Below are 138,953 nucleotides of genomic sequence, written 5' to 3'. Positions count from 1 at the left end.
ATTATTATGGAACGGAGAGAGTAATATATATGTATTGCCTAATAACAATTGAAATGACCCAAATTTAAAAGACGGAACATTGAGAATCCTACTAAAAACTTAGGTAGAATGAAGAATAACATGGCCAACCCCATTGGCTTTGATCGAATAAAAACTTGGTGTATAAATAGCAACCTCGGACTCAAATTCCTCAACTCTTTTAGGAAGATCGAAACTCGCAAGATGTCTACTGTTTTTGGTGGAATATATGAGTAGTCGACCAATATACTTCGTTATGAACAACAAGTCACCATTTGCTAAAATAGTAACTGGCCTAACATATGAATCAATGTGATGCGGTCTGTGGAACATATATTCCTTTATCCAAGAATTCTCATCTCCATAGATATTCATCGCCCAAATAACAACAACACGGTCAAATTTCACATCACATAAACACAGCTGACCGTCCAAAACACATAGCCGAGATTGTTGAAGTTTTTCGTTACCATAAACACGAGGAGGAAGAGAAAAACGGGTACATAACTCGGTTTCAAGATCAAAACAACAAACTATGGGATTGTTCTCGATATCCAATGCCAGCCAGTGAAGATTTCCGTTAAAAAATGTAGTCTTATTAAGCAATATACGTCTGCCCGGAGCTTCTTCTGATATGGTTCTCCACGTCCCTCCTCCAAGATCGCATACATATAATCGATATTCAACCACATATAAAACCTTATATTTCCCGCTTAATTTGCTCACTCCAAATCCAAGCATGGAATTCGCTCCACTTCTAAGGAGAGGAGCTAATGAAGGAAGCACAACACATTCACGAGTAATTGGATTGCATACATAATAAACATAATCATATCCATAGCGCAACAAAAGTAAAAGCAAACCATTAACTGAATCAATCACATGACGATCAACAAATATATTTGCACATGCATATAATATGTCACGATGAATCGTGAATCCAAAAAGTGGGTCGAATGTCTCACCATCGCAGACTGTATAGCCGCGGTCTTTAGAAGAGATACACAGGCCTGGTTTCGAAGTATAAGTCATTGCAAACTTACACCCTTCTATCAGAGCGCGCCATGATTTACAAACACATTTGCACCTCATAATGCTTCTAATAGGGAGTCTAGCCAAGACCTCTCTGGTCAACTTTTTCGATAGTTTTTTAAAGAAAACTTCCTCCATTTTAGACTTGCGTTAATTAGAGAGTAGTAGTGGATGAAGAAAAGAACTATTCTCCTAAGTCATATTTATAACAATCGATTAATCCTATTATAAATTCGAAACGATCTAAATTAAGTAAATGTCAATCGGGTCTAAATTAAGTGAATATCATTATAGTAATTTAATGACAAAATTATTGTATATTGCTATAATAATAGAAAAATATATTGATAATATCTTTGCTATAATTATAACTGTTGTAATTTATTATCATTATTATTATAATTAAGCATGATTCATCATTCTAATTTTCTAAATACGAAAATACTTACATAATTTGAGAAAGATAAAATTTGCAGAAAGATTATCAATAAAACTTGTTTTTTTTTTTTTTTAATTTTAAAAATTAAAATTATTCCATTATTAATTCAACTCATGACATGCTTAATGATTTCCGTGGATTCTTTAAATTAATTCTGGAGTAGATTATATTTATTTTTTCAATTAAGAAAGCCATATCTAATTCCAATTTATAACCTAAAATAAATAAATACAAAGCCGAATAGACTTGGAAAAATGCAACTATTAAACAAGATTTACAACCCTAGACTGCGATGTGGTGCAAATTATGCTTTGGTTTTTAATGGAAATTTTCACTGGTTAGGCATCTGATCTTCAGAGAAATGGGTTGATTTGTTGTTTTGATATTGAAACCGAGGTGTTTACTAGTTTCTCTCTTCCTCCTGGACCTTTGCGTGCAATTCGCGGATGTCACCTACGTAGTTTGGATGGTCGACTATGTTTATGTGATGGTTCAAATGATTGTATTGTTATTTGGTGGATGAACATCTATAGAGACGAGAATTCTTGGACAAAGAAACATACCTTTCGCAAACAAAGACCGAATGCTCTTGGACTTTCTTTTTTCCTCAAAGTTTTTGGAAATGGTGACTTGTTGTTATCATCAGTGAATGACCAATGGTCGTATAACCACATATTTATCTACTTGAGAGAGAATAAAAAAGTTGAGCCTTATGATCCTGATCAACTAACTACCTATTATGATTCCAACATTGTTACTTATACCCCAAGCTTTCTTTCGCTTAAAAGCATGGGAATTCGCGAAGAGTCGATCATTAAGTTTTTATAGCAAAATATAGTCATAAATTCGTATTGATTTTTGTACTTTTTTTTTTTGTTTTTAATAGTTCATTTTATAGAATGATTAATTGTTTCGACACCATCATTTGCCATTTATTTAATTCCCACATCATATACTACTACTTTTCAAATTTGATAGTACAAGTATCTTAGTGCATAAGGAATTGTATATTCTTCAATTTCTATTTGGAGCTTTCTTCCGTGCTTTATTTTCTAGTTTGGCTCGTCCTACAAAATTAGTCAACTTTTATTTTTGACAAAGACTTATCTATTATGAAGTGAACTTCATTTTCAACCAAAAAAATTAATAATACTACCTACAAATCATTGTAGAGTTCATTTTGTCACGAAGGGTGAACTATAATTAATATTGCATCCATTAATGATAATAAAAGTTAGTCCTTTTCGTTAAATATTTGAAAACAATCTTCTAAGTTGAAAATTTGTGTCTGTTATGAAATTAAAATTTATCTTTTATATCCCTCTTAATTATATTTATATAACAATAATAATCAATTATGTTTATCTATAGAGAATGATACAATTAAATAAAGATCTAATGAAATAAAATAAGAATAAATTACTATAACTTATAAAAACGAAAATAGTACAAGAATCTGTAATTATTGAAGATCACATTACGAAATGAACAATACGATAACCTAAATGATTGAATATCTCTTCCTCTTATGAAAGTCGTAACGTTCTTCTTGTAAGAAAGATGAATAAAATGGACTCAATATTTCTAATGACCGAACATTATGAATCCCCATGGCTTTGAGCGAAAGAAAGCTTGGTGTATAAATAACGATGTTGCAATAATCATGGGTAGATACCGCAAGACGATCACCCCAACTCGCAAGAGTTTCAGACTCTTTGGAGTATGTATATAGTCGATTATTACGGAACAACAAGTCACCATTTGCTAAAACTTTGATCGGCCGAACAAGTTGTAAGGAATCAATGTTGTGCAGCCAAGAAGGTTTATTTACGCGTTGGCAGAAGACAAATTTCTTTACCCAAGAATTCTCATCTCCGTAGTTGCTCATCAACCAGATAACAATATTATAGCGATCAAAAGTGTCGCATAAACATAGGCGACCCTCCAAGATGCACAACCGATACTCGCGAAGTTTGTTGCTACCATAAACACGAGGAGGGAGAGAAAAACTGGTAAATAGCTCGGTTTCAAGGTCAAAGCAACAAATAAAGTTTTTCTTCTGGGAATCCGACGCCAGCCAGTGAAGATTTCCGTTCGAAAATGAAGCAATATTACGATCTAGTAAAGGCCTACCCGGTGAGGCTTTTGAGATGCTTCTCCAAGAAGCTTCTCCTAGAGTGCACACATGGCATGACCCAAATTTATCACCATATAATATCTTATATTTCCCACTTAATTTGCTCACTCCAAATCCAACTATGCAGCAATAAGTAGGCAAAGGAGGAAGCCTGACACATTCACGAGTGATTGGATTGCACACAAAAAGCATATTATTGTATGCTATTTCCTTCACCAAAAGCAAACCATTAATTGAATCAGCTACAATACAATAGTGAACAGTGTTTCCATACCTATTTCGAGCAAACATCCGGAATTCGAAAAGTGGCTCGAATGCCTCGACATCGCAGACAGCGTAGGTGTCGCTACAATAGAATACCAGACATGGTTTCGGAGTATACGACTTCACAAAGTCAACCCCCTCTATCAGATCGCGCCATGACTTACAAACACCCTTGAACCTTAGGACGCTTTTGATTGGGAGTTTTACGAGGATCTCTCTTGTCAACTCTTCCGGAAGATAAAAACCTTCCTTCGTTTCTGTAGTGCTATCACATTCCATCTTCATCGTAGTAGTTGTGGATGAAAGACAAAAAATTTAAATTGGAGATAATTTATTTATACTTCTTTTTGAACAACCGGATAATCCTAATTTGATTTGGAAACGATGTAAATCATGTCAGTTAAATCTCTACTCGGATTCGTATATATCCTCTCAATCATTCACTTGATTCTTTAATTATAGCATTCTATATTCGTAAGTTATTGTTTACTTTTAATAGGTTTATAAATTCTAACTTGAGTAGGATTAATTTATTTTATTTGACTACACAAGTTTTTTTTTCAAATATCAAATCTTATTATAATCTTTAAATTAAATAATTAAATAAATATTTTATACTCCTATAAATTGGAAAAGCTAAATTATGTACTTAACATATAGATTCGGTTGATTAATTATGGAGTACATTAAAAAAGATTTAAATTAAAACAATCAAATCTTATAGTACTCCCTTGTCCCATTAGAAATGCAACGTTTTCCTTTTTGGATTGTCCCATTAAAAATGAAACGTTTCCTAAAATGGAAACATCACTCTCTCTACTTTTCCCTCTCTCCTACTTTACTCTTTCTTCATCAACTCACAAAACACTGCTGCATAAAATCCCGTGCCGAAAACCAAATGTTTCATATTTATTGGGACGGAGGGAGTACTATATATTGAATATTAAAATATAAATAAATTAATAATTAGTTGATATAGATTGGAAAAAACGAAACAACTGAACGACGAGAACTATCGATAAAGTTTTACTTAATCCGATGAGAAATATCAATGTAGCGCAAAATCCGAGAGCTAATCTGATTATCCCGCTAAATTTATAAAGTTAAGTGCATGTTTGGTAGGCATATTAAATTAGCACAAGATAATTAATTAAGATATACTTTAAGATAAGGATATGCTATCTCACTTTTTTTTGGTTGTTAAATAATCTACCCTTTTGATTTTTGAACTAATCACTCCGGGCCTAAGTAGGCAGAGATGGGCTTTGATAGCCTAACATGGCCTTATTTTATCTACCAAACAATCAAATAATATAATCCATATAAATCATATATTTTGGTCTTATCTAAGCTACCAAACAAACACTAAATTGGTCTTAGGGTTGTAAAATATTAACCCGGTTAGCTGAGATAGAATTAGCTCAGGTACAATGACTCGGAACTCGATAGGCTAGCCCAATGAATCAGCTCTAGTTGCAACTAGAGATTCCCACGATTCCAGAACACGCGGTTACGGTTCAGAACCGCCGGTTCCGGTTTGGGAAATTGTCGAATTAGAACCGAACCGCGAGGGTGTTTCGCGGTTCCGCTTCCAAAACCGGCGGTTACGGTTTCGGTTCGGAACCACCAAAAAATGGTTGGGGTTTCCGGCGGTTTTTTGCGGTTACAGCTCGGTTTCACGATTTTCTGCCAGTTTTACATATCTTCTCATATCCCATTGATAAAGCTAATTTCATGCGTCGGTATATGCAAAAAAATGTTATAATTTGCTGGGTCTAACACGTTTCCTAAGCCAGGTGTGTGAAGAAAAGCGCTAGATCAAGGAAGCAAAGAAGAAGGTGGTCTAGCGAGAAAAAGGAATGAAAATGAGCAGAATTTACAAGGAAAGTGGCGTGACAGAGGAGTCTACAGCGAGGGCAACAAAGTCATTATCAATACCTCGCTGGGCCCACTAAAATGCCTATAAATAGAGAAGAGCATGCAGCGCAATGGAGATAGTTTTTCACTCTTCTTAGCTCATACATTTTTTTACACACACTTGGGAATGATTCTGGGGTAATCGTGATAGGAGGGGTACTTTCTAAAGATCTCGTGTTTGGTAACACCGTCCTAGTGAGGGCGAAGATACAATTATTTTAATTTCAGCTGTTTTTGCTAGTTTCCACCGTCGAACTTCACTTTTGGGAGTCGATTTTGATGTTGATGATGTTTAACTGCTTACCGTTTATGGATCTGCGTTTATCTGTTTAATTTCAAGTTATTTTGCTTAGATCTCTCTGCTATTAGCGTAATTCTTAAATTGCTATGTCGATCTCTGTTTATTTTGTTATTGAGGTGTTTGATGTGGAATTTGGTGACAGATCTGTGGTTGATTGAGTATTCGGAGCTTAAAATTGTAGAATCTGACGTGATGGAGAATTTCTTCTGTTCGGAGTTCGTGTCGGACGCTTGGATCCGGAGTGGATTTAGCGTCTGAAGTTGGTTTTGGCGTGTGAAAGAAACAGTAGTTGATAGACTTGTTTTATTTCCTCTTGGTTTCTATTTCACTTCGTCTAGGTATGCAGATCTGTTTAGTTCTTCGTTATTTATGCATAGATTTGATTTCAAGTTAGTAGCTCTGTTTTTGATTTGCTTATGTGTTTTCTTAAGAAGTTTTATGCGGATTTGGTTGTAGAAGACGATGTCACTGTCAGTTAGTACGAGAGTTAGTTATTCTGCCACTTTTCAGTCGTACTTTGCTTTTTTTTAGACATGGTCCCCACCGTAGAATTATCTCCTAGGTCTAGCTGTTAGGTTAAGTTTCTTTCTAAGATTCCCAAGTCAAGTTAATTTTAATTTTCCTCAACCCAAGAAAATGCGTGGCAGCAGCCAACACCAAAAATACTCCCAAATCCTTGATTATAAGTCTTACGCATCCTTCTCTGTGAGATCGATCCCTACTTCCCTATACTAGGTTTAGTAAAGTGGTTGAGGGTTTTTGAAGCGGGAAAGTACTTGTGTGTCCGACGACCGGGATTCCGCACGACCTACGAGTTCCTAGACCAAGTGATTTAGTGGACTTGCTGGATCTGGGGAACCTGCCTTATTTGAATATCGCAAAACTGCACACACACTACACATGTACCATTCCAGTAGCTTCACCCATCTTTTTTATCAAACGAGTCCTAAGTATTTAATTTTCATATATATATTTATAAGGAAATAAAAACAGAAAACCTAAATATTGTCCTCTTATCTATAAAAGTACACAATATGCTTTTTCTACAAATTACCAAATATCGAAACATGATAATTTCGGAACACGATTGGCGATTTTGGATAACCATTGTTGTCGTTTGGAGAAACTCATATGATACAATGATGTCAATGATCGAACATTGTGAATCCCCATGGCTTTGAGCGAACGAAAACTTGGGGTATAAGTAGCGATGTTGGAAAAACGATACGAAGATCGAAGAACAAAACTATGTGTCTCAACACGTTTGGTCTTTCTAGAGTATATAAACATTATATTATTATTATAGTAGAACAGATCACCATTTTCCAAAACTTTGAGCGGCCAAAAACGTTGTAGTATATTATGAGCGGATCGCCAAATAGGTATAGGTTGTTGGAAGGTATATTCCTTTACCCAAGATTTTTCATCACCATAGTTGTGCATCAACCAAATAGCGAAATTATTGCTATCATAAGTATCACAGAAACATAGCCGACCCTCCAAACTACATAGGCGATATTCGCAAAGTATGTCGCTACCATAAACACAGGAAGGAAGAGGAAAGCTTGTAAACAGCTCAGTTTCAAGATCAAAGCAACAAATGAATTTATTCTTTTCCTCGACATCAGATGCCAACCAATGAAGATTTCCGTTTAAAAGCACAGCAATATCATAATTCCATAAAGGCACACCTGGTGATGAGATGCTTCTCCAACACTCTTCTCCAAGAGTATATACATAACATGGCATGGATTGCACATGTAAAGCAGATTAGGACATTTATCAAAAGCAACACTAAAAAGCTGTGAAATGCAAACGAGGAACAGAAGAACAAGCTCACTTAACATAGGTGTTGTGTGATATCCAATTGTGAGGATATCGAAAGACCATTCTCAGTACGAGAGCTACCTACGTAATACAGAAAGGCGACACAGTTGGGCTTCAATAGGATTAGAAGAATCGTTTTTCATTCGTTCTTCCTCCGACGTCGTCGTTGGAGAATCAAATGAGCTGCGAGCATATTCTTCCTCTAATATCGGGCTTCAAATCCCCAACCAAATTGCGAACCCTAAATTGTAAATTGAAGGATGAAATGTTTATGAGATTCCACGTTGGTCTAACCAGTGCCACCAGTGTTGATTCACTGTGATAGCCAAACCGCTATCGGAAGGGCGAACAATGGCTTCTATAACGGTAAGTCTCGACATATTCGTTGAATACATAATACCGTGAGACATTTGATCACAACAGGGGTGATCAAAATTGACTATGTGAAGTCAATAGATAATCTAGCGGATCCTCTGACCAAAGGGTTAAACCATGATCAAATGAATAAGTTGATAGAGGGAATGAGTTTGAAATCCAAAAACTAAAGAATTGTCATAGTGGTAACCCAACCATGATGACTGGAGATCCCAAAAACTTGGTTCAATGGAAAAACTAAGCTATGAGAGTTCATGGTAAACACTCATCTACATCTATTCCCTAGAGAGCAATAGAGTGTTTGAAAGCTTGTCTTGTGGTAAGGCTAAGTCTATGACTTTTAATGACTCCTAAGGATCTCAAGGAGATTGAGTTCTTAAAGAGACCGAGTAGGTCAAGATACTCGGAGTAGGAATCACCTACGTGTGTGAAGTGTGACCGCTTCAAATTACACACTTATGAATTCAAAGTGGTATCCAAGGCCGCAAAGGACACAAAACGTGAGAACGGATGAGGTTGAGGTGTTTAAGTGTTAATACCATTGTCTCGGTGCACGCCGTGGGGGACTAGTTCAAATCATCGCGCTACTAGGCCGCCTGTGTATCCGATAGCGTTGACTATGGAAGGTTCAAAGCTAAAAAATCACTATCCTTATGCTTATATACCTCTCGACGGTTCACTTGTGTCTGCATGCATTTGCATTTGTCTATTTCCACTCATGTGGGACATTGTTGGAATCGTGGTCCGGTCAATGCAATTTGACGGATAGTTCAAGTGACGAAATATTTAATTTTGATAAAATTAAATAATTTATAATCGATCTACGCTCCGAGTAGATGATTGTGGTATATTCATTTTCTCTAAACCGATTCCCGGTGAGTGAGAAATAATATATCAAAGAATGTCACGATATATGGAGATATATAATTAATTAATTAATTTTGGACACGTAGATAAAACAATGTGGCAATTGAGCATACGGAGAAAGCTTCGTAGAATGCATGCACATTGATTGGGTAGTCCAGATACATTTCTGGAATGAACAACTACGTGAGAGGTGTCTAGATACATCCGTCCAGGGTCATGCTCCATGGTTGACGTTTGTAACGTCCGTAACGGCTAGTAACCCCCGGCGGTTACAATATAGCCATCATGACACACTTTATGAGTGTTGACTCCATCAATTCAAATGATTGGGCTTGGCCTATAAATAGGCATGCATTCTCTTGCATTCTCTACACAATTCACAAGCATTCTAGAAGGCATAAGCTCTCTTCCTCTCTTGCATTGTTTTTCTGTCGAAGCTCTGCCCTCTCCTCCATCCAGTTCGCCGGAGCTATGTTGATAGCGGTGCTGCTTCATCAGAGACGTAGTCGTTTTATCTTTGGGGACGAAAAGCCAATCCGAAGAGCACTACCGGGGTGTATCTCATCTTGCGGAAATAGGACTTCTCGACTTGGGTAACAACTATTCACGGTTTATTTGTTTCGATTTCAATATTGTAATTTCATTTCTATTTTCCATTTATATTCCTTCTTTTGGGTTATATTACGTCCGGCTAGTCCGGCTAGTGTTTATCTCTTGTAATACAGAATCCCCAACAATTCCAACATTGTTACTTATACCCCAAGCTTTCTTTCGCTTAAAAGCATCGGAATTTGCAAAAAATCGATCATTAAGTTCTTATATTAAGCAAAACATAGTCATATTCGTATTGATTTTTGTCCTTTTTATTGTTTTTAATAGTTCATTTTGTATTTTTAGTTTTTAGTTACATGGATCCTTGTTTGTAGAATGATTAATTGTTTCAGTACATCATTATATGCCATTAAACTAATTAGAAAAGAAAAAAAAAACTAATAATATCTACTAATCATTTTGTCACAATCTTCTAAGTTGAAAATTTGTGTCTATTATAAAATTAAAATTTATCTTTTATATCCCTCTTAATTATATTTATTTAACAATAAAAATCAATTATATTTATCTATAAAGAGTGATACAATTAAATAAGGATCTATTGAAATAAATTTAGAATAAATTACTATAATGTATTAAAGCTAAAAATAGTACAAGAGTCTGTAATTATTGAAGATCACATTACGACATGAACACTACGATAAACTTAATGATTGAATATCATCAATACCTCTCTTCCTCTTATGAGAGTTGGCATGTCGTTCTTGTAAGAAAGATGAATAAAATGGACTCAGTATTTCTAATGACTGAACATTATGAATCCCCATGGCTTTGAGCGAAAGAAAGCTTGGTGTATAAATAGCGATGTTGCAATTATGATGGGTAGATTCCCCAAGACGACCACCCCAAGTCGCAAGAGTTTCGGACTCTTTGGAGTATGTATATAGTTGATTATTACAGAACAACAAGTCACCATTTGCTAAAACTTTGATCGGCCAAACAAGTTGTAAGAAATCAAAGTTTTTCTGCCAAGTAGGTTTATTTATACGTTGGCGGAAGACAAATTTCTTTACCCAGGAACTATCATCTCCGTAGTTGCTCATCCACCAGATAACAAAATTATAGCGATCAAAAATGTCACATAAACATAGGCGACCCTCCAAGATACACAACTGATACTCGCGAAGTATGTTGCTACCATAAACACGAGGAGGGAGAGAAAAACTGGTAAAAAGCTCGGTTTCAAGATCAAAGCAACAAATAAAGTTTTTCTTCTGGGAATTATATGCCAGCCAGTGAAGATTTCCGTTCGAAAATGAAGCAATATAATGATCCGGTAAACGCCTACCCGGTGCGGCTTTTGAGATGCTTCTCCAAGAAGCTTCTCCTAGAGTGCACACATGGCATGACCCAAATTCATTCGAACATAAAATCTTATATTTCCCGCTTAATTTGCTCACTCTAAATCCAAATATGCAACAAAACGTATGTAGAGGAGGAAGCGTGACACATTCACGAGTGATTGGATTGCACAGAAAAAGAATACTATTGTATATCTCCTTCGCCAAAAGCAAACCATTAACTGAACCAGCTACAATGCAATTGTGAACAACTTCTTGATATCCAATGGTTTGAGCAAGTGTCTGGAATTTGAAAAGTGGCTCGAATGCCTCGCCATCGCAGACAGTGTAGGTGTTCCTACAATAGAATACCAGACATGGTTTCGGAGAATACGACTTCACAAAGTCAACCCTCTCTATCATATCGCGCCATGACTTACAAACACCCTTGAACCTTAAGATGCTTTTGATCGGGAGATTTACGAGGATCTTTCTTGTCAACTCTTCCGGAAGATAAAAATCTTCCTTCGTTTCAGTAGTACTATCACATTCCATCTTCATCGTAGTAGTGTGGATGAAGGAAAAAAATATTATATTGGAGATGATCTATTCTCTTCTAGTTCTATATAAACAACGGGATAACCCTAATTTAAATGGGAAACGATGTAAATCATGTCAGTTAAATCTTTACTCGGATACGAATATTATTATATTTAGATATTTTAGGATTTCCATATCTTTTTTATATATTGGTTTTATTGGGCTCAGTATTAGTATTATAAATAGGGCATATTATTATATTTAGGAATCAATCAATGAAATAATATACTTTATCTTTATTTACTTTTCCGTCTTGAATCATTGATTGTGACAAAGCTAGCGACTTTCTTTATCTTCTCCCGCTTGGGTTCTTCCCTTACCAATCATTCACTTGATTCCTTAATTATTTATAGCAATCAATATTAGTAATTTATTGTTCACTTTTAATAGGTTTATAAATTATAACTTGAGTAGTATTAATTTATTTTCGATGACTACACAATAATTTTTTTTCAAATATCAAATCTTATTATAATATTTAAATTAAATAAATATTTTAATATTTAAATTATTTTATATAAATTGGAAAAGGTAAATTATGTACTTAATAGATTAGGCTGTTCTTCCGCTTTGTTTCACATCAGATTTAACGCTTTAACGATGATTATTAATAATGAATAACCCACACAAAAGAATTAGCTCTTAAATGTATATTTGATATATGTATGATTTTGATTTTTATTCATAGAACATAATGGAAAAAATTATTGAAAACTTCAATTTCCCTACAAGAAATATTTGAATTCTAAAATATGTAACAAAGTGTGTATAAGTTTCATTTCGATTTTACAAATACATGAGTACATTTCTCGTTATGAATTGAGAGGTCATGCACCCTTATTATATACTTAAGTATTTAATTTTCATAAATATTAATAAGGAAATAAAAACAGAAAACCAAAAAATAGTACTCCACTCCTACAAGAATCTATAAAAGTACACAATATGTTTTGCCTACAAATTACCAAATACCGTGACATGATAATTTCGGAACACGATTGGCGATTTTGGATAACCATTGTTGTCGTTTGGAGAAACTCATATGATATAATGATGTCAATGATCGAACATTGTGAATTCCCATGGCTTTGAGCGAACGAAAACTTGGGGTATAAGTAGCAATGTTGGAAAAAACGATACGAAGATCGAAGAACAAAACTATGTGGCTCAACACGATTGGTCTTTGTAGAGTATATAAACATTATATTATTATTTTAGTAGAATAGATCACTATTTTCCAAAACTTTGAGCGGCCGAAAACGTTGTAGTATATTATGAGCGGATTGCCAAATAGGTATAGGTTGTTGGAAGGTATATTCCTTTACCCAAGATTTGTCATCACCATAGTTGTGCATCACCAAATTGCGAAATTATTGCTAAGTATCACAAAAACATAGCCGACCCTCCAAATTACATAGGCGATATTCGCAAAGTATGTCGCTACCATAAACACAGGGAGGAAGAGGAAAGCTTGTAAATAGCTCGGTTTCGAGATCAAAGCAACAAATGAATTTATTCTTTTCCTCGACATCAGATGCCAACCAATGAAGACTTCCATTTAAAAACACAGCAATATCATAATTCCATAAGGTGCTGCTTCTGAGATGCTTCTCCAAGACTCTTCTCCAAGAGTACATACATGACATGACATAGATCTACTACCGTATAAATTTTTATATTGCTCACATAATTTGCTTAATCCAAATCAAAATATTCCATCACATGTAGGCTGGAAAGGAAGCTCGACATATTCAAGAGTAATTGGATTGCACACATAAAGCAAATTAGGACATTTATCCTTCACAAGAATCAAACCATTAACTGAATCAATTACGTCACTATATGAGCTAACATTATATGGTTTTTTATAGAAAGTGTGAACCATGCAAAAGTCGAAAAATAGCTTTCGACATTTTGATATTTCTATAAATTACCAAATGCAGAAACAAGATATTTAGAAATGATATTTCTATAATAAGAGAGAGGGACAAAATAGAGAGAGTGATATTTTTACATTTGGAAATGTGTCATTTAGAGTGGGACATCCCAAAAAGAAAATTGTGTCACTTAGAATACAAACGGACATAATAATTCCATTGATCGAACATTGTGAATCCCCATGTCTTTGAGCGAACGAAAAGTTGGGGTATAAGTGGCAACGTTGATATAAGGATCTATAAAGTGGATAACATGATCACATGGCAGTGGCACAACAGTTTTGGTCTCTCTGGAGTATATAAACAGATTATTAAAATGGAATAACAAATCACCATTTGTCAAAACTTTGAGCGGATGTAAATCATGACTTTGCTGCCAAACGCTTCTAAATTGGTCGAAGGTATATTCCTTTACCCAAGAATTTCCGTCTCCATAATTCTTCATCAACCAAATAACGAAATTATTCCTATCATAAGTATCACATAAACATAGCTGGCCCTCTAAAACACATAGCCGATATGCGCGAAGTATGTTTGTGCCATAAACACGGGGAGGAAGAGAAAAGCTTGCAAACAGCTCGGTTTCAAGATCAAAGCAACAAATAAATTTATTCTTCTTCTCATCAGATGCCAGCCAATGAAGATTTCCGTTAAAAAATGCTGCAATTTCATAATTCAATATAGGCATACCTGGTGCCGCTTCAAAGATGCTTCTCCAAGACTCTTCTCCTAGAGTACATACATAACATGACTTAAATCTACTATTCCAGTATAAAATCTTGTATTGTCGACTCAATTTGCTTACTCCAAATCCAAATACGCCTTGCCATGTAGACTGGAAAGGAAGCTCGATGTATTCACGAGTAATTGGATTACACACGTAAAGCAGAGTAGGACATTTATCCTTCACCAGAATCAAACCATCAACTGAATCAATTACGACACCACATCTAACATTAAACGAATTTTCATATAAAGAGGGAAGCGTGCGAAAGGTGAAAGAGGGAGTTATGATGGCCCCGTTGACTTGGTATGAAGAGAGAGCTAAACTTGGTTTCGGAAAATACAAAGTCGCAAACTCAACCCCTTTTATTATATCGCGCCATGATGTACAAACATACTTGCACCTTATAACGCTTTCAATCGGTAGTCTTCTTAGGATCTCTCTCTCTATCTCTTCCGGGAGATTTGCAAATAAATTTTTCTTCTTCTCAATCTCGATTACATGACCAAATAAAATTGTTACATCCATCCCAAGATAGTTTAGATATACCTTTTGGTCAGAAAATTTATAAAATTGATGTTTAAAGATTAAACCGGAGAGAATGAAAATAGGTTAGAGAGTATGAGAGTTGAGAAGGAGTAGTGGATGAATAGTAAAACTGTTCTTCGTTTAATAAACTGAGATTTTTAAGGGTACATTATGGTAGACTTGAATCCATTCAATTCTGTCTATAACAACCAATTCCATCGCGGAATTCAAGGAAATTCGCCATATTAAATCGTTAGGTTTTTATGAGAAAAAATTCCCTAGTCTTGACATACCATTTGGCATAATGAGTTGGTATGTCCAACAAATAATCATTTGATAAGTGGAATTCTATAAAAGTTATATTCCAACTATAAATACTTATATATGGAAATTAATGGATGTAAATCTAAAGGTCAATTATTACTTTAAATTATGGGAAAAAATCTAAATATTTTGTTTTTATGTCATATACATACTCCGAATTTAGTGGGAGTAATATATTTATACAATTTACATGTTTTTTGTTATTTTATTTTATAATTTAAAAAAATTCTTCAATTTTTATATTCTATCAAAAAATAGATAAAAGTTGAAATAATTAATAATATATCAACAAGATTTAAATTAATAGCCAAACATTTTATTTTAGGTTAATATACGTTTGTGTATAATATCATGTGTGTTCTACTGAGTACATAAATAATGAAGTGTGGCTATTAACTTAAATTTTGTTAACATACTAATGTATTAATTTCAACATTTTTCTATTTTTTTAATAGCATATAAAAATGTAAGAATATTTTAAAACTATAAAATACAAATGCAAAACACATGTATTATTATGTGTACGCAAATATTATTCCCATTAGATTCAATATGTAGTTGAGAATATTTAAAAAGGTTCAAAATATTTTGGAAAATTTTCCATAATTTAGTGTAATACTCATTGAATGCTGATTTACAGTTTCCATGTATAATTATGTATAGTTGGAATATTAACTTTTATAGAGTTCTACTTGTCAAATAATTATTTGTTGGGCACACCAACTCATCATGCCTACGTGGGATGGATGGTCCACTGAATTTTTTCTCGTTTTTATGAGGCATTTTTCCTATATGGCAAGAACCTAATAATGGAAATTAACTTATGGAATATATATATATATATATATATATAATATAAATTTAAATATATTTATTATCTTAAAATATGGAAAACTTTCCTTTAAATTGTTGATCCTCATATATATAACAAAATATTATTCACCGTAACCTTCATACCCACATTAACTAATTTTACTTTATTTTATTACTAAAAGAGTCATTTTTGTAAACATTGATTCATCTATTTATTGGGCCTTCTTACATAATTAATATAAGAGTATAGTATGTACTTAAAACAACGTAAGATAATTATCATACAAATTTTCTAAATAAGAGAGACTTGAGAGATTATTTTTCGAAAGTGATGGATCGATATGACATGTATACAAATTTCAAAAGTAGCCTGGGATTAACTTAATTGTTTCACCACATTATCAACAGGGAGATACGAAATTCATTAAACCCCTTAAACATCATTTTCAAAATCATAATTTAAACATTATCAAATTTAATTCTATTGGTGTTAGTCTGAAATAAACCAGTAGTATTTTTTTTTTATTTAAAATGTGTTTAAGTTTCATTTTGATTTTACAAAAATATGAGTAGTTTTTAATTACAAATAATGATGGAGAAAGAAGAAAGACGAGATTTATTTGTTATTTTATCAGTTTATCAACAATAAGATAAAATTGTAAAAGTTTGATTGCTAGAAAGTTGGGCTTTGATTTATATATCATGGTTGATATTGTTTGGAGTATAATGATACTTGTAACTGACAAATTTTTCAAATTTTCAAATGTAACTAATTAAATAATAATTACATTTTACCAAAAATTGTAGTTATAATATAAAATCACTACAATACACGAAAGAAATTTCGAAATCTCATCCAAAGCTTAGTTTAATATGTATTTGCTAAAATATATTTAAACAACAAATGGTGATATATTATAGAGACATCAGAAAAATAAATCATTCTATGGAGGATAATTGAAATTAGATTTAATGAAATAAGAACATACAAAAAAAATAGTACTCCAAGAATCTATATATAAAAGTACACAATAATATTGCCTAAAAATTACCAAATGCTGAAACATGATAATTTCGGAACACGATTGGCGATTTTGGATAACCATTGTCGTCGTCGTTCAAAGACACTAGTAGGACTATAATGATATAATGATGTCAATGATCCAACATTGTGAATCCCCATGGCTTTGAGTGAACGAAAACTTGGGGTATAAATGGCGATGTTGGAAAAATTATATGGAGATCGAAAAACAAAACCAAGTGGCTCAAGATGCTCGGTCTTTTTGGAGTATGTAAAGACCATACTATTATTATTGAACACCGACAACAAATCACCATTTTCCAAAACTTTGAGTGGCCAAACACGTTACCCTAAATTATCAGCGGATTGCCAAATAATACCTCCATCTATAGGTTTCCTAAAGGTATATTCCTTTACCCAGGAATTCTCATCTCTGTAGCTGTTCATCAACCAAATAACGAAATTGTCACTATTATAAGTATCACATAAACATAGCCGACCCTCCAAAACAGATAGCCGATATTCGCAAAGTATGTCGCTACCACAAGCACGGGGAGGAAGAGAAAAGCTTGTAAACAGCTCAGTTTCAAGGTCAAAGCAACAAATAAATGTATTCTCTTCCCCGACATCAGATGCCAACCAATGAAGATTTCCGTTAAAAAATGCAGCAATATCGTGATTTAGTAAAGGCACACCTGGTGCTGCTTTTGAGATGCTTCTCCAAGACTCTTCTCCAAGAGTGCATACATGACATGACATAGATCTACTAACGTATAAAATCTTATATTGCTCACTTAATTTGCTTAATCCAAATCCAAATATTCCATCACATGTAGGCTGGAAAGGAAGCTCCACATATTCAAGAGTAATTGGATTGCACACAAAAAGCAAATTAGGACATTTATCCTTCACAAGAATCAAACTATTAACTGAATCAATCACGACACTACAACTTATATCATTATATGGTTTTTTATTGAAAGAGTGAACCATGCAAAAGTCGAAAAATAGCTTCTTCTTAACACCATGGACCTGATAGGCTTGATACGAAGAGAAAGCTAAACCTGGTTTCGGAAAATACAAAGTCGCAAATTCAACCCCCTCGATCAGATCGCGCCATGATGTACAAACATACCTGCACTTTAGAACACTTCCAAGTGATAGTCGTCCGACGACGTCTCTCTTTATATCTTCCGGAAGATTTGCAAACAAATCTTCCTTCTTCTCAATCTCGATTAAAACAGTATTCCATCCCAAAAAGTTAATGATCTTCGCCAATATATGAAGAAAAAAATTAATACATCCGACCAAAGATAGCTCAAACATTTCTGTTTGGTTAGAGAATTAATGTTAAAAGAAAAGTGAAGAGAATAAAATTGTATAGTACAAATAAGAGTTCTTAATTATACCATGTACAAATAATTGATCTACTCGTATTTAGAGTTCTTATAATAATCTTGTTAGAAAAGGAAATAAGAATCAAGATCAAATCATGGTCCAAGTCCAAGAATATAATTGATTTTATTCTCTAGGAATAGTTCAAACATAGTACAGTACAAACAAATTAAATTGAAGCCCTAATTAGTAGATTAGCCCAAACGAAGACATTTGCAAATAATAGGGGCTTTTATTAGACAAATTGGTAGGCATAATTGTCATTTAATGTATGAAATTTGATAAAACAAGCATGCTGAATACCTGATGATTCTTCACGGATAGCAATAATTAGACAAAGCATGAAATTAATTAATACTAATCATTGAACTCTTAATTACAACCACGGCTCTTTATTGCATAACTAGAGAACTGATCTTACTTACTAAATCAAAATAAGGAATTTTAAAATGAAAACACAAAGTTTATTATAAGAGCGTTTTAGTTTATTACACTTACAATTTATTTCAAATGAACTAAACACACTTTGAATGGATGCAGAAAAGTAAATATGACAGTTAATGTGACAAAGATCTTAATTAAGCACTCTCTCTTATTTTACTATTTTTCGATTTTAACTATTTATTTTTATTTTTACAAAATGGGTGCAGAAAGTAAATGTGACGGTTAATACGGGACGGAGGTAGTATTATATTTAAAACAACGTAAGATGATTATTTACAAATTTTCCAAATAAGAGAAACTTGAGATATTATTTTTTGATAGTGATGGATAGATCATGACGTGACTACAAATTTCAAAAGTCGTAGTATGTCTTAATTGTTTTACCATCATTATCAACTGGGAGCAGGACAAATTTATTGAACTCCTTGAACATCAGTTTCAACATCATAATTTAAACATTGTTCAATTTAATTCCATTAGTGTTAAACCATTAAATTGTTGGGATAATTATCATTTATCAACGCACATCCATTAAATAAATAAATTGTTGGAAGTTTCACCACATGAGAGAGAGAGATTCATATCTAAACCAATTACTTTTATAGGTGAACTAGGATCGTTACCAAGTCGATATTAGACAAGATATTAAAAATTTTAACACGCCCCTTCATATGTGGGCCGGAATGACACATCGATGTGGGACAAGATATTGAGAATTTTAACACGCCTCCTGACGTGTGGGCCGGAATGACACATCAGACTTCCATCACGTGGGTAGGTAAGAGAATCGACTTGGGTCCGCTCTGATACCATATTAGAAATGGACCACTCACCCCTTAAAAGGTTTATAAGGAGGAGGGTTATCCATACTTTTATAGGTGAGCTAGGATCGTTACCAAGTCGATGCGGGATAAGATATTAAGAATTTTAACGATTAACGTTATCAACTTATATTACCCGCTTAAAATGCAAATTTTTTTTATAATTACTTCACTTAAAATGCAAATATATTCGTATAGACAGAGCGCTCTCTCACACACAAATTATTGTGTGGAAATTCTGAGTTTAGAATTCATAAATACACAGAGGAAAACAGCATGGCTCTGAATACAAACACTATACTTCTTCAATTTACAAACAAATTAGTAAAAAAGAAGGCCACAAATTAATCTATTTTTAAAAGTAGTACTCCACTTTAGATGTTGGTCCTCATTTATCAACCCAATTTAATGTGCCAGATCAATTTCATCATATTTTCACCTACTTCTCTGAAATTGCATTTACTTTGAATCAATTCTAATTTTCATGTGCAACTTTTTTTGATCTGTTTTGATTTGATTTTTTTTTTTCAAATTTAATTCTGAGGTCGTCGGTGCACCCTGCAGTTCACTGCACCTAGTCAACAAATTTGTAGTCGGCACCAAGCTCAAATTTTTATTTTATTAAAACATTTCTAAGTTACTAAGTATGATAATTTTGATGAACTTTAAAAATTTTCAAACTTAGAACGGGATGGAGGAAGTATTATAGTATTTGATTCGAACTTTTTAGATTTTTAGATTGATTCGATTTTTTTTAAATTCATTTTTTTATTCAATTTAGATTATTTAATTTTTAATCTACAAAATCCAAGAAAATAAATAAAATAATATATTTCAATAATATTTCATTGCAGTATTTTGAAAAATATATGCACATGAATTCTAATTTTTCAATCGCATCTACCAAATTTACAATGTTTAATTTCCAATAAATTTCATTATCGACTGCCATGCCTCCTCTCAGAGTCTAACCATGTCGCCAAATGTCAGAATCAATGTTTTTAAATTACATGCACGATTTAAATATCATGGATGGCAGTGTTTTAGATTTAAGGTTTATTCCATTCTAAATTTGGGTTTTTTATAACAAAATTCTTTTAATTAATACCCAATCATATTAGATATGTTAAATAATTTCCTAAATTGAATTATTTATGTCGATTTGCTTCTTAATTTTATATATCAACCTTCATTTAATAGTGTTGTAATCCAATATCATTTCCCTTTTTATTCAATCAATATATAGAATTTCTTCTCAGTTGGCCTAGTTAATTACCACCAATGAAGATTTGACTTTCTGGTTGATATGTGATGCATACATCTCAATTAGGGCTCATTAATTCCTAGTTAGGATTTAAATTTATAGTTAGCATGGTTTATTAATCATAATTAGACTTTAATTAGAGTGTCCTAGTTATAATCATGGTTTTGCACTTTTGTATATGAAAAACAAAAGCTATATATCACTAACGGCAATTGTACTACAAAAAAAAATTCTTTTAGTATTACTATTATAGAATTATTATGTATACTAGCTAACAATGCACCCCCGAAAAAAATCTAAAACCACAACTTTTATATAATATTTTAATTTTATTTTGTCATTTAGGTAATTGGCATCTTAAATTAAGCACAACAATAATAGCCTAGGAGTGGCCGGTATGATATACCGCACCGAAATTGTTATATTCTACTGAAAATTTGGTATGACTAAAATAATACTTTTACCTTATCGAAATTTTTGATAAACCAAATTTTTAGTATGACAACTTTCAATACTGGTATCATACTACCTTTTCGGTAATGTCGTACCAAAGTTTGGAATTACCGGAATTTTACAGAACACAAAATTTTGCTACAGTGTACATTGATGGCGGTATAGAGACACCATATGTCATGAATTACAATACACGACATATGGTGTGTACCGAAATTTTCGTTATACCATAGTATATAAAAGTTTATACCATTATTTTACAGAGATCTTTCGATAAAGTATCATAACATGGGGAGTGATCAATTGCTAACTCATCATTTAATTGCTAACTACAACTAATTTAAAGCCACGTGGATTTTTAAAACGTGTGATCTACAATTTGCCACGTGTAATTTTCGTTTTTATTAATTAAATCGAAAAAGATAAAAAAAAACGCCAAATTAGGGTTTTGGATGAAAATGTCAATATAGTGTTTCGAAAATATCAACACAATGCTTTGAGAATGTCAACACAAATTTAGGATTGACATTGTATATGCTTTATATTGACATATTATCTTATCTGCATTGACATTAACCTGTGTACGAAAAATACGAAAATTCTAGATTTTTTTTTTCAAATTTTGACGTCGGAACATATGCATATAGTATATCGTTGGAATCCTTATAAAATTATCTTTAATTTGATATATGCTATATGAATTTAAAGTTTTGGGATTTCTTTTAAAAGTTAGTTATAACTAATTTGACATTAATACCCCTATTGATTTTTATTGGAATTAATTCTATAGCTTTATTGACGTTTTTTTTTTATCGTATTGACATTTTGTGGTTGATGATCTAGGCCTTTAATTTGAATATCTAATGGCTATTATTGAGTTATAGTTAGCAATTAAGAATTGAGTTAGCAATATAGCACTCTCCATCATAACATATAGTAATAAAAAATTATGATATACCAAAAAATCTATATATATATATTTTTTTTTACTATGATTAGTTCTTTGCTATTTTTATCAACCCATAAGCTAATTCAGAAATCATAACAAAGAGAAGAAAAAGAAGAAAGAAAGTTAGTAGCTCAAAGACTTAGGTCGTTGTCTCCTCATTTCTTGCCTGAATTATAGTGGGGGCTTCAGAAACAGCACGTGGCGTTAGAGAAAAGCATGTAATAAGTCAGTTAGCTGAAAATGGTGGATTCAATCTAAAAGAATTGGATGTGTAATGTCATGCAAAAATGATGATAAATACACACTGCAAGATTTAAATGAGAGTGTGGTTAAATACAGAAGAAACACAGCTAACCACACCTGCTGATATTTACTTCACTCTCTCTGCTCTCTCTTTAAATACAACACTCATTCCCCTCCCTTTCTCAACACCAACACTCTCTTCTTTCTTCTTCTCCTTCTTCCTCTTCTTTTTCTCGGCTCCACGAATATGGAGGCGAGGAAGGGTAGGCGCGCCTTCCTATGGGCTGCTTTTGCTGCACTGCTTTCGCTAAACTTGGTCGTCCACGTCGTTTCCAGACCCGAACACTTCGATGATCAGAAGACCTACTACACCCCCGACCCCAATGCACCTACTCCTCCTACAGGTACAGACTTGTAACACCTCTTACTCGATTGGTAAACCGACTGAATAAGTGATGTCACAATTTTAGTATAATGAGATGACATTTGCACTTTGTTGTCACAGTTAGTCCGCCACACAGCTCGCCACCGTCTCACGGAACACCTCCCAACAACTGTGGAAACAACCCCCCAAACAGACACGGCCACAGCCACGGCCACCATCCTTCAACGCCTTCAGGACACAACCATTCCCCTCCGCCAACGGACCCTACCCCGACTCCTACAACGCCTTACACCCCGACCCCCTCCACTCCAACCCCCACCACGCCTTACACCCCGACTCCCACAACGCCCACCACTCCAACCCCCACCACGCCTTACACCCCGACTCCTACAACGCCTACCACCCCCGACCCCAGTGCACAACCTCCACCTACCAATTACTGTGGCAACCCCCCAAGCGGAACCGGACACAACCCTCCACCAACTGATCCCACCCCAACTCCCACAACGCCTTACACACCGACTCCCTCCACTCCAACCCCGACCACGCCTTATAACCCGCCTCACACCCCGGACCCCAATGCACAACCTCCTCCTGCAGGTACATTCTCTCTCTCTCTCGGTCGTTTTCGCTCTCATGAGCTAACATTTGCATTTTCTTTGTCACAGTTACTCCCCCACACGGCTCGCCACCGTCCCATGGAGGCACGCCGCCTGCTTACTGTGGCAACCCCCCAAGCGGAGGCGGCCACCACACTCCACCCCCTTCCGGAGGAGGAGGATACTACCATTCCCCTCCACCAACCGACCCCACCCCAACTCCTACCACGCCTTACACCCCGACCCCCTCCACTCCAACCCCGACCACGCCTTACACCCCGACTCCCACAACGCCCACCACTCCAACCCCTACCACACCTTACACTCCGACCCACTCCACTCCACCCCCTTCCGGAGGAGGGGGATACTACCATTCCCCTCCACCAACCGACCCCACCCCGACTCCTACAACGCCTTACACCCCGACCCCCTCCACTCCAACCCCCACCACACCTTACACCCCGACTCCCACAACGCCGTCCACCCCAACGCCCACCACACCTTACACTCCGACGCCAACCTATGGGACACCACCGAGCACTCCGATCGACCCGGGGACCCCTACTACACCCTACACTCCGACGCCAACCTATGGGACACCACCGAGCACTCCGATCGACCCGGGGACCCCTACTACACCCTACACTCCGACGCCAACCTATGGGACACCACCGAGCACTCCGATCGACCCGGGGACCCCTACCACACCCTACACTCCGACGCCAACATATGGGACGCCACCGAGCACAGGGACCCCTACCACACCCTACACTCCGACGCCAACCTATGGGACGCCACCAAGCACTCCGATCGACCCAGGGACCCCGACCACACCGGGCATCACGGTGCCATCGCCTCCATTCTCGTTTGATCCAAACTCCCCACCTTTCACATGCAAGTAAGTACCATGGTTCAAATGAAAGCACTACATTACCAAAATGTTACTCCTTCATTTCACCGTTAATCGTGCCACTTTTACATAATAATTTAACAAAGAAATGCGGGTGAATTGAGTTAGTAAAATGTGAGATGTAATCATTAAAAACAGTCAAAGTGAAATGTAATTATTTTATCACTCACTGTTTTGCACTTTGCCTAAATTGCAGCTACTGGAGGAATCACCCCCAGCTAATATGGGGCTTATTCGGCTGGCTCGGAACCGTGGGAAGTGCGTTCGGAGGCAGTACTGGTACTGGTACAGGTATAGGTATCGGCAACGGTACCCCACCAATCACGGGGGCAAACATGAACTTACTCGAGGCTCTCTCCAACACTCGCACAGACGGTTTCGGAGCACTCTACAGGGAAGGCACGGCTGCTCTGCTGAACTCCATGGCCAACACGAGGTTCCCCTACACTACCAACCAGGTCAGAGATAGTTTCGTTCGAGGACTGAGCTCGAACCAGGCCGCGGGAGCTCAGGCGAAGCTCTTCAAGATGGCCAATGAGGGTAGAATGAGCCCCTGAGCTTGTAAAAGGAAACAAAAACACCATAGTATTGTTTATGGTACAACTTGATGTGTGTTGTGTGTGCTACTTTCACTTGTTTGAGGTGTAATATTATGTTTATTAGTACTTTAGTTATACTGCAATATTAGAAAATTAATGTGGTGGAGCTGTTTCCTAAACTTGCTATTTTCAATTATTTTTACTCAATTTGTAGAATCAGAATGACAAAGATACATAGGAACAGAGTAGCATTATCCATTATTATTAGATTGATTTATTAATAGGGTTTTTGGCTTTTTAAACCAAAACCTTTCCCCGAATTCCGGTTTTTCCCATGAACTATGAGATTTGTTTTTAAAACCAAGAACTTTCATTTCGTTAGGATTTTCCCAACCCGACCCGAATAGCACATTTTCGACACGAATAGCATAATTCAAAACGTTAAAGTTGTGTTTTGTTTATTCAAAAGTTGTCATTTGTTATGTAATAATTGTGATTGTATGTATTATTGTGCCAAATAGGATCCAAGTAATCAATTTAGTGACAAATAAGATTAAAATTGACATGTAGACAACCCGGGTTTCGTCGTTGACCAGCCGGGGGGAAATCCTAACGAAATGAAAGTTCGTGGTTTTAAAAACAAATCTCATAGTTCATGGGAAAAACCGAAATTCGGGGAAAGGTTTTGCTTTAAAAAGCCAAAAACCCTTATTAATACTAGCAATAGATAAACAAATATAAATGAAAAAAAATGCATCTGAACTTTCAGCATCTTTAACTACTGATGGACCATTTCATGCTCAGGATGTGATTTTATGCAGTTTTTGTGAGGTAAGTGAAGCGAGAACAAAGTAGAGAAAGCGATGCTTCCATTTTAGGAATCATATCACTTTAAGTGGGACGTCCCAAAAAGGAAAAACGAGTCACTTTAGATGGGAATGAGGGATTGATTAGCTAGGCAAAAAAAGAAGGATTCCTAAACAATATCCTATTTCTTCAGTATGAGTAAAACATTGGATTCCTGCCAGAAAACTACGGTCATGTACAAACACATTCAATAAATAGTGAACACGTACACTTTGATGCATTAAACAAGGCAATGAAAGCGCAACGTGATGTTACAAGATCTATCATAAAGTCGAAAAACAGATAAGTCCATCCTGTAGTTATATCATAGTAGCATTCACTATTCACCTGTGATGATGAACTATTATGCAAGTGGTAAACCCAGCTCTAAATGTTATGCCTAGGAGCTTGAAAATAAATTCAGGCAGTATAGTTTAGCTCATGATTCAGTCAACAGCATCATTAATGCAACATCACCTAATTCGGAACCGGATGATGCTGGTTGACATGTTGGTCTTCATGAGGCATCCAATTTAGTTCATCGAATCCTGCAAAACAAAACCTCGTAGAAACTAACAGTTTAAAGAGAATTTTGAGGTTTGTAAGCAATATGAAGCAGTTTCTTCTTAAGTATACCTTTTTCCATGAACTCGAGGATGAAAGAAGTGATGGAGTTAAGAGACAGAAGATTATGCAATGTATCGAACAAGGAAGTCGATCCGGGAATGTGATTTTCCCACCCATTTATGTGTTACATGGAGCATATTCGAGAGTTATTTTGCCAACTCTTGTAGCAGTGAAAAAAACCATAAAGTTTCAATCTTTAAGTGTTTACCATCAACACAACAAAACAATGCTACTCAATGACTCCGGAAATTTCTGGTGAGCCTTCTGCTAAAGAAAGAAATAGCTGTGGCCCCTCAGAGATATTTAGAAATCCCATTGTAAAGAAACCACAATGTAGGCATAAGCACATGTACTTGGTTTATTTATGTCAATATCAACTTCATGGATCAAACGAGTAAAGCAGGTATCGTAGACAACTGCAGCGAACAACTCATTTGGTAATAGCTTTAAATGATTGCAAATTGATGGTGGTCAGCAAATTATGTGCTAATTGGCCAACAATACAATGTGGTTTTTCATAAGTTAGTTGTAAGGATTTCTATAAACAAGACAACTCCGCCATATCTGGTAAAACGAGAAAAACTGTCCTTGACAGTTGCAATCTGCACAGCTTCATACTAAACTGTGTAGAACTCTGGCTTTCACAACTCACCAAAATTGGTAGACTGATCAAATCTGCTAGATTTATGCTGTGAACTCCCAAGCTGTAATCACATTTGTGGAAAGAGGAATCGGAGTCTGGTAATAAGGTTAACTGCTCGTCATCTCTTATGAGAATCAAACCAGTCGAGGATTTCCTGAGACTGCAAGCTAGTCATTTCATGATAAGCAAATGCGAGATTCATTTCCTCCTGAATATGATTGACCAATGACTTCTTCGGGAGAATAATATTCCTCTCCTCGATTGCTGTTTTCCACGGTATCACACGCCCATCATCCCTCATGTAACCGTTCCCGTCAATAAAGCCCTTCTCCTGAAAAACATCGAACAACTTCTCTGACAAGTTCAGACTAAGACCCGGAATTCTATTGGCAAAAAACTGAGGCGTCAAAGGGAACTCCATACATCTAACTTCTGCAACATGGATACCCTTGTCCCTCATCACCACTAGATACTTCTCAATCTTCCCGTTCCGTTTTTCATCTTTAGGCATGTGGACAAAGAGCGTAGCTGGATAGTTCTTCCTTATATCCAAATGACTAAACACCCCTTCAGCGATCATCAACACGATAGCCCTAAACTGAAACTCTGCAGCGAGAGCAGAGACAAAGTATCCACCAGAGGAGGCTCCCATTGCATAGATAGGCAGCTTATCCATCTTCTTCTCAGAAATCCACCACTGGATCATACTTTTAACGACACCCCGCTCCTCCCCTAGCGACCAGCATACACCTTTACTCGATATGGCAAATACAGCAAACTTTCTAGCCAAAGCATGAAGCACAATGAGCCTCTCTTCGGGTAAACCAACGCAATCCGGACACTTAGGGGACCTATCCCAGAAATTAGCTGCTCGGCCGCTACAGCCATGAGCCAAGAAGAGAACAGCCTGGGATGAATCAGGAATCTGCCAGATCAAATCAGTCCCATTCCTCAATTCAACGGTTGGATCCAATCGAACCAGCGAGTCGAAGCTACTCCATTTTTGGCTACTGAGGTCAGGCATCAAAGTGGACTTATTACTAAAATCACCATTCTTTCCAAAGAAAAGCACCAATGCAACTATTACTAAAATCAGCAATGCAAAGAATACTGAAGACTCAATCTTTTTTGTTCCCCTTCTATTTCCACGCCCAAACATAGCTGCAAAAACATAAAAGGCACCATTTTTTTCACAACTAACATCCTAATAAACATGAAAAGAATGTAAAACAAACGAAGCCCACAAAGAGCCATTGCAACATCATAACACCAATACTAAAATTGAAATTGGCAATTGCATAACGGTCAAATCTTTGGGCGATCAAAATAGAACTGAAACGAAATCAAATTAGATTGAAGAGAAGTAAGTTTGTAATTGCAATTACCTAGAAGCATTAAGAGAATTGAAAAGGGGAACCTTGGATATCGGAATCAAGATATTTTCTTCTCTGATTTCGGCTACTACGGTGGAATTCTTGTCAACATCTACCTTAATTCCGGCTCAAATGTGAATCTTTATTACTCCCTCCGTGTCCAGAGTCTCATTCTTTGGCGGCATGAATTTTAAGAAATGTGAAAAAAGTAAGTGGAATGAAGGTGGGACCTTATTACCATTTAGTAACGGTGTTCACAAATAGATTAAAATGGAAAAATGGGACTCCTATTCGCGGACGGAGGGAAAGTAAATTAATGCATGAATAAATAAATCGCACGTGTTCTATTCTTATTGGCAAATAATCATCTGTCAACTTTTATTAGAAAATAAAGTCTAAACTAAAAATAATTAGTCAAGTAATCGTTATTAATCTTGATGATTTTGATAGTATATAAAATTTCCATTTTTCCCTTTTATTGTTCCACATTCTCCCCTGATTACACATTTACAAATCAAAATTATTTCCCTTTTGATAAAAATATGATCTTTGAATGTGGGAAAATTTCTTTAATTGATGAACTTGATTCGAAGAAGCTGATCTTCAGGGAAACTAGTTGAACTCGGATGATTTTTCTATGATTTGAACATATGAGTGTTGTTTCTTACATGCCATCAAAAGCTTCAAGATTTTTTATTTGTGATTTGAAGCTTATGGTTTTTTTTTGTTGAATGAGTCTCTGACCTAATTTATGTTATTGGGGAGTCGTAATGTTATATGTATGGTATTATTTAACCTTTAATTGAATTCGTTTTAATAAAAAAAAATGCTAGGAAGCTAGTGATGACTTGATTTTGGTTTCAGTTCCCAAAAAAATTGAATCTTGAGTTAGGGTTCTTGTTCTATTTGCTCACTTTGAATCGTCTTTGTTGCTTTAAATTTCTGTAAAAACTGATGATTTCTTTTGCTGGTGATCATATTTCTTTCGGAGCGGATCTCCTACACCACCTTTCTGAAATCAAGTTTTATGTTATTTTATAGATTGAGGGGCTTTCACTATCTTGCTTCAATTTGGGAAAATATAGACCTATATAAGAACATCTTGATTACTGGATTACTGCTCTAGTTGAGTACCCCGAATTAGCTGTTTTCGCCTTAAACTAGACCACTATATACCTGAGTATGCCGCTTCTGGTTCAGTCCATGAGAGGCCATTACGGTTTTCAAAAACTATAACAGATGGTCCAATTCCATGGCAAATAGGCGGGTCTAGTTTAAACATGCATCGGTATTACACGTGGGCTAAACAAATCCTTATCAACTCGAAGGAGCTCTCGTACTCCTACCGACCATGAAATAATATTCTATTTTGCCATTTCAGGACTTCCAAACACTCAACTAAATCTTTATACTCGCATTCTTCTGCAATTATTTGTCTCGTTTGTCTTTCACTAATTTTGGTAAATCAATCGCACATTCTACTAACTTATTCTAACTCATTTTTTTATTATAAAATTAACGAAGTATATAAAAGTAGGGTTCATGTTCCACTAATTAAAGGAAATTATATTAGAATTTAAAAATATTCTTACTAATTTTTTGCAACAATTTTTCTTTCACATTTCTAAAAAATTGTATAAAGAGTTAAAGTAAGCCTTTTAATCGTGAATGGAGAGACTATTATATTAGAATTTCGCACATCATATCTTCAAAAAGACTTTTAAAGAGGTGGTTATGCAACTTGTACATTGAAAACCAAGTTAAGATGCATAAATAGATCTTCAACAATACATGTGATCTTTAAACACAAACAAAAAATTGATGGATTGATATTATAAGTGTGTGTGTATGTAATGCTTTGCAACTCAAATAATAATGAATATTTGCATTTGCAACACGTAGCACCAATGATTGCAAATCAATAAAGATTATCATTATAGATGGCCCAAGTAGCATGTGTTTCCTGTTTATATTAAAGTAGGCAAAAACTAAGAAAAAGGTGCATTTGCTCCACACAATTTATTTATCATTTATCTTCGTCGATGTACTAGTATATAATAGATAGCTTGTTAGTTGTTAGTATACAATATATTTGAAAATGACATACGTCGAAGGCTTGCAATATAAATGAAATATGACATTTGAATAGTACTTATGATAAGATGTGTTTCCATTTCATATGATAAGAATTTGTGACTTTATTGTCAAGCATCGTTGAATTTTTCCTCCATCTTTTTCAATAATACACCCACCGTCAAAAAAATTAAAAAAAAATCAACAAAAATTTAATATAGCGTTCACAAAAATTGAAGAGTAAATTGTTGAGAAAATCATTAATTTATTTTAGTTAAATTCTGGTCTTTTTCATGAAAATCAGTCTTACAACAAACTATGAATTTTATGTTTTATTTTTCATGACAAAATATTTTGATTTTCTATTCGTAATTTGTTGTCGATAGGAAGTTCACATATTTTAAATTATGTAGAGTTATTTGAAGGTGTGTTTCAAACTATAAAATATGTATACATAGGATTGAGATATAGTAGAGGTCATGTATAAAACGTAGAACATGTATATACATGAAATATTAGATTTCATACTTGTTTTACTCCCTCCGTCCCCGATTAAGAGTCACACATTTCTATTTCAATCCGTCCCCAATTAAGAATCACACTTCATTTTTACCATAAATAGTAAATATATCCCACATTCCACTAACTCAATTCACTCTCATTTTATTATAAAATCAATATAAAAAAATAGGTCTCACATTTCACTAACTTTTTCAACCAACTTTTCTTTACATTTCTTAAAACCCGTGCCCGGTCAAATGATGACTCCTAATCGGGGACGGAGGGAGTATATTATAGTGACAATATTTCTTAGTATAATACTATATTATAAATAGTTTTTCACAGAAGTGGCCTATGGTCGGGTTACAATGTGAAAACTTTACGTTATTCCAGTCTATTTTTAAAAGTGCATGACGAACTATAATTTAACAATTTTTTTTTTTTGATAATTTATCTTATTATGTTGTTGTATATTAATATGGTAATGGAATAGTAGTAATGTAGCAATGATGTGTGTTAAACACTTGAGCGTTAAACAGTTGCATTACAAATTTACAAATAATGTTAGGCTATATACACTAGTATTTCTTTTACTTGATATAATTAATTGATAGGGACACACGAAATTATTTTTTTATATGCCATTTATTTCAATTTTGTCAGATAATTAAAGAAATGACTGTAGATTTCCATGAACGCAAAAAAAAAAATAGTATTACTATTGGTATATCCATAAGGGAATAAAAACAAGAATAGGAGAAAATGAAAGGGATGTTCTCGAGTACAATTAAATATTGGTAGTTGAGGTGATTAATAACGACTTCCCTTCATATATTTGACTAAATTAAATGCAATGCAATGGATATTCACCTTTAATCACTAGATTAATGGTTTGAGCCATTTAAGGTTTGAGTTATTAGAATACGGCAAATTGATGTAAAAATCATAAAATTTATTAAATTCTGATTTATTAAAAAAAATTGAAAATTTGATTTTTTTTCATAAGCACGGGGAGTGTTAGGGTGCCACCACCTCTTAAAATAACATCATACCACCATTCCTAGTCAATCATTTGTACGTACACATGGACGAATAATAAGCTGCCACATGGCAAAAAAAAAAAAATTATGAAAAAGACGGTTAGCAATATGTTGTACACTATATATCATTTTTTTTGGACATCAATATTGCTGTCTAGCATATTGAATAATGCTGTGTAGCATTTATAATATTGCTGTCTAAGTGGTATCACGGTGTTACTTTAAGAAGAGTTGTCGTTTTAACACAAACCACATCCTATATCTATTTTTTTTATGGTGAAATCACATGTATATTAAACCACTTTCTCTATTCATATAAAACAACATCGTATGATTTAAAATATTATTATAGACTTTTTAATAATTTATTTTTATTGGTTTATAATCTCAAAATTTTAGGATATTAAGTTAGGTAAATAAAACTAATTTAGTTGATAAAGACGTTTCTCTCTAAATCACTCTATATATATAGCATACGCTTATTGCGAAGCATATTCATGAACTTCAATGCAGCAGAGCTCCATTGAAGCAGCAACTAACTCACCAATTGCTTCCGCAAATGCAATTTTCGTTTCGATTTCGCAATCAATCCTAACCTCAAATTGAAGCTCAGCTGATCCCTGCGATGCAATCGGTTATCGAGAAGAAGCGGCGGCAATCAGAGATCGCGCGATGAAGCTCTACATATCGGCGACCGGGATTAAGTCGTTTTCCGGCGTTTTCCGGCGGATGAAGTCGAGTAAGCGCCGATTGTCTCACCGCACGATTAGGCTGCTCGCCGGCCTACTTTTGCCCTTCCTTTTTGTTAGGTCTGCTCTTCTGGTCCTCGAATCCGCCGCCCTATGCTCTTCCCCTATCGGTAATCTCTCTCACTCTCTTTCACACACACACACACACTGATTCGATTTGTTCAGATTTGCAATTTTGTGTTTTTCGGGGGTAAAATTGTAAATTCGGTAGTGTGAAGCTTCAGGTTGCCTCACATGGCGGTTTTTTGGCGGGAGTGACGCTGCCTTGGTAAGTTTCTGTTGATAAATTAATAAATAAATAATTAATTAACTTTTCTCCTGTTTGTGGTTTTATTAGTGTTACTTGATTTGAAATCCATTTTCTAATATTGTTACTGAATAAAATGAATTGAGTATTACTAGAGATGCCTAAGGTTTTCGGTTCCGGTGGTTAACCGCGGAATCGTAACCGCCGGTTCCGAACCGAAACCGTGACTTTTTTCTTGAACCGCAACCGCCATATTTTGAACCGTGGGCGGGTTTCGGTTTCAAATTTTACGAACCGAAACCGTGTTCCTTACCAGAACTGTGAAAAACAGTCAGAAAACCGTGAAACCGAGCCGGAACCGCGAAAAACTGCCGGAAACCGGCGGTTCGGAACCGTGAAAAACCGAAAAAAAATCGCCAGAAAACCGGCGGTTCCAACCAAAACCAGAACCAGAACCGCCGGTTTTCGAACCGAAACCAAAACCGTGAAATAGCCTCACGGTTCGGTTCAGGTTCCACATTTCCTAAAACCGGAACCGGCGGTTCTGAACCGGAACCGCCGGTTTACAAACCGTGGGCATGTCTACTACTTTTATCAAAAATAGTGAAATACTACTAAATGTTTGCTATGTTAATGTTAGACTTCCTTGAGAAATTATTGGTTGATTAACAGCTGACATGAGTGACCAGACCAATATTTTGCCTTTGTTTTTATTATTGTACTAGCTGAATAAATGAATTGAATTATTTGATTCAAAATCCATTTTCTAATAATGTAACTGAATAATTGAATTATTATTTTTTTTTTATCAAAAGTGAAATAAAAGTTATACTTCCTTTTTCTTGGGTGATTTACAGCTGACATGAGAGACCAGACCAATATTTTGTCTCTGCCTTATATGTAAACAGCCCAACTTATTGTGAACATTAATGGAGGAAATTTTAATCTGTCCCCATTGAGAAAAGTGAACAAACTAGAGTAGGAAAAACGTTTATTTTGAATAGTCAACAAATTATTGAATTACTATAATTATTGTTCTGTGTTTTGAGTTATTGAATCAGCAGTAACTAGACTGTCGGCAACTATTTTCATTCATCAACACATGACATACTGTACTGTCACATACCACTTGATTTTGATATTGATGTAGTCTCTTGCAAAATTTTACTAGTAATTACTAAAGTTTATAGGAAAATTACATGATTATGTTCCTATGCTTACAATTATCTGCTCTAATAATGCCAAAAAAGCTCAGAGAAGAGCTGGTGAGGGCCTTGCTGGAGGCCACTGATGGTGGTGGAATTGGCATAGTTGATGGTTCAAGTTCTGAACCGGTTTCATTCCAGGATCTTGTAAAGGACATGTCTTTAAACAGACAGGACTTAAAAGCCTTCGCTTTCAAGACCAAGGCCATGGTAATTTACCTTAATAATCTTGGCATTTCTTTAATTTACTCTTTAGTTCTTGAGAGGTTGCTGAGATTTATTGCTTGCTAGACATGAAAATGGATACTAGAACATTAATTCTTTATCCTATCATAAATTGCAAAGATGGACAGACTTGAATATTAGTAATTCTTTAGGATTATGAAGTTGAATAAATCAGTGGCATTATTTCATCTATATTTTAAATGATGGATTTGAACATTAGTTATTTATCCTAGCGCAGATTGCGAAGATGGAACACATGGTAAAAACAGCTCAATGGCATGAATCTATGTATTGGCATTTAGCTGCTCATAGTGTGCCCAAGGGCCTTCATTGTCTTTCACTTGAAATGGCGGAGGAGTATGCTGTCAATGCTGCAGCGCGTTCTCGATTTCCTCTGCCTCAATACATTCACCGCCTCACAGACCCTTCGTTTCATCATGTTGTTCTTTTAAGTGACAACATCCTCGCTGCCTCTGTTGTTATTTCCTCCACTCTCAAAACATCAAGCAATCCCGATAAACTGGTCTTCCATGTGGTCACTGATAAGAAGACGTACACTTCAATGCATGCGTGGTTTTCAGTAAACACAGTCGATTCTGCTGTTGTTGAAGTCAAGGGCTTGCATCAATACGAGTGGCCTCATGAGGTGAATGTAGCTGTTAAGGAGATGCTAGAAATTCATCACCAGATCTGGAATCACAATTTCCGAAGTCTGAAGGAGGATCTCGAATATGGGAATGGAAATCATCACAAGCTGGATGCCTTAAGTCCCAGCTCCGTCTCCCTCTTAAATCACCTCCGTATTTATCTACCCGAGGTAGTTTTTCGAATGAATTACTGTTTGTGAGTATAGCCTTCAGCTAAATGATGAATGGATGTCCGTTTTCTCATATTTATTGATCTTTACAGCTGTTTCCTGATCTGAATAAAGTTGTGTTCCTGGACCATGATGTCGTAGTACAACGTGACATATCGTCCCTATGGGACTTGAATCTCAACCAGAAAGCTGTGGCTGCAGTTGTTGATTCATGGTGTGGAACGGACTGCTGTCCGGGAAGAAAGTACAATGATTATTTCAATTTTACGAATCCAATCATATCGTCTCTTTCGGACAAAAATCGTTGCGGATGGCTTTATGGGGTAAATGTTTTTGATCTACAAAGATGGAGGAATAGCAATATCACTGCAGTTTATCATCAATGGCTTAAACTTGTAAGCATGCTTTTGTTGGTGTTAATGTCACTAGAAAATACAGACGATTAATTACTAGAAGATTTCTAGTAATACGATTTTCTTTTTTATGCAGAGCCTCAATTCTGGTTTTGAACTATGGCATCCGGGAGTACTTCCACCCGCCTTACTTGCCTTCGAAAATCACGTGCACCCTATTGATCCTTCATGGCACATAGCTGGTTTGGGGCACCGGTACCCACGACTAGACAAGCACATGCTAGAAACTGCAGCTGTTGTGCATTTTAGTGGACCGGCAAAGCCATGGCTCGAAATCGGGTCATCAGAGGTAAGAGATCTGTGGACTAGGCACATAAATTCATCGAATCATCATATTAGAAAATGTGGAATAGCGAGCTGAGAGGGTCGCTACTTATAGGAGTTGTTTGAGGCAGAGGGAAGAAGGTCGAGCCTTCAGTCTCTTTTCAGGCATTGCTCCTCTGTTGATAATAACACATATATATGTATATATAGGAGACGCTAGCCGCGACATATCTCTATATATTATATATGTGTGTGTATAGCTTAAATATCTAACCTACACAGCATGAGTAGGGATGTAGAATATGTTAATACAACCATATATTATTTTGTAGCTTCATCTACACATACAATATCAATATTGTTACTCTCCTATTTGAAGTCCTGCTTTTATATTTTTGCATATTTTGTTGCTAATCATATTGTTAGTTCATATATATATATACATATTTTTTTAGGACTAATACCACAACAAGAACATCATACTAATAAGTTCAAATGTAGTGAGTGTTTTACATAGAAATCTGCTGGTCAGCCCCTAACTTAAGATCATCATCACTTCCACAAAACTATAGATATATATAGGAAATTACAGCGTCATCCATCTCCGAGATTTTTAGCTGCAGACATGAACATGAAATAGTTAACGAAAAACCATAGTAAAGAAGCAAGAATGGGGAGGGGAGAGAGGATCATACACGAGTTGGAGCGGGGTTTGGTCAGATCGGGTGTAGGAGGGTGGTTCCATGAGATTCATGGGAAGGAAGCTTCGGAGATCGTAAGGTTGAGAAGTCATGGGCTCATTGTATTCAGCTTCGGCCGGCATCAGACTCATCTGCTGCTGTGCTCTCTCACTCTCAGCTATCTGCACCAACAAAAAACATAGTCACCATTTCCAATCTACTTATCATCATTATTCGAAACACAGACACACACGGAGACATATATATATATATATGTAGTAACCTTCGATCGAAGAAACATGTTAGCGTTGTGCAGCTCTATCTCCTGATACATCATTAGTTAATCAATCATGTAAGTTTAACTCGAGTTATCAATCAAGAAAAAGCAGAGAAAATTTGTTAATTAGTTTACCCTCCTCTGCATGAGCTCTATCTCAGCAAACAGCAACTCATTCTGCACAAAAACATCAACAGTTAACTATATATACATATAGCTTCTCTTGTCCGAAGATTGTAGAGTTGATTCGATTTACTTTCTTGGCGCGAATTCGGCTTATGGCTCTCTCCACTTTGCCTTCCATGCTCTTGAGATCCTTCAGTGGCAAACTGGTCACTCCCTCTCCCATCATTTGTCTACACCAACAGATAAATATTTATTTCTTACACAATTCATATTTTGATAAACATGAAAAAGAAAGATGTTGCTAATCAACCTGTTTGAAGCCTGCATATCTCTTATTTGTCTGCGCAGTTTGTTGGCTTCTTGCTGGTAAAACTGTTGATCAATTGAAAATCAAATAACATAGGTATCTAATAAGTTCACTAATACACTACCACTCAAGAAAATGTCATTTTGAAGTAGGAAATGAATCAAAGATTGGATGATGAAATGGGGGTTTTTTGATTAAAGAATTATATCATTCTCTCCATTTTCCATAAGTGAGGTTTAAAACCATATTTAAACTCATTAATAGAGCCTATTAACTTAGCCAAACAATCTTAAAAACTAATTTTATAAAGTCTTGAATTAATAAAGACACTAATTTTATTGCAATAGCACTAATTAGTTATAACTTGCCTGGGTGTTAGCCTCGGATGTAGACACAGCACTTGTAGAATCAGCAGTTGCTTTCTTGTACCTATCAATAGTTGCCCTAACACTGCAACCAAAAAATTTTACTTCAAAATATAAATTTATTCACATAATATAAACTTCCTATAAAGTAAATTACTTGTGTTAAAACTCAGTAATTTGCATAATATAAATTTCAGTGGTTACTATTTAAGATTTTGGGATACAATTCAGTAAAGAAGCCATATTCAAATTATCATTTCTTCATATATATAATGTCTAAATCGATATAATCTCACAAAATTCCATTACACATTATTATTCAAAAATCTCCAAACTACTTATCAATTTCTACACATTCTCTCAAATTTTATATTCAACACAAAGTACATGCAATTAATATTCAAGTTAATATACATGAATATACTCAAAACAAATAATATTGGTAAATTATTCTCTGCGACCCTTTCAATCAATCAAGTCTCATTCAGTAATTTCAGCCATACATATTCTTAAATTTGAAGGTTGCTTCCTCACTGGGTCAAGGGATCTGCTGTTGTTTTGCGTCACAAATTTCCAAATAAGTATACATAAGACTTCTAAATAAATCAATCAATAAACTTTTAAGCAAGAATCTCTTTCTATAGCTCTAGTCAATGACTATATGTGTCACTGTGTTAGCTTGCTACTACAAGCATACATGAACTAATCACCTTTAAAAAGCTCATTTGATTGAGTCTATATATAAAAAAAATTGAATTCAAAAACCTTTAAAAAAAATATACGTTTCTATGTTTCGTTGTGACGATATGGAATTTTTCACAACGATTCACACAAAGTAATGAAATTCGATGAATTATACAAATAAAAAACAATTCTATGTGAGTGTTGATGGCATACACATTGTACAACTTTGATAAAGAGACACAATAAGAATAAAAAATTTGAGTACTCTTAACTAAGAAAATAGGATCATAGGAGGGTTAGTTCATGATTTCATGATTTTTTGAAAGAGGGAACATCTTTTTAGGTCCACGAACTTTGCCAAAATATCATTTTAGGTCCGTGAACTTTAAAAATATCATTGCAGGTCCGTCAACTACAAGTTAATATCATTTGAGGTATTTTGAACTTTTTTTGGACAAAAATGCCCTTAAGGCCTTCAAAGGGAATTTGGACAATTGTTTCGCCACTCATCTTGCGTTAGAGACCTAGAGTCCAAAAAAATTTGGATGGTAATTGAATTAAATAGTAGTAAAAAAATTTGTTGGACTCTAGATCTTTGACGCAAGATGAGGGACGAATGAATTGTCCAAATTGCTCTTTGAAGGCTTTGAGGGCATTTTTGTCCGGTCAAAGTTCAAAATACCTCAAATGATATTAACTTATAGTTCACGGACCTAAAATGATATCTTCAAAGTTCACGGACCTAAAATCATACTTTGGTAAAGTTTGTGAACCTACGATTTGGTAAGGTTTACAAATAATTTTCCAAATGTTTAACTCAACGTTTTAAATACCCCAAATAACACACAGTGAAAACACAGAAAAGCAAAAAAAAAAACACAGTGAAAACACACACATGCAACCTTAATTTCGTCGAGGCAGTGATTGGCTGTCCCCTGCCACGGTGGCACGAGATCCCACAATATGATTGGCTCAACCCTCTCCCCTATAGAATCCCGCCACGTGTCTGCTACCGGCGGTTAATACCCGCCGGAAACACCCCTTTAACCGCCTCGATTCATTCAAAATCCCGAAATTGCTCCTCTCCTCACCAAGTTTTAAAAAAATAAAGACTTGATTTTTATTCTCAAGAATCTGTTTTTATATAACAATAAGTCTTGTTTGTCTGCGTTGTTTCCAGGCCTGTCTGTTCAGAGAAGAAAACCCATTTCCTTTTCCAAGTTTTATTCTTTAATTAATTAATTAATTACTAGTTTTGGATGATATTAAATGACCTTTCTCCATTTCGATTTGGGTTCATCTCTTTCTCTCCCTTAAGGCTAATTCAAGAAAATTTATGCATACAAGAAAAGAAAGCACCTTTTTTCAGCTTCAACACACATAATTTTATGGTTTGTAATGAAAGGACAGTTTATGATAAAAATGAAACAAGAAAACCCATTTCAAACCCTAAAGTTCTCAAAAAAAATTTCTAAATTCCGTGTTTAGAATTTCAAGACAAAATTAACCTATATTTCGTTGTGACGAAAGATGCTTATTCACAACGATTAACACACAATACCGAAAATTTGACAATGCTACACGAATAAAAAAGGAATCTTTACGTTGGTAGGGGCTGAAGCACTTAGTGCGTAGTGTGTTTGCAAGTGCACAAGGGTAAATTTGTAAATCCATCTTGTCTTGTGAGTTTCAAGCAAGCCCCTTTGATGGGAATTATCAACCCTAGAAATCTAGGTTTTAATTAGGTTTAAAAAATTGATCTTTCTTGATGATTCGATGAAATGACATTGGATTAAGGAACAGTCACTAGGAAATGAGCTAATGGGAACTTGACAACATTGGGCTGACATCATGACATGTGCACAGAGAGAGAGAGAAGATTTACATTTCCATAGATCTTCTTACCTGACTTCTTGCATTTTGTTTGATTCAAATTTCACTTTTTAAAACTCACTATTGCAAGATTGCAAGTAACTAACTATACACACTTCCATTTCCATCCATCCCAAACAGATCTTGAAGATCATCAAACAGGAGAAAGAACCACATAAACAAGAAACAAATTAAAAAAAAATCCAATCTTTAAAAAAGACAAATCAACCTAAATCAGACAACAACATTTAAAGACCCAAAATTTAAAGAAACCCTAGTCATAAAAACCTCAAATTAGCAAGAAAATCATAAAAAAAAAGGCAAAATTAGTTAAAATAAAATAAAATTGAGACCTGTTGTTGGAGTACTCATAGAGCCTTCCGCGGCTGGAGAAGACGACGAGGGCGACCTCGGCATCGCAGAGCACGGAGAGCTCGTAGGCCTTCTTGAGGAGGCCATTCCTGCGTTTGCAGAAGGTGACTTGGCGATTGGTGGTGCTCTCAATTCTCTTGATCTCAATTTTGCCTCTCCCATTTTTGCTTTCTTGGTTGCAAAGAGCCATGGTGGGGTGGGGTTTGTAAAGCTGAAATAAGCAAAAACAGATGTGAAAAGTGGATCAAGATTATAGGGTGGTTTAGGGAATGGAGCCACCAAAAATTTGTAGGAATCCAAAATAAGCTAAGCAAGAGGAATTACTTGTATTTTATTTTTACTGAGAGTTGCGTGAGTTTGCAGATGTGTGGGTGAAGAGGGGAGGAATTTGGAATTTGAGGGAGTGGGAGAGAGAAGATATGAGGGAGAGGGTGAAACAAGGCCTCTCCTTTTCCTTGATATATTCACTGTTTTTCTTTTCTATACTTGTGAAAAGATAGAGTAGTGTATATTGGGGTTGAGTTGTTTCGGGTCGTGTTTGGTTTGATGGATTAAACACGATCGGATCTTGTGAATGTTGTTCAGTTGGGTAGATACATTGTGGAGTACTAATTTTGGGGTAATGTCGGGTCGGATTAGTCTTGGCTTGAGTCTTAGTCTTCCCGGTGTGACATTATTAATCTAGAGAATTAGGATTGAATTGTTTTAGGTTGTGGTCGATTTGATGGATAAAACAAGATTGAATTTTTAGCGGCTTCCCCCATGTCAAGATTAATCTCGAGCAAATAAAGTTGCAGAAATTGGGATTGTGAATTATTTCAGGTGGTGTTCGATGTGATGGATAAAACAAGATTGAGTCTTATGAATGTTATTCGAATCGGTCTATACTTAATCTCAAGATAATGCATGCAATGTAAGATTAGTCTTAGCTTATGAGCCTTAGCCTTTCTTGTGTAATAATATTTAGTCTCAGGCTCATTCAATCTCAAGTAAATCTCGAGATAATTTAATTTTGAGCGACCAAACACCTTCAGAAAGCGGATATTAATACCTATCAAAATTGACCATCCAACCACGCCCTCAATTATTTCAGGTTTAGAGCTTTGCCTACCTATAGCTATATGCTACCCCACCCCACCCCTCTTTGAATAAATATATACTATGCTTTCCTTTGCCCTCTAGAATTGATGTACATTGGGGTTTTTGATTCAGTTTCATCTTATAGATCAATTGGTGCTATTCTTGGGAACTGAGATGAGAAAACCATTTATGTAAACATATATATTTGTCACAAAGTGTAAATGTAGGTGGCCACAAACATAACTCATCCATGTACATACTAGTTTAAGAGAAGTGATGTTTCTATTCCAACTTCATGTTTTACCTGAACTAACTAGTTGCATTTGTCCATGATTGTGTGGTGAAAAGCTGCAGATTATAAATGGCTATCAAAATTTTCAAAAATAGAAAAAAATAATTGGGTAGCACATCACCCCTCTATAGATGACTATCATAAACTTCAATATTAAAGAGAAATCGGGCTCAAATTTTCGAACCCTAAAAAATCTCGACACATTGGTGGACGAAGAAAAACATAGCCAGAGTTCGAATGGGTTGACCCGACTAACCAGATTTTCATGGTTAACTTCACTTAAAACCTAGAAACAAAATAATGAATTTTGATAATCAAGCAACATAAGAAAATTTGGTTAGTTGGGTCAATCCAATTCAAACTCGGGCTTTTTTGTTGTTTTTATCCTGAATTTTTTTGGATTGCTACTTTTTATTTGCCAATTTTGTATCAAAAAAATGTTGGAATATTTTTGCAAGAAAAGAAAAGGTTTGTAACAAGGAATTTTACCATATTATTGTATGCAAATGACAATTGACTACACATTGAGAATGTAAAAAATGAGATAGTGTGTTACCTTCCATTAATTGTCTATGAGTATTAACTATTAACTACCCTATCATAATTGCGTTAAGGATGGGCAACACATCTTGTTTTAGAAAGTCACTATTATCATTATGGAACTTTGTTTCCAAGCTTTAATACAAACGAAATTAGTAAGCAAAAGTTGATTACAAGTATTCATATTTGAAGGATTGTGAATTCATATACAAATTTGAGCATCCTAATTCTTTTGCATGTTTTGGATACTAAATTTGAACACATTTAGATGCTAACATTAGGGTGTTCAATTGATAATGAATGATGGGAGAAAAAAAATTGATTTGATTGATTTAAATGTTTAATATCATGACTTTGACTATGTATAGCATATTAGAAAAGGTTGTTGAGACCAAAGGAATAAGAATCAATCTTTATTTTTTTTTCAAAGGGATATGGGAAGTTGTGGTAGGAAAATGAGATGTGGAATTTAAAGAATTGCTTTAAAAAGAAAATTCAATTTAACTATGATCACTGCGTTTGTAAGTTTTTAGACAAGCATGTTAGCCCTAATACACTATACTATACGTAATTAACACGCAATTAAAATCGTGAAAATTGTGTAAAAGCTTAGTGATTCATGACATTGTAACAAAATTACCATTGAAAAAGCTTTATCGTGAAAATTTTGAGTTTAATTAAGCCTTATTGACACTCACATATACAACAATAAACTAGAAAATTCACTTGCTCTTTAAAATTAAGTTTATCGTATATTTTTTTTAATTAAAATTCACATGCTTCCACGCTCACGCATATGAAATGACCATAGCCCTTTCGTTGAACAGAAACGTCTCACGAACTAAGTTGCACGAGTATCATGCATTCTCAAAAAATATAACGTGTTTAACAATTAAGACCCATCGATTTTTTGTGACTAATTACAAATATTGATTGAGACTCATGCTAGGTAAATCACTTTTATTAAATGAGAATGAGTGGAGTCTTACTTAGACGCATCTTCACTTTTTTTAAGGTGCTACATTAAAGTTTGTAAAGAGTGACTTAGCCACAATTAATGCATTTACTATTATTGGTATTGCATTTTTTAAAACCCTCACTAATTCCAAAGTTAACTTAAATCAAACATAATGCTACGTACCTCATTTGTTTTGTTTATTGTGTAATTTTTGTATATTTGTTTTGTTTTATTCAAATACCTCAAAAATTATTATTATTGTCATTGATTCTACAAATTAAATAAAATCAAAACTCCATCTATTCATTTTTTTCTATAATTTCAAATTAACGAATAAAATAACAAATCGAGCTCTGACTTTAATTAATCTATTAAATTAATAACGTTGATAACAATTTTTGAGGTATTGGATAAAAATAAGTGCATAAAACAAAATGAATAACTCTAAGATGGGCGAGCAAAAAAGGAGAGGCATTAAGATGGTGCATTTATTTTAAAGGTAGAGAAAAGGAGAGCTTAAAGAAGTAATAACTCCTTTATTAACTTTGATTTTTCTCTTTCACGGGACCTACTTAATAACTTTCAATCACATGTCTTTGATCATAACCAAGAACCAAATCACAACCCTTTTTCAAGGTTTCAAAATTGGCAAAATTAGAATCTTAAAAATAGTCAACTCAAATACTATACAATCATAAGACTACAAAGAAAGCACTAACAAAATAAGTCAGAAAAGAGATAGACAGTTGTGCTTAACATAAAAGGGATTTTCCCCATAGCAAAAGATGGAAAAAAACACCAAATTTCTATTAATGCAAAAGAAAAAGACTCCCACTTTTCCACCTTCGTTGAGCAAATATCTCCACACAATGGCAAAGGATATTCTTTCAGCATAACCAAAGTTTGTGTGTGTTTAGAGGTGAAGAGTGGTGGGCTCTCCAAACTGTGCACAACCATAGTGCTTGTATCGACATAAACGGAAGAACGAAAGCAGACAAGAAAACAATGGATCGGAAAGGTCCCACTAACATTGTACCTACTTTGGGTGCTCAGCCTACCTCCAATAATTCTCAAGCAACCATGGGGTGGGGTTGTGGGGAGATATATTCACTGACCTTTTTTCGTCTCTGATAGCGTTGTACGTGGTCAAGTGTTGAAGAAGCTGCGAATATGTTTAGTCTGTACAGTCATGATACTTTTGGACAGGCAGCAAAACATTTATCTTCTATGTAACAACTACTACGTAGTTTGGACTCAAAGGAACAAGAAGCTCGATCGATTGACTGGTGAAAACTACAATTTGTGAGAATGAGTGAACTAGTGTTTAGCAATTGCTTTAAACAAAAAAGGTTATAAATTGACAAAGGAAGGTAAAAATAAACCTCTATGCCAAGCGAAATGGGAAATCGTCAGCGCGAGCTTCAGAACTCCATATATACACGAAGGCTAATTTCCATAGGTGTTATATTTTCTTCTTCCCATAGAAACATGCCGTCAAAGTAAATAGACAAGAAGACTAGATTTGGGTTTAACACTTGGATGACCAGTCTCCCACAAACTAGTGAAGATCTGCAGTGTGCAACTTTCTAAATTACAACATCCTTTCCTGTACAGCTTTTTATTATATTAGTAGATTCGCAAGAAGCCATGATAGTCCTCAGTTCCAAATGCAGATCCCTATGAAAACATAATTAGCTTTCACTTAATATAAGGAAGAATCCAAGTGAAATGCTAGTAATACATGAAACTTCGTGCTTAATGAATTTATGGCAGCCTGGGAACTATAGCACATCTTTAAAAACTACTCCACTTCATAAGCACTTATCATAATTCATTAGGTGAAAACAAATCAAGTTTAATATATAGATGGAACATGTAAGAAATACCATACCATAGATTTGCTATTTTGCATCGACGGGCAAAGCAAACACCGGAGTTTTGGGATCTGTTGCCACAAAATGCAGAGTATATGAGCAGCAAGTACATAATATTAAAAATCAGAAATATGGTAGATACCTTCCACTTCATTTCGTATCCAGTCTTGAGAACACATCAAAGCTTGCAGAGTATCAGACTTCTCGGCACCCCAAGAATGATGAAGGACTCTATCTCCAATATCAAATAGGGACTCCGGTGCAACTTTTGATATTGGAATCCCCAATATGTTGCGTGCCATCATTGAAAGCACAGGATATCTTGGTTCATGAACTTTCCACCAGTTTAATATACTAAAATCAGCACTACGAGGGAAGAGTGGCTCCTCTAAATACTTGTCTAAGTCTGATTTTGTGTTTGGGCTAGCTGAAGTTTCATGGAGAAATCTGTCGAACCCACTAAGCCTGTCCTTAACAACACTGCCATTGCTTTCGGAAGATGAGCTTTGACCGTGAGCAGCTAAATGTGAATAGCTAGCATGACCACTGTAAAGAGCTTTCATACAATTTGAAACAATGTCCACGCAATCAGGAGCACTATCACCATAGATTTGGGGGTAATAATACTCCACCAGTTTCATCTTGAATCGTGGATCTAAGATGGCTGCAATAGCCATAATCAGGCTGCATTTCTTCCAATACTCATCAAATTTTGATTTCAGTTTCAATGCCAACGAGCTGATAAAATCATCTGACTTGTGGCACCATTCTATCAACTGTAAATGAATGTCACAAATCTCAGCAAAATAGGAATTCGCAGTGACAAGTTTGTGCCCAACAAAGACATTAGACACTTCATGAAAGAACTTCAAGATGCTCGTAATGCCCCTCAATCTATCCCAATCTACGCCAGAAGGACACATTGAAAAGCCAGGATCATGTTCTTGCAGCTGAGGGAAGGCTTCTTTATACTCTAAAGCAGTTTCGAGCATCACATACGTAGAATTCCACTGAAATGGATTGTCGGTGGACAACCATTTCTGTCCATTTATACCAACTAACTGTACTATCTCATTGAACTTTTCTTGTGTTTCGCGAGAACCTTCAATGTACTGTATGGTTTTCCGCACTTTGTTGGTTATCTCAAGTGACGTCTCCAGGACATCTCGGACCAATAACTTCACCGTACTTGCCGCACATCTTACATCAAATAATTGTCCTTCACACATAAGGAACCTCTGCTGAAAGAGTTGGTCTCTGATGCTATATACAATTTTGTCGTATGTCACAAGATTATCAATAGTCAGTGAGAACAACTTTCGATCGATATCCCAATTCCTAAGACTTGTCATGATCAATTCTGAGAGCATGTCTTCCGCTTCAGAAGGATCAACAGAAAAAAAGTCTAAAATCTTCTTCTTTACTTCCCAAGAATCATCAATGTAATGTGCTACCAAGCAGAGATAATCCGAGCCTCTATTCGTAGCCCATCTATCTGCGCTAAGGCTGACCTTCCCAGGTAATTTATCCAACTCCTCGTACACTCTTTGTTTCTCCCTTTTATATAACTCTATACACTCAGCCTCAATTCCATTAACTGTCACAAAATCAAACAACGGCTGGAGGTTTTGAAGAAAGGTTTTAAAGCCAACATCCTCAACCATACCCAAAGGATATCCGTGCATTATAATCATACGCGCAAGATCCAGCTGACTCCGCCTTTGATCAATACATAAGCTTCCCACATTCATATTTCTAACTTCCACCCCTTGTTCAAAATTTGCACTTGCAACCGTAACCATCTCATTCCTCACGGCAGATTGATTACAACTAAAGTTGGCAACGGCAAGAGTGGTTTGCTTCCTCTTTCCCCTCGTCAACAGCTGGCTTATATCATGGTTCGAACGTCTACGACACCTGATCAGATGGTTTCTCAAATGAGACGTCCCACTGGTACTCGATCCGCTGAGTGTTCTTTTACAATGGCGACAGATAGCACCAAAAGTTTCGCCTTTTTTAACCCTGTCGAAGTCGTTCCACACAACCGATTTCATTCTACTGGAATTGACAATCACTGCTTCTTCTTCTGTGATCTCCATCATCTCACCACTTTACCCACTCAACAAATATGAACTGAAAATAAATAAAAAAACCAACTTTATTCATGGAAATTCGAACAAAGCTAATTAAAAATCAATCAAATACAGAAACCAGCATCCAATTTGAAATCAATCATCGCATAATTAACGATACATTAACATCATGAAAATAAAAGGCAAATGCAGAAATCTGAGAAGCTATACAAATACAATCAATTCAAATTGAGAAGTAAAAAACCCTAACCCTTGGCTCATCAATCAAATTCTCTCAATAAATTAAACGAAAAACAGGATTCTGATTTCGGATTTATCCATCCAAATTACACGTGAAACCACCGAAATCTGTCAAAAAAATCAGAGAAAAAACTAGCAAACTTACAGGGAATTGAGATTACTACAAAATCTCCGAATTGGAATTATGCATATAGCAGAGGTGGCGTTGCATTGATTTGGGAGAATTTCTGTTTCAGTGACTGTGTGTTTTGTGCGTGTGAGGGAAAGAGAAATTGTGTATAGCTCTCTCTCCTAAATGGGCCTCATATTGGGCCTTATTGGGCTAGGTAAACTATGAGTGCTAAAGAATGAAATTCTCTTTCTTAAAAAAGTTTTACATATTTAGTTTTATTATTACTCCCTAGACATGCCCACGGTTTGTAAACCGGTGGTTCCAGTTTCAGGAAATGTGGAACCGGAACCGAACCGTAAGGCTATTTCACGGTTTCAGTTTCGGTTCAAAAACCGGCGGTTCTGGTTGCCGGTTTTTCAGTGATTTTTTACGGTTTTTCACGGTTCTGAACCGCTAGTTTCCGGTAGTTTTTCGCGGTTCCGGTTCGGTGTCACGGTTACGGTTTGGAACCGTCCTGAACCGACGGTTCCGACACGGTTTCGGTTCGTAAAATTTGAAACCGGAACCGGCCCGCGGTTCAAAATATGGCGGTTCCGGTTCAAGAAAAAAGTCACGGTTCCGGTTCAGAACCGGAACTGGCGGTTACGGTTCCGCGGTTAACCGCCGGAACCGAAAACCTTGGGCATCTCTATTACTCCCTCCGTTTTTTAAAAATAGGAAGGTTTTAAACAATATGGGTTTTAATACACAATTTGGTAAAGTAAGAGAGAAAGGAGAAAAAAATAGTAATGGAATTAATGTTAGTGGATCATGAGGTCGACATTAAGTTGTTAGTTGTAGTGGTATAAGTGGTAAATAAATTGATGTATAGGGATAGAGCCAGGCCCGGTATGTGCTGGGCTTATTAGTTGAGATGGGTTTCAATTGGGCCGTTTTGTAAACCTAGGCCCGGGCCTATCAGAGGCACACCTTCTATAATTAGTATTTTTTTAATGTAATTAGATGATTAATTAATAATAATAGCATATTTTCCCTATCTATGCATGTCATCTGGGTTGGGCCGAGCCAAGCAAAATTATAAAAAGCCGGGCCGGGCCTCAATACAGGTGGGCCTCGGCGGGCCCGGGCTGGGCTAGACTCGGCCCAGCCCACTTAACAACTCTATATAGGGGTGTAAAGATTTTCTAAAATAGAAAGTTTGAAAGTTGCTATTTTTAAAGAACGGACTAAAATAGAAAGAGTTGCTATGTTTGAAAAAGGGAAGAAACTATTGACTATATTATAATAGTACTTTTTAAGATCACAAATATTTGGTCTCAAACATAGTCATCCGTCTTTTCTCTTTTCTTTTGTTTTTCATTTGGCTTATGTGAAAAAAATACATAAACATTTGCGATATCATATTTAGTAATAACTCTAGCTAATCTCTCAAGAAATATGGTAATACAACTACTCATGAAAGGCATCTCAATGGCTTGATTACTCCATCCATATTCTGAACGGTGTTTCCACATACAACATCAACTGTTTTATTCTTGTAGTTTAGCTTTATTTTATCTAGTGCAATTCCGGTGCATGGCTCCGATTTACTGCACTTCAAGTTCACTCCGGTTTCCGTCGCCGATGTTCCATGTATATCTTTATATGTCACGCCGCTAATCTTTACACCGGACGACTACAATAAAGGATTTGAGGGTTAGAAAGTGCTGAAATTATAGTATAATACAACAAAAATAAAAATATTGTAATATGTAAAATATGTTATTAGTATGACTTTTTGTATCATATGTACCCCCTCCGTCCCACTTAAAATAAAACATTTGGAAATCGGCACGGGATTTTATGTAGTGTAGTTGAGAGAGTAAAGTAAGATAGATGAAAAAGTAGAGATAGAATTGTTTCCATTTTAGGAAACGTTTCATTTTTAATGAGACAACCAAAAAAGGAAAACGTTTCATTTTTAATGGGACAGAGGGAGCATATATCTGTTCGACTATAAAAAATAATACTTCTTCCGTTTCTAATAATTTGTTACCATTTAACCTGCACAGGTTTTAAGAAATCTAATAGAAAGTGGTCTGAAAAAGTTGATGACATGTGGGTCCTACTTTTATATATTAGTTTTATAATAAAATGTGAGTGTGAATGAATTAGTGGAATGTAGGGTTTACTACAAAAAATGGTAAAAGTGAAAGGTGACAAATTTTTAGGGACGGACAAAAATGAAAATAAGTGACAAATTTCCATGAAAGAGGGAGTAATAATAGTACTACTTACCAATTCGACCATTCAAATAATACTAACACACGTACCTATTTGACTGAGATAATAATTAATTTGTCAAGATTATTTAAAATTGTTTAAAATCATTTTCAACCCTTGATAAACTAATGCAAATAAAAATCAATTTTCCATCATGTTGCATTAATCAATAGTAGAAGGGACTAAATATAGATAAAGAAGCAAAGATGGATCCACACTTATCAATGATATATGTATACCTGATTGGGACAATTTTGATTGCTGGGGCAATAATTCTGGTCAATGATAATAGGGTTTTCGGCATTAACCATAGTGAGATTCTCGTAATGAACATTTCTAACAAATCCATTGCTTGGCCTTGCCCATGTCTTTATTCTCACACCATTTTCTGTTCCACTAAAAACACACGATTTCACTGTCACATTTTCCACTCCTGCTTCATCCATTACCCACCCTAGACTTCCAATGCTGCAAAGAAAAAAAAAAAAAATTGATATTTAATTACATCAATTTTCATCAAATATTCATGAATTGATTCAAGTCTAGACCCCCTGTCCTAGCGGCAAAGAGCTTAAACATTATTGTATGAGGTGTCGAGTTCGAGCCCTCTTAATATCAGATGTAATTTCCTCCTTTCTATAGAAGTTTATTTAAAAAAAAATCATGAATTGATTCAAGAAAGGATTTATAGTTATGGTGGAACCTTATGCCGTGGCCCGGGCCGCATGCGACGTTTTGGACGAACAAGTTGGAGGTTCCGGGACTCACGGCGATGCAGTCGTCGCCAGTGGCGATGTGGGAGTTGGTGATGGAAACTCCCGACGACCGCCCGATGTGAATTCCGTCGGTGTTGGGGCTTTCATCGGGTGCGGAGATTTTTATATTTTGGAGTTCTGCGTCGCGGCAGCCGTGGACGACGATGTGGAACATTTGGCTATTTATGGAAGTTAATCCGTTGATGCTTATTTTGTCCGAGTTGAGGAATGCTAGTGACTGGTCATGAGAGAAGATAACATAGGAAAATGATTAATTACACGTTTTTAAAATTTTATTAGAAAATATAATTTTTAGTTGCTTGTTATCAAAGACACCTTCACATAATAAAATTTGTAACATCAAACACTAACAATTGAAAAAATAAGCTTAGTAGGGTTTCAATCTTCTCGAGCGCTACATTTAGTGACAGACGGGACTAGCCCTATCAATAGAGATAGCTTATTTAGTCTATTTGTGTTACACAGTCGCGCAGGACATTAGAATCCGCGATAGAAACACTTAAAATAATCATTTAGTTCATGCATTGGCGCACCCACATGTAAAGGGAGAAGGGCTATAGCCCCTAATGAATCTAAATTTTCAATATTTTTCTATAAGTTTTAAAATTTATTCATATTTTGAGGATATTGGTATATAAAAACCCCTAATAATAATTTAAATTACATGAAAATTTAGCGCCTACTCATGTTTATTTATGCATCCGCCCCCATGAGTTCATGCATGACTAGCAATACAACACGTTAAAATTCAGAGTTTTACCGTTGCTCCTTTTGGACAATTCTTGCCGGAAGCTTTGCAGGCCCACAAATTGGTGCCTTGACCATCTAGGGTTCCGCCACGGATAGAAACTCCGGTGACTCTTTTGAATTTCAACCAATGGACACTATTACCAATGACATTGTAATTCGTTGGGGCTGAAAGAGTCCCATCAATCTGTATGGTTGTGGCATTATTTTTGCACTTGCTGCCGTCGAAATACGCATTTCCCAAAATGTACCTTCCTTGTGGCACATATATGGTGGCCGGGGACACGGAGGCGCAAGCTGCGTCCCAAGCAACTTGAAAAGCCTTGGTGCAGTCGGATTTTCCGTCGGCTTTTGCACCGTAGGAAAAGACATTGTAAGTAGGGTTTGCTGCTAGAATTGATGCTGAAAAGTAGTGTAAAAATATGACAATGATAATTTGGAGCATTCTTGAAATGGCCATTTTTGTTTCTGTGTAGTGTGTTTTCTATGTTATGTTTTTTTGTTTGTGATTTAAACTAGTTTAGTAGCTGTATTTATAGGGTTTTTGGACTAACTAAGAAAATGTTATAAATCCATTCTATTAGTGCAATCACCATTTCTTTGATATATAGTAGTCTTTCTAGAGTCAAATTACTATATACACAAAGAATTATATATACGATTTCATAAAGTTTAGACCATTTAAAGCAAACAATTTCACATTGCATCACTATTTTTGGTATTCTTTTTCAATGTGATTAATGATACTATCTTGTACCACGTGTAATTTTTTTTTTATCGAAGTTTATTGAAAATAAATATATAATTTCGTTAATTAATTTGATAAATAAATCATTACATACTTATTTGGACACTTTGAATTGACTAATTTAGTTTTTGGGCAACATATTACTATAATAATTTCAAATATACTAATATATTCAGAATTCAGAATATCAACCCTAATTTTAAAATTCGGATTTTGGGCCAGTCCAATGGACTATTCGAGCCACTAACGATAAAATTAATATATGATGAAAATTTATCATATATACAACGTAAAATATTTAATTATACTTATTGTGAGATACATGGTTATAATCAAACATGATTAAATACTAATATCTTTTAACTACAAAAAAGAAAAGAAAAACGTGGTCGGCAGGATTCGAACCTGCGCGGGCAGAGCCCACATGATTTCTAGTCATGCCCGATAACCACTCCGGCACGACCACATCTGTTAATTTTCAATTCAAATATTTATATAATATCAATTTCTATAGTAAGATCCCTTTTGCAGTTTTGCTCTTCCTGAAAGATATACTTTACCTACATTTGACACCAACTCCATAGCCTACTTAGGAAAAAAAAAGTACTTTTACTACTAAATGGTGTCCAATTACAGTTTTCCATCAGTCACATACTTAAAAAATTAACTAATTACGTTCATTAAATAAATAACAAAAAACCAAAGAGAAACCCTTGAGTTTGGTTTCTCTATTAATTTCTTGCCGCCTTCATTTTCTTCCACATGTTGGTGGAAGTAAAGAAGCCTTTGGCATCTTCCTAAAGAGATTCTTAACTTGGGGTGTAATAATATTGAATACTAAACCCCATTCTCTATAAAAACACTTTGAATATAACTCAATTTTCTACCTTCAAACAGTTACATTCTTTCCTAACTTTCATCAACAATTCTAAAAAGAAAAACACCATATTTTTACAGACATGGGTTTTTTTGTAGCCCTTGCAAGAAATTTGGATGCACTTCTTGGGTAATTTTTCTTCCATTTTTACAAGTTTCTTGATTTTTTGAAGCATTGATTTTTTATAGAAACTTCTTTTTTAATGTTACAGGCCTGGAGTAATGCTTCTATATCCATTGTAAGAATTCTTACACTTTTTTTCTTATTAAAATTCATCAAATTTTATCACATTAATTATAATATTTTTTTAATAAAATATTAATAATTTGATATAGATATGCATCGATGAGAGCAATTGAGAGCCCATCAACCTTAGATGATCAACAATGGCTGACATATTGGGTTCTCTACTCCTTCCTTACATTGTTCGAGCTCTCATGTTGGAAGATCCTCCAATGGTAATTCTAATATTTTAAATTTCAACGTAAATAAAAAAATAATTATGTATTTAAATGTGTTATGTATATTAATATGTAGGCTTCCATTTTGGCCGTACATGAAGCTCATATTCTGCTTGTGGCTGGTTCTTCCCATCTTCAACGGCGCAGCTTATATTTACGAGAATTTTGTACGAAAATACGTTAAGGTCGGGAGCTATGTCGGCTCGAATGTTCCAGAAGGCCAGAGGAGGGTTCTTCAGATGATGAGCCTTGATGCCAGGAAATCGGTCGAGAGGTACATCGAAAAATATGGAGCCGAAGCCTTCGACAGGGTCGTCAAAGCGGTGAGACGACTATTCTCATTTGTTGATATGGTATCTGAGTAGGTCTAGGTCGATCTTAAATTTAGTTTTTTTATTTTTTTTATAAAATCGAACATGATGAAAAATAATGTAGTTGTCTTGAAAATAACAACCTCGCAAATAAAACTTGAAACTGATAGGGTTATAAAGCGATTAGACAACTATCCTTGTTCGCTAAAAGAGTAGTATCAAAGTAGGTCTGAGTCGATCTTGAATTAAGTTATTCGACTTCTTAATGAAATCAAACACGATGAAAATCATAATTTGTTAAAATATGGTTAATATACTCCCTCTATCTCATAGAAATTGACCATTTAGGGTTGATACGAGTTTTAATGCATAATCAGTAAAGTAAGAGAGATGGAGAAAAAATAGTTAAAATTGTGTAGTGAATTGAAAGCAAAAGAGGAAAAAAGTTATCATAACTAGATTTGGACTATTATAAAAGATAAACGAATAAAATATGACTTATTTCTACGGGAAAGGGGAGTATTTGATCTGAAAATAATGATATTATGTTAACAAAATTGGAAGATTCCATTTGTCAAAACGATAAGACAACTATAATTGTTCGTCAAATAAGTCTAAAGTTAAACTTGAATTAAATTGCTCGGCTTTTCAATGATATTGAACTTGATTAATATCAAACACGATTAATCTTATACATAGGTTTAAATTGATCTTGAATTAAGTTATCGACATTAATAAAGTCGACCACGATGAATCATAACAACTTCTAGCTAAAATGGGATTATAATATATTGTCTAGAAAAGAACGACCTCCTCAATATTGGCTCGATTTTTCCTATGTGAAAGATTAAATTTAACTCCAACAAATTCAGCCCTTTGAAAAAAGAAATAGTATTAAAATGTGGTGGGCCCCAAAGTGTTCGACTTTAGTTTATTTTATGTGGAATCTTGATTTGAACGAATTTATTTGAGATTTGTGTTGTCACGCCTTTGCTTGATTATGAAGAAAATAATATTTTTGTTGCAGGCTGAACGAGAAGCAAAGCGACATTGAGGAGTTGTGTTATTCTTTAATTTCCATAGAGATTATATTGAGGTTGTTGTTTGGTAACTGAATTTGGAATGATGTTGTAATTGCAATTTTATGAAATTGAATTTGAAGTTAATTATGATATTCAATTATAAACCTTTTGTTTGGTAAAATCAGCTAACTGATAAAATTTAATTGCATTTCCAAATTATATTTGGTATGTCAAAAAAGTAACTAAGAATTGATATTGACTAGCTTTAAATTTATTTATCTATGTATTTATTTACATCTTGGAACTCTACCACTATGTATTTGAAGGTATCATAATAAGACCATAAAGTAATAAAAATTTGGGAGTAAACTAATATATTAGGGTAATACGAAATTGAATTCAATTTAAATGGAAAAAGTTATTTATTTATAAAATATAAAATGGACCAATTGTCGGTGGCGAGTATTCAATAATGCATTGATATCCATGTGGTAACGTCGATGGCGTCAAAGTGTACACACCATTTTGCAATAATAACATATTTTTAAATAAATGAAAACATATTATTTGTAATTTTGGTCTGTTAACTATCTAATTTAATCACCGATATTTTTTATCCTTTCATTAATAATAATGTTTTATAACGTTTTGAAATAAATGGGTATTTCTATTTTATCGATCCTTTCAAGATGAGTATATTCATTGGGGGCGATTGTCGATAAAATTATTTTGCAAATCAGAACATATACAAATTCAATTATTCAAACTTAATTACCGTTTCACAAACTTTGAAAACCTCTATTATTTCCACCGCTTGACATAATCTTGGAAGAAAGAGAAATTATGCATATAGGTTTGACCAATAGTAACAAGAAACAAATGTTCAAAAATTAAAATATAAAATCTAACTATTTTAATAATAAAAATGATAATTTGTAGAACACAAAATTAAAAAAAAATATCTCTAAAAACTTTCAAAATTATTTGAATAATTTCAAATGTTTTTAAGGGGTTGCAACCTACCTCAGTCCGGCCCACAACTTATGCATGTGTTCATCTATATAATTATCAATTTTAATTTCGTTAGTCAACTCGTATTTTATCTGTCATTATTGAAACAATTTCTTTGTTCACATATCGTGAAAGGTTTTTGTACGAATGGCTAAGACTAAATAATATTCTCCCAACCCATTATTCAATAGTCATGACACCTATATTTTAGTCATTCCATGTAACATGTCCCCTTTTTCTTGACATAGTTTGATAATTTCGTAAATTAGTGGAGTAGTATTATTTTGTCCACAATTAATAATCACAATTTTTCCTTTTAAATTATCCATAAAAATTAATTACTACTTTGTTGAGTCTATTTTCCATTTATAACACCTCCAATACTTTTTTTTCTCTATTCTTTCCCCATTTTTTTACGGAATTAATATAGATAAAAATGAACACAAAAATGTGAATTTTTTACGTATCCAATTCAATATAATGTATATTTACATCTAAGAGCAATATTAAGCCAAAAATGAACTACACCTATATGATTTTCAAATACAATTTACAATGAGATGAAATATGTATATCAATAGAAAAATGAATCATAATCCTATACACCATTAAGCACAAATATAAACTGATTAACTTCCTTTCAAAATTCGTACTTTAATTTGGTAGGAAACTCGTGTCATTCTCCACCAAATTTACTGCTCCCTCCGTCTCGGCTAAGATGACACATTCCTTAGCCGACACGGGATTTTGGGAGTTATTAGTTAATGTGTTTAATTGGAGAGAGAAATTGTGGATGAAAATATTAAAATAGAGATAGAAAGAAAGATGAATATTTTAATAGAAAATGGATCCCCTGCTGTGCACAGCAGGGGGTTGTGTTAAAACACAATTTTCTATGAACAAAACGCAGCAACACTTGTTTTATTTCTTTTTCTTTTGCCTTTTCTTTGATTTAATTTTGCCTGTTAGAAATGGCACAGCCCCTGCTATGCACAGCAGGGATCCTTTCTCATTTTAATAGGGATGGAAAAATGTGGTTAGGTGTATTAATTGGAGAGAGAGAGTTTCTAAAAAAGGAAATGTGTCATCTTAGTTTGGACAAACTAAAAAGGAAAACATGTCATCTTAAGTAGGACGGAGGGAGTACCAATGAACAAAAGTAATACTCCATCCGTCCCAAGATAAGTGACTTACTTCTTGTAGCACGAGATTTAAGGAATGATATTTAAATAAATTAAAGTGGAGAGAGTAAAGTATGAGAGAGGAAAAAGTAGAGGAGATAAGAGAGAATAAAGTAAGAGGTGTGACTTTTTGCTAATGGAAATAGGTCACTTATAGTGGGACACCCCAAAAAGGAATACAAGTCACTTATCTTGGGACGGATGGAGTATAATTTTGAACACCAATTTCCATTTCTTCTAGATAATAACCCAAAATAAACGTAACATACTAAATCACAAAACCATTTTAATACTCAAATAATTGTTAAGATGCAACAATTAGCGCGTTACGTCGTTGAGTTGTCTCAAACTAAATTTTAAATTGTAAATAGACAGCTCTTAGTCCACCTTATACAGTTCATGCAATCAAACCCCTCTCTATCCCCACTCTTTCCATTTCGTCAACCCCTAATTAAATCACCTATATATATTCACACAATCTCCAATTCCAAAACCATCCAACAATTAAAAAAAAAATGGCAATTTCCAAGATTCATGCAAATTCAATTCTACTTTTCCTAGCAACAATAATCGTAGTGGTGCAGGCGAACTTCAACCGCGACGTCGACATCAATTGGGGCGGCGGGAGCCACGCCCAAATCGTCGATGGGGGCCGTGGCCTACGCCTCTCCCTCGACCAATCATCCGGCTCGGGTTTCCAGTCCAAGAACTACTACTTGTTCGGGAGATTCGACATGATGATCAAGCTCATCCCGGGACACTCGGCCGGCACCGTCACCACGTTCTATGTAATTTGATCTCATCTATTTTATGATAATTTTAATTGTGTGAAATTTTTGAAAATTTGGGCTAATTTTGAGTTTGTGTGTGTGTAGTTGGCCTCCGAGGGTCCGAGTCACGACGAGATTGATTTCGAGTTCTTGGGGAACGCGACTGGCGAGCCCTACACCGTTCACACGAATGTGTACTCACAAGGGAAAGGCAACAAGGAGCAGCAGTTCCGCCTCTGGTTCGACCCCACCATCGCCTTCCACACTTATTCCATCATTTGGAACCCTCAACGTATCATGTAAGTAGCGGACGCAGAAAAAATATTGATAGCAATAAATTTATTTGAATGTATATTTTTTAAATTAATTTAAATAATTAATGGCATGACTTTTGCGTAACGATTCACATAAAAGTAAAATATATTTAAAACTTTATAGATAAAAATTTAAAAAGTAGTTAAGTGTTTTATTTAGAATCAGCATAACTAAAAAAAATGTGGCATGAAAAAAATTTACTAGGATGTGGGTCCTACTTTAATTTATAGTAGTTGTTTAAAATGGAATATTAGTGAATTGGTCTAGTAGAATGTGTGACATACTTATCGATTAATTTCTGAATGCAGATTCATGGTGGACAACATTCCGATGAGAGTGTTCACCAACCACGCGGCATCAGGGGTGCCGTTCCCGACGAGCAAGCCGATGAGGGTCATATGCAGTCTATGGAACGCGGACGACTGGGCGACGCAGGGCGGCCGTGTGAAGACCGATTGGACGAAAGCTCCGTTCATCGCACACTACCGGAACATTAAACTCAGCGGAAAGCCCTGCGCCACAGCCTCGTCGTGCGGGTCCGGGAACGACACGTTCAGCAACGAGGCGTGGCAGACGCAAGGGCTCGACGCCAACGGCCGGAACCGGATCCGGTGGGTGCAGCAGAAGCACATGATCTACAATTACTGCAACGATCCTCCTAGATTTCCACAGACTCCCCATGAATGCAAGGCATCCAGATTCTGATAATTGTTCATTCATTTTGAGAAATTGTATTCTTTCATTTATTTCTTTCTATTTGAAAATTGATGAATTTGTTTGTTGAATAAATGTTGATTATTTATACTTATATAATATTTGATTAAAGAATTAATCCACATGAAGATCCGCGTTGACCGGTCGGATGATGCTTAGTCAACCAAATTTTAAAATATAATTCATGCAAAATTAAGGAATTAATGATAAATTAGAGTACAAAATTATTGTAGTGTTATGCTGATGATGGATTATTGATAGTACTAACTACTAAGTATGAAGTAGAAGGGGTAATATTTAAAATAAACACATGATTTCGAATATTTGAACGTAGGGAATGGACATAGAAAAATATTCCTAATACTTATTGGTAGAAGTTTTATTGAGGGGTCAAACGAATACATATTAACAATGTGTAGTACAAAAACATTATATACCACTCATTTTAGGGGCGCTGGTCTATAAGGCAAATTATGTCAAAAATCAAAGCAAATCTCAGTCAGTGGATCCTTAGATTGAAGGGTTGTGATCATAATATCTGAGCTATATTATTACATTAAAAGCGTTACATTATTAACTGGGCTACATTATTAGACTGCACAATCTATATTATTAGACTAAAGCTCGTTACATTATTAGCCGAGCTACAATGTTAGACTACACAATCTACATTATTAGATGACACGTAACATTAATCTAACGGTTACATCACAAGATCCAATGGCTGAAATTTGCTTTGATTTTTGACAGAATTTCACTTGTGGTCCTGATCACGTCCCCTCATTTATTTGATACATTTATTTTAAAATATAAATACCATTGGTCTTCTCTATTCTATTTTCTTCTCTTTTTCTTAACTAATAAAACAGATTGAATACTTAAACGCGCAATTTATAATGCAATTGAATATATTATGATAGCTTTTTGAAAGTTTAATCAAATTCTTGTTAGTTCTATGATGTTTGAAAACAAAATATTTAAACTACGAAATATTAATTTCTGTACAAAACAGTGCATTGATTATTTCAAATAAGAAAAGGAAATAAAAAGTAACGAAAGTTTCAAATATCACCCGAACACGTCGATTTCTCTCCAATTAAACACTTTAACCAATAACTCTTAAAATCCCATACCGGCTAAGCAATGTGTCATCTTAGCCGGGACAGAGGGAGTAATAACTAAATATCAATCTTATATGTTAAAAATATCAACACAATCTTCTTGTGTTTGATAAACTTATGCCTTTGTTTTTATATTTAAATTTACATGTTGTATTGATATAATTATATCTTTGTGTTGATAATTTTAATACACAGAATTGAAAGTTATTAGCTATTACTATAAATTAGTCATACTAACGCAACCCATTGAGAAAAAAAATTAAAACTCATTATTTTTCAAAAGTTGAGTCTGGCCAGAATTTGATCAAACTTCGTGACGTAAATAAATGATTATTATCCCTTAAATACATTCATTAATGGAGAGATAACAAAAGAACATAGAATATTTCTTTAGTACTCAAAAAGGATCTATGAAAATTGAAAAACATCCTCATAACCCTAATTTCTTCCAGAGCATCCGCAATTGTTTGTTTCAATGTTTCTTGCAACAGAAAGATCGTAGCACACGAGCCCCCCAAAAAGAACGGTAGCAGCCTTCAAAAACGCGCACCCGAACTCCAGCCACCTCGTTTCCCTCAAATGCTCCCTCTGTAGACCTCTAATTCTTCCCTCCAATTGCTCAATCTTCTTCTTCAAAGCCTTGTTTTCTACCACTTTCTCCTTCTCATACAATTGCTCCTTCTTCTCCTTCACCGCCTTGGCGATTTCCAAACTCTCCTCGAATTTAGTCGTCAACATTCCCGCATCATGAAGCCCCTTATCCACCGGGAGCGAGCTTGGGGTGTAGATAACGACGTTGGGATGGAAACGGAAGCTGGGGAATTGTCGAAGGAAGGAATACGTCACGAGAGGTTCGGTGTTTTTGGAGTAGATGAATAGCTGGCCGTGCTTGCTTTTAAATAGCATGTCGTTGTTTTCGAAAACGATGGTGTGGAGAAGTTTGTGGATTTTATCGAAGGTAGCGAAGTCAGTCGCTTCTATTTTGTCGCGCCATGATTTGCAGACGCACTTGCACCTCATAATGGTTCTGATTGGGAGTTTTTCGAGGATCTCTCTCATTATGTCTTGTGGTAGATTTGTCAATAAGACTTCTTTGTTTTCCTTTTCCAAAAATTTGGTGATCTTCCTCTTCGTCTTCGTCTTCATAAAAAAGTAGGCCCATTTTATGAATAAATTGGGGATCTTTATTAATAAGTTGGCCATTTTCATCAATGCCTGCAGTAGTTGTGAGTGAAGAAACAATTATCATATTGTAGTCATGTCTATATATAGACATGGATAAAAATTCATCAATTTCTTGTTACTTAATGTGGAATTCAAAATAATAATTTTCTTGACTGAACGAGATTTTAGGTGGAATTGTTGAATGCAAGGAGCAAAGAGAAAAAGGTAACTGAATATTCTAAGTGGGAGTTCGTTTTGCGGTTCATTTTGCAAGATTATATCTCTTATTAAATATGTATTGTATCTAGTTCATGAAATTTAATCCTACAACTTAATACATTCTAGATGGATAATCATGTGATAATTAGTCACAGTCACCATCTCCAACTCAAATAATTTCTCAACTCAATCTTAGATAGATTATCATATGATGATTAGTCATGACAACTGAACAACAGCTAAATGGCTGTTGGGTTTGTAAGATTATAAGACGGGTTAAATATGTATTGTCCTTGGGTCACAAAATTGAATCCTAAATGGATAATTAGTCATAGTCATACCTCCAGCTAAAATAATCTCATAAAAATGAAAAATGTGGAACATTTTGAATTAGAAGGGAGAGTGCATAACTGGACGAAGTCAAGTATTGTAATCAATCCTCGAGTATATATCAAGTAAATAAATTGATAAAACTATAAAGATAATATTTCAATTTATTGAATTATACTACTCACCGTAATTCAGTCACCACCGCCGCCGGAAAGATATGACTTCAGCCTAGGAAATAATATAGAGAACTGAATAAATTTTCAGCACATATAGAGAGAGATCGATGGTGAGGGAGAGAGTTTTCTTTAGATTATATGCTAATTTATAGGAGAGAGATTTGCACACTTATAACAAATCATAACCTAAGATCCTAATAATTTGCTAATTTACCAATTCTGTTTATATATGCTGATTTGACTAGTGTGATTCGCATTTTGTTTTGGAATAAGAGCTTAAAATATGGATTTCCTTTTTCCGAATACAAATATATTACATTTATATACTAATTCAAATATAATAAATAAATAAAATGATTTTCAACGAAGGTAACTAATAAGTAGTATAAGTTAATAGTATATGCTATGTGTATTTTGTAAAGTAAATATCAACTCAATTGTTTCTTTTTTCCAATAAATTATACTAACTCATCAAAAGTAAACAATAAACTACTAATATAGATTGGTATAATAAATAAAAGGATATCAATTTGAGATTTACTTGACATGATTTACGCCGTTTCCAACTAATTGGTTGTTATAAATAGAATTAGAAAAATAATTATTTTTCTTCATCCACTAGTCTCCAATTTTACACTCCTATACCTTTTTTTCTTGTATCCACAATCACTACAACAGTTATTGATGAAGATGATTAAGTTGTTGGAAGGGGATGATGAATCTGAAACGAAGGAAGATTTGTATCTTCCGGAAGAGATTACGAGAGAGATCGTCCAAAGACTTCCGATTCGAAGCATTATAAGGTGGAAGTGTGTTTCTAAATCATGGCGCGATCTGATAGAAGGGGGTGACTTTGTCACATCGCATACTCCGAAACTCGCTTTCTCCTGTGGTCATAGACACACCTACACAGTCTACGATGTTGAGGTCCGCAAGCCACTTTTCGAATTCCGGGTCGTTCTTTCTTATATAAATGGTCCACCACATGTTTCTCGTGCATTAATTAATTCAGTTAATGGTTTAATTTTGACGTGCGATAGTCGGGCTGGTAATTTGTTCGTATGCAATCCAATTACTCGTGAGTATGTTAAGCTTCCTCGTCCGCCAACACTTCCTCTCATTATTGGTTTTGGAATGAGTAAATTAAGTGGTAAATATAAGATTTTATATGGTGACGAATTTGGCTCTTATCATATATGTACCCTAGGAGAAAAGTCCTGGAGAAGCATCTCAGATGTAGCATTGGGTAATTTAAATTTGGAATTTGATACTGTTGCATTTTTTAATGGGAATCTTCACTGGTTGGCATCTGATTGCAAGGGGAATAAATTGATTCGTTGTTTTGATCTTGAAACCGAATTATTTTCCAGTCTTTCTCTTCCTCATGGTCTTAATCTCTGCGACTTACTTAATGTGTCTCGACTATACATTTTGGAAGGTCGGCTATGTTTATGCATATGTTTTTGGGATTCTTTAAATCCTTTCAAGTTTTGGTGGATGAACAAGTACGGAGATGAGAATTCTTGGGTAAACGAATATACCTTCCACTACAAATGTATAGTTCGTCGGTTTGACATTGTTTGGCCGCTCAAAATTTTGGCAAATGGTGACTTATTATTCTACGGTGGTAGCCTATTCATATACTCAAAAAAGACCGGAGTTGTTGAAACTTGTGAAGGTCTTCTTGAGCTATCTAGAGTGTGTTATTCTAACATGGTTAGTTATATCCCAAATTTTGTTTCACTCAAAGCTATGGGAATTCACAATGTTCAATCATTGTCATTCTTATATCCAGCTAATAATATTCAGTCATTACGTTTTTATTAGACAAAATATATTCATAAATTCTTGTATTTTTATATATTATTGTACTACCTTTTCGTTTTAGGTGGCCATTATGTATTTTTAAATTTTTATTTGATCCTTATTTCATTATAGACAACGTAAAATTCATTACAAATAATATTGGATGAACAACATACACACCTATCGACTATGCATTTTGGAAGGTCGGCTATGTTTATGTCTATGTATATGGGCATCTATGTGCCGTTGCAAGTTCGTTAATTGGTGGATGAACAATTACGGAGAAGAGAATTGCTGGGTAAATGAATATACCTTCCACTATAATACAGTTAAGTCCAATTAATCATTGAGAGAAATAAAATAAGTACTACCATAATATTATAGGTGGGTGAGTTCCCATCTTAATTTTCTATATCGTTACAAAAGAAGGCACCGTCTTAAAAAAATTGCTTTGTATGAAATGATGATCAATGGTTGGTAGTGTATAATGAGAAGCTGCCAAGAAATTGGCACTGCCTCATACCATGATTTAAAAGTAATTATATAATAGTTCTACCAACAAAATCACTATTTATCTTGTTTATTGAATTTATTGTCATGTTATGTCCTCTAACTACTAGTTTTATGAATTAAAAATTTATCATTAATGGAGTATCAAAACTGAATATAAAACAATGAAAGTTACTCTTTAATAGTAAGTAGTATGAAAATCCTACACAAATAAAAAGAAAAAAAACCAAAAATCTAAAAATCCACAATACGTCCAACTAAGAGCACTGTACGAATTTCAATTCATTTTGACGTCTTCTGATGAAACAGCATCAAACAACAACTAAACCATAGCCCGAAAATGTCATGTCATCGATTTTCGATAATTAAACGCATATATGTGTGTGTATATATGTGAGAGAGAGATAGACATTGTGTTGAGGTCATATGTGGTGAAGACATCCTATTGTTAGTAGGCGCCAACCGAATGTAATCATGGATTGGACCCATTGCTTAATCAAAACTACGCGTTCGATTATTTAATAGCCAGCTTTCCTTTACCATCCTTAAACAGCTCACCTTTTTTCAACTATATATACACTTACAAAATCCATTACAAATATATCCATCTCTCACTCATATTTCAACACACAAAATGGCAGTATCAATTGTAGCATTCCTCTCAGCCTTTCTTGCCTTAGCCTGCTTAACCGCCGCCGATTTCTACCGCGACACCGTCACCACATTTGGCGATGGCCGCGCCAAAATACTTGAAGGCGGCCGCGGCTTCTCCCTCTCCCTCGACCAATCCTCTGGCTCCGGTTTCCAGTCCAAGAACGAGTTCATGTTCGGCCGCTTCGACATGCAGCTTAAACTCATCCCCGGCAACTCAGCCGGAACCGTCACCACTTTCTATGTCAGTATTTTCTTAAAGTTGAATTAATTCAAATTTAGAATTCGATTTCATTACTGAAATTATTAAAGTACTGAAAATATGACTTATAATATATATTTATAAACAATGCAGTTGTCATCTCAAGGCCCGGGCCATGACGAAATCGACTTCGAATTTCTTGGAAATTCGAGCGGAAATCCCTACACAGTTCACACAAATGTTTTCTCGAAAGGAAAAGGCGACAAAGAGCAACAGTTCCATCTCTGGTTCGACCCCACCGCCGCCTTCCACACCTACTCCATCGTCTGGAGCCCCAACAAGATCATGTAATTACTCTTTCACAATCAATAGTTAGTTCTATTTTTTCATTTTTGTCCGTCTAATAAAAATAGTCTTTCATCCTTTTTAGTAACATGTCACACCATTTTATTCTCTCTTTCTTATTTTATTAATTTTATATTAAAACGTGCAGATTCCTAGTGGACAACAGCCCTATCAGAGTGTTCAACAACCACGGTAGCTCGGGCGTGGCATTCCCCACGAACCAGCCGATGAGGGTATACTGCAGCCTCTGGAACGCGGACGACTGGGCCACGCAGGGCGGCCGCGTGAAGACCGACTGGGCCCACGCTCCGTTCACCGCATACTACAGAAACTTCAACATCGGTTCGTGCGCACCCGGAACGCCCTGCGCGACACAGGAGCTCGACGCGAAGGCGAGAAACAGACTCAGATGGGTGCAGCAGAATCACATGGTTTACAATTACTGCGCAGATTCCACCAGATTCCCTCAGGGATCTTCTCTCGAGTGCAAGCGTTCCAGATTTTAAGATTCCATCATCAATTTTTTTTAATATCGTGTCATATCATTCTTGTGTGTCTATATTTGATTCCCTTCGTATTCTTATTCAATGTAATTATTATTGAAATTCAATCATAATGGCTCATGCATTTTTATTGTGCATACAAATTCTCAAGTCTATTTGCAAGAATCGATTAGTATATTCTTTACAATTTCTCATATTTTAAATTACAAGTTACAACATACGCTTAAATAGTATATCCGCGCCTGCAAAATATTGTCTACATTTGACTCGGCAGGAGTTTTAAGAAAAGTGAAGAAAAGTGAGTGCAAAAAGTTATGGTTTCCACATTTATGCAGTATTAGTTTTATATTCCCTCCGTCCCTCAAATTTTGTCACAGTTTGACCGGACACGGATTTTAAGAAATGTAATGGAAAGTAAGTTGAAAAGGTCAATATGTAGTGGGTCCTACTTTTAGGCCATGTTTGGTTGCCAGGATTCTGTCCGGGAAAGTAATCTAATTCCTTAAATTTTAAATTTCTGTGTTTGTTTCGGTTTTTAATCAAACTGGGAAAGTAATCAGAATCCGAGAACAAGGAAAGTTAATACAACTTTCCAGGATTCTGAATCCTAGCTTCTCTTAGTTATTCTTTTTCCCAGTTTTAGGATTCTTACATATTTCAGCAATATAATATAGTTTTTTAATTATTATTATTATTATTATTATTATTATTATTATTATTATTATTATTATTATTATTATTAATTACAATATTTTAAAAATAATTTTAAATTATAAATCATACTTAATTTGACTATAATAAATAACTATAATTAATATTATCATAATTATAACTATATTTTATAATAATTCATAATAATAATTAATAATTAAAATATAATTATATAATATAAATTGTATAATAAATAATAATTAATTATATTTTATAAATTAATAATTAATCAATAAATTCATGTGCAATTATAATTTATAAAATTTATTCAATTATAATATTCGTAAATATTATAATTATAATATAGTAATTATTATATCTATTACTATAATAAATGAGTATAATACTCCATGTAACTACAATTATAGTTATACTATTATATATTATGATGGATAATCCATATTAAACTGTCCAACATAATAATAAATGTAATTATATAATAATTATTATTTATAATTAATAATAAATTATTTTTTTTCAATATTATTCTTTTTTATAAATAAAATAATAATAAGTATATTTTTAGTTTGGTGTTTAAATTAAATACAAATTTAGAATCTTGATATTTTCCAAACACAGGAAAGTAAAGTTACTAGGAATCATATTCCCGGGATTCACTTTCCTAGGAATCATTTTCCTTGCCAACTTTACTTTCCCGCCAACCAAACATGGCCTTAAAGTATTAGTTTTATAATAAAATATAAGTGAGAATGAGTTAGTGGAAAGTGAGAACCATTTACTCTTACTTTTAAATAATTCATGGTAGGCGGCTGTGCCAATTTCTTGGTAGCATCTCAATTGACACTACATTCATAAATATAGTTAGCTATCTAGGTTAGTCTTGGTAATTCAATCTGTTAAGATCAAACCTGATATGTAATAAGAAGGAAATTCTAAATCCGAATACGAACATGACCTATTATATTCGAATTTGAACACAAACCTGACCTATTATATTCGAATCCAAACATGATGCGCTGACAACAAGACACATGTTGTCATAATAGCAATACGAATCTGGTACGATAACCTAATGAACTCTGAGAAAATGATAAATTAAAATAGTAATGTAAATTATTAATTGGTCATCCAAATCCGAGAACTCAATCCAAATTATAGTGCTTACCCTGACCCTATAAGAACACCAATACCATAATTAAGGCCATACACTAATCCATTAGAGCGTCTCCAATGGCGGACGTCGCGGTAGGACATCGCCGACGTCCTACCCGACGTCCGCCGTAGTGAAGGGGAAGGGCGCCCACGCCCGTCCCATGTCCTCGCCCCTCAGCCCGACGTCCGTCGTAGTGGCGACGGTCGGACGTCCCGGTCGGACGTCCTAGTTATTTTTATTTTTATTTTTTTGGTAAAACTCTATAAATACGGCACCATATATACGGCTCGTTAAATTTCGTAAATTTGAAACGTATAAATTGAATAATTGTGATTTTATTTTATTGCAGGAAGTCCTAGTGGAAGTCCTACATTGTGCAGTGGGATGAGAAGTCCTAGTGGGAAGTCCTAGTGACGTGGCAGGAGGTTTTTGTGGGAAGTCCTAGTGGGAAGGGCGCCACCGGAGATACTCTTAATTAATTGTGTGTGTTTTCTTATCTTTGTTCAAAATATTTTAGACCTAATCTAGGTTTTCGCACTACATTAACTTTCCTAGTTGTGAGTAAAGGAAAATTCGGATATAAATGGCAACGGTGGAATAATAATAATGCATAAGGTTACCTAAATCTCTACCCAAAAAAAAAACAAAAAAACAAAACAAAAACAAACTAATTCTCTACTTGTTGTGTTCCCATTCGTTCAATTGTTTTCACCCCAATATATTGTATTTTATTTATATTATATTAAAGATTATAGTAAGATTTTATTCTTTAAATAAGAAAAAAAAAAAATCAAACGTGTATTCCGTATTCTAGTACATGATTTGATTTAGCGAAAATAAATTAATAGAGATTTGTATAAGGAAACAAGTAAAATATAGAATATATCAATTTGAGATTTACTTGCGGCAATAATTTACACCTTTTCTATTATAGGGGACTAGTTGGTTGTTATAAATAGAATTAGAAGAATAGTTTTTTTCTTCATTCCCTAGTCTCCAATTTTATACTCCTATTTTTTCAGTATCTACAATTATTGCTGCAGTTATTGATGAAGATCAATAAGTTGTTGGAAAAGGATGCAGAAACTGAAACAAAAGGAAGATTGTATCTTCCGGAAGAGATTATGAGAGAGATCGTCCGAAGACTCCCGATTAGAAGCATTATAAAGTGGAAGTGTGTTTCTAAATTATGGCGCGATATAATACAAGGGGGTGACTTTGTGACGCCGCAAACTCCAAAACTGGTTTTCTCTTTAAGAGGCACCCACATGGTCTACGATGCAGGTGAGGCATGCGTGCCGCTTTTCGAATTTCGGACCCATACATCTTATATTCACATGCCACATGTTACTAATCGCCTTGATTCAGTTAATGGTTCAATTTTGCTGAGGTATGGATCAAATAATATTTTGGTCATCTGCAATCCAATTACTCGTGAATATGTTGAACTTCCTCCTCAACCTACACATTCTTTCATTTTCGGATTTGGGGTGAGCAAATTAACCGGAAAATATAAGATTTTATATGGTGACAAATTTGGATCTTATTATATACTTACCCTAGGAGAAGAGTCCTGGAGACGAATCCCAGAGGCAACATTGGGTATTTTAACTCGTCATATGGTGAATTATGATACTGCAACATTTTTCAACGGGAATCTTCACTGGTTGGCGTCTGATAAGGGGAACAGATTAATATGTTGCTTTGATCTTGAAACCGAGTTATTTACCAATCTTTCTCTTCCTCCGCTTTTACATGTCGACAGCAAATACACCCGTCATCAACTATGCATTTTGGAAGGTCGGCTATGTCTATGTTTATGTTTATGGGATTATGCAGATCGTTTCAAGTTTGTTTATTGGTGGATGAACAACTACGAAGATGAGAATTCTTGGGTAAAGGAATATACCTTGGACCACGGTAGACTTGATTGGCCTGACAAGATTTGGCCTCTCAAAGTTTTGACAAATGGTGACTTATTGTTCTATAATACTACACGACTATTTATATACTCCAAAAAGACTAGAACTATTGTGACATGTGATGGTCTTCCTAAGCGATCTAGGTATGATTGTTCAAGCATCACCATTTATACCCCAAGTTTTCTTTCTCTCAAAGCTATGGGGATTCACAATGTTCGATCATTACCATTCTTCTACCGAGATAATAATACTCAGTCATTGAATTTTTATTAGGAAAAATATATTCATAAATTCTTGTACTTTCATAGATTCTTCTACCGCGTTTTCATTTTGATAGCTAGGGTATTACTCCCTCCGTCCCAGATAATTTGACCCAGTATTCCATTTCACTTTTACCATTTTTGATAGTGGATCCCATATTCTACTAATTCATTCATACTCACATTTTATTATAAAACTAATACTATAAAAATAGGACTCATATCCCACCAACTTTTTCAACTCACTTTCCGTTAGATTTCTTAAAACCTGTGTCGGGTCAAAGTGTCCCAAATTATCTGGGACGGAGAGAGTACGTATTTTTAATTTGAACTATTTGATTAGATCCATTCTATGTTTGTTCTCGTGTTTTAATTTGCAATATGCCATTCCTTTAAACAATCCAAGCTATAGTGATATATGATAAAATAATATTTGTTAAACCCTAGATGGAAAGAAATAAGTCTATTGCTAGAGAATATCAATAATTAATACAGCCTAGAATAATGTTACTTTTGTTTGTGTGCATGTTCACAGCGTTGTTTGGAACTTGGATGGATGCATTCTTATAGTAATAAATTGAGTTTGAGGAATTTTTAGTACATTCTTTTAAGCAAATACATTTAAATAACGGTTGTATAAAAAGCTCGCAGTCTTAATTATCAGTTCTAACCACATGCTTAGTAATTCCTACAATTGAAAACTGATATGAATAAATTAATGTGTAACAAGTTATTCTTTTATAAAGAAATTAATAAATTGAGAGAAATAAAATACTTATATTATTATTGGTATGTAAGTTCTTATCATATTTTTCTATAATGTTACAAAAGAAGGGACACCGTCTTATAAGAAATTGATTTTTTATATAATGATCAAAGGTAGGTAGTGTGTAAATGAGATGCTTCCAACTTCCAAGAACTTGGCACCGCCGCCTACCATCGTTTAAAAGCATATAATAATTCTACCAACAACATCACAATTTATCTTGTTTATTTATACTTCATTATAATGATATGTCCTCTAACTCCTAACTTTTATAGTGAATCATATTTTTCCAACGCATATATATATATATATGTTGCCTACATATAATATATGAACTACCAACCAACACCCAAATCTCATTAGGTACGTCAAAAAACCTGATATATACACATACATAGTATCGCAATAAAACTAATTTCCAATTTAGAACCCAAAACTTTCGATCTTATATATTAAAATTATTAACACAATGACAAACTTTATCAATATCAACATAAAAGCATAAATATATCAATAGTACTATCTCCGTCCATGAAAGTTTATCTCATTTTTTTATTTCCTACGTCCCACAAAGTTTGTCCCATTTTACTTTTACCATTTTTGGTAGTGGACCTTATATTCCAATAACTCATTCATGTTCACATTTTATTATAAAACTAATATATAAAAATATGGCTGACATTACACTAACTTTTTTCTTAAAACCCGTGTTGGATGAAAGTGGGACAATATTTGGGGGATAGGGGTAGTATTATGCAGTTGTGTTTAATATAGTTATGTCTTTGTGTTGGTAATTTTAACATACAAAATTAAAAAGTTCTAGATTTTGGATTGGAAATTAGTTAGCAGTTGTTCACGTCCTTGCGTATACAAGCATGCATTTATACTAGTAATCAATTTACTCATTTTTCATGAAATGTACTCCCTCTGTCCATTAAAAATGAAACGTTTTCCTTTTTAGATTATCCCATTAAAAATGAAACGTTTCCTAAAAATGGAAACAACTATATCTCTACTTTTCCATATCTCTTACTTTACTCTCTCTTCATTAACTCATAAAACAGTACTACATAAAATCCCGTGTCGATTTCCAAATGTTGCATTTTAAGTGGGACAGAGGGAGTATATATTCCATAACCTATGCACTTTAATACTCCCTCCGTTCCATAATAATGGAGGTGTCCGAAGTTCAAATCATTCTGACACGAGTTAACGTCTACTCACGAAACTGCATCAAACACCAGCTAAGCCATAGCCCAAAACTACCATATCATCGATTTCGAGAATTTAAATGCATGTATGTGTGTGTGTGAGAGGGAGAGAGAGATAGGCATTGTGTTGAGGTCATATGTGTTGAAGACATCCTATTGTTAGTAGGCGCCAACCGAATGTAATCATGGATTGGACCCATTGCTTAATCAAAACTACGCGTTCAATTATTTAATAGCCAGCTTTCCTTTACCATCCCTTTTCCAGCTCACCTTTTTCAACTATATATACACTTACAAAATCCATTGCAAATATATCACACATCTCTCTCTCATAACTATTTCAATACACAAAAATGGCAGCATCAATTCTAGCATTCCTCTACGCCTTTCTTGCCTTAGCCTGCTTGACCGCCGCCGATTTCTACCGCGACACCATCACCACATTTGGCGATGGCCGCGCCAAGATACTTGAAGGCGGCCGCGGCATCTCTCTCTCCCTCGATCAATCCTCTGGCTCCGGTTTCCAGTCCAAGAACGAGTTCATGTTTGGCCGCTTCGACATGCAGCTCAAACTCGTCCCCGGCAACTCAGCCGGAACCGTCACCACTTTCTATGTCAGTATTTTTTTATAGTTGAATTAATTTAAATCTAGAATTTCAATTTCATTATTGAAATTATTAAAGTATTGAAATATGACTTACATTATTTATTTATAAACTATGCAGTTGTCGTCTCAAGGCCCGGGCCACGACGAAATCGACTTCGAATTTCTTGGAAATTCAAGCGGAAATCCCTACACAGTTCACACAAACGTGTTCTCGAAAGGAAAAGGCGACAAAGAGCAGCAGTTCCATCTCTGGTTCGACCCCACCACCGCCTTCCACACCTACACCATCGTCTGGAGCCCCAACAAAATCATGTAATTACTTTTCATTTTGGTCTGTAAAAAAAAATAGTTTTTCTTTCTTTTTTTGGTAACGTATCATGTCATTTTATTCTCTTTCTTATTTTATTAATTTTATATTTAAACGTGCAGATTCCTAGTGGACAACAGCCCTATCAGAGTGTTCAACAACCACGGTAGCTCGGGCGTGGCATTCCCCACGAACCAGCCGATGAGGGTATACTGCAGCCTCTGGAATGCGGACGACTGGGCTACGCAGGGCGGCCGCGTGAAGACCGACTGGGCCCATGCTCCATTCACCGCTTACTACAGAAACTTCAACATCGGCTCGTGCGCAGCCGGAACGCCCTGCGCGACTCAGGAGCTCGACGCTAAGGCGAGAAACAGACTCAGATGGGTTCAGCAGAATCATATGGTTTACAATTACTGCGCAGATTCCAACAGATTCCCTCAGGGATCTTCTCTCGAGTGCAAGCGTTCCAGATTTTAAGATTCCATCATCAATTTATTTAATATTGTGTTGTATCATTCTTGTGTGTGTATATTCTTATTCAATGTAATTTTATTTAATGAAGTTGTTAACCATAATAAAATTCACATTTTATTTATTTAATTATTTGTGAATATTAAGAATACATTTTCTATAGTTAGTATTGTGTGAATACATTAACAAAAAATAATTGTTGAAATGATGATGAAAGTGCACATGTATGCAAGCTAATTTGGATTAATGTGTAACGAAATTATAAACGGAATGGAAAATATATTATTGTCTAAAATAAAATATTTCTAAATTGTAACAATATTTCAGAATTGAAAACAAGTCATCCTCATCAATCAAGGATAGAAACAGTCCTTCAATCAATGTTTGTGCACGTAACGATTGTCGAAAATCCGACCGCCAGCCAGCCAGCCGCAACGAACCTTTTCTAAGGCTACATCAAATTCCTCAATATTATTCTTCAAGATTTGAACATTACGAATACCCATGGTCTCGAACGAAATAAAGCTTGGGGTGTAAATAACGACGCTGGAATATAAACAAGAATAGGGAAATCGTCGATGTGTCACATGCGTTTCAGTGGTTTTGGAGTAGATAAATAGTTCACGGTTGTCTCTATTATTAGATGCAATTATCAAGTCATCATTTAACGAAACGAGCGGATAAAAAAGTCCACCTAAGTTGTCGAGGGTATATTCCTTTATCCAAGAATTCTCATCACCGTAGTTCTCCATCCTCCAAATAACAATTCCATGAGGAGATAAAATATCGGATATACATAGCCGACCCTCCAGAATACACAAATGATAACCGCCATAGATACGTTTTATTCCATAATCACGAGAAGGAATAGAATATTTTGTAATGATCTCGGTTTCAAGATCAAGACAACAAACAAAAACATTCTCATCTGAATCAGATGCCAACCAGTGAAGATTTCCGTTAAAAAATGCAGCTTTATCACGGTGCATACTAGGGTTGCCTGGTGCTGCTGAGATGCTTCTCCAATACCCTCTTTTTCCTAGAGTATATACTAAACATGACATGTGATCACTACATAAAACCTTATATCGCCCGCTTAATTTGCTCATTCCAAATCCATATACTTTGTTAGAATCATATAAAACATATGCACACAGAGGAGGAAGGTCGATATATTCACGAGTAATTGGATTGCATATGCAAAGAATCTCACAAATAAAATGGTATCCAGCGCACACCAAAATCAAACCATCAACTGATCCAATCACATAACGACATTTATCGCCGTGCAGAAGAGGCGGCCGGAATTGGCAAAGTGGTTGGAAGGCCTCATCGCAGGCCGTGAACCCCGTGTCTTCATTAGCGAAAGCCAGGCCTGGTTTCGGGCTATACAACGTCCCAAACTCGCGCCATGACTTACAAACACACTTGCACCTCGCAATGCTTCTAATCGGGAGTCTCCTGAGGATCTCTCTCGTGATATCTTCCGGAAGATTTGTAAGCAAACCTTCCTTCATTAGTTCAGTCGTCATCTCGAGAAAATATGGCTTCAGCCTAAGGCATAATATAGATTGAGAATTAAATCTTTGAATAACTGGAGCTATAATTTCGTTTCAACAAATCCCACATATCATGGGGACTATATAAAATTGCTTCATTCTCTCCAACAAACAACAAATATACATACTCTAATACATATAGTTATGTTAAATAACAATGATGATTTGATATACCAGCCACCATAATGTCAATTAACAACTTTTAAAAGTACTTATTTTTAGTTTGGAATATTTGTTGAGGACGATTAAAAAAAAAGACTCATATTTTATATTTTGATTGATTTTGTGAAATTTTGTCATAACGACTCCTATTTTATGACCGTTCCGTTCATATAAAATGCTTTTCTTAATAGGAGACAAAAGTATTTTTTCTTTTTATGATTATAAAATGCTCAAAAAAGAGAGAGTACAAATAATTACAAAACAATATATCATCAAATAATACTAAGAAAACAATACATAAGATTTTATATTTTTTGTAAATAATTATTTTAAATTTATAAATTAATACTGTCGAGTAATTAATTAACTTATTAAAACTATACAATAAACTAATATAAGTATATTGGTATACTGAATAAAGGAAATCGATTTGGGATTTACTTGACATGATTTACGCCGTTTCCAACTAATTAGTTGTTATAAATAGAATTATAAGAATAGTATTTTTCTTCATCCACTAGTCTCCAATTTTATACTCTACTTTTTTCCTTTTTCAACAATTACTACTGCAATTATTGATGAAGATCAATAAGTTGTTGAAATGGGATGTTGAATCTGAAACAAAGGGAGTTTTGTATCTTCCGGAAGAGATAAAGAGAGAGATCGTCCGAAGACTCCCGATTAGAAGCATTATAAGGTGGAAGTGTGTTTCTAAGTCATGGCGCGATCTGATAGAAGGGGGTGACTTTGTGACGTCGCATACTCCGACGCTATTTCTCTCTTATAGAGACACCTGCATAGTCTATGATGGTAAGGCCTACAAGCCACTTTTCAAATTTAGGATCCATCCCTGTGATATTAATGTTCCACGTGTTGCTACTTATCGCACTCTAATTGATTCAGTTAATGGTTTAGTTTTACTGAGATATGAATATGCTAATATTTTGATTGTATGCAATCCAATTACTCGTGGATATATTAAACTTCCTTCTCAACCTACATGTACTCACATTATTGGATTTGGTGTGAACAAATTAACGGGGAAATATAAGATTTTATATGGTGACGTATTTAGATCTTATCATATATGTACCCTAGGGGAAGAGTCATGGAGAAGCATCCCAAAACCAACATTGGGTATTCGTACAGTGGATTACGATACTGCTGCATTTTCGAATGGGAATCTTCATTGGTTGGCATCCCATATTGAGGGGAACGAATTGATTTTATGTTTTGACCTTGAAACTGAGTTATTTTCCAGCCTTTCTCTTCCTCCCCGTGTTTGTGTTGACGGCATGCTTTACTCGTTATATTTATGTTTATGGGATTCTTCAAATAGGTACAAGTTTGTTAATTGGTGGATGGACAAGTACGGGAATGAGAATTCTTGGGTTAAGGAATATACCTTCGACGAAGGTATAGTCATCCGGTCACACATTGTTCGACCGCTCAAAGTTTTGGCAAATGGTAACTTATTATTCCATTAATAGTCAACTGTTTATATACTCCAAAAAGACTGAAACTATTGTCACATGCGATGGTCTTCTTAAGCTATCTAATGATTATTATTCCAACATAGTCAATTATAGGGATGTAATTAATTGATAACTAATTAGCAATCAAGAACTGAGACCAATTTTTAACTATTAGATTAGAAGATCTAGTGGTGGATATAATGCCATGTGGAAAAATTTAAATGAGTATTAAATAAAATTGAAGGGTATTAATGTCAATTCTCTCTTATTAAAACTTTAAATCTACATAACTCACTCGATTTATATTATTTTTTAGCAAAAAATATATCAAATTAAAGGTAATTTTATAAGGATTCTAACGATATCTCACTTGCATATGTTCCGACGACGTTCGGATGATGAAATTTGATGATTTTTGTTTCAGTTTTCGTAACATATTTTTTATCAACAAACACATAAAACAATCTCAATATATTGCATATAAAATCTCAACATTATGCATGTGAAATCTCAACATAATGCATGTGAAATCTCAATAAAAATGTATTGAGATTTTGTCTGCTATTTATTGAGATTCGTAAGATTTAATCCCAACCACTCATTTTAAGATCTAAGGGTGGAGATTTGGTCTTGATTTTTGATTGTGATGCTATAAGCATTAGAAGATGACCCGTCAATTATATCCCAAATTTTGTTTCGCTCAAAGCTATGGGGTTTCACAATGTTCGATCACTACCATTCTTATATCCAGCTTAATAATATTCAGTCATCACGTTTTTATTAGGCAAAGTATATTTCATAAATTCTTGTATTTTTTTTTGGATAATTGTACGATGTTTTCATTTTAGTAGGCCATTATCTATTTTTTTTAATTTTTATTTGATCCTTATTTCATTAGGGTAGTGATAAAATGCAAACTCATATATTATACAAACTCTAAACTTTTCAACACAGTATCAACACAACGTCAATACAGTGTAAAATTTCAAGATTTTGATGTCAACAGAATGTCAATTCAATGTCATCATAGTTTGAAGTTCGTACAATATTTAGAGCATCTCCAATGGGTGATAGGCCAGCCATAGGTCAGCCATAGCCCAGCCATTCCCTCCCCTGCCACGTCAGCAGCACTACAAAATCCTCCTGCCACATCGGATTTAGGCCAGCCATAGGCCAGCCGCAAAAAAATAATTCAAAAAATACTGCATTTTACGGAATTAAAATTACGATTGCACTACGAAAATAAATTTACGACACATATGTGGAAAAATTCATTAATTTCATTCAAAAAAATACAAAGTTAAAAAAAAAATTACATTTCAAAAGGTACATACTAAAGAAAAAAACCTATCGCCGTGCAATCCTCCGTGCCCACAACTCTTCAATTATATCCTTTTGGAGTTGAATATGAGCATTCACTTGGCGCATGTTGGCATATTCATTGAGGCGGCCGACTTCATCGAGAGGAACCCCTTGTCGTACACTAGGGGTGGCCGTTCCGTGGCTTGGACCTGCTTCATCGTCATTGGCCCAACTAGTCAGTTGTCCGCCTTCGTCTTCCACGATCATGTTGTGCATGATAATGCAGGCGTACATTATTTCGGAAACGCATCCGACATCCCACAAACGCGTGGGACCCTTAATTGCCGCCCATCGAGACTGGAGCACACCAAATGCGCGCTCCACGTCCTTGCGCGCCGACTCCTGTCGTTGCGCAAAGTAGGCCTTCTTCTCGTCGGTCGTTTGCCTGATCGTCTTCACAAAGACCGGCCACCGAGGGTATATCCCATCCGCCAAGTAGTAGCCCATATCATGCCGGTTGCCGTTGCCACAAATGAGACGGCTGGACCGACGCCCTGGCACTTCTCGTTGAAGAGGGGAGACGAGTTGAGGACGTTGAGGTCGTTGTTCGACCCGGCTACTCCAAAATATGCATGCCAGATCCACAGCCGGTAGTCAGCTACGGCCTCGAGGATCATCGTGGGATTCTTTGACTTGTAGCCGGTCGTGTAGGCCCCCTTCCAGGCAGTCGGACAGTTCTTCCACTTCCAATGCATACAATCGATGCTGCCTAACATCCCGGGGAACCCATGCTGCTCCCCGTGCATCTGCATCAGCCGCTGACAATCTTCGGGAGTAGGGCTTCGAAGGTACTCCTCACCGAATATTTCAATCACGCCCCCACAGAAATCCTTCAGACAGTCCAGGGCTGTCGTCTCACCGATGTGGAGGTACTCATCCCACATGTCTGCCGCGCCTCCATAGGCCAACTGCCTGAGTGCCGCCGTGCACTTTTGAATAGGGGTGTGGCCGGGTCTGCCAGCCGCATCGTGCCTAAAGCGGAAACACATATATCGACGCTCTAATGCGCCAACGATGCGCATAAACAACTCCCTGCGCATTCTAAAGCGCCGCCGGAACATGTTGGCGGGAAACCGCGGATTCTCTGCAAAGTAGTCGTCGTACAGCCGCTGATGTGCAGCGACGTGATCCCGATCAATCACTGCTCGGCGGTGGACAACCCGTGGAGGGCGAGGTATCGCCGGCTGTTCCACCATACGCATGTACCGCTCCATCTGGCGGTTCATGTAGGCATTCATAGCCTCGTTCATCCGCCGCGCGTACTCCTCAGCATCCCCACCACCACTACCACTACCACCACCGCTACCACCCGCGTTACTCATCGCTCGATGATGCTCTTGTACAGAAAGTTAGAGAGATAGAAAACTCGTTAAAACAAGTGGTGCAAATGAAAATGAAACTAAAATCGCGTTTATATAGGTTTTAAAAAAAAAAAAAAAAATCGAAAATAGGCGCTGGCCGATCGCTAGCCGATCGGGCCGCCACAATGGCGGCTAGCCGATCGCCCAGCGCATCGGCCAGCGCCCCTCGATCGGCCAGCCCTAGGCGATTGTCTAGCCGATTCACGGCTCGCCGGCCCCAATGGTTCGGCTAGCCGACCGGCTAGCGCGACGAATCGGCTAGCCGGTGGCTAGCCGCCCACTGGAGATGCTCTTAGAGTTTGCATTTGATAACATTCCTATTTCATTATATAATGGTTGACTTTTACGTTGTCTTATAATACATTATCATTTGTTATTTAATCAATGTCCACGTCATGTCCTACTTGTAAAATTTGATGGTATAATTATTATTGAAAAAACTCATAACCTATTATAATTGTATCATAATTGCTCAGGCAATTTTATTGTTGTGCCTACAAATTCTCACGTCAAATTGCAAGCAGTGATTAGTGTTCTTTATAATTTCTCATATTTTAAATTGCATCATGCGCTTTAAACATTCAAAGCTATAGCGATGTTTAATAAAAATATTATTATTCACAATAAAATATACTAGGAGTTGAAGGACATACATAACATGATAGTAAATTAAATAAACAAAGATAAACTGTGATTTTGACTTTTAAATAATTAATGGTAGTTGGCAGTGCCATGTTATTGGCAGCTTCTCGGTTGACACTAGTACACTACTGTTATAAATTTATTGAGATACTCGGAAATTCTAAATACTAACATGAACGTAGCGATAAAGTGAGAAAATGATAACCTAATTTTAAGTATTAATAAAGAATTAAAAAACGTAAGAAATATAATTATTAATATAATTATTAATGGATCATCCAAATCCGACTCGAATTCATTCTAAAATTATTATGTCCTTACCCTGACCCGATAAGAACACAAAACAGAGGAAATATCGGATATAAATGGGAACATTAGAAGAATAATAATATACTCCTTGAATTACTATTACTCCCTCCGTCACACAATAGTAGTCACATTTGGTGTGAGCACGATTTTAATAATTTTATCATTAAATTACTATAATGATAATAACTCACTAAGATAATTATAATTTAATTAGTTAAATTATAAATCATAATATTTAAAAATTATTGATTTTATTTATTGTTTTTACTGTTATTGTTACTACTAATATTATTCCATTATTAGTCAATAATTAATTAATAAAGTATAAGTATAATTTTTAATTATAAATTATAACCAATCATGATAAAGTAATATAAATAAATAAATAAATTGTAACAGTAATCATGTTTGTTATTATATTATTATTTATTATTATTCTAAAAGTTTTTAAGAAAAATCCTAGTATGATTATTAAAACTATGAATGATAATAAAATAATAATTATAAATATAATTATAATATTTTCAATAATTCCGTAGTAATACCAAATGTGGACAGATACAAATACAATAAAGCCAAGAAAATCTTAATGTAATTTATATTGATATTTCTAATCACTATATATGTAATAAATAACAAGAAGAGAAATTATAATCTCCAAAAAGATTTCTTTCCTAACAAACAAACGGCATATATTCACTTAATTTAGACCGTTTCCATTCGCAATTGGCTGTTATAAATATAAGTTAGAAGAATAATTTTTTTCTTCATCTAATTCTACTACTATTCTCTAATAAAAGTGAGTCTGAGATGGAGGAAGTTTTCTTTACAAAACTATCGGAGAAGATGATGATAAACATTTTGGGAAGACTCAAGATTAGAAGCATTATAAAGTGCAAGTGTGTTTGTAAACAATGGTGCGATCTCATCGATAGGGTGTCTTATAAAAAACAAACATGATTATGATTTATTGTTATATCGGTTATGATTTTTCATTATAAAGTGCAATTGTGTTTGTATATATTTCGTCATTTCCAAAATTTGACTTTTTCAGCATGTCAGCATATTAATTGATTGTGCAGGTTGTCTGATTTTTTTATTTTCTCTCTCTCTCATACTTCGCTCATCTATTAAATACTCCTCTCATTCTCTCTCTCACCTTCTCTCCACCATCTCTCTTCCCTTCTTCTTCCTCCCCTTCCTTCCTTCAGAAAAGTCGACGCAAAATCTCGACTCAATTCTTTGCCTTCATGTCTTTGTTGTCTGTTACAATTGTTGTCGACCCAAGAAATGAATCAAATGGAATGTTGTATTTCGTTTGCGAGGGGCAAGGTTGGAGGCTGCAAGTATTTTCGGTGGTGTCATCCCAATTGTGTGGATTTTGAAGGCTGCAATTACTTGGTTGGGCACGGTGGGCGTGAAGACGAAGTTGGAAGAGAAGACGAAGTTGATTCTGAAGTATATCCAAATCGTTTTGAAGGTAGAAGTAAAGTGAAATATTGTATTTTGGTGTTATTTGTTGGGTTTTCATTGTTAGTTTCGTTTGTAGCCATTATGGTGAGTTTGATGAAGTTGGTTTTGACAAGTAGATTGCAATTTGTGGGAAAAAAAATTTGGTGAAAAATTGTAGTAGTGCATGAACTTGGCGAAGAATTGTAGTGTTCAAATCAATGTACTTTGATTTTGATTTATGTGTTCTAAGTACGGAGTATTAATTTTTTGAAGTTTCAAGTTTACTTCGGATATTGTGATTTGAATAATTTATTTCTAAATTTGACAATGAAATTAACCATGGTTGAATGGGTTTTCTTCGATGGGTACGAAATGGGTATGAAATAAATCTTGTTGAAATAAGAAGTACTAGGAAAAGTTACTGAAATAATAACATATCTAGTATACGGTGAAATAAACATAAAATAATACTCATATCTAGTATACGGTGAAATAAACATAAAATAATACTCCCCCTGTCCCTGAAAATTTGTCACCTATTTCCATTTCTGTCGTCTTGTCACCTTTCATTTTTACCATTTTTTGTAGTGGACCATACATTCCACTAACTCATTCACACTCACATTTTATTATAAAACTAATATATACAAGTAGGACCCGCATTCCACCAACTTTTTCAACCCACTTTCTATTACATTTATTAAAACCTGTGTCGGGTCAAATGGTGACGAATTTTGGGGGACGGAGGGAGTATCATATTGAATACCTATACCTGATAGTAATATCAGATGTAGTCCAAAAATAATATCATATCGGGTTTAAAAGAAATATCAGATGTAGTCTCTGGCAGTGTATTGTACATTTTAGACTTGTGAAAATAGTCGGTTTAATTTTATGTAGTCTTGGTAATTTCATTAACCCATTGTTGTTTTCATTTTGAAATATACTACTGATTGATAAACTCGTAGTTTAGCAAGTGTTTTGGATGTTTGAAAGTGCATAAGTGAATGTTTTGTGGCACATTACTTGAGTTTTCATCTTTGATCCCATACTTTAGTGCTTTGATAAGATTGTCAAGTCTTTGTAGTCAAAACAGGTGGAAACGAACGAAACAGCTGCCAAAGATCAGTAGCCGGGCGATTTGCTGAACCAGGCCGGGCATTCTACAGCTGAAGACCGGGCGTTTTGCATGACAGGCCGGGCGTATTCACTGTCCCCGGGCGTTTTTCATGCAGAAATCGCCCGGGCCGGGCGTTTTGTGCTACATGGCGATTCAAGGAAATCGCCCGGTCGGGCGTTTTACCACTTAAAATCGCCCGGCCGGGCGTTTTGCTCGTGCGTTGATTTTCTTCTAATTTTCGCCCCGGGTATAAATAGGACCTAGGGTTCGACCTCAAGGGAGATTCCAGACGCCCCAGAAGCAGTTTTTCACGTTTTGAGAGCAGATTGAGTAACGAAGAGTCCGATTCCTCAACAAGTTTGAAGGCGAAGACGATTTGCCCATTCAATCCACCCTTGGGAGTATCTTTATCAGTTTTTCCATGTTCAATTCAATTTCTATGGATTCTTCTTGTGGTTTTGATTTGAATATGAGTAGCTAAACCTTTTGTAGAGTTTTGGTGAAGACTACAATGAATGCTTTTTGATTAATTCAAGGACTTTTGATTACCTTTGCTCTTGTGATTTCTTTGTTTCATTCTTGTGCTTTTTCAATTCAATTGCTTAGCTACCAATTGGGTTTGTTGTCCTAGTTTTGAGTAATCGAGAGATACCTAATTAGGATTGATAAAAGAATGAACAGCACCTAGATAATTTGCATTCGAGAGAAGGAATTCTAGAGTGAGGGCTTGAGCCTTTTGTTTTAAGGAGTTAATTGTGAAGTATTAGAAGGAGACTTCAATATTAATTGTTAATCAACTGGTTGAGTGCACTCGAGAGAGGGCTTAGCCTAGACTAGCGGCTTTCCTAGTAATCCTAGAGACTTTAATTGGGTAATCGAAGTTGTCGAATTATTCGCATTGTGTTCGTTGTAGTTGGATCCAAAGCTCTACCGTGTTCTCTTATTTGATTCTTCTCTTCGTTGCGTGCTTTAAGCTTGTTTTTGTTATTTTGTTTTTCAAAATCAAAACCAACTCTTCCAGATTTTCTAGATAGTAGTCAAAATCGGTTCGTGGTACTTGAGTTACACAATTTGTCTTCGTGGATACGATACTCTTGACTTGCTTATACTATGATAGCCCCGTACACTTGCGGGTAATTCTCGTGTTTAAAAATAAATCGAGTCAAGTTTTTGGCGCCGTTGCCGGGGACAATTTGTGTTTTTATCTTAATATCGTGGTAAAGATAGAGATTACTACTCTAGATTTTATTGCTTTAATTTTACTTTTATTTTTGAGCTCTCAGATTTGTGTTGTCTTTTTCAGGTTGTATGCACACACGCTCTAAGGGTTTACCTTTAGAGCCTATTGATCTTGAGATCGAAGCATCCAACAGAAGGAGAAACGCTTTGAAGAGGCTACACCAACGGATCCGAGTTTCTTCTCCGGTCCAGACACGGTCACCTTCACCAGTTCACTCTCCTGTTCAGTTTGAGCCACATCCTCCTTTTCTGATGGAGGGGGAAAATGCGAACAATAACGGGGGCAACAATAATAATCCACCACCTCCTCTAACGAATGCTCAACTTCAAGAGCAGCTCGCGGCATTGCAGAGGCGGTTAGATCAAGGGCAGAATGGGATACCAGTACAGAACATGTTTGCCTACCATGGGGTGTCAAACCCACCGATTTTTGGCAACAATGTGAACGCAAACAACTTTGAGCTCCGGAGGGGACTCATTCAGATGGTGGAGAACAATGTTTTTAGAGGCCGCTCCACGGAGGATCCTAACAAGCATATCACTAAGTTCATCCAGATCTGCAACACTACAAAGATCAATGGAGTCACTGATGAACAAATCAGATTGAGGGCGTTTCCCTTCTCTCTAGAAGATGACGCACGGGATTGGTTGGACAGTATGGCGCCCAACTCCATCCGCACATGGGATGCATTGGTGGAGAAATTCTTAGCAAAATACTACCCCCCGAGTGAAGCCTTGAAGAGGCAGTCAGCAATTCTAGCATTTGAGATGACTCCTCAAGAGAGTATCCGAGGAGCTTGGGAAAGGTTCAAGAGCCTTTTGAAGCGGTGTCCTAATCATGGCCTCAGCCCAACTCACCAAATCCTCTCATTCTACAAGGGGTGTTTGCCTGAAGCAAAGAGCGAGCTTAACTGGAGTGCAGGGGGAGCACTGCTTCAGATCGGTGAAACGGCAGCAATGGAGGTCATCGAGAGAGTGACTTCAAATGACGAGGGTTGGACCAACGAGAGAAGCAAGATCCACAGAATAGCATCCACCTCAGAAGTCAGCCCTGATGACAGTCTGGCTAAGCAAATGGAGCTCATCCACAAGAAGCTAGACCTTATGGGGGTGGGAACATCGATGCAAGAGAACCTAGATGTGGTAGAAGATGTCAACTACATAAATCAGGGGGGCAACAGGTACTATAACAACCCCCGCCCCAATCAAGGGGGTGGAGGTTACAATCATTTTGGGAACAGGCCACATCCGAACCTATCCTATGGGAACCCCAACAATGCCTTGCAGCCACCTCCGGGGTTCTCAGTTTCTCAAGGAATGATCAATGAGCCGCAGAAGAGGAGTTCAGAGGACATACTGAATGCCTTCATGACCCAGTCTCAGAAAAATATGGAGCATTCGAACAAGAGGCTCGAGAAGGTAGAGAATGATGTGCACAACATGGCAACACATATGAAGAACTTAGAGGTGCAGATGAGTCAGATCGCTCAATCTGTGAGCGGCCAGCATAAGCCAGGGCAATTCCCAGGGCAGCCTACTATTAATCCAAAGGATTGCAAGGCGATTCACTTGAGAAGTGGGACGAGTTATGAGGGTCCCTCCATGCCAGAGATTCCATCAGCACCTGCAGCTGAGGCAGAGAAGGAAGTAGCAACTGAAGATGGAAAGGAGGAACTCGAGACATCATCTACTGCAGTTCACCCTGAGGTGAACACACTAGTCAAGCCAGCAGAGGTTAGAGTGCCATTTCCCCAAATGTTGCAAAGGAAGAAGAAAAATGATCAGTTCGCTAAATTCTGGGAGATCTTCAAGAAGGTGCAGATTAACATTCCATTGATTGAGGCATTACAGCAGATGCCCGGATATGTCAAGTTTCTCAAGGAAGCTGTCGCCAAAAAGAAGAAGTGGGAACATCATGCGACCGTCAACTTGACGGAAAACTGTAGTGCGATCTTGCAAAGGAAGCTCCCAGCCAAGATGGAGGATCCGGGAAGCTTTACTATTGAGTGCACCATCGGAGACTACTTTGTGGAGAATGCCTTATGCGACCTTGGAGCGAGCATTAATCTCATGCCTCTGTCTTTCTATAACAAGATGAAGATTGGCCAGATGAAGCCCACTTCTATCACGTTGCAGATGGCTGACAGATCGGTGTCCCGTCCAGTGGGCGTAGTGGAGGATATATTGGTAAGAGTGAACGAGTTCGTCTTCCCAGCTGACTTCGTGATATTGGACATGGAGGAAGACAAGAAGGTGCCTCTCATTTTAGGAAGACCTTTCCTAGCTACAGGGAAGGCCCTGATCGATGTTGACAATGGAGAGCTTACTTTTCGCTTCAATGGCGAGAGCGTGACTTTCTCCATCTATGAAGCCTTGAAGAGGCACGACGTGGAACCAGGAGGAAGCCTGCAGCATTGCAATGTAGTGACTATAGTGGATGATTGTGTCAGAAAGATGGCCTATGCCAACGCACCAGAAGATCAACTAGAGGGGTGTATCTTTAACTCTATTTATTCTTCTCATCTTATTGACACTATGGAAGCTGATCATGAGCTTATTGAGTTTGTAGGTGCTCTGGATTCAGGGAAGGAGGTCCCGAGAGCATACCGTCAACAGTTCCTACCTCTTAGGAATGAAGAAGAAGACGGCAAGGATGAGGAAAAGAGCAACAAAGTGGAGCTGAAGCCCCTTCCTTCACATTTGCAGTACGCATTCCTAGGAGAAGATGACACCTTACCAGTAATTGTATCATCATCTCTCTCTGCTTCTGAATTAGACAAACTGTTGAGAGTTCTTAGGAAATTTAAAGGAGCAATAGGGTGGTCAATCTCGGACTTGAAGGGAATAAGTCCATCTCTGTGTATGCATAGGATCCATTTAGAGAATGACCATAAGCCTAAGGCCCAAAACCAAAGGAGGCTTAATCCTATTATGCAAAATGTGGTAAGGAAGGAGGTGATAAAATTGCTAGATGCCGGCATCATATATGCCATTTCTGATAGTGAGTGGGTGAGCCCCACCCAAGTGGTGGCAAAGAAAGGGGGTACTACTGTAGTGAAAGGGGCGAATGATGAGTTGATAGCCACTAGAACGGTCACCGGGTGGAGAGTGTGTATTGACTACCGTGCCTTAAATGCTGCAACTAGGAAGGACCACTTCCCTCTCCCCTTTATCGACCAAATGTTAGATAGGTTGGCTGGGCATGAGTTCTACTGTTTTCTAGATGGGTACTCGGGGTACAATCAGATCCATATAGCACCCGAAGACCAACATAAGTCAGCCTTTATTTGTCCCTATGGTGTCTATGCCTATAGGAGGATGTCTTTCGGGTTGTGTAATGCCCCCGCCACTTTTCAAAGATGCATGATGTCCATATTTCATGGCTTGATTGAAAATATTATGGAAGTGTTTATGGATGACTTTTCTGTGTTTGGTGATTCATTTGATAACTGCCTTGACAATTTATCTCAAGTGTTGCAGCGATGTGAGGAGACTAATCTCGTGCTCAATTGGGAGAAATGTCACTTCATGGTTAGGGATGGCATTGTGCTCGGGCACAAGATTTCTGCAGGTGGCTTGGAGGTCGATAGAGCCAAAATTGTTGCTATTGAGCAATTGCCTCCACCCACAAATGAGAAGGGAGTAAGAAGCTTCTTGGGGCATGCCGGCTTTTATAGGAGATTTATCAGGGAATTCTCGAGAATTGCTAAACCTCTTTGCAATCTCTTAGCTAAAGATGTGAAATTTAACTTTTCCCCTGATTGTTTGCAGGCCTTTGAGAAGCTAAAGGAGGCATTGGTGAGCGCCCCTATCCTTATCTCGCCGGATTGGTCTAAACCTTTTGAAATTATGTGTGATGCAAGCGACGTGGCGGTAGGCTCAGCCTTGGGACAGAAGAGGGATAAGATCTTCCGTGTGATTTACTATGCGAGTCGGACTTTGGACCCTGCCCAAGTCAACTACACCACCACGGAGAAGGAGATGCTAGCAGTGGTCTACTCCTTTGATAAGTTCCGCCCCTATCTCATCGGGGCCAAGACCATCGTTTTCACCGATCATGCCGCAATCCGGCACCTCTTTGCGAAGCAAGACGCGAAGCCAAGGCTTATTAGGTGGATCCTGCTCCTACAGGAGTTTGATTTGGAAATCCGAGACCGAAGAGGATGTGAAAATGTGGTGGCAGACCACTTGTCGAGGATGGAGCACATGAATGAAGAAGAGAAGTTGAAGCCGGCCATCAATGAAGAGTTTCCAGATGAACACCTATTTTTCGTGGCTAAGGGGGAAGTGGCATGGTATGCCAATATTGTGAATTACCTCGTTGCAAAGGTGGTTCCCGAAGGACTTGAAGACTATCAAAAGAAGAAATTTTTCCATGACGTGAAGTTCTATTTTTGGGATGACCCGTGCTTGTTTAGGAGGTGCGCTGACATGGTGATTAGAAGATGTGTCCCTCAAGAAGAGTGGGAGTCCGTCATCATGCATTGTCACGCCGCACCTAGCGGAGGGCATTTTGGAGCTAACCGGACTGCCATGAAAGTACTACAAAGTGGCCTATTTTGGCCAAGCATCGCCAAAGATTGTCAAGAATTTGTGAAGAAGTGTGATGCATGTCAAAGAATGGGGGGTATTTCTAAGAAGAAGGAGATGCCGATGACGACGATTGTGGAAGTCGAGCTATTTGATGTGTGGGGCATCGACTTCATGGGCCCCTTTCCTCCATCTAATGGATTCCAGTACATCCTTTTAGCCGTGGATTATGTATCAAGGTGGGTGGAAGCCATTCCTACCGCAACAAATGACTCGAAGGTGGTGACAAAGTTTGTTCAAAAGAACATTTTTACTCGATTTGGCGCACCACGGGCTATTATTAGTGATGGAGGCTCCCACTTTCGCAATAGGTGGCTAGAGGCGGTGTTAGCAAGATATGGAGTAAAGCATCGGGTGACAACTCCGTATCATCCTCAAGCGAATGGCCAAACCGAATTGGCCAACAGAGAGATCAAGCAAATTTTGCAAAAGAGTGTCAAGACAAATCGCAAGGATTGGGCGCTAAAGCTTGATGATGCTTTATGGGTGTATAGGACGGCCTACAAGACTCCCATCGGAATGTCACCTTACCAATTGGTGTTTGGGAAGTCGTGCCACCTCCCGGTTGAAATGGAGCACTTATCGTATTGGGCGGTGAGACAATTGAACATGGACTTCACTAAGGCCGGCAAGGAAAGGATGCTTCACCTCAACCTACTTGATGAGTTTAGGAATGAAGCCTATGCGAACTCCTCCATCTACAAGGCGAGGATGAAAGCTCACCACGACAAGATGATTGAGAGGCGTGAGTTCTACCCGGGAGACGCCGTTTTACTCTTCAACCACAAGTTGAGGTTTTTCCCGGGCAAGCTCAAATCTTAGTGGTCCGGGCCCTTCACTATCAAGGAGGTCATGAGCAATGGCACGATGGAGCTCTTTGGACCCGATGGAAGCACATTCAAGGCCAATGGTCAAAACTTGAAGAAGTTTTACACTAGGGAGCAACAAGACGACGTCTTTGTTGTTGGCTTGATTGAGTAAGTGGAGCTAGAAGAGCGTCGAGCATACGACGGTAAAAAGTTGCGCTATAGGGGAGGCAACCCCTAGTAGGTACATTTATTGCTTTTGTGTGCTTGTGTATTCTGTTCTTTTATTTTGGTGTTTGATTGTTTCTTTGTTTTTCGTTCCCCCACTCTTGTTTGAGTTGGGTTTTTGGTGTTTTAATTCTGGTTTCTGAGTTTTTGTGAAAAAAAAAAAAAAAAAAAAAAAAAAAAAAAAAAAAACGCAGAAAATGAAAACGCCTGGGCTGCAAGATAAAAACGCCCGGTCGGGCGTTTTTCAACACCAATTCGCCCGACGACAGGAGAAACGCCCGGTTATCGAGCAAAACGCCCGGGCTAATCGCCCGGCCGGGCGTTTGTCTCGCGCAATAAAGGGGGCGCAGCAGGTAAAGCTTTAACCCTAATTTCTCTCGCCTTCTCCCTCGTTTCTCCGCCCCAAACCCCTCCCACTCTAAAGTTTCTCCCACAATCTTCACTTTTGCACACACCACACCCATCTTATCCTTCTATTTCACAAATTGAACCAAGCAATTGGTGGGTTTGCTCAAGAACAAGGCTAAATCTTGGAAAGTTTCGAAATTCTCACTTATTAAGCTACAAAGGTACGAATTTTCCTCTTCTTTCCTTGATTTCACTTGGTATATGGATGGGTATTGATGAATTGTTACATGGGCTAGCATAATTTTCGAAGTTGTAAGGAATTTGGTGCTTAATTGCTAGTTTAAAGTTGATTTGGTATGAATGGTTGCTTTGAACGTGGATTTGGTTGAATTATCTCATGGGTTGGTGGTTGTATGTCTTCAATTCTAGCATGAATTGTGTTATAATGATTTTTGGTGGTCAATTGCTATTGTGTGTATCAAAGTTGGTGAATGGTTATGTCTTGCGCATGATTTTGTTTTTTTTCACATGGACTAGAGTGTTTGAAGGGATCGAGTCTATCTCCCAATGTTGAATGCTTGTGGAATTGTTGAGTATGATGTGCAGTGGGGGTGAATGCTTGTCTTGATTGAGGTTTGGTGATTTTAGGACTTGAATCTATCGTCCTAATGTTAGTGAAATTTGTGCATGACTTCGGTTTGAATAAAGTTTGGGGGAGTTGGGTATCTCGTGGATATAAATGTGGTTTATTGTGGAACGGATCTAATGCTTCAAATTTCTAGGTACCACTTGGTCATCATCATGGTTCCCAACCCCACCGGTGTCAATCTTACTGCCGACCAGAAAAAAACGTGGAAAGCCCTCGCCAAGCTGCCCTACCAAGTGGCTAGAGTCCCATGCCTTTATACACTCCGGCAGCTCGGGATTGAGCAGTCTTTCCTAGAGTTGTGTGAGGTCGGACAACTTTCGGGCTTGCTCCTTGCACAGGGCCGCCCATCATATCACCGGCTCACCCTGGAATTCCTTTCCACGTTGACGGTAAACAAGACTCGCCGCGGAATCGAGTCCATCACTTTTCAGCTGAGGAACACCACATTTAACATGCCGCTAGCTCAGTTCAATGAGGTATTTGGGTTTACGGGGGTTGTGACCAAGATGCCCTTCGAGTTCAGCCACGGTACAGACAGGTTTTGGCAGGAGATCACTGACGAAGACAAGTTCTCTGCCAACAGGGCAAAAAGTTCTCACATCAGGAACCCTGTCTTGCGCGTCCTTCAGAAGGCATGCGTTTGCTTTCCCTTCGCCCGTGTGGAGCATGGGAGCATTACCAGAGATGAGCTATTTTTATTGTGGCAGATCCTGTACAGACAGCCAGCTTTGAACATGGGCCACTTCATGATTAAGCATCTAGAGCGGGCTGCGAAGAAGACCACAGGGACTTTGTGTGTTGGTGCGGTGGTGGCTGCCATAGCCCTCCACCTGGGGGTGCAACTGAATGGTATGATCGCCGACGTTGGTGAGTCGCCCAACCCGGTGTTGGACATCATTTTCTTAAAGAGGACCACTGTGATAGCTTCAGATAGGCATGGCCAAATCTACTTGAAGCAAAAGGCCGGAGATCACTTTCCCCTCCCCAATCCCGACACTACTTATGTCCACGGGCCGGAGCAGAGGGACAACTGGCTGATGACGAGTCCGGCCCACCGCCTTATCACATCAAGGAATCCAGGCGGCAATGTGGCAAGCCCAATCCAAAGCGATGAGGAAGAAGAAGAGGAGTATGAAGAAGCTCCAACCCGAGAAGGAGGAGATGGGGCCGGGGCAAGCACCTCACGGCGAAGGAACCGTGGAGACCGGATTGAGGAGGATATGGACGCCATCACCAACAGGCTGGACAGAGTCGAGCTGAATGTGCAGCGGCTGCAGGAGACCAATGATACTCAATGGGCTAGGTGGCAACAGCAGAGCAGTGATCAGTGGGCGGGTATGAATGCCCAATTTGAGAATTTCTACGCCCGGTACGATGAAAGATGGACCACCTTTGTGCAACAACAACAGGATTTCATGGCCGCCTGGCGACCACCTCATCACCCGCCGAATTAGTAGAGGTCCGCCCCAATTTCACATTCTTCCAAACTTATCCTTGCTTTAGCTTGGAATAAGTTTGGGGGGGTGTCTAGTGGAATTGGGTCTTTTTCCTTTCCTTTCCCCCTCCCTACTCTATGTTCTCCCGTTATGTAATTTGTGGTGATTTGAGTGACCCTGGCATGTACCTTAATCTGATATGATGACTTTCTATGTGGTGATACTAGGATAGTTTCTTTTGCTTTATTTATTTTGTCTTTTAGGTGTTTTTCTTTTGTATGTTTTTGTTGGTCAAGTTCTCCTAAGTGAAGTTGAAATGGGAAATGGGTGAGTTGCTAAGATAAACTAAGCATGTTTGTTGGATGAGTTGCTTATGATGATTGTGGTTAAAATCTTTGCGAAAACTTGTTGATTTGGCTAAGTGACTTGTGTTTCCTATTTGTGATTTGTCTAAAGTGAATTGCTCGTTGCCTTGTCTATTGCCAAACATTACCTTGTGAGGATTTGAGCCCCGTTTCTTTTCTAAAAAAAATACGTGTGATTTTTCATCAACTATGTTATATGTTTCTAGAACTTGCTCGCGGTCTGTTTGAATCTGCATAGTGGTTATAGTGATAGGAGAGGACGTTAGGCCATCCTTTGGAGCTTTTTCTTAACCTTGAACCTAATTGCGAATCATAATCCTTTGCTAGCCAATTTTGAGCTTAAGCCTTTTTCTTTGATAGCCAAAAAAAAAAAAAAAAAAATATGGGTTAAATCTTTGTGGATCACAGGAAAAGAAATTTTTGGAGAAGGGATATTGTTGTAGCAAGAAGGCCTCGAAAAAATAGGAAGAAAGAAAAAAAAAATAAATAAATAAATAAATGACATGCAAAGCATGCAATAAGTTAAAAAAAAAGGGAAAGAAAGAAAAGAGAAAGTCTGGGTTGAGTTGAGATTGAATAAGAGCTGAAAAAAAAAATATATATATGAGGTTTGGGAAGTTGAGAAGAGTTTAGGCAAGGCCTAAGTCTGCTGAGATTTGTAATACACATGGGCGGAGTAATTGTAGTTTCATTTTGGGATTATGAGTCACTTTGGCCAAATGTTCCTCACCTAACCAAAAAGCCTTATATTACAACCTTAAGAAAAGACCTTTCGGATCCTAGATCTATAGTCACAACATAGCAGAGGAGAGTCTAGACTTCGAGCAAGCCTATGGTAAACTATACATTTTTGATTGACTTGAGAGTTATATGCTTTACCCATACACTTTGAGCGTGAGAGACTATTGAGAAAATTACACTATACATATCCGGTAAGGGTAATTGACAAGGTGGAATACGTGCTAGTAGCTTGAAGCAATGTTCGATGTGGTTCCACTTGCTTGCGAAGTTAATGATGCATGAGTACTCGTTTTCTGTTACTGAGGCAATGATGAAGTCCAACACACTTGCAAGAGTGTATCTTTCTTTGTTTCCTTCTTGTTCGAGGACAAACAAGTGTTTAAGTTTGGGGGAGTTGATAAACTCGTAGTTTAGCAAGTGTTTTGGATGTTTGAAAGTGCATAAGTGAATGTTTTGTGGCACATTACTTGAGTTTTCATCTTTGATCCCATACTTTAGTGCTTTGATAAGATTGTCAAGTCTTTGTAGTCAAAACAGGTGGAAACGAACGAAACAGCTGCCAAAGATCAGTAGCCGGGCGATTTGCTGAACCAGGCCGGGCATTCTACAGCTGAAGACCGGGCGTTTTGCATGACAGGCCGGGCGTATTCACTGTCCCCGGGCATTTTTCATGCAGAAATCGCCCGGGCCGGGCGTTTTGTGCTACATGGCGATTCAAGGAAATCGCCCGGTCGGGCGTTTTACCACTTAAAATCGCCCGGCCGGGCGTTTTGCTCGTGCGTTGATTTTCTTCTAATTTTCGCCCCGGGTATAAATAGGACCTAGGGTTCGACCTCAAGGGAGATTCCAGACGCCCCAGAAGCAGTTTTTCACGTTTTGAGAGCAGATTGAGTAACGAAGAGTCCGATTCCTCAACAAGTTTGAAGGCGAAGACGATTTGCCCATTCAATCCACCCTTGGGAGTATCTTTATCAGTTTTTCCATGTTCAATTCAATTTCTATGGATTCTTCTTGTGGTTTTGATTTGAATATGAGTAGCTAAACCTTTTGTAGAGTTTTGGTGAAGACTACAATGAATGCTTTTTGATTAATTCAAGGACTTTTGATTACCTTTGCTCTTGTGATTTCTTTGTTTCATTCTTGTGCTTTTTCAATTCAATTGCTTAGCTACCAATTGGGTTTGTTGTCCTAGTTTTGAGTAATCGAGAGATACCTAATTAGGATTGATAAAAGAATGAACAGCACCTAGATAATTTGCATTCGAGAGAAGGAATTCTAGAGTGAGGGCTTGAGCCTTTTGTTTTAAGGAGTTAATTGTGAAGTATTAGAAGGAGACTTCAATATTAATTGTTAATCAACTGGTTGAGTGCACTCGAGAGAGGGCTTAGCCTAGACTAGCGGCTTTCCTAGTAATCCTAGAGACTTTAATTGGGTAATCGAAGTTGTCGAATTATTCGCATTGTGTTCGTTGTAGTTGGATCCAAAGCTCTACCGTGTTCTCTTATTTGATTCTTCTCTTCGTTGCGTGCTTTAAGCTTGTTTTTGTTATTTTGTTTTTCAAAATCAAAACCAACTCTTCCAGATTTTCTAGATAGTAGTCAAAATCGGTTCGTGGTACTTGAGTTACACAATTTGTCTTCGTGGATACGATACTCTTGACTTGCTTATACTATGATAGCCCCGTACACTTGCGGGTAATTCTCGTGTTTAAAAATAAATCGAGTCACTGATACTTATGAAAATATTAAAATTTTACTAAAAATTATTACCAAGTACCAACTTACAAATTTGAGAATTCATCCTAAAAAAAGGCATTGTCTTGATATTAATGGAATCAAATCCACCGACTCACATCTTACAAGGGTGACAGATGGAAAAGCAAGAAAAACAGACAATGGGTTTATTTGAAATAATCAAATAAAATTCGAGCGAATCACAAATTTCCCCAAAACTCACGAACCGCAATCTATCTATCAAACCTACTTGCTCAAACCCACGATAATGGCTACAAATGAAACAAACAACTTCATCCTCTCCTCCAACCCACCAAATGAAACCTTCACGCCGAATCTTCCCAACTAAGTCAAAATCCACACAATTAGGATAACACCACCGAAAATAAACCTTGTCTTTTTTTTCCAAAACATTCCATTTGAAGTTGAGATCTTGCTTCGACTTTTGCATAAGGGAGGGGAAGAAGAAAAAATGAAGAGAGATGGAGGAGAGAAGGTGAGAGAGAGAATGAGAGGAGTATTTAATAGAGGAGACAACATGCACAATCAATTATTGTGCTGACATCTGAAAAAGTCAAAATTTTGAACTTCCGAAATTGCCCAAACCCTTAAAAGGATAGTTTCGGTACGAAACAGTGAAAAAGGACCAATTTTGAGACAAACACATAGTCTAAGATTGTCTGATGATATTTTTAAAGTCCAGGTTGTCTGGCGAGATAAATGTATAGTACAAGGACTATGTTTGTAGTTCACTCGAAGAATAAAGATATAGCATAGTATTATTCTTTTATAAAGATATAGCATAATATTACCTTTATGCATGTTATAATTTTTTAATATTGAAGAATAAAGATATAGCATAGTGTTATTCTTTTATAAAGATATAGCATAATATCACTATATGCATGTTATAATTTTTTAATATTGGTCCCTACTAAAAGGAAAGGGCCCATCTTCACCATCTCTCTATGAAATTGGTCTCAGTGAAATGATCAGTAGTTGGTAGACTCTTTATGAGAAGCTGCCAAGAAATTGGCACCGCCGCCTACCATTCTGTATTAGTACTTGTATATAAAATAAAGTTACAAATTCATAATTTATATTGCTTTATTAGTTTGTTATCATGATATGTCCTCCATCTACTATTCTTATTAATATTATGGATGCATTTACTTTTTCCATCTTTCTCTGTCTGTAATATGCTTGAAGTTTTATAAGTTTCAATTTTTTTATAACAATTGGAATATATAATTCAAATGGGACACCGTTTAAAATTAAATGATATAATTGTGAATGAGAAAACATATCAATCTAATTTTAGAAATAAGTTAGCTATAATTATTTACGGCACGCCTAAATTAAAAAATTCTGGATCCGACACTGTATACGAGGAGTGAGAAAGAGCAATGTTCTTTCATGGTCATATGTGGTCAAGACATCTTCCTCTTGGTATAGGCGCCAACCAAATCTAATAATATGGGTGGATATGACCATTGCCAATGAATTACGCGTTCAATTATTGCGTTTGCTCTTCAATTGCCAGCTCACATTTTCCAACTATATATACTCTTCCAAATCCCATACTTCTCTATCCATATCTCTCTCTCAATCTCATTTCACTACACACAAAAATGGCACCTTCATTTGTAGCATTCCTCTCAGCCTTCCTGGCCCTAGCCAGCTTCACCAACGCCGATTTCTACCGCGACACCACCACCACATTTGGCGAAGGCCGCGCCAAGATACTTGAAGGCGGCCGCGGCCTCTCCCTCTCCCTCGACCAATCCTCTGGCTCCGGTTTCCAGTCCAAGAACGAGTTCTTGTTCGGCCGCTTCGACATGCAGCTCAAACTCGTCCCCGGCAACTCAGCCGGAACCGTCACCACTTTCTACGTCAGTATTTTCTCATAGTTGAATTAATTCAAATCTAAAATTCGATTTCATTATTGAAATCATTATCACTTACAGTATTTATTTATAAACAATGCAGTTGTCATCTCAAGGCCCGGGCCACGACGAAATCGACTTCGAATTTCTTGGAAATTCAAGCGGAAATCCCTACACAGTTCACACAAATGTGTTCTCGAAAGGAAAAGGCGACAAAGAGCAGCAGTTCCATCTCTGGTTCGACCCCACCGCCGCCTTCCACACCTACTCCATCGTCTGGAGCCCCAATAAGATCATGTAATTACTCTTTCCCAATCAATAGTTCCGTTTTTTCATTTTTGTCTGATAAAAAAATAGTTTTCCTTTTTCTAGTAACAATGTCACCTAATTTTATTTTCTCTCTTATTTTATTAATTTTATATTAATACGTGCAGATTCCTAGTGGACAACAGCCCTATCAGAGTGTTCAACAACCACGGCAGCTCGGGCGTGGCCTTCCCCACGAACCAGCCGATGAGGGTATACTGCAGCCTCTGGAACGCGGACGACTGGGCCACGCAGGGCGGCCGCGTGAAGACCGACTGGGCCCACGCTCCGTTCACCGCATACTACAGAAACTTCAACATCGGCTCGTGTGCAGCCGGAACGCCCTGCGCGACTCAGGAGCTCGACGCGAAGGCGAGAAACAGACTCAGATGGGTTCAGCAGAATCACATGGTTTACAATTACTGTGCAGATTCCAACAGATTCCCTCAGGGTTCTTCTCTCGAGTGCAAGCGTTCCAGATTTTAAGATTCCATCATCATTTTATTTAATATTGTGTCATATTATTCTTGAGTGTATATATTTGATTCCTTTCATATTCTTATTCATTGTAATTTTATGTAATGAAGTTGTTTACCATAATAAAATTCACATTTTATTTATTTAATTATTTGTGATTATTAAGAATACATTTTCTATAGTTAGTATTGTGTGAATATATTAACAAAAAATAATTGTTGAAATGATGATGAAGTGTACATGTATGCAAGCTAATTTGGCCTAATACGTAATGATATTATAAACGGAATGGAACATATACTATTGTGTAACATAGAATATTTCTTAAATTTAACAATATTTCAGAATTGAAAACAAGTTATCCTCATCAATAAAGGATAGAAAAAGCGCTTGAATCGTTGTTTGTGCACGTAGCAATTGTCGAAAATCCGACCGCCAGCCAGCCAGCCGCAACGAACACAGTAGCAATTGTCGAAACTCCGGCTGCCAGCCAGTTCTTTTCCTTCAAATCACCAATCATCTCCGGAACCTTTACTAAGGCTACACCAACATTATTCTTCAGGATTTGAACATTATGAATACCCATGGTCTCGAGCGAAATAAAGCTTGGGGTGTAAATATTGACACTGGAATATAAACGAGAATAGGGATATCGTCGATATGTCACAAGAGGTTCAGTGTTTTTGGAGTAGACTAATAGTTGACGATCATGTCTAATAATAGATGCAAAGATCAAGTCACCATTTAACGAAACGAGCGGATAAAAATGTCCACAAAAGTTTTCGAGGGTGTATTCCTTTATCCAGGAATTCTCATCACCGTAGTTCTCCATCCTCCAAATTACAATTCCATGAGGAGATATATATTTGCTTAAACATAGCCGACCCTCTAGAACATAGAGATAATATCTAGTACCGATATATGTATCATATCCATGGCTACCATAATCACGAGAAGGAATAGAATATCTAGTAAAGAGTTCGGTTTCAAGATCAAGACAACATACAAAAAGATTACTCGAATCAGATGTCAACCAATGAAGATTTCCATTAAAAAATACAGCTTTATCACGATGCATACAAGGGTTGCCTGGTGCTACTGAGATCCTTCTCCAATACTCAATTTTTCCTAGAGTGTACACAAAACATGACCTGTGACTGCTAAATAAAATCTTATATTGTCCACTTAATTTACTCACTCCAAATCCATATACATAGTTAAAAACATATGCACCAGGCAGGGCAGGAAGCTCAATATATTCCCGAGTAATTGGATTGCATAGGCAAAGAATCTCACAAATATTTTTGCCTGCAGCACACACCAAAATAAATCCATCGGCTGATCCAATCACGTAACGATAACTATAGCCGCGACAAAGAGGCAACCGGAATTGGCAAAGTGGTTGGAAGACCTCATCGCAGAACGTGAACCCCGTGTCTTCATTGGCGAAAACCAGGCCTGATTTCGACGTAGCAAACTGGCGCCATGACTTACAAACACACTTGCACCTTGCAATGCTTCTGATGGGGAGTCTCCGGAGGATATCTCTAGTGATATCTTCCGGAAGATTTGTAAACAAACCTTCCTTCATTAGTACATTCGTCATCTCGAGAAAATATGGCTTCGGCTAAGGCATAATATAGTGAATTTCTTCCGCCGTAAATTCAGTCAAAATTAACGAATATTAGATGGATTTATGTTCTAACTTATATAATGATTTGAATGCATTTGGTTTTGGAATAAAAGTCTATCCACGTTACTATATAACAGCGGAAGACCGGTGATGAGTGGATTGATTCAAAAGATTGAGATGAATATGAATAATTAAAAAATGTAATATAGAGTCGTTCCTAATTAACACAATAGAATTTGGGAGAAAATTTGGTAATGCTTATAATTTTATTGATAATTTTATCCATAAGAGAAAAGATAAATGTACATAATATCATTAAATTTTTTAATTTTATTGAATTTAATTAAAAATAGTGTTATAAGCTTGATTCAAATTAATTATACAATATTCAGTAAAATATAGATTTTTTTCTACAAATATTTAAGTTTAAATTCTAATTTTTTTTGGAAGTGTCGTAAATGATAAGTATGAAATTAATTTCAAATCAATTAATGTTTATGAATCAATTTTCAAGGTCAAATGTTAAAAAAAGTTTGATTATGTACGCACAATTATGTACGTTTACATAAAATTAAAAGACTGCATCACGATTCAAACCCATGGTGCTTATATATGGTGCTCGGGTTGCGTTAAAATGCCAATATAATGTATTAAAATATCAATTTAAGTTTACGTTGACATTTCAGTATCATCATATTGACATTTTTAATACATTGTATTAATGAATTAGCAAGTTAACAACTAAAGAATAGTTAGCAAAAGATCACACCGCTCACATTAAATATGTAGCATTTCTATATATTACAATACTATTCAAATAAATTCGCTTTTCATTTTTTTGGGGGTTTTCCACCAAACTGAAAAAGTGAAATTTACCAAAAAAAATGATATCGAACCAACCCAAAATCTGAAAAAGAATTCAAATTATAAAATTCAACTAAATTTCTTTTTGGATAATTGATTTTCTGATATTTTCTTAATACGATACAAAAGTATTTTTTTAAGATTATAATATGCTCAAAAAAAAAGTACAAATAATAACAAAACAATATATCATCAAATAATAAAACAATACGTAAGATAGATTTTTTTTTTTTTTTAATTTGAAAATAAATTAATACTACCGAGTTCTTAACTTATTAAAAGTAAACAATAAACTAATATAGATTGGTGGATATCGATTTGAGATTCATACGACATGCTTTACGCCGTTTCCAGCTAATTGATTGTTATAACTTATAAATAGAATTAGAAGAATAGTATTTTTTTCTTTATCCACTAGTCTCCAATTTTATACTCTACATTTTTTCCTTTTTCCACAATTATTGAAGGTCAATAAGTTGTTGAAATGGGTCTTTATTATCAGTTCTAACTTCTAACTACAGGATAAGTAATTCCTACAGTATAAAAACTGATATGAATAAATTAATATATTGAGAGAAATAAAATACCTTATATTATCATAGGTATGTAAGTTCTTATCATATTTTTCTATAGTGTTACAAAAAAAGGGACATCATCTTATAAAAATTGATTTTTTATGAAATCATCAAATGTAGGTAGTGTGTAATGAGATGCTTCCAAGAAATTGGCACCGCCGCCTACCATCATTTAAAATCAATATAATAATTCTACCAACAACATCACAATTTATCTTGTTTATTTATACTCCATTATAATGATATATCCTCTAACACCTAACTTTAATAGTGAATCATATTTTTCCAACGCATATATATGTTGCCTACATTTAATATATGAACTACCAAGCAACACCCAAATCTCATTAGGTACGTCAAATAACACCATAATATATATACATACATAGGATAGCAATTAAACTAATTTCCAATTCAGAACCCAGAACTTTCAATCATATATATTAAAATTATCAACACAAAAGCATAATTTTATTAATACAACAATCATATATATTAAAATTATCAACACAAAAGCATAATTTTATCAATACAACATGTAAATTTAAATATCAACACATCTTTGTATTAATAATTTTATCTTACAAAATTGAAATATTCTAGATTTTGGATAGAAAATTAGTTAGCAATTTATCACGTGTCTACGTATATAACCATACATTTATACTAGTAATCAATTTATTCCTTTTTCATTAAATGTATATACTCCATAGCCTATGCACTTTCGTACAAAAGGAATTCTCATATCCAAATATTGGCTAGCAACATAGTATCAATTTAGAACATAACTAGCAACATTCCCTCTGTTCCATAGTTATAGAGTCATTTTGTCATTTTGGTACGTTCCATTAATAAAGTCATTTTCTTTTTTAGTAAAACTCAACACATTTTTCCACACTACTTTACTCTATCTTATTGTATTCTCTCTTCATTTCTCTACCTTTCTCATTTTCTACTTTACTCTCTCTTTACTTTACTCATCAAACACAATTTTTCTTAATCTCCGTGCCGAAAAAAACGCCCACATTACTATAGAACAGAGGGAGTAGTAATTATCAGATAGACTAAGGTGAACATTGAATTCAAGCTTTGCTTAGCCAAAATCCATTATACATTATAATGAATGACATCGTACGAAATTCAAATCATTCTGACACTGTTAAGCCATGGCCCAAAACTACCATTTCATCGATTTCGAGAATTTAAATGCGTGCATGTATGTGTGTGAGAAAGAGATAGACATTGTGTTGAAGTCATATGTGGTGAAGACATCCTCTTGTTAGAAGACGCCAACCGAATGTAATCATGGATTGGACCCATTGCTTAATCAAATATACGCGTTCAATTATTTTGTTTGCTCTTCAATAGCCAGCTTTCCTTTTCCAGCTCACCTTTCTCAACTATATATACACTTCCAACATCCATTGCAAATATATAATACATCTCTCTCTCATAACTATTTCAATACATAAAAATGGCAGCATCAATTCTAGCATTCCTCTCAGCCTTTCTTGCCTTAGCCTGCTTGACCGCCGCCGATTTCTACCGCGACACCGTCACCACATTTGGCGATGGCCGCGCCAAGATACTTGAAGGCGGCCGCGGCTTCTCCCTCTCCCTCGACCAATCCTCTGGCTCCGGTTTCCAATCCAAGAACGAGTTCTTATTCGGCCGCTTCGACATGCAGCTCAAACTCATCCCGGGAAACTCAGCCGGAACCGTCACCACTTTCTATGTTAGTATTCATTCATTCATTCATTCATTTTTTACTAAATTTCTTAGCTAACATTTGTACGGTATAATTAATTAATGCAGTTGTCGTCTCAAGGCCCGGGCCACGATGAAATAGACTTCGAATTTCTTGGAAATTCAAGCGGAAATCCCTACACAGTTCACACAAATGTGTACTCAGAAGGCAAAGGCGACAAAGAGCAGCAGTTCCATCTCTGGTTTGACCCCACCGCCGCCTTCCACACCTACACCATCGTCTGGAGCCCCAACAAAATCATGTAATTACACTTACACAGTTACACCACACAATCAATAGTTTTTTTTTTTCTATTTTAGTCCGTCAAAAAAAATATAATCCCCTTTCACTTTAAGTAATATGTCACATCATTTTTTTCTCAGCTCTACTAATTCTCTCTTATTTTATTAATTTTATATTAAAATGTGCAGATTCCTAGTGGACAACAGCCCTATCAGAGTGTTCAACAACCACGGTAGCTCGGGCGTGGCCTTCCCCACAAACCAGCCGATGAGGGTATACTGCAGCCTCTGGAATGCGGACGACTGGGCTACGCAGGGCGGCCGCGTGAAGACCGACTGGGCCCATGCTCCATTCACCGCTTACTACAGAAACTTCAACATCGGCTCGTGCGCAGCCGGAACGCCCTGCGCGACCCAGGAGCTCGACGCGAAGGCGAGAAACAGGCTCAGATGGGTTCAGCAGAAACACATGGTTTACAATTACTGCGCAGATTCCAACAGATTCCCTCAGGGATCTTCTCTCGAGTGCAAGCGCTCCAGATTTTAAGATTCCATCATCAATTTATTTAATATTGTGTTATATCATTCTTGTGTGTCTATATTTGATTCCCTTCACATTCTTATTCAATGAAATTTTATGTAATTAAGCTGTTTACCATAATAAAATTCACATTTTATTTATTTAATTACTATTTGTGATTATTAAGAAAACAATTCTATAGTTAGTATTGTGTGAATATATTAACAAAAAAAGTAATTGTTGAAATGATGATTGAAGTGCGCATGTGAATAATTATTTGGCCTAAAGTGTAATGATATTATAAACGGAATGGAACATAGAATATTTCTTAAATATAACAATTTTTCAGAATTGAAAACAAGTTATCCTCATCAATCAAGGATAAAAACAGTCCTTCAATCAATGTTTGTGCACGTAGCGATTGTCGAAAATCCGACCGCCAGCCAGCCAGCCGCAACAAACACAGTAGCAATTGTAGAAACTCCGGCCGCCAGCCAGTTCTTTTCTACATCAAATTCCTCAATATTATTCTTCAAGATTTGCACATTATGAATACCCATGGTCTCGAGCGAAATAAAGCTTGGGGTGTAAATATCGACACTGAAATATAAACGAGAATAGGGATATCATCGATATGTCACAAGAGGTTCAGTGTTTTTGGAGTAGACTAATAGTTGACGATCATATCTAATAATTGACGCAAAGATCAAGTCACCATTTAACGAAACGAGCGGATAAAAATATCCACAAAAGTTTTCAAGGGTATATTCCTTTATCCAGGAATTCTCATCACCGTAGTTCTCCATCCTCCAAATAACAATTCCATGAGGAGGTATATAATCACATAAACATAGCCGATCCTCTAAAATATAGAGATAATATCCAGTTATATATGTATCATATCCAAGGCTACCATAATCACGAGAAGGAATAGAATATCTGGTAAAAAACTCGGTTTCAAGATCAAGACAATGTACAAAATGATTACTCAAATCACTCAAATCAGATGCTAACCAATGAAGATTTCCCTTAAAAAATACAGCTTTATCACGGGGCATACTAGGGTTGCCTCATGCCTGGTGCTGCTGAGATGCTTCTCCAATACCCTCTTTTTCCTAGAGTATGTACTAAACATGACATGTGATCGCTACATAAAATCTTATATTGTCCACTTAATTTGCTCACTCCAAATCCATATAAATAGCTATAAACATATGTACTAGGCGGAGCAGGAAGCTCAATATATTCACGAGTAATTGGATTGCATATGCAAAGAATCTCACAAATACTATTATCGGTACCGCACACCAAAATAAATCCATCAACTGATCCAATCACATAACGATAACTATAGCCGCGACAAAGAGGCAATTGGAATCGGCAAAGTGGTTGGAAGGCCTCATCGCAGACCATGAACCCCGCGTCTTCATTAGCAATAACCAGGCCTGATTCAGGCCTATACGACGTAGCAAACTGGCGCCATGACTTACAAACACACTTGCACCTCGCAATGCTTCTAATCAGGAGTCTTCCTAGGATATCTCTAGTGACATCTTCCGGAAGTTTTGTAAACAAGCCTTCCTTCATTAGTTCATTCGTCATCTCAAGAAAATATGGCTTCGGCTAAGGCATAATATAGTGAATTTCTACCGCCGTAAATTCAGTCAAAATTAACGAATATTAGATGGATTTATGTTCTTAATATTTTTTAGAAATTTAAAAATGTTGCTAACCCTAGTGATAGTTATATAATGATTTGGGTGGATTTGATTTTTGGAATAAAAAGATTGAGTAGATTGATTAAAAGATTGAGATGAATATGAATAAAAAATTGGAGTTGTTCCTAATTAACACAATGGAATTTTATAATACGATTAAAACAAATTTGCTTCTCAATTTTTTGGGTTTTTTCACCAAACTGAAAAGGGTGAAATTTAACAAAAAAAAATGATATCGAACCAAACCAAAATCTTTAAAAAAAAATTCAAATCATAAAATTCATTTAAATTTTTTTTGGATATTTGATTTTCTGATATTTTAAAATAACAAGAGAGGGGAAGATTGACATGAAGGAAGAAAAAGAACTTTCCACATCTGATTAAATTAAATCGAACCAGACCAAAATCTGATTAAAAAAAACGAATCAAATTTTTAAATTCAATTTAATTTGTTTCGGAGGGATGTAATCAATTGCTAATTAATTATCAATTCAAAATTGAGATTAATTTTCAACCATTATATTAAAAGATCTTGGGGTTAATATAATGTCAAGTGTAATATATTTTAAATTTAAATAATTATTAATTAAATTAAAAGGGTATTAATGTTAAATCCTATAGTAATTATAACTAACTACTTTCTTTCTCCTCAAAATCATCTCAAATCTTTAAATTTACGTAACTCTCTCAATTTAAATTATTTTTTCGCAAAAATTATATCAAATTAAAAATAATTTAATAAGGATTCCAACGAGATCTCAATTGCATATGTTCCGACGATGTTCGGGTGATGAAATTTGATAAATTATATTTTTAATTTTCGTACATGTTGATAAGCAGCTTTTATCAACAAATGCAACAAAAAAGTCTCAATATATTGTAGGCAAAATCTCAATATTATGCATGTTCAATCTCAATAAAAATGTGTTGATATTGTTTTGTCCTTGTATTGATATTCTAATGTCATATTGTTATATTTGTAATACACAATGTTGATATAAAAAAACACCCACGAAAATTATCATATGATAACATAATGACGATATTACCCTTTTGTTGATATTTTCTCTACTATTTATTGAGATTTGTAAGCTTTAATCTCATCCACTCATTTTAATATCCAAGGGTGGAGATTTAGTCTTGATTTTGGATTAGGGTGCTATAAGCATTAGAATAGGACCCTTGTTTCGGATATTTGATTTTCGGATATGTTATTAACAAGAGAGGGGACAATTTGACAAGAATAAAGTTGACAAAAAAATGCAAGAAAAAAGAACTTTCCACATCTAGCCATACCTAACCATCCAAAGACAATAGATAAAGAAAGATTGATGTTTGTTTTACCCTAATAAAAATTCACATTTTATTTATTTAATTATTTGGGATCATTAAGAATACATTTTCTATAGTCAGCGTTGTGTGAATATATTAACAAAAAAATAATTGTTGAAATGATGATGGAAGTGCACATGTGAATAATTATTTGGCCTAATGTGTAATGATAGTAATCAACAGAATGGAAAATATATTATTGTGTAAATAGAATATTTCTAAAATGTAACAATATTTCAGAATTGAAAACAAGTCTTCCTCATCAATCAAGGATAGAAACAGTGCTTGAATCATTGTTTCTGCACGTAGCAATTGTCGAAAATCCGACCGCCAGCAGGCCAGCCGCAACGAACACAGTAGCAATTGTAGAAACTCCGGCCGCCAGCCAGTTCTTTTCCTTCAAATCACCAATCTTCTCCGGAACCTTTTCTAAAGCTACATCAAATTCCTCAATATTATTCTTCAAGATTTGAACATTGTGATACCCATGGTCTCGAGCGAAATCAAGCTTGGGGTGTAAATAACGACGTTGGAATATAAACAAGAATAGGGAAATCGTCGATTTTTCACAGGAGGTTTAGTGTTTCTGGAGTAGACTAATAGGTGACGATCATATCTACCAATAGATGCAAAGATCAAGTCATCATTTAACGAAACAAGCGGATAAAAATGTCCATACAAGTTACAAAAGTTGTTGAGGGTATATTCCTTTATCCAGGAATTCTCATTACCGTAGTTCTCCATCCTCCAAATAACAATTCCATGAGGAGATATATATTTGCTTAAACATAGCCGACCCTCTAGAACACAAAGATGATATCTAGTAACGATATATGTATCGTATTCAAGGCTACCGTAATCACCAGAAGAAGTAGAATATCTGGTAAAGAGCTCGGTTTCAAGATCAAGACAATATATAAAAACATTCTCATCCGAATCAGATGCCAACCAGTGAAGATTTCCGTTCAAAAATGCAGCTGTATCACGACGCATACTGGGGTTGCCTGGTGCTGCTGAGATGCATCTCCAATAATACCCTCTTTGTCCTAGAGTATATACTAAACATAACCTGTGATCGCTAAATATAATCTTATATTGTCCACTTAATTTGCTCACTCCAAATCCATATACATAGTTATAAACATATGTACTAGGCAGAGGAGGAAGCTTGATATATTCACGAGTAATTGGATTGCATATGTAAAGAATCTCACAAGTAAAATGGTATCCAGCGCACACCAAAATCAAACCATCAACTGATCCAATCACATGACGACCTTTATCGCCGTGCAGAAGAGGCGACCAGGATTGGCAAAGTGGTTGGAAGGCCTCATCGCAGGCCGTGAACCCCGTGTCTTCATTAGCGAAAGCCAGGCCTGGTTTCGGGCTATACAACGTCGCAAACTGGCCCCATGACTTACAAACACACTTGCACCTCGCAATGCTTCTAATCGGGAGTCTCCTGAGGATCTCTCTCTTGATATCTTCCGGAAGATTTGTAAGCAAGCCTTCCTCCATTAGTTCAGTCGTCATCTCGCGAAAATATGGCTTCAGCCTAAGGCTTAATATAGTGAATTTCTTCCGCCGTAAATTCAGTCAAAATTAACGAATACTAGATGGATTTATGTTCTTAATATATTTTGGAAATCTAATGTTGCTAACCCTAGTGATAGTTATATAATGATTTGAGTGGATTTGGATTTGGATTTGGATTTGGATTTGGATTTGGAATAAAAGTCTATCCACATAACTATTTAACAGCGGAAGACCGGTGATGAGTAGATTGATTTAAAAGATTGAGATGAATATGAATAAAAAAATGGGATAGAGTTTTTCCTACTTAACACAATAGAATTGGCAAAACAGGTCCTTATACTTTAATCAAAATGTTCATTAGGTCCTCATACAATTTTTTCGTTTTAATAGGTCCTTTTACCTTTCTCATAAATTTCATCACATCCTCGTACATTTTTTTCGTTTTAGTAGATCCTTATACCCTAATTATAACTTTTATTAGGTCCTTATACAATTTTTTATTTTAAGATATTCTTTTACTTTTATCTTAGATAATAATTTATATTTAATTAAATTTAATGAACCTTTTAATTTTATTATTTAACTTATCTCATAATTATAAATATTCAGGAAACGTATCTTTCAATATAAATATAAATAATCAATTGAAAATTCAGATAGTTATTCTAAAAAAACTTCGATTTTAATCTTCAATCACCACGGTTAATCTTTATTATTCTCTACAACTATTGAAATTATTGGTTAACAAGATGATATTTATATTTATAGATTATGCTAAGTTAAATAATGGAATATTAAAAAGTTCATTAAGTTTAATTAAATTTAGATTATTATCTAAGATAAATGTAAAAAAGTCCCTAAAATAAAAGATTATACAAGGACCTAATGAAAGTTATGATAAAAGTATAAGGACCTACTAAAACGAAAAATTGAACAAGGACCTAATGAACATTTTGACTAGAGTATAAGGACCTAAGTATGTATTTTGCCCAATAGAATTTTATAATTTTATTGATAAATTAACATAAAATTAAAAGACTGCATCACGATTCAAAACCCAAGGTGGTTATATATGATGCTCACATAAAATATGTTGGGTAGCATTTCTTTTCATTTTTACAATACCATTAAAATAAATTCGCTTTTTATTTATTTTTTTTTGGGTTTTTTTCACCAAACTGAAAAAAGTGAAATTTATCAAAATAATGATAACGAACCAAACCAAAATCTGAAAAAAATAATCAAATTATAAAATAGATAAAGAAAGATTGATGCATGTTTTGCACTTCACAATTTTCACTACCTTTTTTTGAACCATAGAGCCTTGCCGGCTGGCTAGTACATCTGTGCCGCCGCGTACTGCATCACGGCTACTTTTCTCTGAACTTCCACTTTCGCCGCACCAAATTGAGCTTCGGCATGCAGCAGATTCATGTCTACGATGACCCTGTCACCAGGACAGTCCAACATTGTGCCCCCAGCCCGGCTCGTAAAATATGGATGGTGATCTATGTCTATTGTCACATCCGGGGCCAATTTGGCAGGTACGCTGCAGTTTGGAGCTTGTTTCGCATTAGTATGATAGTCTCGCCCGGTCTCGCCCATTGGTCTTTTCATCCTTCCCCAATTTGGATTCTCGTATGCCAACACTGGGCCGACAACTCTGCCTGGTTTGGCTGTTTTACGTATGATTTGAATGTAGGAAGTGAGATTTTCACGCAGGAAACAAGCATAACGGTTCGTGTATTAGAGATTAACATTGTAATCGGGAAAGTACCTTGTGCGATCCTCTGCGGTGGCTGTAAGGGTCTTGACAAACTGCTGTGAAGCCCATCAGAATCTCTCGAGTTTTTGCTGCGTGATTCTTCAGAGTTAAGCCGATCCCTTGCATTTGCAACAGCTGGCTGGTCTTTTTGAGGTACACTAGCAGAATGTACAATTGTAGACGACCTGCGTAATCGTAAGCCAACACTACTATGAGAACGAGCCAAAACGGTGTCAAAATGCGATAACGGTGTTTTAAACTAAGAAGGAAAAGAAAGGGTTAGGTTTGCATATACCTAGGAAGGGAAGCATGCTTTCTTTCAAGTGGAATCACTTGTCCACTTTTACCAACACTTCCTTCCAAATGAGCGAATTGGTTTTTAAAGTGATCGATTGCACTGCACAAGAGAGATGTTCCAAATCAACAATCTAGTGGAGTCGAAACGATAAAGCCACTGTGTCGAAATAGGTCACCTAGGATAGAGAAAAGTAGTTCTTTCGATTCCGTTGATGTAATCCTTCCGTAGCTGAGGATGGTACTCCAGTATCTCCCGATATATTAACTCTCTTACGTCTTCCTTTGTCACCCTATGCCTCTCAAACTCAAATTCCATTTTCGAGATTGGTTGACAGGATGGTTCTCTCTCAGCCTTAGCCAATCCCTTGAAGTAAGGATCAGCCAGTGCCTGTAAATTAACAAACAGTTATTGAAAAGAAAAAAAAAATGAAAATCAATGATGATTAATACCCTAAGCACTAAAAGGACTACCAAATGGGAAAAAATCTCAGATAAGGTTATAGCAAACCTGTTCAGCAGTTGGACGATCCTTTGGATCAAAAGCAAGCAGCCTCTCCAAGAGCCGAAGAGCCAAAGGATCAGCATTTGGAAACTTCTGAGCAAAAGGAATCGGCTGTTTCTTTCGCATGCTTGTAAGATATTTTCTAGCCTTTTCATTCCGCACCTAACAAAAGAATAGAAGAATCAGAACATCAAAAGCGGGTCTGATTTAAGAAAATCAAAATATTTTCAAGACATTCTATGCATACGTGAGAAATGGTATCCATAGAAGGTGTTCCAAGAAGGTCAGTTATCATATCCAGCTGGTGAACGACATTCTTTCCGGGGAAAAGTGGCTTCCCCTTTACAACCTCGGCAAAAATGCAGCCAATGCTCCACATGTCAATTGCTGGAGTGTACTGAATAAACATGAAGTTTAAACATCAATGTCGTGAAAGCTTCAACGGGAACTATAAAGATCACCATTATAAATTTCTCATCAACAAAGACTGTCAAGATTCAAGAAGCTATGGAATCACCTTAGAGAAAAATGAGCCACACAATTCTGGAGCCCTATACCATCTTGTAGCAACATAGTCCTGTGTTAAACCCATAGAATTCTCTCAGAAATAGATAAAAGGAAAAAAATTTGATAACACAAAATTCTCTACGAGATCTTAGTATTTTATACCGTCCAAAATATTGTTGTAGGTGTGTCGTTGAATGCAACTCTAGCCAACCCAAAATCACATATTTTTAGTTTACAGTTCGCATTGGCCAGAATATTCTTCGGTTTTAAGTCTCGATGATATACATTGGCTGCAGAAAGCAATAACGGTTATCAATTGACCTTATCGCAAACTAAGACACGTCACTAATTTCTAATTTCAACATAGGAGGAATGAGAAAGAGGTGTGGCAGTCTGGCTTACCTGTGTGGATATATTTGAGAGCACGGAGCAATTGATAAAGGAAAAATTGATGATGTTCACGTGTCAAGTCATCGTTAGCCTTAATGACTTGGTGTAGATCCGATTCCATGAGTTCGAAAACAACATATATATCTTTGAAGTCTCTCCTTGAAGGTGGAAGCATAATGTGCTTTATTTCAACAATATCCGGGTGCCTCAAAAGCCTCAGAAGCTTCACCTCCCGAAGTATTCGAGCAGCATCAGAAACGTTGGCAAAGATATCACGTATTTTCTTTATTGCCACTTTTTGACCCGTATGAGTATCCATTGCTGAGCAAACAACACCATAGCTGCCTTTACCTATCACCTCCTGGATCTTATACCTGCTCGCATCACCATATTCAGAAAAGAATTCCGGCTCCACTGAACTCTGTTTCATGGAATGAGAACTATGTTAGTCCATTGAAACAAAAGAGGGTAAATCAACCAACAATAACAGCACATTGACAACTAAGAGAGCTTTCTGTTCATCAGAAATGCAATATGTTTTCAGACAGATCCTACTTTGTTGCTACACCATAAACCATTCCAATCACCATATGGTGTAGGAAAAGTAGCAGGTTAACAAATTACTATCAGTTCCATTCATTTTTCAGAACCAGACAAATTCATAACTCCAGAAAAAGAATGGTTTATCCCTAACTAAAAGTAGGAACAAACAATAATCTTGCCCTCACAACAAAGAGATAATCAAGTCAATACATCTCAAACACACCTAAACTATCATGAAAACTATCATCTATAATACATCATCAGATATTGAAATATTTGTATGCAAACCTGGGGCAATGCAATAGCCATATGAACTCAACTATTCAAGAAAACAATGGCAAGACATTTGTACAGTGCAGTGCCCACAAAAGGACAAAATTAAATTCTCACACAATTAAGATACATACAAGTCAACTTTTAAAATGAGAGAGAAGACAAAACAGAAATCAGAAGCATGAATTTATAAAAAAAAGTTACTGAAAATTGTCATACATCAGACTGCTCCAATTCAATCCCACCAGCAATAACTAATCATCCAAAATCCAAAACAACAAAGCAATTCAGCATACAAAAAATAAGGAGCTCACTTTCTTTTGTTGATCAGGCTGCATTGCCAGAAAAAAAAAACAAAAAAAAAAGAAACTCAAATTCCCCCAAATTAGAATTCTCAACAGCAGCTTCAAAAATCCCCAATTGAATAGATAAAACTCTATCAGCAAAAACTAATCATCCAAAATCCAAAACAGCAAAAGCAATTCATCATCTTTCACATCACTGCAAAAACAAGGAGCTCACTTTCTTCCGTTGATCAGGCTGCATTGCCAGAAAAAAAAAACACTCAAATTTCCCCCAAATTAGAATTCTCAGCAGCAGCAGCAGCTAATAAAATCCCCAATTGAAGGGATAAAACTCAATCAGCATTCAATCGCACAAATTCAGCCGCATTTGCCCCATCGGCCGCGGCTGCGGACGGCGAAGGAGCAGTCCCACCGCGTGCGCTTGCTGAAGAGAAAGGGGAAGCGATCGGTCATAAAACGCGCCGCTTCTCCTCTTTCGCCTTCCTCAACCTCCTCGCCCGCAGTCATAGAGCAGCAAAAGCGGCAGAAAGCATCTCCTCTCTGCAGCTCTAAACCTCTGATAGTGTTTATATGCGGAATTGAGGTTTGTAGAGTATCAATTGCGTGCGAATGTGTGGATGTGGAGGATCCATAGCTGCTGTGGGGCTCGTGTGGGGGAGATCTGAGGCCAAATCTAGAGAGAGAAAGAGAGGGGAAGTTGGATTTTAGAGAGAGAAAGATGTTTATAGTGACGTCACAATCAGGTGGGGAAGAAGCTGAGCTTAGCCGTTGAGAAGCATTTCATTTTTTAAGAAATTAATTAATGATCAATCCTTTTTAAATAAGTATCTATAAAATATGTAGTAGTACAAACTTTGATCATGTCTATTGTTTTTGTTGGGATTTCTCATTGTTACAATGTCTTGAATCTATATGATTTGCCGCTATTCAAATAGGGTTTCGCTGTCTGAGGTCCAGGGCAGTGGCGGACGCATAAATACACGTAAGTAGGGGCTAAATTCTCAAATTTTATCTTAAAATAAATTTGTAGGTAACTCAGATTATTAATAGGGGCTTTTATATAATAATGTGTATAGAATATGAATAAATTTTAGAATTTATAGTAGAAAATAATTTAAAAAATGAATTCATTAGGGGAAGAGTGTAGGTCCGCCAGTGGTCCAAGGGGAAGAGTCCGACCGTATGCTATGTTGTCGTATTAGGTCGTATTTGTCATACTGGACTCAGTCCGTCTTGTGTGTCTATTTATATGGAAGTAGAGCACAAAATTCGGTAATCTGTAACCGCAATTATAATACAATCTGCTCCCCATTCGTGCCAGTAGATATAGCCAACACAACGTTGGTGAACTGTCTCTTTACGTTTCTCTTTGTTTCGATTACTCAATTACCTTATTCCGTCACAACACTCACTATTGATGTTTCCGGCAAATTCAAATCATATATGGAGAAATGAATAACAGACATGAGTACTGAATACTCAAACCCAAAGTTTGTGCAACTTAGAACATGACAAAAATGTACTATTGATGTTTAATCGCAATGTTTGCATTAAATGATGTCATTTACATCTATTCAAACAACATCGTTGATTTTGCATTCATCAGAACTCTTTGACGAGTCATACTATATGAATCGATTTCGCCAAGAGTCATTAATTGTGGAAAACAAATACGACCAAAGTTTATGATTTTACCATTGCTATATTTTAAGTTCATAATAAAATCCAGAATTTAGTTATAGTTCATGATATTAGCTACTAATATATTCTATCTGCAACACTAATACAAAAAATTCATTCGTATGATCTTTTTGTGTAAAAATTTTTGAACTCTTTTTAGATATCAAATTTCCGTAGTGCTCAAAAATATTGTTTGCTTTACACAAAAACACTGCGTACACACAAAAGCACAACTAAGTCAAATTATTGTTATTTTCTCTCGGTGTTCAATTTAATCAAAACGTTATCCAACTTAGAAAAATCATATCTTCAGCTACATCCAAAATTTTTATATCATTATATAAATAATAAATATTTAATTATATAAAGTAATAAAATACTCCAATTTTACTTTATTATTTAGTTTAGGTAATTGGGGTTTGACATTTTAAGGTAAGTTATTATTCAAGGAAAGTCCTCGCACTCTCAAATTCTTTATCTTGTGCAATTTAATTAATCTAAATAATCAAGTTACACATTATTGACTATTGATGAGCAATAAATGTTATCCAATTAACACTTTTGGATAAGCGATCACGATCCCTGTCATCAAATCTTTTTCTCAAGGTAATATAATATGCTCTTAAAATTTATTACCATATGAATTGCTTGAGAAAGTTTAATAAATATGCCTCCAATTAAAGATTAAATTGAACACGGTAACTATCTTTCAAAATCAAATTGAAACACAGCGGGAGAGAAGGAAGTGAAAGAGTGGAAGTTAACAATTCCTCTGCTTTTAAGTAAGTTGTGCTTTGTTTTCTTCATCTCTATAGCTTCTGAATTTCTTTCTTTCTCTTCCTTGTTGACTTCCTCTCTTCTCTACCGAGCCCAGAATTTTCTTCTTCTTCTTCTTGCTCTGTTTTTCTGCTCTATGTGTGTTGTTTTGAGAAACCAACTTGTGATTGCACTGCAAAATTAAGGTGGGTCATGATAATTTCTTCATGTTCATGTTGGGCTGTGTTCAAATTTTGAAGTTGAGAGCATTGTAATGCAAATTTTTGATCTTTATGTGGTAAAGTTGTGATCTTTATGTGGTGAAGTTGTGATCTTTATCTTGATTGTGTTGCTAGCTGCATGTGTTCGAGTAAAAGGTTTGAATTTGTGCAGTTATTAACAAGACTGTTTCTTTGTGTTTATTTGATTTAGGAAAATCAGTTTATGGTTTTTGGGTTTATAGCTATGTTCATTAGTTGCCTATGGTTATACATGTTGGGTTGTGTTCAAATTCTAAAGTTGAGTACATTCTAATGCAAATTTGTGATCTTTATGTGGTAAATTTGTGATCTTTATCATGATTGTGTTGCTAGCTGCATGTGTTCGAGTAGAAGTTTTGAATTTTTGCAGTTATTAACAAGACTGTTTCTTTTTGTTTATTTGATTTAGGAAAATCAATTTATGGGTTTTTGGGTTTATAGCTATGTTCATAAGTTGCCTATGGTTATACATGTTGGGTTGTGTTCAAATTCTAAAGTTGAGTACATTGTAATGCAAATTTGTGATCTTTATGTGGTAAAGTTGTGATCTTTATCTTGATTGTGTTGCTAGCTGCATGTGTTCGAGTAGAAGTTTTGAATTTTTGCAGTTATTAACAAGACTGTTTCTTTGTGTTTATTTGATTTAGGAAAATCAGTTTATGGGTTTTGGGTTTATAGCTATGTTCATTAGTTGCCTATGGTTGAATAAAACTAGGTAGTTTTACATTTATAAACTAGAATTGAGTTTGTTGTGCTTTAATTTGGAAGGTTTAATAATACAGTTTGATGAGAGGAAACTTTTTGTGAATCTAATTGTGATATTTTCAATATGGGGATGTTTTTCCTATGTAATTATAATTTCTTGTTTTGCTTAGCCATTGAAGATATTTGAAAATAGTTTTCTTTATTAGTTATACTACTGTTTTTATTCAGATTTTTGTTCTTTCTTTCACTTTATGAATGATAACATCAATTGTAGCTATTGATTTGCCAACACAAGAGTTGATATTGTTGTATCATTGATGTTGTGTTTCTTGCAGGAAGTGATTTGATTTAAGCAAAGTTCCGAGTTCTAGGCCTGCCTGAAATCCCATTCATGAGTACCGTAGGGAAAGAAAAAAACGTGTGGGGGCTTCCTGGAAGGACAAACGCATATCATGCCTCTAGCGATGCTAGGCTGTTTTCTTCTTCGTTGCCCGTCTTTTTTCATGAGAAGCGTAAGTACAAGCAATTGAAATCTTGATGGCATTATCTTGATTTTCGTTTGTTTTATTGTGGACTCTTGTTTCTGTTTGTAGTTAATTTTAATGAATCCAACCAAAGTGGTTTGTCGCTGGAGGACGGATTTCCTAGCCTTAACAAACTAAAACTACAAGATGAAGTTCTTGATCCACTCCCTGTTGACAAAGATGAACTTTCTGACGATTTCGATCTCTCTTGGTTGCCAACTCAACTTGAGGACTTGGATGATGATATTTTTGCAAGTGGAGGCGGAATGGAAATCGAACCTGGAAATCTACTCACCGGGACATCAAGGATGAGTCCTGACTCTATTGGTCCCAGCAGCATTGCACAATATGTCTTTGCAAATGGCGTTGTATCGGTTAGTAGTGAACATCAATACGGAGAGCACCCTTCAAGGACATTGTTCGTTCGCAATATCAACAGTAGTGTGGAAGATTCTGAACTGAAGTCTCTCTTTGAGGTATGTGTCTGTGTAACTTGATTCATATTCAATTTTTAGCTTCTCAAATATCGTACGAAAAATACTGATTCGTGCTCTATTTTTTCTTTCTGCTTGTGCCTAATAGCAATATGGAGATATCAGAACTCTTTATACAGCTTGCAAGCATAGGGGATTTGTGATGATATCTTACTATGACATCAGAGCTGCTCGAAGTGCAATGCGTGGCTTGCAAAATACGCCCCTGAGGCGAAGGAAACTCGACATCCATTTCTCAATTCCAAAGGTGTGAACCCCTGACATCTGTTGATTTTGCTGTGTTTTCGCTTATACCTTATACGACCATCGTTTCTTGGTACGTGCAGGACAATCCATCTGAAAAAGATCTCAACCAGGGAACTTTGGTGGTGTTCAATGTGGATGATTCTGTATCTAATGACGACCTTCGCCAAATTTTTGGTGCTTACGGGAGCGTGAAGGAGGTAAATCTTCTTAACGTGTCGAGTAGTAGCATGCATCTAGAGATGTTAGTTTGTTTACTTGTATTTGATGAACTGAATTGCATTCACTGTAGATAAGGGAAACACCACATAAACGACACCACAAGTTCGTCGAGTTTTATGACGTTAGAGGTGCAGATGCAGCTCTTCAGGCTTTGAACAGATGCGACATAGCTGGAAAGCGCATAAAGCTTGAACCTAGCCGGCCTGGTGGTGCTCGTCGCAGGTAACCTCTAAAAACCATGCTTGTTTTCGACTACATTGGCGCTGTTTTCCACAAGTTTTTGTCATGATTTTTTACTGGATAGTTACAATCTTGCTTCTTTAACTCATCATGCCTCTCCTCCAGCTCACTGCTGCAACCGAGCCAAGATCAGGAACTAGACGAAGCTCGAGGTCTCTGCCGTCCAACCGGTGCACCCATAAGCAACTCTCCTCCAGGCATGTTAATTGAGAGTTTGTGTATCAAACAATCTGTTACAGCTTTGATTCATAAACTAACAATTATGGTGTCTCTGCAGGTATTTGGAAGTATTTTGGCAGCCCGGTCGAGCAAAAGTCCTTGCACGGTTACAGTCAGTCTCCTCTATTTGGAGGAAGGGTCAGCCCTGTAAAGATTTCACCCATCGGTTCACGAATAAGCCATTCGAATCGGGTATTTACCAACGGGGAGCATGGAGCACCCTATCAGCAACACTTTTCTGCTCCGGACTCGATGATAAGTTTAAGTCCTGGAACCGCTTCATCGTTTAGTGATTCCAAGCCGTCCAGTGTAGGAACGCTTTCTGGTCCTCAGTTTCTTTGGGGAAGTCCCGCTGTCAACTCCGACCTCATTACCTCACAGAAAGGGCTCCCATTTCCGTCTAGAGCACATGGAATCGGCTTCCCATTTCATGTTGGATCGGCTCCATCGTGTATTCAGATGGAAAGACATATTGGTTTTTTCGTTGAAAGTGGTTCTTCTAGCTCCCGAATGATGCCAATGTCCACAAATGGTCCTATGTATTTTGGAGGCAATGATGGAGCAATGGATCGTGGTCGAAGAAGGGCTGACAGTGGAAGCCAAATGGACAGTAAAAGCCAATACCAACTCGATTTGGAAAAGATCAGAAATGGTGAAGATACTAGGACCACTTTGATGATTAAAAACATCCCGAACAAGTAAGAGTTCGTGATGCTCGCCTTATATGTGTTTTTGTATTCTGAATGCCTATTCCTTATCTGTTTTGTCTTCTCGTGCATCTCTGAAGGTACACTTCGAAGATGCTTCTCCTAACTATCGATGAAACGCATAAGGGTGCATACGATTTCCTCTATTTGCCAATAGACTTCAAGGTAAGTACTATGTGTTTAGTTTGAGCAACTCTTCCCTCTTCTAGTGATTAAATATCGAATCTTGATTCGATATCTCAACTTTCTTGATCCAGAATAAGTGCAATGTTGGATATGCCTTCATTAATATGGTCTCTCCTCTTCACATCATCTCACTTTTTGAGGTATTTCTTTCCTTCCCTGGCTGCATAAGGCCATTGTTTCAACGAATTCCGAATAATAGACTAATTTGACTCACGCCACGCGCCTCGTCTCTCAAGGCATTTGATGGCAAGAAATGGGAAAAGTTCAATAGCGAAAAAGTTGCGGCCTTGGCATATGCAAGAATCCAGGGAAACGTCGCTCTCGTTTCACATTTTCAGAACTCAAGTTTGATGAATGAAGATAAGCGGTTTCGACCAATTCTTTTCCAATCCGAGGGCCAAGAATCTGATCATTTGGTATGCTATGTTTGTGCCACAGAGTTTTCATTGGTGTTCATCAAATTTCTCAGTTGTACAATTCATCGCTATTCAAATGCTAATTCGCTGCGTCTTTGGTGGCTCAGGTAAACTTCTCATCCAGCAATCTGAACATTTTTGTCCGCCAGCCAGACGGATCTTACACAGGAGATGCTCTCGACAGCCCAAAGGGCGATCAAGATCAGAAGCCGTATGGTTTTTGGAGTAACTGAATCTAACAAGACTTTCGTGCTAGAGTACGTGCTTGACTCTTGTACAGTTTTTGCATTCATTGAAGTCTTCTGCAGTCTTCACTTTCGTATCCACTTTTTTTGCGATGGATGCTCGATTCTCAAAGTGAAAGCTGAAACGACATAAGCTAATGGTTTAACAATCGGAGACGAAGAAATTGGTGTAGCTGTGTCCATTGCTGTTTCCTTTGCTCAGTTCTTCCAGTCTCTGCTCTTTTTAACAACTAGTATTTGTTTTATTGTTCATTCATTTATGTGCATAGAAGTTTATAGAATTGACTGAGATTCAATGAAATTATTCTTTTGATTCTTTGTTTATGTCTGTGATATCCACTTTTCATGAAAAGATAGATCTTGGCAAAAATACCAAATAGTCAAATATATATCATCCAAAAAATACAAGATTACCAAATTCTACATTCAAAAATGAAAACTCTAGTGTAACACAGTCATAGTTGAGCAATGGATTCCTCCGGTGGCCGTTCGGGCCTTAGATTTGGAGGGCGTCGGATATAGACTTTGCAAGGCTCAACACTTCAAAAGGAGCTTTTCCGGAGATGGCTTCAACGGTCAGGGGGCACGAGTCACTGATCCAGAAGTGGGCGAACGCCTTCCCTGAAACTTCAGATGCATTGTCGTTCTTGTGAACGAAACGCTCCCAAGACTTCTTCGGAAACACACCATGAGTGACATATGCACTCACCTTTGCTGCACCTTGTGCTGCCAAAACTTTCTGATAAAACAACAAAAGAAATATATTGAATCAAATCAAGCTCACTCACAATTAAATCTATGATCAAACAGTAAAAGCCTCAAGAAATCCAGTCAAGGTGTATTCAAAGTCGAAAAGGAATACCTGACACTCGATCAAGGTGCCTCCTGACTGTACTAAGTCGTCAACAATGACGACATGGCAACCAGCGGGATTGCCCTCTTTTATCCTCACTATTCTCTTGTCGCCTTCACGGACTTTGTTGCAGATGACCTAAAAGGCCAAAAACGGGGGACGTGAAATGCTCGCATCAGAAACGCAAAGCAAAAGAGGAAAACGTTGATAATTTTTCAAAGGAGAACAAACCATAGGAAAATGATCAAGCAACTTGTGGAATCGTTTCCACGCTCCATCATCTGGAAACGCAACAACTATCTGCAATGAAACTGAAGTCAGGCAACGTCCTCTAACATAATTGACAGAAGAAAACCATCCTGATTGTTTTTAAGATCATCAAAATCACTGAGAAAAGCAACAATAACCTTATCCGATTCTGGAAGTTGCTGAAGCCGTTCCTTTAATAGTGGGATCCCACTCTCAAAAACAGGTAGAATACTATCACCAAAATAAAACCTCTCCTGTAGAAAGGAGAAGACGTAAGTAAAGTATGATATTCCCATCCGAGAGATGTTACGTTTCTAGTTGGAGTCTTCACAAAGGACTAAAATCATTCGTAATTGACTAGCATTCTCGAAATGAAACAAATAAGGCCAAACTTTTTTTTGACACTAATGGCAGATGATAAGAGGTGTTGAAACCAAAGAAATGTAAAATCATAGTAGAATCCAAAGAAGCAAATTAGCCCTGTTTGCGAAAATACTGCAACGATGCACCTGATATAAACGACATAAACAATAGAATTGGAACAAGGGAGGAACCTGCAAAGCATGTATATCATAGATAACCAGACTGGTTGGACCACCCCTCGAGATAGGAGTATTCGACAGCATTCTGGCCAAGGTAAACGCAGTTGCAACGTCACCCTCTTCTTCAATTCGCTCAAAGGAGCCGGTCGGAAAGAATGGCAACACAACAGAGAATGAGGCACAGAACAACATTGGAAGTGCGTAAATGACCGAAAGCTGCTCAAATATGACCGAAGGGGAGCTGAACGATCCTAGAAACGCAACGTGCTGGCCCCGTATATCATGCGCATTTTTAATGAACAGATTCGGAAATCCATCAGCAAAGCTCCTGCATAAAATAAAACACAACAATCTCAACAAAGCCCTCACCAATTCAGCAGAAAGTAACACACAAGAATCACTCTCCTGCATAAAATAAAACACAACAATCTCAACAAAGCCCTCACCAATTCTGCAGAAAGTAACACACAAGAATCACTCTCCCACCACTCAGATTAAGTTCCTAAGACACAAATAATCACTCTGTGAGTTCAAGAAACAGAATTGAACTTAATCAATTCTTATTGTGAGAACATAACTCCTGCAAAAAAACTATTCTTTTAGATATGAGGCCAAGAAAAGAATGGATTTTTACACCAAATCTCTCTAAGCAAAGAACCAATTCATTCTAAACAGAGAATAATTGCATTGCAAAAAACAACAAGAACTCATTGAAAGAATGAAAAAAAGACAACACCCCAATTTACATTAACAACAGGAGAAGAAAGTGCAGTGTAGTCTCTCTCTCCAACCAAATAAAAATCGAAACTTTACATAAATTTCCGATTCAATATACATCTAAAGGTTGGGGTTTTGGGTTAACCTCCAGTTGATGGATTGAAGCTGGATGAGGTTGGATTGAGCAGCAACTTTGCGTGCCAAATCCTCAGCTTCCACACAGTAGAAAAGCAGCACCTTCTTCTTTGATCTCTCCATCTCTCTCTCAAACACACAGTGGAAAGAAAGAGTGAGTTGCAATAACCATTATTCGATAGGCTTAATTTTGTAAAGCTAGCAGGGCAGGCTTTCAGGCCGGGCCGGGCCGGGCCCGGAACAAAGCATGCCTTTTCGGTAGGAGGGTCCCACCATCATAGTGATTTTATCTAATTTATATTTAAAATATATTAATAATCTATTTAAAATAATTAATATCTTAAATACTTATTTTTGCAAGATTATAGGGAAACAAGAGTATTTTTTTTTTAATCAAATTATGTAGATTTAGAAAAAATTAACTTTTTTCATATGTGAATTAATCACAAATCTTCGCAATCAAAACCTTTTTTAATGATATTTATGAAATACTAATAGAAGTAACTAACTCTAAAAATCTCAAAGTCACATATCACCACCACCCTTCCTTATTATCTGGTACATATTCAATTCTCTTGTTTTTTCATTGCAACATTTGAAATTATCACCCTCTTTATTGTATTTTTCTATAGTATTTTACTTTTACACCATTTAATATAAAAAAATAAACTATATAAAAAAAATAAATTGCTTCACTCTGTGAGTCATAAAGTGTAAAAGAGGAAAGGCGTGAATGTGTGTATCTTTCTTAAAAAAATGAAAGTTGACGTCCAATCCAAATTCAATGTGGATTGGAAAAGATGTGTTGATATTGGTTAGAAAATTGTGAGATCACATGAGTTGATCACTACTATTACACTCCAGATAAACCTATTCATTAGTATATTACACCTTTTTTTCTCTATATATAGCACTCTGTTTCTATTGAGAGTAGCACATCACATTATCACAGCACAAGATATCGTCCTCCACAAAGGATAAGGAGGTAACATTAACACTAACACCGCACTGCCCGAACTTCACTATCCAATTTTTTTTTTTTACGAAAATTCTACTCTAGATATTAGGTTTGAGGTGATGGATCTCATGTTTTGGGGTAAAGATCGTTTTCAAGACAGTGAATATGATTTTTTTTAGACGTGTGTTTTAATTTAAAAATAGTTTAAAAAGGATTTTATAATACTATGTAGAAAAAGCAGTCTTGTTAAAATTTTGCTGCTAATTCATAGATGATTGGATTTTATAAGATGTTTGTTTAGGTGTGTGAAGGAAATGAAGGTGGTGTTGGAGTTGGAGTTGGGTGTTGTCTCTCTGGGAATAAGGATTTCTTTGATGTTATTCTGTCAAAGAGTAAAAGATACTCTCTCCGTTCTCAAAGAATATATACTTTGGGATCGATACAGTTTTTAATGCAAAATTGGTAAAGTAAAAGAGACGTAGAAAGAAAAAATAATTAAAGTATTGTTATTGAGGAATGAGTCTCACCTTATTAGAAAAAAGTTTCCAAAATTAAAAAGTAGATATTCTTGTGAGACAAACTAAAAAGCAAAGACGTATGTAATTAAAGGTTTCCCAAGTCTCCTATTTTCCTTTCCTTCAACGAAATTGTATAAAAAAGAAAATACTCTATCCATAATTAATAAAGAATAAAAGCAGCAAAAAAATCACTAGAATATAGAAGAAAGGCTTCTACACAAAATATAGCAGTATAATTCAAGTTTTTGTCTAGTAAAAAGCTATAGTGACTATGAATTTACATACAATTCTTGAGCGTATCTCCAGCTCCCTGGAAAAAGCAGCAAGAGAGCGCGAAATCCGCAATGAAAATCCCGACAAGGGAGACGACGACAGCCGATGTCGTTGATTCTCCGACTCCCTTCGCACCTCCCATGGTGGTGACTCCCCACGCGCAGCTCACGATCGATATTATCAAGCCAAACACCGCTGACTTGATCATTGCACTGATTATGTCCCACCCTCGGAGAGCTCTCTGCGCGGAATCCAAGATTATGTTGATGCTGATGCCGTAGACGCTGTCAGCTAGGAAGGCGCTCGACGCCATCCCTAGGGTGAAGCACATCAGCGTTAGCAAGGGGAGAGCGATGCACGAAGCTAGTACTCTCGGCGTCACGAGATAATCAACGGGATTCGCACCGAGAACTCTTAGTGTGTCGGTTTGCTCTGAGACTTGCATCGTCCCCAGCTCTGCAGCGAAGGCGCTTCCTATACGCCCAGCAACGACGATTGATGTGACCACGGGACTCAGCTCCCTTGAGAAAGCGAGGGCCAGAACCCCACCGATGGATCTGTTCAGCCCGAGTCGGGTGAATTCCCTCACGAACTGGATAGTGAAGGCCATGCCAACAAAAGCGGCTGTGAGGAGACAGACGCCCACTGATTTAGGTCCAACTCTTTCGAGCTGCTGAAGAGTGTTTTTCCAGTGAATCTTTCCCTTAACAGTTCTAACAACCACCTGCCCCGCCAAAATCAGAACGGTTAATCCTCTCCATAAGTAGCGAGGAGGTGACCAGTTGCTCAAGAATGTATTCGACTCAAGATTCAATACAGATACTTCACTTGTTTCTTCTTCTTCTTCTTCCGATATGGAGACACTTGCGTGGCCATCTGCGTTCAGAACAAAACTATGATCCCTCTTTTGAATCGAAGATAAAAGCTTCAAGGTCTTAGCTCCTTCAGCAAAACCAACTCTCCTGCCAAGGTACCGGAAGCGAATGGATGCAAATTTTGCAGGATTTCTTACATTAATAAAGCTTCCCCTGCAGGATTTCGGGGAAAAAGGGTTCAAAGGAATTAAAAAACCATATTGTTTCATGCTGTGACCCCAGAGAAAAAGAAAGCTAAGTAGACAAAAAAGAAGAAATTAAACCTTTTGGAGGCATTGATAACAGGGTGGAACTGAGTAGCTGCTAGCATGTTAATTCTCTTTTTTACGACACACAAGCGTGCTGAGAGAAGCAATATTAGAGCATCATGACCCAACACTACAGTAGTATTCTGGTGATTGTAAAGACAGCTGAGTCCATAAAATGAAATCAACTGCAGCTTCCAAATGAAAAATTCTAGAAACCTGCAGTTGCAAATGAAATATTCAAGAAAAGATTTAGCCAATAGCACAGTTACAAAAAATAAATTGCGTCAAACCATGGTAAAACATAACATTGTAACAAGGAGTATCATTAATAACAGTCCATAAATACACCATCGTTAGCAATTCTTGGATGCTCTTTATATAATAAAGTTAACAGAGGACAATGAAGCGATGAAGCCGTGTCCATCCTTCATCGAATGATTTCATTGTAGCTTATACCAAACTCATTGTTAATGAAGGAATGAAGGGTAATACAATGAAGATTAAGCTTTTGGAGTAATCAATTTACCACCCATCTTAGACTATAAAGTTCTAAGAAATTTATTACACCAATGATTCTATCAAAATGTAGACTATATCTAGTTGCCTAGTCTAAGTTCCCAACTTCCCATTTAGAATCAACTTCATTGAACCCTAATCAGATTAAGGAATGAACTCATTTTCCAATTAGCAATAGTAGAAATCCGCCTCTGCAGTCAGCAGTGAAATAACAGCATACGGAGTGCTAATAAAGCAACCAAGAAGAATGCATCTCATTTAGTTCATTCAAAACCAAAGCATTAGCAATCAACCAAAGCACCAATTCAATCAAGGAAACAAAAACTGATGTATTCCAAAGATGGTAATAATAAGCAATTCATAACTCTCATTGCTAGATTAGAAACGATAACGATATATAGTTCCTGACAGAAAATCAAAATGCATTCATCAAATTTAGCAGTAGAGTTTCACACCAATTAATAAATATACAAAGAATTAAAGGCATTACAAGCCAAACTCATCCACCATCCACCAAATTCTGTTGTATATCAGCAGCTAACACACATGAAATAATTCAATGGAGCTTCAAATTAGGGCATTCTATACTACAAATACATGTGTAACCTAGAATTTTTTCTCACTAATTTCAGCCTAACACTTTTAACTGTAAACATGAATAGATCCAAGTCAAATTCAGTACTAGTATATCACAAAGCTTCCACCAAAAAAAGCAAAACATCAATCAGTGAGTCAAAATATCAAACACTTGGCGTCAAATTTCAATCTCTCACAAATCTCATCAATCAATTTTTTGAATCCATAAATTCCAAATCAGGATATAAAGAGCAGACTTCGAGAAGAATTTGACCTGAAAAAAGGACGGCGAGCTCAAGCCAACGACGGCGGCGGCGGTGATCTGATGCGGTGGTCGGGAAATTATGAAAAGAGAGATATAGAGTGAGTGATACCAAAAAGAGAATTGTTTTTATTAAATTAAAAAAAATTCATTTAAATTTCCAAATATTTTTTTTTTTTTTGAATTATTCAATTATGATCAAAATCGGATTTTGTGTGACAAAATTAAATATTGATATAGCAATAAAATCACATTGTTTTTTTGTTTTTGTTCGACCACAGATTTTCCGAATCCGCCTTTAGCAAAATCGTATTAATCCTGCTCAACCGAATTTGCGGATTAAGACCCAAAGTCTTATAGCGGAATGATGTCATTTTGTCAAAAATAATGTCCTTTTATTGTTACATCAAAAATTTGCAATATTACTTGATGATTATGTGAAAAATGCGAAAATATTGGAAAATAAAAATTTCATTTTCATTTCAAAAGTTATGAAATTAATTAAAAGTCAACAAAAATCATGACTTAAATGACAAGATTTGGGCTTTTAAGAGTAGATATATAGAGAGAAATAGGTATTGGGCTAGCCTTGACTATTGATAGGGCTTAGGACATTCAATTCTTCTTCATGGACCTTTTTTTCCAAGATTGAACAAAATTATTTGTGTGTAAACTCATGATAATTTAACTCATCACTAATTATTCATATATTCTTTACTTTAGGAAACATTAAAAATCCAATTCAACAACATGCATGTTAAATACAAGGCCATATGCAATTAAAATGGATTGAAGTTGAGTAGAAAAATCTCTTAAATGATTAAATCAACATAATTTAATTAGGACATCAATTATATCGAACTTGGGTGGGAAAAAATTCTTTAAAAATTTATTCTTATGTTATTGACACTGATTATAGTAATAACTTCAAAAATAAAATAAAATAAGAATATTAATCAATATAAACTTTAAAACAAGAAATGGGACAGAAATAATAGAAATGGAGAAAAAGAAGTAGAATCTCACTTTGAAAAAAGAAAAAAAGGGGAGAAAATGATTTAACATGTAATAGCTTCAAAAAAGAAGGAAATAAATAAGGCAGCTTTCTGAAAATAAAGGCATATTGGATAATATAATTATATACAAAGAAAGTAGTAACAAGGTAATAAAAAGTTAGTCAGTGTAACTTTACAATTTGAAGTTTGAACAATCAAGTTTTAATTTCAAAGAATAGAAATTCAACTATATTTGAAACCCTTTGGTGAGGTTTGATTCTAGTAATACACATTATTATTAATTTATACATAAATATTTTTAATTTAACATGATTGGGTGACAAATTCAAATTCACACGTGTTTCAAAAGTGGAACAAAATCTAGTTAGATACTATTGTCGTGAATGTAACGCAATCGATCTTTAATTAGAAAATTGATGTATTATTTTTGCAATATATTTATAACTATATAAGCACAAGCAAAAACAATGTGCTCTTTAAATTGGAATCGAATTTTACCTGAAATAGCTCAATTTTTTTATTAGCTTTGTTGATTGATGTATCAATTTGTTTTAGATTGAATCTTACTTTTCTTATCTTTACCACTTATCTCACTTTGCTTTCACAGACTCACTCAGTTTCAGCTGTCGAATTTCCTCTACACACACTCAAGAAGACTGCTTTTTAGTTGCACATTTCCCTACCAAGATTCACATCAAATTGAAGCATAAATGAATTAGATAAATCTCTCTATATTTCAATCAATTTCTCTTTCAATTTCGTCTCGTTTATGTATTTACACGGTTTTGGCAATTCCTCAACGGTGGAGATGATGTTGTCCCCAATCAGTCTGACCGAAAAGGTGCAGACGCTGATGTAGCATGTACTCTCGAGGAAGTACGTGCAATGGAAAGAGAAAGAAGGAAATAAAATAATCGGATAAAACAATTTTTCTAACTTATCAATATTTCAATAATTTTCTTATATTGTTTGTGGAAATTTATCGAATGGTGAAGACGATGTTGTCCTCAATCAGTATGACAAATACAAACAGAGTTCAATACAACCTCAGAAGGGCATGCAACATTATAATCCTCCACGAGGAGTTCAGAGTCGAAATGGCCATTGGTCATGTTCGACGTAAAAAACTCGTGCAGGATTATTTCTCCGACAATCCGCGATAAGGGTAGGTGTATTTTGCAGACAGTGAGTATTCCTGTCAAATTTCATCTACACATTAAAGAAGACTACTTTTTTAGTTACACATTTCCCTACCAAGATTCCCATGAAAAAGAGAAAGAAGTGATAAAGTAGCATCACTAAACCAACCAACACAAGTCTCAATAACTATACTACACTTTTCAAAACTATACACTCCATACATAGTACAATCTCACTACATTAAACGTCAAATGATTCAAAAAATGAGCACCAATTGACATCATACAATATAAAAAATCTCATATCACATCTCATATATTACCATAACAAAGCTACTATAATAGTAATAACCAAATATGCTAATATGTAGTGAAAACAAGGGATGCAGCTTGATGAAGTATCCGGTGTGGTCGGTCGACCCCCTCCAAAAACTCTCGAACCACTCGAGTTCGTTATATTCAGCAGAGACGAACTTGTACTGCAAAAATTAATTTCTATGATCATCAATTTAATTAATAAAATGGAATGTCACAAGTTACATATTAATGATAGTAAAAATATTCACCTAGTTGATGGATATTGACATGTGTCATAACCTGCACGAGTTTTAATTCAAAATTAGTAAAACAGAAATAGTTAAAGTTAGAGGGAAAAAAAATAGGACTATTGGTCGTGGACGAAGAGTGTAACTTACTTGGATCAATGCTGGTGGTGACGGCGGCCCCACCAAAGTTGCAACTAGTGGGGATGGGATTCTTTTGGTAATAGCTGTTGAAGGCGAAGGAGGCGTGGTGGCGGAGGGTGTTGGGGGCGAAGCAGCCCCCGCCTTGCTGGATGGGGGAGCAGTCGGCTCCCCCGTGGCCGCAGGCGTAGTCTAGGGCGAGCTGGAGGGCGGCTTGGGAGACCGAGGAGGAGGCGATGCACCAGCTACCGGCCGAGGGAGTGGGTGAGTTTGTGGACAGAGGAGTCATTTGGGGATTGGCAGGGTTCATGATGGTTGGGGATTGATCAGAGTTGGAATCAGTTGGATTTAGCATTGGAGTTGTTGTGTAAGGGTTGTTGGCAGTTGGGATTGTTGTGATTGGGGTTGTTATGTCCTTTTGTGTGGTGGAGATTGTGGTTGATTCTTGGAGTTTGATTTGGTCTATTGATTTGGAACTTGAACCTGAAAAACACAATAGAATTCAAAAATTATAGTAGTACTCCATTAGACAAATCGTCAAAAAACAACGTCGTTTGGTTGAAAAATAGAACAAAATTCAAGAATCATAGTATTAGATGTAAAGGAAACAACGCCGTTTGATTGAAAAACATAATCAATAAATGTGTTGATTGGGTGATTAGTATCGACAGATTGGAACTGATGTTGTAATGCTCCAGTGTAACAGAACGTGACATCACTTATTCGGTTGATTGAATCACTTATTTAATTCATCGAATAAGTGATGTGATAAAAGTATTTACCATGACACTATTGAAAAGAAAAAAAAAGATACATTAGTCTCAAAATGAAATGATGGCTTTCCAACAAAAAGAAAAACAAGACAGCTATTCACCAATTCAAAACTTGGAATAACTAGTTAGATGTGATGATGAACAAAAGCATGAACACTTTGAATTAAAAAAAATATATTAAAATAAAAATCTAAGTAACTTGAACTGAACTGAGTTTTTGACAGAAAACTGACGTGTTTCAGAAGAAATAGAAGAAAACAAATAGATTTACATAATTTTAGGAGTATAAAGCAAAAAGAAGTAGTCTAAAATGAAGAAAAAAGAGAACCTGAAGAGAGGAGAAGAGAAGCCATGTGAAGAAATGTGAAGCAGTGAATGGTTACTCTGATTCTTGCCATTGTTGCCAGTGATATGTGTTGCTTTCTCTCTCATGTGTTGGTTTTGCTTTGGTTTTGATAAACCATGTCCACCATCCAAACAAGCATCATTGCTCTTTGAAAAGAAGAGGCTTTGTGTCATCCATTACCATATATAAATACAAACATTTCTAGAGAGAGAGGGAGTTTTGAAGTGGGGTTTGCTTTATATAAATATCAAAATAAACTTTTTAATGCTCCATCTTAGGTTGGGGACTGATTCTGCTGCCTAGGAGCCAGGATAGTGGTTAGTGGATACACACACTATATTTAATTATTTTTACTAGGGATGCATCGTTAAATCAGAATGCTGGTTCGAATCGAACCTTAACCTAAATTGTGAACTAGGTGGTCTGGTTCCAATTGCAAATTTTTTGAATTGTGAACAGATGATTAATCGTGAAATATAGATTAAAAAAAAAAGAAAGAGTAAAAATAACCACATATTTTGGACCAGACTAGCGGTATTCCGCTTCTTGAGCCGATTCGGTTCCAATTCTATCTTCTGTGAAACTGGAACTTGATGGCTCGGAGCATAAACCGGTCGTTTTTGTCATGTGGCTTCACTTCTCTTATTTTACTAATTTATTACTAGATGTTACAATAGTATATTTAATTTGTGAGTTTTTTTTTTTTCTCTTTTTTGTAAAGAAATACATGCAAAGTCTTAAGGTAACACAATTAACTGTAGTAAGAAACAACTATACTCATTAATTGCAATTAAGACACAACCTATTCTCATTAGGCATATGAGCTAATTGAATCATCAACCTATACTTCAACCAATAATCATAATTGTATTTTTTTTTCTTTTAATTACAATTAAGACACAACCTATACTCATTAGGCATATGAGCTAATTGAATCATCAACCTATTAACAAAAAAAAATACTATTAATGAGTTGCACCTCATCGTGATTGTATAATCGGTATGTGTTAACTGTTAAGATTGTTTAACTACGACATTAAAATACTATTGGAAGTTGGAAAATATTGACTACACTCATATAAACTTCATAGTAACACATTTTTTTGAATGGAAACATTTTTCTTTCAATATTCTTACTTCAAAAAATATACTACTCCCTCCGTCTCGATTTAGCAGTCCCATTGACTTTTCTGCCCTCTTTTTGTAGAAATGTTAAAAAATAGCTAAAGTGGAGAAATGGTAAAGTAAAAGAGACAATAATGTAGATAAGACTCTTTTATATATTATTCTCTCTCTGAATTTACCATTTCACCTCTTTAACTATTTTTTATCATTTTTACAAAAAGATGGCAGAAAAGTCAATGAGACTGCTAAAGTGGGACGGAGGGAGTAAAACACATGACAAAAAAGTATTTCACTTTAAATAGTACTGACTCAAGTAGTTCTACGATCTTCCCAAATTACATGATGAAAGAATAATTTGAGTTCCAACTTAGTAGCCAGAATAATTTAATAATGGTTAGTGGAAGACTCTCATCAGTTATTGCTATTATTATTATTTCACAAAATTACAAAAAGGATAGTGATCGATTTATCACCATAAACTGAGTTAGAAAGTTGAATTTCTTTTTCAATATCTACTTTGATGTCCTTACTTTAAAACAAGATTATTGATATTTAAAAATCATAAAGATGGGTAAAAATACTAGTAAAACATAACGATGTGTAAAACACTTGTTGAATTTGTGTGTTTGATTATGTTTTATTGCATCTGTTTGCTTCTTTTATCGTGTAATGATTTTTAATAAAGGTCTAATTAATTTCATTTTTTATTGTTGATTCTCTTTTAAATTCTACTTGTGATTTTTTGCTACGAGCTTGTATAAAAAACAACTCACTCTAAGATTAATTTTCTCTGTTACTATTAGTCATTTAAATACTACTTTATAAAATACTTTCTTTAATTGGTTGGAGAGTCAATTTTGTCTTCACTAATTGCAAGATGCTGTTGGCTAATTAATGTTTAATTTTATCATTTATCATACTTTTATTCGATCTGTTCTTTTTCTTATGAGGGAGAAATATTTATCTTTCACTTTATATAAATCTCACTTTTCTTTATGGTACAAATTTAAAAAAGATTTGGGCAACTATCTTGTTAAATTTGCCTTTATAAGCTTTGGGAAGATAGTGACTCATTGTTGTGCAACTAATTATTTCAACGATGAAACATAATTTAATTGATAAAATGTTTCTCTTTTCGATTAATAAAATAAAGGCTTAGATTATCATAACCAGAGTATATAATGAACCATTATTGACTATATAAAATATATATAAAAAAACAAAGGTTTATCTTACATGAATTTTGTCATTATTTATAGTATTTTATTTTGAACTATTTTTGTATCATTACTCATGTTCGTTAACTTTTTAGCTTGATGATTAATTTTGTACTACTATTAAATAAAAACAAATAAAATAATTTGGAATCTCATTCCATGTCATTTATGTTTTATTCCTCTACAATTAAAAACAATACATGATCATTCTATCTTGAATTATTTTCATAAAATAGTACTAATTTCCTTTTCAATAGAAAATAATAAACCAATAAAAGAAAAGGTGGAAGATAGAGATGGTGGGTCGATTGCAATAATTATGGCCAACCTTTGTACATTTTGGGGTGTCTTGTTTTATTTTTGTATCAAAAGTAGGGTAACATTTATCCTAACCTAAATACGATTACTTTGGCCAAATCATATTTTATATTTAAAGTCTACTTAGGCTTGCTTTATAGTATACACCTACTATAATTAATTCATTTCTTATGCTTCTTTTTGAAGCTAAATAAAGTGGCTTCTTGACTGTAGCGAAATTTAAATAATGTTGCAATAAATAATAAAAGAATGTTTCCGAAAGAGCCACTAAAATTTAAAAATTTAGTGTTTGTATTGGTACTAAATTTAAAAAAAAAAAAAAAAAAAAGAGAGAGAAGAGTAACAAAGAAGCAATCACATTGAAATGAATGGGGATAACCGGATAAACGAGAATTTATGAAATTGAATTGACCGAGATTAATTTTATTCCATAAGAAATGTCGGTGTCGGTGTTCGTATCCTCATCCTCATATTCAGTGTTGAGCGAATCCATTCAATCGAATAATATTCATAACATTCAATTCGGTATAATCTAGCAAACCAAATATGAAAAAAGGCTAATCTTAAACATTATGGAAATTTACTGCCAATATTATAATGATGTTTCATTTCTTTAATTATTATAATATTTATTGCATAATTATAATTTTAATAATAATAAAAATAGTAAGCCCTGAAACATCAAAAGGGTTTTCCAGTAAGCCCAAGTCCAATAAATTGAAGCCCATTAGTCCACTGAGCTAAATAATGCACAGGCCCATTTGATTTTGTGGTTTTTTCTTTATAACAAGATTAATTCAATTGATGTATAAACTTTTTATGAATACGAATATTTTGACATATTACTCATTGTTGAAACTAGGGCCGGGGAAAAATACTGAAAAAATGATTTATTACTCGTATCGTATTGAAAAATATCGAAAAAATATCGAATTTTCAATATATCGTAATTTTCGATACAATACGATACCATATCGTAAGTTTTCGATACGATAATGATATGAATTTCCTTATATCGTGATATATCGTTTTATATCGAAAATACGATATACATCGAAAATTTTCTATATATCGATATTTTATTTTCGATATATATTGTTATTTAACGATATATCGAATTTCGGTACGATATATCGAAATATCGATACGATAACGATATGAAATTTTTTTTATATCGAAACTTTCGATACGATAACAATATGAAATTCTTTCATATCGATATTTTCGATACGATACACGATACAACATTTTCGATAAGATATATCGTATCGACTCACCCCTAGTTGAAACAATAGTAATTCATCACTCTTTTCCGTGAAACTATAGTTCACTAACCGATTTTCAATCGCTTTATAAACCCCTAGTTGAAACAATAGTAATTCATCACTCTTTTCAGTGAAACTATAGTTCACTAACCGATTTTCAATCGCTTTATAACCGATTTTTCGGCCACGTTAATACGAAGATTTTGACATATTACTCAACAATTTTGGTCGAGAACCGATGACACATTTTGGCGAAGCTGCAACAATAGTAGTTCGTCGCTCTTTTCAGTGACCTTCGTCATCACTACTCAACCGAGATCGTTCAGTATTACGTCAATCTTCGGTTCAAACCTCAAATTCAACACTAGTAATTTTTATAAATTAATCAAACCCCCCTCTCTCTAGTCTTAATTGCAAGAACAATGTTTTTCTGCCAAAAATTTATATAAACCGGGAGGCCGTAAATCCGCAGGAACGTATCCTCACCGAGACAAAATGAAGTCGGAAATAGAATGACAAACCATAAATGTTACAAAAGACGGGCGCTTTGATCCGCCCACCGGAACCCTAAACCCTTACCGCGCCACATTAATTAGCCATCTTGGTCTCACGCGCGTTTCTTCGTTATCTTTGGAGGTATCGGCAATGATTCAAGATCCCAATCCTGTTCTTCACTGGAGGAATCTTTCCAGTTAGAAAATGTGAATGGTAGAGAGATATATGTCTAAATAGTCAGTTTTTTTGAATCCATTGTCTTAGAAGTGTGGCTCTCTGATGGCTCCCCTCTGCTTTCCGAATCAGCCGAACCACTAGCCTCCTTCATCGACTCGATCTCCAAGCTCATCGTCCTACTTTTCCTACTCCTTCGATCCTGCAGGTAATGAACGTTATATCTATTGAAACGGTCTACACTACAAGGCGAATAATCCATGGAATCGAAACCTTATTTGTTCGTGGATACGAAAGAGTTTGTGACCTTTTCGACAAAAACCATTTAATCAGAGAGAAATGCTTACCTCACGATAAGGAAGATCGTCGGTGTCCAGCATACGTACGACCTGGCTCATTTTGGGCCGTTTCTCCGACTCGGGATCGACACATCTTAGCGCAACGAGAAGTGCACGTTTCAGAGCACGGGTAGTAGGCTTGACTTCGAGAATAGGGTCTACAACTTCCTCGGCTCTCCTGTTCCCTACCATCATTTTAAGCCACTCGACGAGATTAACCTGCCACAAGCGCAGTTATGGACTGTTACGACGAGAATTTACTAGCTACTTTTACCCTTAACAAAAAAATAAATAAATTAGCACCTCGTTGGCTGGACGTGCGTAATCTACAGGATCTCTTCCGGTGACGGCTTCAAGAAGCAGAACGCCAAAACTGTATACGTCGCTCTTTTCATTTAGCAAGCCCGTGTTCGCATATTCTGGAGCCACGTAACTGAAATTCACAAAAGCTCGTTATGAACAAAAACTAAGGTAGAAATAGATCAGAAAGCCGGAGAGGAGCAAACTTCAAAAGAGAAATATACCCGAAAGTTCCCATCACCCTTGTTGTTATATGGCTCTCTCCAGAATCCAGCAGCTTAGCCAAACCAAAGTCGGAAACTTTAGCGTTGAACTCGCCCGTGATCAAGATATTACTTGATTTTATGTCACGATGCACGACTTTTGGTTCTATTGCTTCGTGCAAATAAGCTAGCCTGCATAACGAAAACAGATGCCATTTTATCATCATCCAATTATTCAATGTTGATGCTTCGAGGAAAGAAAACGGGAATGCAAGAGACAAAAAAACGAAAAGAGTCCACTTACGCCTTGGCGGTGCCAAGTAGAACCTTCATCCGGGCTTCCCACGTTAGGGAGCCGTGCTGCCTCATTGCCCCATGAAGCCACTGTTCGAGATTTCCGTTATTTACATATTCATACACCAACATCCTGAAAATAGATTTCATGCCGCCTCATCTCAGAATTCGAATAAAGATCAACGAAACAAAAACTAAGAGAAACGGAACCAAAAGCTAACCTCTGAACTCCTTCAATGCAGTAGCCGAGAAGTCTCACGAGGTTTTTATGTCGAACGTGACCAATGGCCTCGACTTCGACCCTAAACTCTTTCTCCGCTTGGCCTCTGCAATTCAACGCATCATTTATCAAAAAAAGATTTCGCACAAGCTTCGTTAAAAAAAAAACTAATAAGGATACTCACAGATTATTAAGAAGCTTCTTAACTGCCACCTCCGAGCCATTGGCCAATTTTCCTCGATAGACGACCCCATAACCACCTTCCCCAATGATGTTTTCGGCTGAAAAACGACTTGTTGCGATCTCAAGATCTCTGAGCGTGAACCAGTGGCCCCACCCAAGATGAGATATTTCCGGCAAACCAATCAACGGAGAAGCTGTGGCAATCCCGTACGACATTGAAGACTGTTTACGTGCATGACCAGAACTCCCCTCCTCTCCCGACTGAGAGCTACCGCCCATCTCATAATGGTAAACCGAACTGCTCTGGCTGATATTATCCGCATCGCTTGATCTGCTCCTACCCAAATGGACTAACATCTTCTCCGTTTTCTTATCGCTAGATTTATCGTTAATCGTCAAGTATAGAGCTTCTGGATGATCGTGCGTGCTTTCCTCCCCAACTCTGTCTACGCTGATTTCTTTCGAGATGTTAGGAATCTGGCATGCAGAATACTTGTCCGAGGCTCTTTTAGATCTCCGTTGGAACATGATCCATATCGATAAGATCCCCAATATTAGAACTATGAACGCACCAACGCATATGCCAATGAGAACCCAAAGTTTCAGAGCCCCATACTTCTTCGACAACTCGGAATATAAACTTTCGGAACCCATTTTTCTGGTATTTCAGCACAACGAAGTAAATCTGCACCAATCGAACCTGAACAAGGACTACATCATTTCAGAAAAAAACACACCAACTTCATTCAATTTAAACTCAGATAGACGAGAAATGAGATGACTGTGATCACTAGTTAGCGACATCAACACACGCATCTCTCTTTCATTTCAAGAATACTCCATTTAACCAATTTCAATACAACTTCACATATAAATGCTACAAGCATAGCACAATCAACAACATAACAAAATTCTACTCCATTCATCTACAAAGATAGCTAAGTTCCTAAACTAAACCGCCATTGATCTAAGTTCCTAAACAAACTCAATGCTGCTAGACTTCTAAGTTCCGAAACAAACTCAGCTAAACAAGAAATGAGCTGACTTTGATAACTAGTTAGCAGTATCAACACACACATCTTTCTTTCTTTTGAGGAATACAACATTTAACCAATTACAAGATCCCCAAAATTAGAACTAGAAACGCACCCACGCATATGCAAATGAGAGCCATTTCCCGAGATTTCAGCACAAGGAAGTAAATCTACACTAAGCAAACCTGAACGAGGGCTACTTCATTGAACTCTAAATTCAAGAGTCACATCACATTATCAGAAAACACAAAATATTCAATTGCTGCTAGATTCCTAAGTTCCAAAAGAAACTCAGACAAACAAGAAATGAGCAGACTGTGATCACTAGTTAGCAGCATCAAAACACACATCTTTCTTTCTTTTCAAGAACACTACATTTAACCGATTTCAATAAGCCTTCTCCACATATAAACACTATCACATTTCTATGAGCTAAAAAAACCAAACCACCATTTATCTACACAGATTCCTAACTTCCTAAACTAAACCACCATTGATCTAATCTCCTAAACAAACTCAGCTAAACAAGAAATGAGCTTACTGTGATCACTAGTTAGCACTCAGCAGCATCAACACACAAATCTTTCTTTCTTTTCAACACTACATTTAACCAATTACAATAACCCTTCTCCACATATAAGCACAACACAATCAGCAGCATTACAGCTAAAGAAAAACTAAACCAACATTGATCTACACAGATTACAGCCTCAAATCCAACCCAAATTCAACAGCTGAATCAAAATCAAGAAAGCTTGTGTCTTTCCATCCAAGCAGCAGAAACACAAAGGGAGAGAAAGCCCTCACCTTGGCCAGTGATCTGAACTCAACCCCTCTGATCTTCCTCCTTGACAACCCAAAGAAGCGAAAAAAAAGGTTCTTTTTTGCCTCAACAGATGCCCAATTTGCATAGATACGCCAATGCAGAGATGAAACGCCACAAACCCACCAAGAATAAAAAAGGGGGAAAAGAGAAGCTCAAAAGAAAGAGTAGTTTAGAAGTAGAAGGTTTGTGGTGAAGAGTGGGCCAAGAGAAATGATAACAATCATGCAAGTGAGAAAGTGAATTTCTTTTTCTTTCTCGAAACAATGGCAGACCAAAAATCCAATCTTTGGGAGGAGGCGGAGGAGTTCATCCTTTTTTACCTTATTTTGTTGGGGCTTTGAATGATGGGAGGAAATCAGAGATGTGGGATTTTCTAATAAAAGGGGAAAGGGGAGAAATGGTAGGTGGGATTTGGGAATGTGGGGAAAAGAGGGAAGAATGCTTGGTTTGCAATGGAGGAAAACCAGAGAGAGAGAGTGAATAGTAAAGTGAAAGCAAATGAGGTTAGAACTTAGAAGTAAGCCTGCATTTATAGCAATGGTGGAGAAAATAAAAATGAAAATAATGAGAGAAAAAAGTTAAATCCAGACAAAAGTGGAATGTGAGTAATAGGGAAAAAAAAAAAAAGATTTATGAAAGTGTGTGTGGGTGTGAGTCAACAGAATGAACAGTAAATCTAGGACTAAAACAGAGCTGCATTTACAAGTTTGTCCTTTTTTAGGATGTCATCTGTCTGAATCTGCTCTGAAAAATGAATTACTTTGATTTCTTTACTTTTTAAGGACATTTATTCGAATTTTGAACTTCTATCAATATAGTGTGGAGTATCCAAGCAAATTGAAAATTGAATTACAATTATTAAAGTAAAAAATATGATTGGTTT

The 138,953-nt window shown here is 36.1% G+C and overlaps 23 protein-coding genes and 1 non-coding gene across 32 annotated transcripts; 11 read left to right on the top strand and 13 right to left on the bottom strand.

The window, feature by feature from the left end:
- Positions 1–2,990: 2,990 nt before the first annotated feature.
- On the bottom strand, positions 2,991–4,175 carry LOC125195499 (F-box protein At3g07870-like). Its single transcript, XM_048093642.1, has one exon. It carries the CDS (start codon positions 4,173–4,175, stop codon positions 2,991–2,993), a length of 1,185 nt encoding a protein of 394 aa, XP_047949599.1.
- An 18,397-nt stretch (positions 4,176–22,572) lies between these two features.
- LOC125194448 (uncharacterized) lies at positions 22,573–28,671 on the bottom strand. 3 transcript variants are annotated; one of them, XR_007171759.2, is made up of 3 exons: positions 28,520–28,671; positions 26,501–28,295; positions 22,573–26,412 (listed from the first exon to the last, which is right to left on the bottom strand). XR_007171759.2 is itself a non-coding variant. In XM_048092674.2 (2 exons), exons 1-2 carry the CDS (start codon positions 28,527–28,529, stop codon positions 27,253–27,255), a joined length of 1,053 nt encoding a protein of 350 aa, XP_047948631.1. In that variant the 5' UTR covers positions 28,530–28,671; the 3' UTR covers positions 22,573–27,252. The 3 variants fall into 3 exon arrangements, 2 of the variants coding, with proteins under 2 accessions (XP_047948631.1, XP_088912455.1); XM_048092674.2 differs by having other exon boundaries at positions 22,573–28,295; XM_089056329.1 differs by having other exon boundaries at positions 22,573–28,295; positions 28,552–28,664.
- Positions 22,833–25,175, top strand: LOC125194447 (uncharacterized). The gene is made up of 4 exons (XM_048092671.2): positions 22,833–22,989; positions 23,091–23,570; positions 23,639–24,467; positions 24,676–25,175. The coding sequence occupies exons 1-4, from the start codon at positions 22,833–22,835 to the stop codon at positions 25,034–25,036; spliced, it is 1,827 nt and encodes a 608-aa protein (XP_047948628.2). The 3' UTR covers positions 25,037–25,175.
- A 3,950-nt stretch (positions 28,672–32,621) lies between the features above and the next one.
- LOC125191829 (putative galacturonosyltransferase 15) lies at positions 32,622–36,419 on the top strand. 3 transcript variants are annotated; one of them, XM_048089251.2, is made up of 6 exons: positions 32,622–32,980; positions 33,095–33,138; positions 34,368–34,532; positions 34,786–35,364; positions 35,457–35,759; positions 35,854–36,419. In XM_048089251.2, exons 1-6 carry the CDS (start codon positions 32,794–32,796, stop codon positions 36,136–36,138), a joined length of 1,563 nt encoding a protein of 520 aa, XP_047945208.1. In that variant the 5' UTR covers positions 32,622–32,793; the 3' UTR covers positions 36,139–36,419. The 3 variants fall into 3 exon arrangements, with proteins under 3 accessions (XP_047945208.1, XP_047945206.1, XP_047945209.1); XM_048089249.2 differs by having other exon boundaries at positions 33,089–33,138; XM_048089252.2 differs by having other exon boundaries at positions 32,892–32,980; positions 34,373–34,532.
- Positions 36,420–36,499: 80 nt separating this feature from the next.
- Positions 36,500–41,160, bottom strand: LOC125191830 (agamous-like MADS-box protein MADS1). The gene is made up of 9 exons (XM_048089253.2): positions 41,049–41,160; positions 40,706–40,935; positions 37,800–37,881; positions 37,435–37,496; positions 37,255–37,354; positions 37,134–37,175; positions 37,005–37,046; positions 36,737–36,903; positions 36,500–36,658 (listed from the first exon to the last, which is right to left on the bottom strand). Exons 2-9 carry the CDS (start codon positions 40,912–40,914, stop codon positions 36,655–36,657), a joined length of 708 nt encoding a protein of 235 aa, XP_047945210.1. The 5' UTR covers positions 40,915–40,935; positions 41,049–41,160; the 3' UTR covers positions 36,500–36,654.
- Positions 41,161–44,221: 3,061 nt separating this feature from the next.
- On the bottom strand, positions 44,222–48,060 carry LOC125197384 (zinc finger BED domain-containing protein RICESLEEPER 1-like). 3 transcript variants are annotated; one of them, XR_016137738.1, is made up of 5 exons: positions 47,947–48,060; positions 45,611–47,601; positions 45,486–45,539; positions 44,977–45,271; positions 44,222–44,887 (listed from the first exon to the last, which is right to left on the bottom strand). XR_016137738.1 is itself a non-coding variant. In XM_089069971.1 (4 exons), exons 2-3 carry the CDS (start codon positions 47,568–47,570, stop codon positions 45,496–45,498), a joined length of 2,004 nt encoding a protein of 667 aa, XP_088926097.1. In that variant the 5' UTR covers positions 47,571–47,601; positions 47,947–48,060; the 3' UTR covers positions 44,222–45,271; positions 45,486–45,495. The 3 variants fall into 3 exon arrangements, 1 of the variants encoding a protein (XP_088926097.1); XR_016137739.1 differs by having other exon boundaries at positions 44,222–44,877; XM_089069971.1 differs by having other exon boundaries at positions 44,222–45,271.
- A 1,306-nt stretch (positions 48,061–49,366) lies between these two features.
- On the bottom strand, positions 49,367–52,158 carry LOC125195498 (polygalacturonase-like). Its single transcript, XM_048093641.1, has 4 exons — positions 51,712–52,158; positions 50,879–51,168; positions 50,415–50,643; positions 49,367–49,588 (listed from the first exon to the last, which is right to left on the bottom strand). Exons 1-4 carry the CDS (start codon positions 52,156–52,158, stop codon positions 49,367–49,369), a joined length of 1,188 nt encoding a protein of 395 aa, XP_047949598.1.
- Positions 52,159–52,830: 672 nt separating this feature from the next.
- Positions 52,831–52,912, bottom strand: TRNAS-AGA (transfer RNA serine (anticodon AGA)). Its single transcript has one exon. It is a non-coding gene; the product is annotated as a tRNA-Ser (tRNA).
- Positions 52,913–53,322: 410 nt separating this feature from the next.
- On the top strand, positions 53,323–55,281 carry HVA22F (HVA22-like protein F). Its single transcript, XM_048095440.2, has 5 exons — positions 53,323–53,452; positions 53,535–53,561; positions 53,659–53,781; positions 53,861–54,107; positions 55,123–55,281. Exons 1-5 carry the CDS (start codon positions 53,406–53,408, stop codon positions 55,147–55,149), a joined length of 471 nt encoding a protein of 156 aa, XP_047951397.1. The 5' UTR covers positions 53,323–53,405; the 3' UTR covers positions 55,150–55,281.
- Positions 55,282–57,802: 2,521 nt separating this feature from the next.
- On the top strand, positions 57,803–59,198 carry LOC125192661 (xyloglucan endotransglucosylase/hydrolase protein 24-like). The gene is made up of 3 exons (XM_048090281.2): positions 57,803–58,097; positions 58,185–58,378; positions 58,703–59,198. Exons 1-3 carry the CDS (start codon positions 57,825–57,827, stop codon positions 59,097–59,099), a joined length of 864 nt encoding a protein of 287 aa, XP_047946238.1. The 5' UTR covers positions 57,803–57,824; the 3' UTR covers positions 59,100–59,198.
- Positions 59,199–60,554: 1,356 nt separating this feature from the next.
- LOC125195497 (uncharacterized) lies at positions 60,555–62,228 on the bottom strand. Its single transcript, XM_048093640.2, has 2 exons — positions 62,128–62,228; positions 60,555–61,444 (listed from the first exon to the last, which is right to left on the bottom strand). Exon 2 carries the CDS (start codon positions 61,436–61,438, stop codon positions 60,668–60,670), a length of 771 nt encoding a protein of 256 aa, XP_047949597.1. The 5' UTR covers positions 61,439–61,444; positions 62,128–62,228; the 3' UTR covers positions 60,555–60,667.
- Positions 62,229–65,032: 2,804 nt separating this feature from the next.
- On the top strand, positions 65,033–66,278 carry LOC125195644 (xyloglucan endotransglucosylase protein 1-like). The gene is made up of 3 exons (XM_048093776.2): positions 65,033–65,329; positions 65,441–65,634; positions 65,781–66,278. Exons 1-3 carry the CDS (start codon positions 65,069–65,071, stop codon positions 66,136–66,138), a joined length of 813 nt encoding a protein of 270 aa, XP_047949733.1. The 5' UTR covers positions 65,033–65,068; the 3' UTR covers positions 66,139–66,278.
- Positions 66,279–72,441: 6,163 nt separating this feature from the next.
- Positions 72,442–73,636, top strand: LOC125195643 (xyloglucan endotransglucosylase protein 1-like). The gene is made up of 3 exons (XM_048093775.2): positions 72,442–72,733; positions 72,845–73,038; positions 73,156–73,636. Exons 1-3 carry the CDS (start codon positions 72,473–72,475, stop codon positions 73,511–73,513), a joined length of 813 nt encoding a protein of 270 aa, XP_047949732.1. The 5' UTR covers positions 72,442–72,472; the 3' UTR covers positions 73,514–73,636.
- Positions 73,637–84,257: 10,621 nt separating this feature from the next.
- On the top strand, positions 84,258–89,600 carry LOC148929631 (uncharacterized). The gene is made up of 2 exons (XM_089056963.1): positions 84,258–86,927; positions 87,960–89,600. Exons 1-2 carry the CDS (start codon positions 84,258–84,260, stop codon positions 89,598–89,600), a joined length of 4,311 nt encoding a protein of 1,436 aa, XP_088913089.1.
- Positions 89,601–90,961: 1,361 nt separating this feature from the next.
- Positions 90,962–92,263, top strand: LOC148929630 (uncharacterized). Its single transcript, XM_089056962.1, has one exon. The coding sequence runs from the start codon at positions 90,962–90,964 to the stop codon at positions 92,261–92,263; it is 1,302 nt and encodes a 433-aa protein (XP_088913088.1).
- A 4,407-nt stretch (positions 92,264–96,670) lies between these two features.
- On the top strand, positions 96,671–97,901 carry LOC125194169 (xyloglucan endotransglucosylase protein 1-like). Its single transcript, XM_048092238.2, has 3 exons — positions 96,671–96,976; positions 97,074–97,267; positions 97,405–97,901. The coding sequence occupies exons 1-3, from the start codon at positions 96,716–96,718 to the stop codon at positions 97,760–97,762; spliced, it is 813 nt and encodes a 270-aa protein (XP_047948195.1). The 5' UTR covers positions 96,671–96,715; the 3' UTR covers positions 97,763–97,901.
- A 4,362-nt stretch (positions 97,902–102,263) lies between these two features.
- Positions 102,264–103,500, top strand: LOC125194170 (xyloglucan endotransglucosylase protein 1-like). Its single transcript, XM_048092239.2, has 3 exons — positions 102,264–102,560; positions 102,641–102,834; positions 103,004–103,500. The coding sequence occupies exons 1-3, from the start codon at positions 102,300–102,302 to the stop codon at positions 103,359–103,361; spliced, it is 813 nt and encodes a 270-aa protein (XP_047948196.1). The 5' UTR covers positions 102,264–102,299; the 3' UTR covers positions 103,362–103,500.
- Positions 103,501–106,564: 3,064 nt separating this feature from the next.
- LOC125194168 (F-box protein At3g07870-like) lies at positions 106,565–108,107 on the bottom strand. The gene has a single exon (XM_048092237.2). It carries the CDS (start codon positions 107,915–107,917, stop codon positions 106,847–106,849), a length of 1,071 nt encoding a protein of 356 aa, XP_047948194.1. The 5' UTR covers positions 107,918–108,107; the 3' UTR covers positions 106,565–106,846.
- Positions 108,108–109,149: 1,042 nt separating this feature from the next.
- On the bottom strand, positions 109,150–113,146 carry LOC125196207 (mitogen-activated protein kinase 10-like). Its single transcript, XM_048094630.2, has 10 exons — positions 112,720–113,146; positions 111,394–111,802; positions 111,154–111,281; positions 111,002–111,061; positions 110,732–110,881; positions 110,491–110,646; positions 110,159–110,370; positions 109,981–110,082; positions 109,698–109,870; positions 109,150–109,596 (listed from the first exon to the last, which is right to left on the bottom strand). The coding sequence occupies exons 1-10, from the start codon at positions 112,741–112,743 to the stop codon at positions 109,256–109,258; spliced, it is 1,755 nt and encodes a 584-aa protein (XP_047950587.1). The 5' UTR covers positions 112,744–113,146; the 3' UTR covers positions 109,150–109,255.
- Positions 113,147–114,838: 1,692 nt separating this feature from the next.
- LOC125196150 (protein MEI2-like 2) lies at positions 114,839–119,715 on the top strand. 2 transcript variants are annotated; one of them, XM_048094544.2, is made up of 12 exons: positions 114,839–114,964; positions 116,239–116,415; positions 116,497–116,903; positions 117,010–117,168; positions 117,248–117,364; positions 117,457–117,608; positions 117,732–117,823; positions 117,904–118,543; positions 118,633–118,717; positions 118,810–118,878; positions 118,975–119,154; positions 119,262–119,715. In XM_048094544.2, the coding sequence occupies exons 2-12, from the start codon at positions 116,295–116,297 to the stop codon at positions 119,385–119,387; spliced, it is 2,148 nt and encodes a 715-aa protein (XP_047950501.1). In that variant the 5' UTR covers positions 114,839–114,964; positions 116,239–116,294; the 3' UTR covers positions 119,388–119,715. The 2 variants fall into 2 exon arrangements, with proteins under 2 accessions (XP_047950501.1, XP_047950500.1); XM_048094543.2 differs by lacking the exon at positions 114,839–114,964 and adding an exon at positions 115,009–115,144.
- Positions 119,716–119,759: 44 nt separating this feature from the next.
- LOC125196151 (ribose-phosphate pyrophosphokinase 4-like) lies at positions 119,760–122,088 on the bottom strand. The gene is made up of 6 exons (XM_048094545.2): positions 121,906–122,088; positions 121,056–121,371; positions 120,660–120,755; positions 120,484–120,552; positions 120,262–120,390; positions 119,760–120,138 (listed from the first exon to the last, which is right to left on the bottom strand). The coding sequence occupies exons 1-6, from the start codon at positions 122,016–122,018 to the stop codon at positions 119,896–119,898; spliced, it is 966 nt and encodes a 321-aa protein (XP_047950502.1). The 5' UTR covers positions 122,019–122,088; the 3' UTR covers positions 119,760–119,895.
- A 1,454-nt stretch (positions 122,089–123,542) lies between these two features.
- LOC125193685 (protein TRIGALACTOSYLDIACYLGLYCEROL 1, chloroplastic-like) lies at positions 123,543–126,237 on the bottom strand. The gene is made up of 3 exons (XM_048091532.2): positions 126,134–126,237; positions 124,783–124,983; positions 123,543–124,672 (listed from the first exon to the last, which is right to left on the bottom strand). The coding sequence occupies exons 2-3, from the start codon at positions 124,827–124,829 to the stop codon at positions 123,649–123,651; spliced, it is 1,071 nt and encodes a 356-aa protein (XP_047947489.1). The 5' UTR covers positions 124,830–124,983; positions 126,134–126,237; the 3' UTR covers positions 123,543–123,648.
- A 2,199-nt stretch (positions 126,238–128,436) lies between these two features.
- Positions 128,437–130,287, bottom strand: LOC125193686 (glucan endo-1,3-beta-glucosidase 4-like). The gene is made up of 4 exons (XM_048091533.2): positions 130,061–130,287; positions 128,972–129,442; positions 128,843–128,873; positions 128,437–128,755 (listed from the first exon to the last, which is right to left on the bottom strand). Exons 1-4 carry the CDS (start codon positions 130,128–130,130, stop codon positions 128,596–128,598), a joined length of 732 nt encoding a protein of 243 aa, XP_047947490.1. The 5' UTR covers positions 130,131–130,287; the 3' UTR covers positions 128,437–128,595.
- A 4,073-nt stretch (positions 130,288–134,360) lies between these two features.
- LOC125193684 (putative receptor-like protein kinase At2g42960) lies at positions 134,361–138,575 on the bottom strand. Of its 2 annotated transcripts, none has more exons than XM_048091529.2 (8): positions 138,052–138,575; positions 136,212–136,910; positions 136,029–136,133; positions 135,818–135,940; positions 135,535–135,705; positions 135,314–135,443; positions 135,020–135,229; positions 134,361–134,874 (listed from the first exon to the last, which is right to left on the bottom strand). In XM_048091529.2, exons 2-8 carry the CDS (start codon positions 136,862–136,864, stop codon positions 134,728–134,730), a joined length of 1,539 nt encoding a protein of 512 aa, XP_047947486.1. In that variant the 5' UTR covers positions 136,865–136,910; positions 138,052–138,575; the 3' UTR covers positions 134,361–134,727. The 2 variants fall into 2 exon arrangements, with proteins under 2 accessions (XP_047947486.1, XP_047947488.1); XM_048091531.2 differs by having other exon boundaries at positions 136,212–136,895.
- Positions 138,576–138,953: the final 378 nt, after the last annotated feature.

The sequence above is a fragment of the Salvia hispanica genome, chromosome 4, assembly GCF_029641045.1.
Source record: "Salvia hispanica isolate PSC_SH4W2 chromosome 4, Shi_PSC_v1, whole genome shotgun sequence".
Lineage (NCBI taxonomy): Eukaryota > Viridiplantae > Streptophyta > Magnoliopsida > Lamiales > Lamiaceae > Salvia > Salvia hispanica.
The sequence above is the reverse complement of the archived record's forward strand: the minus strand, read 5'-3'. Positions and strand labels throughout refer to the sequence as shown.

Coding starts and splice junctions, on each gene's coding strand:
- LOC125195499 (XM_048093642.1), bottom strand. CDS start 4,175: ATGAAGATGGAATGTGATAGCACTACAGAAACGAAGGAAGGTTTTTAT.
- LOC125194447 (XM_048092671.2), top strand. CDS start 22,833: ATGGAGGCGAGGAAGGGTAGGCGCGCCTTCCTATGGGCTGCTTTTGCT. Junction 22,990..23,090: donor TGCACCTACTCCTCCTACAG/GTACAGACTTGT, acceptor TTGTTGTCACAG/TTAGTCCGCCACACAGCTCG. Junction 24,468..24,675: donor TCCCCACCTTTCACATGCAA/GTAAGTACCATG, acceptor CCTAAATTGCAG/CTACTGGAGGAATCACCCCC.
- LOC125191829 (XM_048089249.2), top strand. CDS start 32,794: ATGAAGCTCTACATATCGGCGACCGGGATTAAGTCGTTTTCCGGCGTT. Junction 32,981..33,088: donor CCTATGCTCTTCCCCTATCG/GTAATCTCTCTC, acceptor GGTAGTGTGAAG/CTTCAGGTTGCCTCACATGG. Junction 35,365..35,456: donor TCCGTATTTATCTACCCGAG/GTAGTTTTTCGA, acceptor TGATCTTTACAG/CTGTTTCCTGATCTGAATAA.
- LOC125191830 (XM_048089253.2), bottom strand. CDS start 40,914: ATGGCTCTTTGCAACCAAGAAAGCAAAAATGGGAGAGGCAAAATTGAG. Junction 37,176..37,254: donor GCCGAATTCGCGCCAAGAAA/GTAAATCGAATC, acceptor GTTTTTGTGCAG/AATGAGTTGCTGTTTGCTGA. Junction 37,047..37,133: donor TAGAGCTCATGCAGAGGAGG/GTAAACTAATTA, acceptor ATGATGTATCAG/GAGATAGAGCTGCACAACGC.
- LOC125197384 (XM_089069971.1), bottom strand. CDS start 47,570: ATGATGGAGATCACAGAAGAAGAAGCAGTGATTGTCAATTCCAGTAGA. Junction 45,540..45,610: donor GATACGAAATGAAGTGGAAG/GTATCTACCATA, acceptor TTGTGGCAACAG/ATCCCAAAACTCCGGTGTTT.
- LOC125195498 (XM_048093641.1), bottom strand. CDS start 52,158: ATGGCCATTTCAAGAATGCTCCAAATTATCATTGTCATATTTTTACAC. Junction 51,169..51,711: donor ATTGTCCAAAAGGAGCAACG/GTAAAACTCTGA, acceptor TCTCATGACCAG/TCACTAGCATTCCTCAACTC. Junction 49,589..50,414: donor ATCAAAATTGTCCCAATCAG/GTATACATATAT, acceptor CCTTTATTGTAG/TCGTCCGGTGTAAAGATTAG.
- HVA22F (XM_048095440.2), top strand. CDS start 53,406: ATGGGTTTTTTTGTAGCCCTTGCAAGAAATTTGGATGCACTTCTTGG. Junction 53,453..53,534: donor AATTTGGATGCACTTCTTGG/GTAATTTTTCTT, acceptor TTAATGTTACAG/GCCTGGAGTAATGCTTCTAT. Junction 54,108..55,122: donor TCGACAGGGTCGTCAAAGCG/GTGAGACGACTA, acceptor TTTTTGTTGCAG/GCTGAACGAGAAGCAAAGCG.
- LOC125192661 (XM_048090281.2), top strand. CDS start 57,825: ATGGCAATTTCCAAGATTCATGCAAATTCAATTCTACTTTTCCTAGCA. Junction 58,098..58,184: donor GCACCGTCACCACGTTCTAT/GTAATTTGATCT, acceptor GTGTGTGTGTAG/TTGGCCTCCGAGGGTCCGAG. Junction 58,379..58,702: donor TGGAACCCTCAACGTATCAT/GTAAGTAGCGGA, acceptor TTCTGAATGCAG/ATTCATGGTGGACAACATTC.
- LOC125195497 (XM_048093640.2), bottom strand. CDS start 61,438: ATGAAAATGGCCAACTTATTAATAAAGATCCCCAATTTATTCATAAAA.
- LOC125195644 (XM_048093776.2), top strand. CDS start 65,069: ATGGCAGTATCAATTGTAGCATTCCTCTCAGCCTTTCTTGCCTTAGCC. Junction 65,330..65,440: donor GAACCGTCACCACTTTCTAT/GTCAGTATTTTC, acceptor TAAACAATGCAG/TTGTCATCTCAAGGCCCGGG. Junction 65,635..65,780: donor TGGAGCCCCAACAAGATCAT/GTAATTACTCTT, acceptor TAAAACGTGCAG/ATTCCTAGTGGACAACAGCC.
- LOC125195643 (XM_048093775.2), top strand. CDS start 72,473: ATGGCAGCATCAATTCTAGCATTCCTCTACGCCTTTCTTGCCTTAGCC. Junction 72,734..72,844: donor GAACCGTCACCACTTTCTAT/GTCAGTATTTTT, acceptor TAAACTATGCAG/TTGTCGTCTCAAGGCCCGGG. Junction 73,039..73,155: donor TGGAGCCCCAACAAAATCAT/GTAATTACTTTT, acceptor TTAAACGTGCAG/ATTCCTAGTGGACAACAGCC.
- LOC148929631 (XM_089056963.1), top strand. CDS start 84,258: ATGCACACACGCTCTAAGGGTTTACCTTTAGAGCCTATTGATCTTGAG. Junction 86,928..87,959: donor GAGAAGATGACACCTTACCA/GTAATTGTATCA, acceptor GATTGTTTGCAG/GCCTTTGAGAAGCTAAAGGA.
- LOC148929630 (XM_089056962.1), top strand. CDS start 90,962: ATGGTTCCCAACCCCACCGGTGTCAATCTTACTGCCGACCAGAAAAAA.
- LOC125194169 (XM_048092238.2), top strand. CDS start 96,716: ATGGCACCTTCATTTGTAGCATTCCTCTCAGCCTTCCTGGCCCTAGCC. Junction 96,977..97,073: donor GAACCGTCACCACTTTCTAC/GTCAGTATTTTC, acceptor TAAACAATGCAG/TTGTCATCTCAAGGCCCGGG. Junction 97,268..97,404: donor TGGAGCCCCAATAAGATCAT/GTAATTACTCTT, acceptor TAATACGTGCAG/ATTCCTAGTGGACAACAGCC.
- LOC125194170 (XM_048092239.2), top strand. CDS start 102,300: ATGGCAGCATCAATTCTAGCATTCCTCTCAGCCTTTCTTGCCTTAGCC. Junction 102,561..102,640: donor GAACCGTCACCACTTTCTAT/GTTAGTATTCAT, acceptor TAATTAATGCAG/TTGTCGTCTCAAGGCCCGGG. Junction 102,835..103,003: donor TGGAGCCCCAACAAAATCAT/GTAATTACACTT, acceptor TAAAATGTGCAG/ATTCCTAGTGGACAACAGCC.
- LOC125194168 (XM_048092237.2), bottom strand. CDS start 107,917: ATGACGACTGAACTAATGGAGGAAGGCTTGCTTACAAATCTTCCGGAA.
- LOC125196207 (XM_048094630.2), bottom strand. CDS start 112,743: ATGCAGCCTGATCAACGGAAGAAA. Junction 111,803..112,719: donor AGCCTGATCAACGGAAGAAA/GTGAGCTCCTTG, acceptor TCCATGAAACAG/AGTTCAGTGGAGCCGGAATT. Junction 111,062..111,153: donor CTACAACAATATTTTGGACG/GTATAAAATACT, acceptor GGTTTAACACAG/GACTATGTTGCTACAAGATG.
- LOC125196150 (XM_048094544.2), top strand. CDS start 116,295: ATGAGTACCGTAGGGAAAGAAAAAAACGTGTGGGGGCTTCCTGGAAGG. Junction 117,169..117,247: donor TCCATTTCTCAATTCCAAAG/GTGTGAACCCCT, acceptor TGGTACGTGCAG/GACAATCCATCTGAAAAAGA. Junction 117,365..117,456: donor CTTACGGGAGCGTGAAGGAG/GTAAATCTTCTT, acceptor CATTCACTGTAG/ATAAGGGAAACACCACATAA.
- LOC125196151 (XM_048094545.2), bottom strand. CDS start 122,018: ATGGAGAGATCAAAGAAGAAGGTGCTGCTTTTCTACTGTGTGGAAGCT. Junction 121,372..121,905: donor CTTCAATCCATCAACTGGAG/GTTAACCCAAAA, acceptor TATTTTATGCAG/GAGCTTTGCTGATGGATTTC. Junction 120,756..121,055: donor ATGATATACATGCTTTGCAG/GTTCCTCCCTTG, acceptor TCCTTTCTACAG/GAGAGGTTTTATTTTGGTGA.
- LOC125193685 (XM_048091532.2), bottom strand. CDS start 124,829: ATGCTAGCAGCTACTCAGTTCCACCCTGTTATCAATGCCTCCAAAAG. Junction 124,673..124,782: donor GTTATCAATGCCTCCAAAAG/GTTTAATTTCTT, acceptor GAAATCCTGCAG/GGGAAGCTTTATTAATGTAA.
- LOC125193686 (XM_048091533.2), bottom strand. CDS start 130,130: ATGGCAAGAATCAGAGTAACCATTCACTGCTTCACATTTCTTCACATG. Junction 128,874..128,971: donor CACCACCAGCATTGATCCAA/GTAAGTTACACT, acceptor AAACTCGTGCAG/GTTATGACACATGTCAATAT. Junction 128,756..128,842: donor TGTCAATATCCATCAACTAG/GTGAATATTTTT, acceptor TAATTTTTGCAG/TACAAGTTCGTCTCTGCTGA.
- LOC125193684 (XM_048091529.2), bottom strand. CDS start 136,864: ATGGGTTCCGAAAGTTTATATTCCGAGTTGTCGAAGAAGTATGGGGCT. Junction 135,941..136,028: donor TGCATTGAAGGAGTTCAGAG/GTTAGCTTTTGG, acceptor ATCTATTTTCAG/GATGTTGGTGTATGAATATG. Junction 135,706..135,817: donor CTACTTGGCACCGCCAAGGC/GTAAGTGGACTC, acceptor TTCGTTATGCAG/GCTAGCTTATTTGCACGAAG.